This window comes from Onychomys torridus, unplaced genomic scaffold (genome assembly GCF_903995425.1).
Source record: "Onychomys torridus unplaced genomic scaffold, mOncTor1.1, whole genome shotgun sequence".
NCBI lineage: Eukaryota > Metazoa > Chordata > Mammalia > Rodentia > Cricetidae > Onychomys > Onychomys torridus.
The window spans coordinates 1,197,126-1,341,304 of NW_023413825.1; the positions used below are offsets into that span (position 1 = coordinate 1,197,126).

The window sequence follows — 144,179 nt, forward strand, 5'->3', positions numbered from 1 at the left end:
GGCAACTCTTACTAAGGAAAACATTTAATCAGGACTGGCTTACAATTTCAGAGGTTTAGTAAGTTTTTCATGGCAAAAAGCATGGTGCTATACAGGCAAGAACTGGAGCTGAGTTCCACATCTTGATCCTCATGCAGCAGAAGGGGACTCTACACAATGGGAATGACTTGACAATGTGAAACTTCAAAACCTGCCTCCACAATGACAAACTTCCTCCAATAAATCCACAAATACCCAAACAAGGCCACACCTCCTAGAAATGAAACTCTCTAAGGGACAAGCATCCAATGCATCCAATAATCCCAGAAAGTGATGGCTGGGCTGGGTGGAGAAAGGTTTATAAGGTGTGGGGAGACAGGAACTAAAGGCTTTTTGGCAGAAGTGTCCCTTTTAGCTAGAGGCTCTTTTGGCTGAAACCTTTTTGGCTGAGGAAACTCATTCGGCTAGAGGTCTATCAGCTGAGGCTCTTTCAGGTTGAGGAGTTGGTGAGGTAAGAGGTGATGGCTATGACTTGTTTGCTTCTTTGATCTCCAGGTAAATTTTATTAGGTTACACAATATATCACCACAGGTGGTATGTATAGGAATGTTCTCCATAGGCTTCCAGTACTGGGATTAAAGTGTGTGCTACCACTGCCTGGCATTTATGTTTTTCTCTGTTGTCAGCTTACATGGAATCTCCAAATACTATAAGGTCTAGTCCTCAGAGAGGAGGGTTCTGCATCAGATCCAGCTAGATTCTGCTATATTCATGGATCATTTCTTTATCCAGTCATCATCAGAGAGGCTTCCTTTGGCAGCAGATGGGAAGAGAACAGATGTAGACACCCACAATACATACCATGTGTGTAGGGTGAAAAGGTCAACCAAAAAACACACTCTGGCCCTGAAACCAGAGCTAAAAGGTTATAAAGGGCCAGTAAAAGAAAAAAAGGAGTCAAAAAATATACCCTAGCACTAACAAACTCAGTATGAAAACCAACCAATTCCGGAGCATAAAAACTACACACTCCCTGAGCACAAAAACCCAACCAATCTCTGAGTACAAATTACACTCAGTTTCTAAGGTTATCCAAGCTCAGGGATTCTAATCCAATCAACTTCCACCCTGAAAATCTTCACCCTGGATATATGCTGCCCCTAAAACTCTGTACTTGTTCAGAAGCTGCCTTTTTCCACCCCAGAAGAGGCAGCTACACTCCTGGATTCCTCCCTAGCAATATATCTCTTGAATGAAGTTAGGGTGAAAACCTTCTTTTATCTGAGTGGAGCCTGGCAGAGAAGTGAAAGCTTTAACCTGAGCAGGAGCGGAACTGCTACATTTCTGCAGGGAGGCTCCCTTAGCAAAGCAGAGCAAAACTGCAACATTCCTGCAGGGATACTGTACCCCCACTGGAACAGAGCTGCAGGTATTGCCTGGCTTCCTACCAGGATACCTTACCCTTCCAAACTATAAGTGTTACCTGGCTTCTTACAGCCAGTAGGCATTGCCGTTCAGAGCTGTAGGTATCACCTGGCTTCCAATGGCCAAGATACCTTTCCCTTCAGAGCTGTAACACTGACAGGTATGGCCTGGCTTCCAGCAGCCAGGATAACATTTCCTCCATACCTGGACAACTACAGGCATTGTCTGGCTTCCTACCAGAATATCTTACCCTTCCAAGCTGTAGGTATCACTTGGCTTCTAAAAGCCAGAAGAACTTTCCTTTAGAACTGTAGGTATCTCCTGGCTTCCAATGGCCAACATACATTCCCCTTCACAGCAGTAACACTTACAGGTATTACTTGGATTCAAGTGGCCATGATAATTTTCCCTTCAGATCTGTAACACCTACAAGTATTGCCTGGCTTCTAATGGCCAGGATACATTTCCATCCAGAGCTGTAACACTTTCAGTGTAGACAGTCAAAATGGATGTGTCCATCAAATCTATCTCCTAAGAGCTCCAGGAATCCTCAGAAGAGGAGGCACAAAGAGTGTAAGAGCCAGAGAGAAGGGGGGACACCATGAAAACAAGACCCTGCGAATCAACTAAGCAAGTCACATATGAACTCACAGTGTTCATATCAGCATGCACAGGGCTACATGAGTCAGCAGCAGGTCCTCTGCATGGATATTATAGCTATTACCTTAGTATTTTATGAGACTCTTATGTCTGCTCTTGGGACTCTTTGGCTCCTCTTGGGTTGCAGGGTCCAACAACAATGTTAGATTTTGTCTCATCTTAATAAATTTTTTTTCATGTTTTGTTGTTTTTCATGTTTTTATTTTCATGTTTTCTTGAGGTATATTCTTCTCTAAGAAGAGAAAGAAAAGTGGTGGAGCCTCCATAATAGGGGATATGGAGAGGAACTGGGATGTATTGAGAGAGTGGAAACTATAAACAGTATACATTGTGTGAGAAAAGAGTATATTTTCAATAAAAGGGAAAAAGTCATTCTTTTTTTATTATTAAGAAATTTCCTGTTCGTTTTACATACCAACCACAGGTACCCCTCTCCTCCCTCCTCCCACCCTTCCTCACCCCAATCACCCTTTATTTCTACCTTTTCCAAGGCAAGGACTCCCATGTGGAGTCAGTAGAGCCTGCTACATTCAGTTGAGGCAGTTCCAAGGCCCTCCCCTTGACCCAAGGCTGTGTAAGGTGTCCCACTATAGGCACTGGGCTCTTCATGAACAAACTAGGGTTGGGGAGACAATGGAGGGTAGGAAATGGGGCATGAGAACACATGGGAATGCAATGGTTGAGCTTGAATAGGGACAGAGTGGGAGAGCAAGGAAAGATGCCGTGATAGAGGGGATACATCAAGGAGACAGGGAGAAACGGGGTGCTAGAGAATTTCCCAGGAATCTACAAGCATGACCACACCTTAGACTACTAGCAATAGTGGAGAAGGTGCCTAAACTGACCTACTCTGGTTATCAAGATTGGTGAATACCCTACCTGTCATCACATAGCCTCCATCCAGTAACTGATGGAAGCAGATGCAGAGATCCACAGCCAAGCACCAGGCTGAGCTCTGGGAGTCCAGTTGAAGAGAGATAAGAGGGATTATATGAGCCAGTGGGGGTCAAGATCATGATGGAGAAATGTACAGAGACAACCAAACCAAATTAGTGGGAACTCATGAACTGTGGACCAATAGCTGTTGATCCTCCATGTGACTGGACTAGGCCCTCTACATAGGTGAGATAGTTGTTTAGCTTGACCTGCTTAAGGGGCCCCTGGCAGTAGGATTAGGATCTGTCCCTGCTGCATGAGTGGGCTTTTTGGAGCCCAGTGGCTATGGTGGGACACCTTACAAAAAGGTCATCCTTTAAAGTGATTAATGGCATTGACTACATTTTATTAGATTAACTTTGTTTTTAAAAGACTAACATTAACACTAGAAGTGAAATTTGAGACCTTGTTGTCCATTTTTTCAGATTACTAAACTTTCCATGACTATCCAACAGTGATGGGGGTAACTGTAGACTGACTTACATGAAACACAGATACCCAGAGATACAGCACCTACAGCAATAGAAGCATGAAGAGACACAAAACTGATTCCATTTCTAACTTGTGAGACTGAATCAATAAAGACGTTTGACAAATTTGAACAATTTTTAATGATGAAAATGACAAACTAGATGTAGAAGACAGGCTCAAAAAGTGGGGGCACATGTGAAAAATCACAGCCAACTCAGTACTCAGTGAGGACACTGACAGCTTTCCCTCAAAGAAGAGGATCAACACAAAAATGCTGTGGTGGCCACTTTTCTTCAGTATTCTCTTAAATGTCCTAGACAGAACAATTAGGCAACACAAATAAATAAAATGTGGCCAGTTAATTGGTGGTAAAATGGATCTTTAGATGATATGAACTTATTTTTGGAAAATCATAAAGATTCTACATATGTTTCTGGAACTGGTGAACAAACACACCCATCTGAGTTCTACTAATGTAAACTAATATTGCCACAAATAATCAGATGTCCTGTTTTGTCACATGCATAGAGAAGCTAAGTAACAAGGAAGACTCAAGTGGGACCCATGTATCTCCCCTGGGAAAAAGGAATAGAAAAGATTTTGTAGATGGACGAGGGGTGTGTGGGAATGAGAAGAGGAGGAAACAGTTGGGGGAAGGTGGGATAGAAGGAGAGAGGGCGTGCAGTAATGACTGGAATGGTGGGGCATTTGGGGAGCAATGTGGAAACCTACTACAGTGGAAAGTCCCTGGAACCTATAAGAGTGACCCTCATAAAGACTCCTGGCTGTGAGGGAAGGTAGCCTGAACCAGCCATCTTCTATAACCACAGAAGGCTTCCAGCAGTGGGACTGGGACACCAATCCAGGCAGAAAACATTTGATCTACAATCTGTCCTTCGTGAAATATGTACTGGTGTAATGGTGGAAAAGAACTTGTGGGATTGGCCAACCAATGACTGGCCCAAATTAAAGCCCATGCCATGAGAGGGAGACCAGGTCTGACTCTGCCTGGATGGCCAGGAACCTGAGGCTGGACAGTCCAAAAATTCAGAATAGAATCAAACGTGACTGGAAAAACATTTCAATGAAATGATCACTAATAATATTCTGTTATACTAGTAGATCAGTGTCCAGCCCAATAGTCATCAAAGAGGCACCATCAAGCAACTGATGGGAACAGATGCAGAGACACACAGCCAAACACTTGGATGCACCAGAGGAAACTTAGAGAATAGGGGGATGGTGGATTGTAGTGACCAGAGGGGACAAAGACACCATGAAAACATGAAAAACAGAGACAATTAAGCAGGGCTTAGAGAGGAGCAAAAGACTGAAGAGATAATCACAGACCCTGTGTGGGCTTTTTCTTGGGCCTCTGCCTGCATGTCATGGTAATATAGATGGCTGTAGTGGTAGTGGGTGACATCTCTGACACTTTTGCCTGCCATTTGGACCATTCTTTTCACAGCCCTGATATGAGGGATTGTGGCAAGTCTAATATAACTTATGTCATGTTCTACCGATATCCCTGGGAGGTCTGATCATTTTTTGAAGGGAAACAGAAAAGGAGTGGATCTGAGGTAGAGGGGAAGTGGGATTTAGGGAGGAATGGGGGAGGGTAAATTGTGGTCAGGATGTAATACATGAGAGGAGAATAAAAAAGGAAAGGAATACATACTGACAGGAAAACACTCATGTGCAAGGTCCCACTGCGAATGCCACTCTGGGGATGAAAACAGTACGATCTGCCCTTACGTGAAAGATTTTCCATCTGTGCATCAAACAAACTGTGGATCAAAGCTATTTAGATACCAGCTATGTCCACAGTGAAACATGGGCAAAACCTTCTCCTGTCACTCTTCTCCACTTCATATGGATGACTGGTATTCAGGCAGCATTGGGCCTAGGTGAATTAGTTAAACAGTGAATGTATTTGAGCATATGAGAGCATGTTTTTCTCAAAGCAAACAATGCACCATTTTCACAGCAGACTCAGAGCATCCAAAACTTTGAGTGATCCTGAAATTAGTTCTCAGGAATTCTGAGGGATCTCTATATAATTGAACCCAAACCTAAGACCTTTGAATTTTTGTTTTCTGTATTGATGTCTTTATTTCCCTTTTAAGACAACCTCACTTTAAATCTTAACCATCTTTGTATACAGGTGTATCCCAAGATTATAGGCAGGAGTGGCTGTACCTGAGTAGACACTGATCAGTTTCACCAGATAACTTTTCTCCATTACGTACCCCATTGATAAAGAAATTAGCCAACTCCACAGTTAGATGAGAAGAGGTCACTACTCATCATGGCCAGAAAACTGGGGGACTGGTCTTCGAGCCGAATCGGTTGGAAACCTCACACTTATACTCTCCAGCATTCTCTCTTTTGATGGAATCTATTCTGAGTCCACACTTTGTTGGGGACAGAGTCATACTCTCTGTGAGCTTCAAATTCTGCTTATTGAAGATCCAACGGATAGAGATATCAGTGTCAGGTGAAATGCAGGAGAAGGTCACAGATCTCTGCCCTGCAATTGTGGTGTCAGTGATTCGCACAAAGGGCTGTGTCACATACTCTGTGAAGAAAGAGAGGAGGGTACTAAATGACAGTAGTCCAGACAGCTCAACCAGGCTGACATTAGTTCATACTTTATAAACTTTCCAGGGGGAGAATTTGGAGCTGTGGCTATAGACACATCTTGTGTTTTGGATCTGCCACCCAGGGACTGTGTGACCCTGATTCAGGCACTGTTTCCTGTGTCTCAGGTTCCCTATAATGGGACACACAGTGCATGGTTATTGCTATGTACATTAGTTAAGCTTAGTTATGAGCAATGGTCTGACCTTGGCATGGGAAGCTGCTCATATCAGCAGCATCTGTTACTATTGACCTGCAGAAGAGAATTCCTTAGGATGGACCCCTGAGGAGAAGGCAGAATCTGGAGTATCTGCCTCCTCTGTTTCTTCCCTTAGTTCCTTAACCTTCCTGTAAAGTCTCAAGCCCATCAGAACAACAGGCTAATGGAGCAGTCACCTGTCCACTGAGCCTCAGGAGAAGGAGATGCACAGGTGACCTACCTAACTGCAGCTGTCATGGCAGTGCACAGCTGGTTCTACACGCTATGGGATAATTGGTCCCATGACTTAGACACTCAGTAAAGCCTTATTCCCTGTCAGCTCTCACAAGAAATATAAACAAACATGAAAAAAGCTCCCCGGTGCCACCTTGTGTCCAGCCAGGGGAAAGTTTTGTAGTCAGGGCTTCCTGGTTCTCACGGTGAGAATCCCTTTGGCTTCCTCAGCCAGGGACTGTCTGACTTCCACAGATTCTTTAGGGGTATGTGTGCTGGTGAGAGCTCCAAGTGTCTAGGCTGCAGCTGACATCCTAGGGCGGGTTGTACCCAGTACAGGTCCTCTGTTCTGCAGGTACTGACAGGTGAGGGCTTCTGATCTATTACACTTTGTCTGCCCCATGTGTGTCCTGTAGTAGTGGCCCAAACCCCAGTGAGACCACACAATGCAGTGGGGGAGAAAGCAGGCACAGGCCAATCTTGACAGTTTACCATTTGAAGCTGGATGAGCCACATCCAGCAGTTGGAGACCAAAGAGAGTCACTTACTCTTTACATGAAGTTCCACTTCTGCTCTTTCAATTTCAGAATCTTTTGTTGATAAGACTAGTATGTACTTTCCATTATCTTTCACAGTGACTCCCCGGAGCAGCAGGGATCCATTATTGTACAACATCCATCCTCTTTTTCTGTATGTAGGCCACCAAGAGATGGAATTCGTGTCTCTGTTGTATTGTACAATTCTAGGGTTCAGGCCAATATACCAGTAAAAGAATTCCACATCTTCTGGAAGATTATGAACTTGGAAAAGAATGCTCTCCCCTTCAGCAGGATACCGAGGCACTAGTTGGATCATGAGTGGGGAGGAAGTGAGAGGGTTACAGAACACAGAAAGGGAAGCTGGGAGGGAAAAGAGAAAAAAGCCATCACATGGGGATCATTGTGCTTGGTGAAAAGATAGTAACAACCACCCTGAGCATATGGATTTGTCACTCAGCCTAGAGTTGCAGCTCTCTCTCTCTCTCTCTCTCTCTCTCTCTCTCTCTCTCTCTCTCTCTCTCTGTGTGTGTGTGTGTGTGTGTGTCTGTGTTTATCCCACTTACTGAAGGAGAGAAACATGACCTCCTCCTTCCCAACAGTGCCTCTGAAAGTGTCATGTCCTCTACATGGAACTGTCCCCTTGGGTGTCTACATGGCTGCATCCTCACTGCCCTAGGTCAGACACTGCACACACTCATGCACACTGGGGTTTGAGATGATGCCTCCCCTGAACTCAACTGGCCTGGAACTCTCATGTTTTGGTTTATTCTTCAGTTTCTTTTGAGGCAATACTAAACTCCTGACACCACCTAATAGATGCATTTGCTGCTCTGTCAAGTAGCCCTTAGGTCTGGAGCAGTGTGAGGGCTGGGAGCAGTCTGATCTTCAAGGCAAGCTCAGGTCTTCAAAAGGCTTGGGTACTAGGCTGGCTGGTTTTATGACAACTTGACACAGGCTACAGTCATTTTGCAAAACAAGGCCTTAGTTGAAAATGCCACCAGATTGGCCCATGGGCAAAACTACAGTGCATATTTTTTAACTCAGGATTGATGCAAAAGAATCCAAACCAATGCAGGCAATTCAAGCCCTGGGCTAGGAGTCCTGGATGATATAAGAGAGCTGATTGAGCAAGTATAGAGAGCAAGAGAACAGGAAGGACACTTCAGTTGCCTCTGAACCAGTTCCTGGATATTATTTATGACACTCTCAGTTTGGAGCTAATAAATACCCCAGTTTGACATGGATGTCCTAAAACCGTTGTTCCTTACCAGCTTTGTAAGAGTAGAGCACTAGAAAAATGTTCCCATGGATCACTTTAGTTCAGCCTTAAAAGAATGATAGGATTCAGGGCTCCCTGGTCTAGAGCCCCAAGAGCCTGGGCTGACTCTGACATCTTAGGCTGAGTTACTTTCCATCAATGACTTCCTTGATGCAGGTGGAGTCAGAAGATGGAAACTGATCTACAGCCATTTGTATCTACCAGTGTGCTCTGTGCTAAGTGCTCAAACCTCCTCATGGGGACACAGTGCAGAGAGGAGGGAGACACAGGCTAAGCATGGCAATCCTATGTGTCTAAGGCCCACCCAGCACTGGAAAATCACAGAGAATCTCTTACCGTCCACCTGGACTTTCACACTTGGTTCTTCAGTTTCCAGATAGGTTCTAAGTAATTGTATAACATATGATTCCTCCTGAGTGACATCACGAAGCAGCAGGGTTCCATCACTGTACAATGTCTCTCTGCCACTGTATGCAGGACCCAGCTGAAATGATTTCTTGTCTATCATATATCGGCCAACCTCAACTCTCGTGTATGTATTCATCCATTTGTACCAGATAAAGCCTACCATATTCTCTGGTGGATTGCGAACAAGTAGAAAAACACTCCCCCCGTGAGGAACGCTGGGTGGTACAGACTCAACAGTGGGCCTGGAAGAGGTGGTAAGGCGTCCACAGGTCCAAAGGATGTCTAGAAGGGAAGAGGGAGATCCACCAAATTGAAACGTTTGTATTTGACTAAGATGAGGCCCCATGTCCTGAGCAGCTGTGTCCAGTGCCCATCCTAGGTGCGTGAGGGTCTCACTCATCGCATGACCCCCATGTTCAGTGTCCCCACACTTGTCATTTCCACTCTGTTGTGCTCTCCCCTCAGATGTCAACGTGGCCCTGTCTTACTGCCATCAGACCCCTGCTCACATTTACAGTGTCGGTGCTGGGGTGACGCCTGCCACACCTCTTCCCCTGCAGAACCCACATCTTCACTCTCTGACTTCATTGTCATTGTTGTTCTGTTCCTCTTGGGGGTCCAATCAACACCTGAATTCTCCTTCTAGCTTGTTTTTTTTCAAGTCCATGAAGACTGAGGCATCAAAAAGAAACTTTATTTGTCTTATTTTAAGAAAATACTGCATGGAAAACTTGTATAGCTTTGCAGAATGAATGAATTAATGAATGAATGAATGAATGAATGAATGATGTTCTAGAACCCTGTGTGCCAATAGATTTATTTAATAGTTCATAAGCTATGGGATACAGTATTGAATCAATCCATTTCCTTTTATTTTTTACACTAGTTCACATATTATATCTGCATGTGAATTTGTATCAGGACCAGTCTCAGTGTGGGTGGCTGGATGCAGGAAACAGTACTTGAGTGGAGGTTGGAGGATGACTTGGTTCATGGGCCTCAGCTTATCAGAAAAAGAAGCAAATGCCTATATCCACTGGCTCATGTCACTGGTCCACACCAGTTTGATTTCTTTATTTGTGACATCAAGCTGAGAATATTAGTCTTCAGAATATTGGGGCCATGCCTGTTAATTCTGTGTAAGAACAATGTCTCTCCCACCCTTGCCTTTTACTGTTCTCCCTTTCTGTTTAATGTTAATGTTGCTGAGCCTCTGGACTGCCCTGTCTTCTCCCCTACAAACACTGAAACTCTTCTCATGTCCTCATCCCTCTTAGGGGACTCCAGACCCTCTCCTCTCACACACAGTCAACTCTTGGTCCTCACCTGTGAACAGGAGCCCATGGAAGGAGATACATCCTTTGCAGAAGGAAACAGAGAGCGCTTCTATGGTGTCTGTAGCCTGATCTGTCTTCCTCCTGTGGCTCATCTGCCCCAGCACAGCTCCCAAGCTCTGCTGTCCTTCCCCTGTCTGAGCTGAGCCTCTTCCCAGGAAGGAGCACCTCCCAGGGTCCCAGGGGCTCTATAGAGGGCTGTGTTCCAAACACTGCTCTACCCCTCTCCACTCTCAGTACTGCCTGGTGTCCTCTCCCTTTCTCTCCTTAGTTTCTGTCCACTAGAACACACACTGAGAGGGAAGGGTAATGACCTTCCCTGTGACAAGAGAGAATGACAGCTGACCCTGGAGCTGCACCCTGCTGTGTCCTGACCTTGGTCTCTAGGCACCAAAAGGGAAATCTGCACACCTGTGTGACACAGAAACCCAGCTGGGCACCCAGTCTACCCTGTGTTCTCAATGCTCAGCAAAAATGGAGTTTGCTCTCAGCTGGAAACTGACAGGTATACCTATGAGGCCCCAAAGGGACCAGCTGAGCAATGTGTGAGGAAGAGAACGAATCTATTGTCAAAGGAGCCACCAGTCAAAGTTCTGACCCAGGTCAAAGGCCCAAGGTGTGTCAGGAATCTCACATCTTGGGTGTGTGGGAGGAGGCAATCTGATTCCTGGACAAAGGCTATGAGCTCCTTTATCCCAGGCAAGATTTCAAGACCATGCTCCCACTTCCTGTTTGCTCAGCTGAGAAATGGGTCTGCCCATGTTCATCATGATCTTTCTGAGATAACTTGGACCTCTGTTTAACTGATTCCCCTTGGATATTGTATATTTTCCAAAGGAAACACATAAAGGGGGAAATGGAACATGATCACATGGCAGTGTAGCAGGCACATTAAGAAGCCAGTAGGAGCCAGGCAGTGGTGGCCAATGCCTTTAACCCCAGCACTCAGGGAGGCAGAGCCAGGCGGATCTCTGTGAGTTCGAGGCCAGCCTGGGCTACCAAGTGAGTTTCAGGAAAGGCACAAAGCTACACAGAGAAACCCTGTCTCAAAAAACCAAAAAAAAAAAAAAAGCCAGTTGGTCTGAAAATGCTGTGTCCATATTTGTCAGGTCTGAAAAACAGGGATGGAACCAGGCTACTAGATAATGTCCTGATTCAGGCAAATTCTTTTCCACTATTTTATTGTGTGTCCTGATGCCACCCCTGATGATCACTAGAGCAACTGCCATTCATGTCTGGGGAGCTGTCAGATCAGCACAGCCTGTAACCATTTCCCTGCAGGAGAGAATTCCCTCAGGTGGAACCCAGAGGATACTTATCAGGAGGACCTGTGTCCTCTCTCCCTGTCCTTGGTTGCCCTGACCTTCCTTTGAAGTCTCATAAACTCATCAGAACATATAGGTAATGGCCTGGGCTCCTGTCTGGCTAAGCTCTCCCTGTTCAGTCTCTGGAGAAGATGTCCAGGGGACCTAGACTCACCCTATCTCTCATGACAGGGCACTGGCTGGTTCCAAAGGTGCAGGACTTAGACTACTAAAAAACATTGTTTCCTGCCATCAGGAGATAAAAATCCAACCTTTGTGAAATGTTTCTCAGAGCTACCTGGAGTTGAGCCTGGAACAGAGGTCTGGAATCAAGGCATCATTGTTCTCACATCTCTATGAAGACCTTAAATTTTCCTCTACCGGGCCCAATGTTGATTCCATCAGGGTCTTTCTCAAGGACACATTCCTATGAGAACCCCAAGACTCTAGACAGAGGCTGTTATCCTGGGCTGAGTGACCCACCGTCCATTAACCTGTCTATAAAGTGAAGTCAAATGAAGGACTATGATCTATTGCCATATTCTACACCATGTGTGTCCTGCACTGAATACTAAAAACCCAACATGGGGATGCAGTACACAGGGGATGAAGACACAGGACACTCTACTATATGTGTCCAATGGAATGAACCCCACCCAGAACCCAGAAATTACAAAGAATCACTTACTGTTCACAAAGAGGTATGTGGATATTTGTGACATGGTATCTGTGCGTCTATGAAAGGCTTGTAGAGAATAAATTCCTGTGTCCTTCTGGTTGATATTTTGGATCAGCAGGGATCCATTGCCATACACTGTCTCTCTACCACTGTAAAAACGCCCTGGCACACTTAAATTTTTGTTTGGTATATATACTATGATTGCATCATTCATGCTCATTGCTCCTTTGATCCAGGCGAAGGCTAGAAGATTCTTTGGCAGATTGTGAACAAGGAAAAGGATATTGTCTCCATTGGCCACATGAGGTGGGACAGATTCCATGGTAAAATGATCAGTGGTGGAAAGGTGCCAGCAGGTTAAAATGGAGGCTAGAAGGGAACAGAAAGAAAGCATCAATATTGAGCAGATGTAATCATCACTCTGCTTAGGTGTGTGGTTAGTGGTATGACCACACTTGGTAGACATGAGCAACATGACTTCCATTCCCTCAGAACCTCTGACTATGTTATTAATTCTCTTAGGAATCCTCTGCTCAGGTGTCTGCCTATATCTTCCTCACTGTTGTAAGGAGCAATGCCTCTCTGCACTCCTCCCTTGGAGAGTCCTCACTTTCTGTTGTTTTTCTCTCTTCCCTTTGTGATTCCAGTCAACCCATGACTTCATCTTACAGATAAATGGACAACAGGTCCACTAGAACAAGGACATTGTGAAGACAGGTATTAGTCCAGTTAAGGTCCTGGAAAAGATTCAGACACGAATAGATAAAGGAAGAGATGGAAAATAGGAAGGAAGGAAGGAAGGAAGGAAGGAAGGAAGGAAGGAAGGAAAAATGTCAGGGAGGGATCAAGGGAGGGAGGAAAGAAGGAAGGAAGGGAAAAGGAATGTATCCCCATGGATTATCTACATAGTTCCCAAGTTTGGAGTTAATGACAATAATTATATTAAACTGTGATTTAAGTTATCTTAGATTTACTCATGTATTGTATATGTATATTTCTTAAGGCAAGTGTCTTGATGTATATATGTGAAAGGTATACCACAAGTCTGTGCGGAGGAATATGTCTCAGTCAAGTGTGGGTGTATGTTGTATCACCTGTGTCTACTGAGGGGTCTCAGTTCGCTCATGTGCAGGTGTATGCCACAGCACCTAAGTGGAGGGCAGAGAAGAGCCTACAGGAGTCTGTTTTCTCCATCTACCCTGTGGGAACTAAGTATTAAATTCATGTTTTCATGTCTCCAAACACTGAGCCATTTCAAAGGCCCATTCCATTTTGATTTCTATTTGGAGTCACCCAGTCATGGTTTGGGACATCAATCTTCAGAACATTGCAGCCAACATACTGACTATGAACACAGAGTGTTTGAAGTTTTTCTCTTCCCCTCATCACCTCCTACTGCTGAGAATCTCGAGCTGCTGAGCCTCTATCCCTCACTGTACCATCTGCCCCATGAGTGCAAACAGAAACCTGAGTCTCCTCTCAGGCTCCTGTCCTCTTTAGGACACTCTAGCCTGCCTCCTGTTTCCTTTCCACCCACAAAGAAAGAGAGTGGGTACACTCACCTGTGAACAGTAGCCCTTGCCAGAGGGTGCAGCCCTTGCAGGGAATCACAGAGGACACCTCCATCTCTCTTCTCATTGTGCTGTCCTCCCTCCGAGGAGAAGAGATGTGGCTTTGGCAAGGCACTCAGGCTTTGCTATCCTTCTTTCTTCTGAGATGAGAGTCTCCTCTCAGGCTGGAGAACTTCCCAGAACCCAGTGGACTGTTGGTGGTGGGATCTGAGTCCAAGGCACTGCTCAATCTCTTCCACTCTCAGTACTGTCCCACATTCCCCTCAACTTCCCTTTATGTTTCTCGTCCAAGCAACACATTGAGCAACAGTGGTGATAAGCATCCCCATACCCTCAGAGAACAACGGCTCATCCCAGGGCTGACACCTGCTGTGTCTTGCCGTGGGTCTGTCAGCACCAGAGGGAGCCTCCATCCTACCTATGTGTCCTTGTGACACAGAGAACCAGCTGAACACACAGTCTGCCTTGCTCTCAGAAGATGGTATTTTTTTTAATCCCAGGAGGAAAGTGACAGAGATGTCTGTGAAGGCTGGAAAGGGACCAGCTGAATGATAACTGGGGGTGAAGATCAATCTTTTCTCATTAATGTCACCAGCCAAAGTTCTGAACTAGAAGCAGTCCAGGAGCACTTGTGTGAGGAGTATCATGTCCTCAGGGGAAAAGGTGACCAATTGTCCTCGAAAGGACTGAAGTCTCCATCTTATTATAAAGGGTATCAAAGCAACATTCCAGCATTATGTGTTGACTGAGCTGTGTCTTGGGTGAGTCCATGTCTTCCCTGATCTTCCTGGGTCACCTTGGACCTTTGCCTATGTGATTCCCTAGTGGTAATTCTGTCTTCCCCTATGAGTGATGCCAGGACATGGGGGGGATGTCCATGTTTTTCCATGCAGACAGGTGTTTTCAGAAAGAGCAAGCAGCCAGTAGGTCTGAGCAGAGGCTAGGGAGGGAGTTCTGGGTTAGTAGAGACAGGGATGAAAACAGCTCTGCTAGACAAGGTCATGCCTGGCTCAGGGAATTAATTTTCTTACAGTGAATGGTGTCCTGATATCACCCCTTGGAGAGTGCTAGGAGAACTGCAATCTCATGTCTAGGGCTACAACAGGGAGGGTCAGTAAGTCAACTGTGACCTGCCCTGATACCTTCAACACAGGTGGTGGGATTCAGGGTCTGGCATCCTGTTCACTGTGCTCTCCAGAATTACTAATACCAACTAGGGTAGGATAGGTCTAGGCGGGGTTCCTGGTTTGTCCTAGGAAGCCCAGGACTGAAGTTGGAAGGAATGTTATCCAGAGAATGAGCATCCTCGGGAGAAGTATTGTGGTCAGAAAATTTCAAAGTAAAATCCTTGGACATTTCTCTTCAGACTAAAAATAGAGGACACAGCCAGGCATGGTGGTCCATGTACATAATCATAGCTCTTGGGAGGTAGAGGCAGGCAGATCTCTATGAATTCAAAGCCAGTCTAGTCTACTAAGCAAGTTCCAGGACAAATAAAGTTTTTAGACAGAGAAAGTTAATCTTGAAAAAAAGGAAAGAATATTAATGTAGAGGCTGCACATGAATGTTCTGGTCCATCACTGGTGTATTTTACAGGTCTGCTCTTGAGTACAGGGAACATTGATTTAAATGGATGTATCATCTGCTCTTCCAGGTACACTTACCTATGTTTCTTTCTCTCACTTTGATTTTTTAAAAATGCACTGGGCAGCTTAGGGGAGAGTAAAGGGTTCATTTCCTTCTGGGGCTGTGCCATATTGTAGCACTGAAGGAAGTCAAGGGAAAAACATGCTACTCGCTGGCTCATTTGCTGGCTCACTCCATGACTCATGCTTAGCTTTCTTCTCATACAACCAAGGACCATCTGCTTAGAGATGGTGTTGCACCCAGTTGCATGGGCCCTCCTGCATTTCTAAGGCAGTCCCTTACAGACATGTCCACAGCCAGACCTGATAAAGACTCTGTTGAGACTTTTTTACCCTAGGTGATGTTGGACTGTGTCAAGGTGACAGTTAATACTATCTACGACACTGTTTCAAGCTGCTAAGTCCTCCTGCTCCACAGGGAGAATTCAAAGGAAGTCCCTCATTCTCCAAGGGAGTCTCCTTTTTTTTGCTGTGGTCATCACATGCCCTTGTGTCCACTGCCCCACACAGCTGGATCCTGAGAGCCAGGGCACAACTCAAGGACCTCTATCCTGGGTTTCACTTTTCCCACTTCTCAGGTCCTTAGCCCAAGGACATTGTAATGTCCACCACAGAAATTGTGAAGAAGTGAAACAGTATCATCAAAACATTAGTTTCATGCAGTCATTAGTTAGACACTCACACAATTTCTGTGATACCTTTACCACAGCACATCTTGTAGAAAGGACAAACTGTAGTTCAAAAGTTTTGTGGCTATGTTGATATCCCAACCCTTCCACTCTATATCCCCACTATTAGTAGCTTTAGCTAAGAATACCTTCCTAGATTCCTTGGAGTTTCAGTTACATTATATTTCTAGCTCCTCTCAGAGATGTCCCCAGATTTCAATTGTCTCTCCCAGTATTCACTCTCTCTCTCTCTCTCCATCATTCCCTCACAAGAGCCCTCCTGTTCCAATCTCCATACCCCCATCCAGATGCCAGCCCCCTTTCACCCATAATGTCTATATTATTTCCACTTCATAGGTGTGGCCTTGTTGGAGTAGGTATGGTCTTGTCTAAGAAAGTGTGTCACTGTGGAGAGGGGCTTTGAAGTCTCATATATGCTCAAGCAACACCCAGTGAGAAACACCATTTCCTGTTGCTTCTATAACAAAATATAAGGATTCTCAGCTCCTGCTCCAGCACCATAATGAAACCATGTTGCACCATGACGATAATGAACTAAACCTCTGAAAATGTAAGCCAACAAATAAAATGTTTTTCCTCTATAATAGTGGCCATGGTCAAAGTGTCTTTTCACAACAATAAAAACCTAGTTAAGACAGGTATGTCCCTTGTATCCCTGATCTCTTCGAGACTTTTATCATGAAGGAGTGTTGGATTTTATTTAAAAAAATTTTCAGTATCCAATAAAATGATTTTGTGTTTTTTCTTTCAGTGTGTATGTATAGTAGGTTTCATGGACAGATTTTTGCATGCTCAACCATCGTTGCATCTCTAGGATGAATTCCACTATATCATGTCCAATGATTATATATATATATATATATTGGTTTTTCGAGACAGGGTTTCTCTGTGTAGCTTTGCACCTTTCCTGGAACTGGAACTTGCTTTGTAGCCCAGGCTGGCCTCAAACTCACAGAGATCCACCTGGCTCTGCCTCCAGAGTGCTGGGATTTAAGGCATGCACCACTGCTGCCCGGCCTCAATGATATTATTAATGTGTTCTTGGATGTGGTTTGCATGTATTAGATTAAGTATTTTTGAATCTATGTTCATGAGGGAGATTAGTCTGTAATTCTTTTCACTTGTTGAGTGTTTGTGTGGTTTGGGTATCAGGGTGACTGTGGCCTCATAAAATGAATGTGGCAATGATCATTGTGTTTCTATTTTGTGGAATAATTTGAGGAACATTCATTTTAGTGCGTTGAAAGTCTGGTAGAATTCTGTGCTAAAACCAACTGGCTCTGTGCTTTTACTTCAGTTGGGAGAATTTTAATGAGTGTTTCCATTACTGGGGGATATAACTATATTTAAATTGTTTACTTGATCTTGATTTAACTTTGATAAGTACTATTTATATTGGAAAAAGTTGTCCATTTCTTCTATATTTTCCAATTTTGAAGTACAGGTTTTTGAAGTACAACCTAATGATTCTTTGTGTTTCCTCACTATCTGTTGTTATATCACCATTTTTATTTTGCTTATGCTAAATTGAATATTGTCTCCCTGCCTTTTAGTTACGACAGATAAGGGTTTGTGTAAGGTAAAAAAGCCAGCCAAAGAAACACACCTGACCCTGAAACCAGAGCCAAAGAAAAACACTCTGCCCTGACCAACAAAGCATGAAAATCAACCAATCCTTGAGCATGAAATCCAACCTTGTCTAAACTCAGGGACTGAAATCTGACCAATTCCCACTCTGAAAATTTTCACCCTGGAAAAACTAGGCCACTAAGAAATCCTATATATGCCCTGTACCTCTTTAGTTTAAGAGGTAGAGGCAGCCACCGGATTTCTTCCTCCAATAAATCTCTTGAAGAAGGCTTGAGTAAAGACCTTTTTTCACCCCAGTGGAGTGGGGCAGAGAAGTAACAACTTTCATTACAGCAAAACAGAGCTGTAATTGTTCTTGTCAGAGAGTAGCAAAACGGCTACATCTCTGTAAGGAAACTCTCTTAGCAGAGCAGAGAGGAGCTCAACTGATACATTCCTGCAGGGAAACCAACCTCCACTGGAACAGAGCTGTGGGTACTGCCTAGCATCCAATGGCTAAAATACCTTTCCCTCATTGAACCTTCCCAAAATTGACCACATACTTGATCACAAAATCAAGTCTCAACAGTTACAAGAAAATTAAAAAAAAAATTAAAAAAAAAACCTGGAACAGCTCTCTACTGGTATATAACACTTACAGTTTGTCTCTCTTGTTGATTTTCTCAAAGAACCAACACTTGGTTTTGTTGTTTCTTTGTATTGTTCTCATTGTTTCTATTTTATTGATTTCACCTTTCAGTTTGGATATATTTGCTTATTTTTGTTCTAGAGCTATGAGGTGTGCTGTTAAATTGCTAGTATGAGAGCTCTCTAATTTCTGTATGAAAATAGTTAATGCTATGAACTTTCCTCTTAGCACTGCTTTCAATGTGTGCCATGACTTTGGGTATGCTGTACATTGATTTTCACTAAATTCTAGGAAGTCTGACTTCTTTCTTCAATTCTTCCTTGACTCAGTGGTAAGTCAGTAGAGAGTATGCCATCCCCATGAGTATATAGGGTTTCTGTTGACATTAAAATCCAGATTTAACCTATGGCAATCTGAAAAGATATGTGAAGTTTTTTCAATTGTCTTGTATCTGTTGAAACTTGCTTTTGTGAGCAAGTATGTAGTCAGTTTTTGGAAGGGTAAATGATGTGCTCAAAAGAAGTTATATTCTTTTGTGACTGGCTGAATTGTTCTGTACATATTTTTGGTCCACTTAAATCATAACCTCTGTTAGTTACATTATTTCTCTGTTTAGTTTCTGGCTGGACAACCTGTCTATCAGTGAGAGTGGGGTACTCAAGTCTCACTCTATTAATGTATGTCTCCACCATGTAATTTCAGTTTAGTATTGTTTCTTTTACAAATGTGGATGCCTTGCATTTGGGGTATAGATGATCAGAATTGAAATGCCATCATGGTAGATATTTCCTTGAATGCTTGTTTGATTAATCTTGTTTGATTAATTTTGTTTTGAAGTCTGTTTTGTTAGATATTACTAAAGCTACACCAAAATTCTTCTTAGATAAATTTGATTAGAAATTTTTTTCCAACCATTTACTCTGAGACACTGTCTATCTTGGATGTTGAGGTGTGTTTCTTATATGCAGCAGAAGGATTCATCCTGTTTCTGCAACCATTTTGTTATCCTGTATCTTTTTATTGGCACTGAGTCCATTTATATTGGGAGATATTAATGACCAGTGATTGTGTTAATCCTGTTATTTTGTTGTAGATTGTGGTGCTGATTGTGTGTGTGTGTGTGTGTATGTGTGTGTGTGTGTGTGTGTGTGTGCATGTTTTTCTTCTTTGGCTTTTGCTGGTGTGAGATTATTTATTGCCTTACATTCTGTAGGGCTAGATTTGTGGATAGATATGGTTTAAACTTGACTTTGCCAAAAATTATCTTGTTTTTACCTTCTATGGGATTGAAAATCCTTGCTGAGTATAGTGGTCTGGATTGGCATCTGTGATCTATTAGAGCTGCAAGACTCAGTCCAGGCTCCTCTGGCTTTTAGTCTCCCACTGAGAATTGGGGTACAATTCTAATAGGTCTGCCTTTACTTTACTTGGTGTTTGTCCCTTGCTACTTTGAATATTCTTTCTTTGTTCTGTATGTGTAGTGGCTTGATTATTGTATGACATTTCAGTTCTGGTCCAACTTACTTGGTGTTCAGCAAGTTTCTTGAATCTTTATAGTCATGTCTGTTTTATGTTCAAAAAATTCCTTCTATGATTTTCTTGAATATATTTTCTGGGTTTTTGAGCTGGAATTCTTCTCCTTCTTCTATTCTTATTGTTCTTAGGATTTTGTCTTTTCATAGTGTCCCAGAGTTCCTGGATTATGTGTTAGTTTTTTAGAATCAACATTTTCTTTGACTGATGAATCTATGTCTTCTATCATATATTCAACACCTTATGGATTCCATCTCTTGTATTCCGTTGGTGATGGTTACATTTGTAGTTCCTGTTTGCTTGCTCAGATTTTCCATTTCCAGAATTCCCTCAGTTTTTGTTTCCTTTATTGCCTTTATTTCAATTTTCAGGTCGTAAATAATTTCCTTCACCTGATTAATTGTTGTTTCTTGGCTTTTTTGGCATGCATTAAAGAACTTATATATTTCCTACAACTATGATTACCTTTTCCTTGAATTATTTAAGGTTGTTTTTCATTTTTTCTTTAAGGACCTCTATTGTCTTCTTTAAAATATTATTAAGGTCATTTTCTTGTGCTTTGACTGTTTTGGAATATTCTGGTCTTGCTTTCATAGGATAGCTGGGCTCTGGTGGTGTCATATTGCCCTGGATGTTGTTGATTGTATCCATACACTGGTATTCCAGCATCTGATTTTGGGATGATTAGGTCTAGGACCTTATTTTTGAGTTTGTCTTTGTAGGGTTGGTATTTTGTTCTGTGGTTTCTGTTTCCTGCTTGACCTTCTATGTGGCCTGGATTTTTGGTGGCCAGCATGACCTCTGTTCTAGTAGGGAGGCTTTGTCCAAGTTGAGATATGGGCAATTAGCTTGGTATTTTGTGCAGCAGGGGTGTTTCTGTTCCTCTGACTGTTGTGGTCTGCATCTGTTTTTTAGACTGGTGTTTATGGTGTAAGAGTATCAGTAGTCAGCCAGGATTGAGGACAGGGCCAGACAGTGGGGTGAGTGATGAGCTTGGAAAGTTTGGGATATGGGATGGCTCATTGGGAACAGAATCTAGGGGATGGAGCAATTCATCAGCAGGGGCTCATTCACAAATTAAATGTTTTTCCTCTATAATAGTTGCCTTAATCATGGTGTCTCTTCATGTAGAAACCTAATTAACACAGGTATGTCCCTTGTATCCCTGATGTCTTCAAGACTTTTATCATGAAGTGGTGTTGGATTTTGTCAAAAACATTTTCAGCATCTAATAAAATGATCATGTGGTTTTGTTCTTTCAGTTTTTTATATAGATTACATTGACAGATTTTTGTATCCTCATCCATCCTCACATCTCTGGGATGAAGCCCACTAGATCATGCCCAATGACCTTTTTGATGTGCTCTTAGATATGATTTACAGGTATTTGATTAAGTATTTTTGAATCTATGTTCATGAGGGAGATCGGTCTGTAATTCTCTTTACTTATTGAATGTTTGTACAGTTTGGGTCTCAGGGTGACTGTGGCCTCATAAAATGAATGTGGTAATGTTTGTTCTGTTTCTATTTTGTAGAAAAATTTGAGAAGCATTCATCTTAACTCTTCTTTGAAAGTCTGGTAGAATTCTATGCTTAAAACCATCTGACTCTGGGCTTTTTTGTTTTGCTTGGGAGAATTTTATTGAGTACTTCCATTCCTTGGGTGTTATAGGTATATTTAAATTGTTTACTTGATCTTGATTTAACTCTGGTAAGTAGTATCTATTGATATACTAGTTATGCTTACATTAAATTGGCTAATGTCTCCCTGACTTTTTGTTAGTATGGATATGGGTTTGTGTAGAGTAAAGGAGCTATCAAAAAAACACACCCTGATCCTTAAACCAGGGTCAAAGAAACACACCCCAATCCTGAAACCAGAGCCAAAGAAATACACCCTAAGCCTGAAACCAGATCCAAGGAAACACACACTGACCCTGAAATTAGAGTCAAAGAACATACCTTGGACCTGAGACTAGAGCCAAAGAAAAACACCCTGCCCTTGACCAACTCAGCATAAAAACCAATCAATCTCTGAGCATAAAGTCCAGCCAATCTCTGAGCTCAGGGATTGAAATCTGACAAATTCTCACCCTGAAAATCTTCACCCTGAAAACACAGCACCACCAAGAAATCCTATATAAGCCTTAAACCTGTTCAATTTGAAGCTACCTCTTTCCACCCTAGCAGAGGCAGCCACCTTCCTGGATTCCTTCCTCCAAATAAATCTCTTGAGTGATGTTTGGGTAATAACCTTATTTCATCCAAGTGGAGTGGGACAGAAAAGTAACACCCTTCATTGGAGCAGAGCAGAGCTATAACAGTTCTTGCCAGAGAGCAGTGGAACTACTACATCTCAGTGGGGAAATCCCTTAGCAGAGCAGAAGAGATATCAGAGCTCTCACCTGAGAGGAGCAGAACTGACACATTTCTTTAGGAAAACCATACCCCACTCGAACAGAGCTGTGGGTACTGCCTGGCTTCAATGGCCAGGATACCTTTACCTCTAGAGCTATAACAAGCACTTTGTCTCTCTTGTTGATTTTCTCAAAGAACCAACTCTTGGTTTCACTGGTTCTTTATATTGTTTTCATTGTTTATATTTTATTGATTTAATCCCTCAGTGTGATTATTTCCTGTTGTCCTTTACTCCTCTTGTGTGTGTTTGCTTTTTTTTGTTCTAGACCAATCAGGTATACTATTAAGTTGCAAGTATGAGCTGTCTCTATTTTCTGTAGGAAGAAACTTAGTGCTATGAACTTTCCTGTTAGCACTGCTTTCATTGTGTCCTGTGACTTTGGGTATGTTATTCATTCATTTTCACAGAAATCTAGGAAGTATTTAATGTCCTTCATTATGTCTCCCTTGACTTCATGGTAAATCAGTAGAGAGTTGTTTCCATGAGTTTGTAGGGTTTCTATTGTCATTGGAATCCAGATTTAATTCATGGTATTCTGAAAAGATACATTTCATTTGTCTTGTATCTCTGAGACTTGCTTTTGTGACCAAGTATGTGGTCAATTTTGGGAAAATTTAATGAAGTGTTGAGAAGTTATACTCTTTTGTGTCTAGCTGAAATGTTCAGCACATATCTGTTAGGTCCATTTGAATCACAACATCTGGTAGTTACATTATTTGTCTGTTTAGTTTCTGATTGGAACAACTGTCCATTGGTTTGGTTGGGGTACTCAAGCCTCACGCTATTAATGTATGGTCTTCACTATGTGATTTGAGTTTAGTAATGTTTCTTTTACAAATGTGGGTGCCTTGCATTTGTGGTATAGATGGTCAGAATTGAGATGTTATCCTGGTAGATATTTCCTTGAATGCTTATGATATGTCCTTCTCTATCTGTAGCTGGAGATTTCTCCAGTCCTACCAAGGCCTGCAGCCACTCAGACACAAGCAAACACACAGAGATGTATATTACTTATAAACTGTATGGCCGAGGCAGGCTTCTTGATTTCTAGTTCTTATAACTTAAATTAACCCATTTCTATTAATCTAAAAGTTGCCATGTGGCTTGTGGTTTACTGGTACTTTACATCTTACTTCTTACAGTGGTAGCAGCTGGCAGCGTCTCCTAACTCAGCCTTCTATTTCCCAGAATTCTCCTCTCTTTTTATCCCACCTACAGTATACTTCCTGCCTGGGTACTGATCAATCCACATTTTATTTATCAGTCAATCAGAGCAACACATTCACAGCATACAGAAAGACATCCCCAACATCTATCGCATTAGATGAATTTTGTTTTGAAGTCTGTTTTGTCAGATATTATGATAGCTATGTCATCATGCTTCTTAGGTAAGTTTGACTGGAAATTTTTTCCCAACCGTCTATTCTGAGGTACTGTCTATCTTTGATGTTGAGGTGTGTTTCTTGTGTTCAATAGAAGAATTCATCCTGTTTTTGCAACTATTCTATCATCCTATATCTTTTTATTAGCAAATCGAGTATGTTGAGAGATATTAATGACCTGTGATGGTTAAATCCTGTTATTTTGTAGTCAAATTGTAGTGCCAAAATATGTATGTGTCTCTGTGTGTGCACATATGTATGCATGTGTTTGTGCTTATTTCCCTTCTTTGGGTTTTTCTGTTCCTTTTGTAGGGCTGAATTTGTAGGTATATGTAGTTTAAATTTGACTTTGTCAAAAATATTTTGTTCCCACCATCTACAGTGACTGAAAGTGTTGCTGGGTATAGTAGTCTGGATTGGCATCTGTGATCCCTTAGAGTGTGCAAGACAAATGTCCAGGCTCCTCTGGCTTTTAGAGTCTCCTCTTAAGAAGTGGGATGCAATTCTAATAGGTATGCCTTTATATGTTACCTGGTGCTATTCTCTCACAATTTTTAATATTCTTTCTTTTTTCTGTATGTTTAGAGTTTTGATTATTATACAACTTGTGTAATTTCTTTTCTAGTCCAACCTACTTGGTGTTTTCTAAGTTTCATGTACCTTTGTAGGCATATCTTTTTAAGTTAAGAAAATTTTCTTCTATTATTTTGCTAAATATGTTTTGGGGGTTTTTGAGCTGGGATTCTTCTACTTCTTTTATTCCTACTACTCTTAGGTTTGATCTTTTCATAGTGTCTCAGATTTCCTGGATTTTTGTATTACTTTTTTAGATTTAACATTTTCTTTAACTAATAAATTTAAGTCTTCTATCATACCTTCAATGCCTGAAATACTTTGCTTCATCTGTTGTATTCTGATGGTGATGTTTACATCTGTAGTTTCTGTTTGCTTACACAGATTTTCCATTCCCACAGTTCTCTTAGTTTCTGTTTCCTTTGTTGCTTCTATTTCTTGTTTCAGGTATTGAGTAATTTCCTTCATCAGATTGTTTGTTCTTTCTTGACTTTCTTGGCATTATTGCGGAATTTATATATTTCCTACAATTATGATTATCTTTTCCTCAAATTATTTAAGGGTATTTTCATTCTCTTTAAAGGACCTCTTTATCTTCTTAAAATTGTTTTTAAGATCATTTTCTTGTGTTTTGACAGCATTGGAATATTCTGGTCTTGCTATCATGGAATAGCTGAGTCTAGTGGTGTCATATATCCTGAGTGTTGTTCATTTTATCCCTGCACAAATGTTCAGGCATCTGGGTTTGGGATAATTAGGTGTAGGACTTTAATTCTGTTTGTTTTTCTATTTAAAAAGTTCATTTTTGTAGGCTGGGTTTTTGTTCCTTGGTTTATGTTTCCTCCTTGGTCTTCTGGTTTTTGTGGCCTGGATTTCTGGTGGCCAGCATGACCACTGATCTAGTAGGGAGCCTATGTCCAAGTTGAAAGATGAGTGATTATCTTGGTGTTCAGTGCGTCAGGGGTGTCTCTGTCCTTCTGACTGGTGTGACCTATTTATGTTGTTTAGACTGGTGTGGACTGTGCATGAATATTAGAATTCAGCAAGGATTGAGGACAGAGACAGAAAGCCAGGTAGGTGATGAGCTGGGAAAGATAGAGTTGTGGGATGGGACTTTGGGAACAGAAACTAGGGAGTTGGCCACTTCATTAGGCAGGTGGGTCACTCATTTATTCATCTAACTGGTGTAGCCTGTGCTTCAAGACTCTGTTCCCCAACCCAGATGACTTTGGGCTGAATCAAGGTGACATCAAATGCCAACTAGGATACTGTTTTAATCTGTTACATCCTCATTCTCTACAGAGAGAATCCATATGAAGTTCTCCATTCTCCAAGTGAGTCTCTGATTCTGTTTGTCATGGTCATCACAAGTGCTGCTGTCCACTCAGGGTACAGGTCATGAACATCTTCCCTGAGTGTCACTTTTCCCACTTCCCATATCCTGAGCTCAGGGATAGTGTGATGTCCACCACAGACATTGTGAAGAGTTAATGAATCAGCATCATCAAAACATAAGTTTGATCCTGACTCAGGAGAGACCTCCCAGGCATGTTCATCACCTGTCTCTTTGCCTCCATTGGAATCAGACCAAAAGCCAATTAATGGCTAGAAAGGACAGGAGCTGGGGACATTTGGAGTAAAGAAACATGAGCATGGTTCAAAGCTTTGGGTAATCCTTCTGGGTCATGGCAATCATGAAATCAAATGAAGGGGATAGAAAGATTTGAGTTGACTATAGGAAAATCTACTTGACCTTAATGTCAAGTATACTAAAGAGACCAATTGCTCACTGCCTGGAAACTTCCTTCCTCCTGAGGGAACCCCCAATTTCACATTCCAATACCACTCCAAGGTGAGCTAAGAGAAATCAGAGATGCAAGGAGAGGAGGAAGAATCATAGCTGGACTGTCATGAGAAAACTGGGATTTGTTCATGCCTATGGCACAGGCTGATAATTATTTTCTGTATCTATCCATAAAACCAAGGCCTGACCCCCAAAGCCTGATGTAATTTAAGGGATCCACTCCAAAGATCCATAATTCTCTTCATGTTAGTTCTACAGACACAAATGATCCAGTTCTACACAAGGGAGACATAGGATATGCAATTATTAATAGTGATGTTGGGGATAAAGTACTCTTGGCAGGATATCTGGGGTTTTCAATTTATAAGCCAGTAGTACAGTGCAGATGGGTGAAAGGAAACATTTGAGGAGAAGCTGAGGGTTGACTCTAGATGCAAATAAATATCTGAGAGGGATATGATCAGGTTGTCTGAACTATCAGAATCAAACAGAATAAAACCACATGTGAAGTCAGCAGAGGAAAAGGGAAATACTCTTCTGTAGAAGGCTCTAGAATCTGTACAATAACCTTAGTTGAGCACTGCTCAACCAGCACTGGTGCAGATGAGTAAACAAACACTGATGTAGCATGCACAAGACCTGATCTATCTCTAGCACAATACACAACACAGCCTTAGTAACTATAATGTGTCTACTGAGCCTGAGTCTGAGATGTCCATGTCTCCATCATCCTGAGCCCCTCTAGGCAGGATAAGTCCCTCAAGGCCCTGGCCAGTCCAGGTGTCTTTGTGGTGGACTTTTATCATTAACTCAAAAAGGATCAGGTATCCTGTCTCTAGCTATCTGCATTTAGGCAGTTGTAGCCATGGTGAAACAAATTAATCACAGGTAATATTCAGGCTGAATGTGTCTCTTTGGCACTCACTAAGTGGTGTGTTTCACACCTAGAAAGTCCTGCATTGGTCATGACATTCAGTAAAATAAGAGTCCAATTGCCCTCTGACAGTTCAGACTATCACCTTCTGAGAGTCTTTGACCATTTTTCTTCAACAGGTAGATTTTATTCTAACTCTCATGTTCATGCTATAAGGATGCCATTATTACCCTCCATGGGCCTAGAATTGTTTCTTGTGATGGTGAACTTGGGTAGCAGTACTGTGCAACAACAGAGAGAAGCTTGACCCCTGTGGGAACTCTGACCCTACCATAGGCCTCTTTCAACCAGTGTTGGTCATTCTAACATCAACTCTCAATCCATGTCTTTGGGAACTAGGAAGAAGATGACACACAGTCAGATGATGAAGGACGTAAATACTCAGAGGTGGTGGATCTCTTATGCTGTGTGGGAGAAACACTGTTTGCCATGTGTGAGCTGAGCAGCAGAGCTTAATGATACAAACCTAGGATCTGGAGTCAGATGCCCATTGTCTCTCCTAGTCCTCACTGAACCACTACTGTCTGCCACCTGAGAGTGCTGTGTCCCTCCTTCTGTTCTTATGTCCACTGCAGAACCTAGGGCAGTACACTCTGAGACACTGATGTTTAAGAAGCCTACAGGATAGAACCACATGTCCAGAGAGAGGAGAAGAAGACAAGAGATTCTGTAGAGGAGCAGAGGGTTGTGTCCTCGCCACGAGGCCATAGCAGGCAATAGTGTCTGGGAAGGTGTTCATTCAGTGAGACTAAAGCAGTGGCACACTCTTCCAGTTCCAGAACAAGTTCCCCACGGAACTGGAGAACACGATTGATAATTAGTAGTTTGAAGAAACAGTTTGAACTCCAAATAACTTTTACACAGAAGCAGAGAAACTTGGAGGCCAGCCATATCTTGAAGGCTGTTTGGCTTGTTTAACAGCATATACTGTCTTCTTACACATGGAAACTCATTATGAGAAGGTCCTGAAGAAAGTCTCCAAATACATTCAAGAACAGAATGAGAAGGTACATGCTCCACAAGGCCTCCTCCTAACAGACCCCATTGAGAAAGGACTCTGAGTTTTTAGATTGAAATCACCATCTATGAAGAAACAGGTATGAACAGTGCAAGATAAACCATAGAATTAAAGATCCCGTATCCATCTGGGACCTTCATCTATCCACTGGCTGAAAGCCCTACCTCCTCTCTAGAGCGTAATTCTTTTTTATCTGCTGCCAGAACCATGGTGCCTGGAGTGACGTCTCATCACTCAGCATCTACTTTGTGTCTCCCAGTTGTGTAGGACTCTGTAATCTTTTGATACATTTCCAAAAAAAAAAAAATACAAAGAAGCATTTCACTTTTTTAAATTTAAACAATAGGCAGTTGGTCAGTCTAAGACAAAGTCTTTTTCTTACCTGACACCAGTATCATTGGTTCAAGTCAGTTCCCTAGGTGGCTTTATAATTCAACAAGTCATGTCTTAGCACAGTTACTACTCCAGATTAGTGACAGGGTTTGAGGGTGTGTCACACCTGTGCTTTGGCTAATGCAACACCCAGATCTCCAAAAGCTGCCAGTCTTGATGTGATTCTGATCTTAAGATTGATTTCTGCTGTTTAATTTCAGAAACTGAAGCTCCCTGAGAAAAGAATATATGTTATTTATTTAGTATTGCAGTTATTATTGAGGAAGAATTTAATGCAATTCAGGTTATTTCTTTGAAAGCATTTATGTTAAAGTGCATTTCCTCAAAATGTTGGGAAGATGTTGTGTGTGTTGCTTGTTCGTTACAGAAATAAGTAAGCACAATAAGTAGATGTTCAGCCATCAGATATGCCTGTCCCTGCTCTGCCCCAAGTGTGTGATAAGCAAGTGTCCTAATAAACAAGTGACCTTTAACTCTAGTTTTGTTACAATATATCTTAGGAGAAGTTGATAGGAATTATACAGTATGTTGCTAATCTGTAACCTGCTCATGAACTCTGATTCATAGCCTCCTCACATACAATATTCAGGGCACAGAAATCTTTGGATTGACTCTGTAAGTTTCAGCTTCCACATTAAACTTGCAAGTTCAAGTCAATTATCCCAGCTCTTCTTTATCTCTATACCTGTAGTATTGGAATTCTTATGTCCTTTCTTTTAGGAGTTTGATATTACTGTATTTGGGAGAAAGTTAAGAAATCTAAAAAAATAAATAAATAAAGCAGTTAAAAGTTTAACTTTTTGGCCAGGCGGTGGTGGCACATGCCTTTAATGCCAGCACTCGGGAGGCAGAGGCAGGAGGATCTTTGTGAGTTCAAGGCCAGCCTGGTCTACAGAGTGAGATCCAGGAAAGGCACAAAGCTACACAGAGAAAGCCTGTCTTGAAAACAAACAAACAAACAAAAGTTTAACTTTTAGAGGTATTGTAGGTGCTAATTCTGGATTTAATCTTTCAGATTTAATTTGTTTTCTGGGCCTTGTAGTTATTCAGTAAACCCCATAGAGCTGTGTAATAATTTAGTTGTATAAACCTCATATATTACTTTAAAGCCTATACTGTCTGTCTGCCTTTTAAATTTGTTCCAATAACTTTGCTAAAATACTAACACTTAGTAAAACTTTCCTTAAATAAAAAAAAAAGAAGTCCTACAGATTGTACAAAATAAGACTTCTCACTGAGCTTTCCTGAGAATCACTCACAGGCTGCCTTCAGGACTTAATGTGTGCAGAGACATCTCACACGTGAGACCAGGAGTGGGCCTGTCATTGATCTAACTACCCAGGATGGACCATAGCATGGCCCAGTCTTCCCAGGTGTTTGATGATGACTGAGAAGAGACATGAGTCCCCAAAAGCTAAATGATGAGTCTCAGAAGGATCTAAGAGAGGGAAGAATATGGAGTATAGGTCAGTTTGAAACAAACCAATCTTGCCTCCAATGCTCTCTCTTACACAATTAAGAAAAATAGGGAGATATGAAATTAAGGTGGCTATTTTCTTCCTTCCTTTCATTTTTCCTTTATATCTTTCCTTCTTTCTCTCTTTCTTTCTTCCTTTACTTCTCTCTTTCTTTCCTAGCATGTTAATAGTCATTTTACTGCATGTATATCTGTGCAAGATAAGTATACCGTGGAACTGGCCAAAAAAGGGAACTGGATTCCCTGGAAATAGGATTACAGACTGGTTATGCACTGCCATGCCTGTGCTGGAAACAGAACATGTGTCCTCTACAAGAGCAATTACTCCTCTTAACCACTAAGCCATCTCTACAACACTACCAGGTAGTTTTCAAAAGCAGATCTTATTGGTAGAAGTTACAGAGCAAGAATTTGCTGGAACTCTGGCTGGAAGGGACAAGTGTGTTTGACAGATCTGGGTTAGGGATATGGGTGCTAACTATCTCCATATGAGACAATTGTTAACAAATACCCAGTATCTAAGGCCAATCCCCAAAGGGATTGCTTCTCTAAAGAACACAATGAAGTATGATAAGAGACAGATGGTAGAGTTGTTTGAATTCAGTGTCTTCTGAGCAGATAGAGCCCCGTGTAAGATGCAGGATCTTTTGCAAGGTACAAAGCAAAGCCCTTTTCTGGAGTAGTGATATCAGCATGACATAAGACACATGATTTCCTGTCCAGTAGGTGGGCTGTGGAGTCTTGAAATTTAGGAGAAATTCTCCAGAGTTGGGTAGTTCAGTTCTAGAGTCAAATCTAACTGTCCATTTGTTTCCACTTCATAGAACAGACATCTCCTCAAGCTGCCAGTGGCCAAGATTGACTTCTGTGAAAAACAGCTGTTCCTGCTTCACATATGCCTGAGAAGGCCTCCAGGGTGAAGACGCTGAATACGTGTTTGTACACAGACAGCTTGTCTGTCACCCATGACGCATGAGACAGATGTACAAATTTTTCTGTGTCTTTTTTTCCAGTGATAGCACACATTGCTAATGAATGTTGCCATGGTGATAAGGTAGCCTCAAATATGAACTAGGCTTGACACTGGGATAGGACAGCTGTCCAGATCAGCAACATCTGTTACTACTTGCCTGCAGGAGAGCATTTGCTAGTCTTAATAACTGAAAACTGGAATCATCAGAAGAACTCTGGCCACTTGTTCTTCCCCTTGGGGATCCTGGCTGTCCTGTGACACATCATAAGACCATCAGAACAATTACTTAACAGCCTGAAAACTGGTGCATCTGGGTTCCCCATGCTGCATCTAAGAAGGAGATGCCCAGGTGATTAGTGGATACCCAGGGACTGTGTGGAATCACCTGGAGCTGGAGTTAGGTGAGGTTCTGTAGCCTCTTCAATATGTGCTGGGAACCTGAATTCAGGTACTCTGGAAGATCAACATGTGCTTTTAAATATTTGGATTTCTCCTCAGCCCTCCTTTCTGCATTACTTCCTTGTTCCCTTTGTGCTTCTATTCAACAGCTGAATTCACCTTCTAGATACCTGTCTGCCTTCTGACCATTACAACCAGGCCTTTGGGAAAACAGAATTCTCCCCACTGTTTTGGATATTCTAATGCCTGGAAAAGGCTCAAACACCTGTGGATGAATGAATAAATGAATGAATGAATGATACAAAGGCACTGATTTGTAGGAATCTCGTGTTGGTAGATAAAAAAATAAGCTAATGCCTCAGTTTGACTTTTAATTTAACTTTAATTATGCATTTTATATATGTGGAATGTGGGAGAGAGAGGGGGAGAAGGAAAGAGAGGGGGAGAGGGACAGAGAGGGGGAGAGGGGGAGAGGGAGGGAGAGAGAGAGAATCCAAAACTTCTTTATGTTTTTCAAATGAAGAGGAACAAGATATTCATGTAATGAGTATGAGATACATTAACCTTAAGCAGACACCAGCCATAGTTGGAAATCACAATATGTGTGTTTGTGAGAGAGAGACAGAGAGACAGAGACAGACACAGAGACACAGAGAGAATATTGTGTGTTTACTCATGCATACATCAATGTATGGGTAAGAAAATGCTATTGTATGTGTATGGAGGTTAGAAGATGTGAGGGAATTCATTCTCTAATTCCATGAAGCTGAATCAGGGAATTGAGGTAAGCATGTCAGCTTTGGCAGTAAGTGCCTTTACCTAGTGGCCCACCCTGCTCTGATTTCCATTTAGAGGAGCACACTGTCATAGTTGGGAACATTCTCTTTCAGTAAATCATGGCCAATAGGAATAAACTTTGAACAGAAAACATTGTGGCTCCCCATTCCCTGACTGTTTCCAGTTCACCAAGGAACTGCTAAACTGCTGCTAAACCTCTGCCCCTCCCTGTCCTCTCCTTTGGAGCTGAGAACAAACCCCTAGTCCTCTCTCAAGTACCCATCTTAGAAGACTTCAGCAGTACTCTGAATTTCCCTCCTGCTATCTACTGTGAAGACATGGTCTCAGCAACTTTGGTAGGACACAGGCCTGAGACTTTAGGCCAGGTTCCCACAGCCTTAATCAGGCCACATCTCCTGCAGCTCACTCTAGGACAGAGTGTAGGGGTTCTCTGTGCTCTGACCTGACTACACACAGTTTGCCACAACTAGCTCCTGCATGCTCCTTGCCCTTACACTACACTGAACTAAACACATAGTGTGACACTTTCCTTGGCCCTATAAGATTATAGAAGATCAGACCTTTCCTTTGTGCTTGGGATTGGGACAAGGAAGACTGCTCAATGATGCTTCCCAGAACTGGAGGCTGTTCTCAGAAGAGGCTGCTAGGTCTCCATGCATGATCACTCCCATGGCGCGATTTCTTGTTCTCTCACTCCCCTGACTCTATTATTTTAACTCATTTCTAAAGCCTTTAAAGGTGTTTTTTGTTTTTACAATTTTCTATATTCTCATTGTATTTACACCATTTGCATTTGCATTCCTCAATTTTACCGTCTACTTCCTCTCATGCCTTCCACTTTCTCTCAAATTTAGGTCTCTTCTGCAAATTATCATCATCATCATCATCATCATCATCATCATTACTATTATGGATTTATTTTGGAAAAATAACTATATAAATACAATATACTGTGCCCATTTACTATTTTTCATTTGTATAAATTTATGACTGACTATTTGGGATTGGATATTTTATCAAGTGCTCATCCATTAAGAATACTGACTTTCCCTCAGCACTCATTATTTACTATAGCTCTTTAATAATAGGTGGAGCACTGAAAGATTTCCTCACCCATGCTTGCATGTATGATGGTGTTGTCATTGTTTAGGTCTAGTTCAGGTAACCATATAGTTGAGAATTCTTGGGTGCAGCTTCCTTGTTGTATATAGAACACACAATCTCATGGTAAACACCCACATCCTCTGATTCTTACAATCTTTACACCTCCACTTCTGAGATGTCCCATGACTCAAACAATGGCATTATAATATAGTTAAATAAAAAGGGGCTGGACACCCTGTGGTTTCTGTTGTTCTACATATTTGAACAATTTTGGATTTCTTTGCTGGTCTCCATGTATGCAAATAGAGGCTTTGTTGATGACTATGGGAGCTACACTTAGCAGTGACCATAAGAAAGTGTGTTTAAAATCTACCCAGAAATTATACTAGTTTAGAAAAGTAGCTATAGTATGTTTTCCTCTATGATCTGTGATGTTACTAGCTAATTGTAGTTGTCTAGAATTCCAACACCAGAAATGATTTCCCTCCTGTCAAGCAGGCCTTAAGTCTAATTAGACAGTTGTTGGTTATGTCCAAGACATAAGAGCCACTTTTGGACCTTAGGGATACATTGCCAAGTTGGTCATTTCTGTGGTTTTTAGACATCACAACTGAGTAGGACTACTAATTGTTTCCCTCAGTTGTTAGCTAGCAAAAACATCAGTGATACAAGGTCTAGTTCACAGCAAGAAGCTTCTGGGAGCAGATACTGTTACAATTCTTTAAAACCTTGTGTTCTGTAAGTTCAGGGTGTCTTCAATAATAAGGACCTATATTCAAATTTTAAGAAACAACCAATGGCAGCAGCAATAGCCTATACTGTTTGTGGAAACTTTTGGTCTACCAACAAGATGTAGGGAGTTTGCTCATCCCTCGAACTGGGTTTCTGTAACTCTACAGCTCTTAGTTGGGAGCATTCTCACAATTAGTGCGACTTCATTTAAATATATTTGACATTTATATATTTTTATATTATGTAATTTTAGGTAAACATAAGATGACATGAGTCCCTATGACTTTCAAACATTTATGTTATTTACTTCTCTCCTTTCTCCCTCTATATTGCCCTTATTCTCCTTCCCTAATTAAGACTGCACCATTCTCTATTTCCCCCTTCGTATCATCAGTACCTTGCTCCCCCTAGCCCCATAATATCTTTTAACTTTCCTAGTTCTCTGGCTATCCTGTTATGTCCACCCATTTGAAGATTCAGAGCTGGGAACTACAAATGTGAAAATACAGATGGGTGTATTGATTGGTCTCACTTGCCTCAGTCATATTTTTCTAGTTTCACTCATTTACCTGAAAATCTTATGCTTTCATTTTCTTATAGCTGAATAGATTCACTGGGTATATGGACCACATTTAAATGTAAACCACATAGTCATCCCAATAGATGTAGAGAAAGACTTTGACAAAACCTAACATGGCTTCATGGAAAAAGTCATGGTTAGAGTAGTCATGGGGGGGAGCATACATCAATATAGTTAGGGCTACATAAGACAAAGCCACACTCAATATCATTCCAAAAGGAAGAAACACTTGGCATAATACCCTTAGATCCAGGAATAGGACAGAGGTTTCTACTGTCTCCACTCCTTTTCAATATTGGTCTGGGAGCACAGGCTGGAAAAATAAGACAGACAGAAATTAAAGGCATACAAATAGGAAACAGAAGTTACTCTATTTGCAGATGATATTATGTTATACAGAATAGACCACAAAACTCCACTTGAAAATTTCTAGAAGCAATCAACAATTTCACCAACATTTCAGGATATAAAAACCAAATGATAAAAATGAGTGTTTTGCTAGATGCCTCTCAACCAAAGAATGGGAAAATAAAATGTGGTACATATACACAATGGAGTACTACTCAGCAGTGAAACACAATGACATCATTAATTTGCAGGCAAATGGATGAAACTAAAAAAATCATTCTGAGTGAGGTAATCCAGACTCAGAAAGACATATATGGTATGTACTCACTCATAAGTGGATATTAGATATAAGGCAAAGGATAACCAGACTATGACCCAAAGTTCCAGAGAAGCTAGCTAACAAGGAGGACCCTAAGAGGGTTGCATGGATTACCCTGGAAAGGGAAAATATATGAGATCTCCCGAGTAAACTGGGGACAAGAGAGTAAAATCAAGGGTAGGGGATAGGAGATGAGAACATAAGTGAACATAAAGGTTGAGCTGGATCATGGACTGAGTGGAAAGGCAATAAAAGAGATATCTTCACAGAGAGAGATATCATGGGGTAAGGGAAAAACTTGGTGCTAGGGAAGTTTCCAGAAATCCATAAGAATGACCTCAGTTCATACCACTAGCAACAGTGGAGAGGGTGCCTGACCTAGCCTATCCTAGGAATTAGAATAGTGAATACCCTTTCATCATAGAGCCTTTATCCAGTAATTGATGGAAACAGATGCAGAGACCCACATCCGAGCTCTATGCAGAGCTCCAGAAGTCCAGTTGAAGAGAGTAAAGAGTGATTATATGAGTAAGAGGGATCAAGATCATGATAGGGGACTCTACAGAGACAACCAAATCAACCTACTGGGAACTCACAAACTGTAGAATAATAGCTTGGTGCCTGTATGGGACTGTACTAGGCCCTCTGTATAAGCAAGACAGTTGTGTAGCTTCTCTTTAAGGGGCTGCTAGCAGTGGGACCAAGATCTAACCCTGGTGCTTGAGTTGGCCTTTTGGAAGCCATTACCTACAGTGGGACACCTTGCACAGCCTTGATGAGGGGAGGAGGAATTGGACCTGCCTCAACTGAATGAGTCAGGCTTTGCTGACTCCCCATGGGAAACCTTATCTTTTTGGAGGGGGTGAGGGATGAATTGGGTGGGAAAGCTCAGGAGGAGTGGGAGGAGGGATGAGAGGGGTATCTGTGGTTGGTATGTAAAATGAATTTTAAAAAATTTTTAATAAAATTAAATTGGTTTCTCTATCCACTGACCTCAAGCACACTAGGAAAATTATTGTGGCCAAACTCCCATCCACAGTGGCCTCAGAAATATAGGAATAAACATAACCATGGAGGTATAAGACCTCTACAATGAAAACTTTAAATCTATGAAGAAAAAGATTGAGGAAGACACAAAAACTGAAAAGACATCCCATGCTAATGGATTGGTATAATTAATACTGTGAAAATAAACATTTTCAGACTCAATGCAATCCAAATCAAAACCTCAATAACTATTTCACAAAAATAAAAAACAACCTAAAATCCGTGTGGAACAGCAAAAGACCCTCAGTAGCCATAGCTATCCTGAGCAAAAAGACCAATGCTGGAGGGATTGCAATTCCAAATTTCAAAATATTACAGAGCTATAGTAATAAGAACAGTGTGAAGTTGAGTATTGTTCTTTCCATGTCTGTGAAGAATTGTGTTGGGATTTTGATGGGGATTGCATTGAATCTGTAGATTGCTTTTGGTAAGATTGCCATTTTCACTATGTTAATCCTACCTATCCATGAGCATGGAGATCTTTCCATTTTCTGACATCTTCAATTTCTTTCTTCAGGGACTTAAAGTTCTTGTCATACAGGTCCTTCACATGTTTAGTTAGAGTTACCCCAAGGTATTTTTATATCATTTGTGGCTATTGTAAAGGGTGATGTATCAAGCTCCCTCAAGAACCAGCTATACCTCACTTGGGCATATACCCAAGAAATGCTCAATCATTCCACAAGGACACATGCACAACTATGTTCACAGTAGCATTATTTGAAATAGCCAGAACCTGGAAATGACCTAGATGCCCTTCAACTGAAGGATGGATAAATAAAATGTGATACATACACACAATGGAGTACTACTCAGCAGAGAAAAATAATGACATCATGAGGTTGGCAGGCAAATGGATGGAACTAGAAAGTATCATCCTGAATGAAGTAACCCAGACTGAGAAAGACAAACATGGTATGTACTCACTCATAAGTGGATACTAGATGTAAAGCAAAGGATAAACAGACTACAACTCACAACTTCAGGGAGGCTACATAGTAAAGAGGACCCTAAGAAAGATAATGACAGAGAAATAGATGAGATCTACATGAGCAAACTGAGGGTGAGTGTGGGGGGGTAATGGAGGGCAATGGTCAGGGGAAAGAGATCTTAGGGGAGCAGGATGTCCCAGCTGGATCAAGAACAGAGTGGGAGAACAAAGAAAGAGATACCATGATAAATGAAGACACCACGGGAGCAGGAAGAATCAGAGTGCTAGAGAGGTTCCCAGAAATCCACAAAGATAACTCCATTATAGACTACTGGCAATGGTCAAGAGGGTGCCTGAACTGACCTACTCTGGTGATCAGATGGCCAAACACTCTAACTATCATGATAGAACTCTCATCTAGTAACTGGAAGCAGATGCAGAGATCCATGGCCAAGCCTCAGGTGGAACACCAGGAGTCCAATCAGTGAGAGAGAGCAGCGATTATATGAACAAGAGATATTGAGACCATGATTGGAAAAAGCATAGGGACAAATAGCCAAGCTAGTGGAAACACATGAACTGTGAACCAATAGCTGAGGAGCCCCCATGGAACTGGACCAGGCCCTCTGGATAAGTGAGACAGTTGATTAGTTTGAACTGTTTAGGAGGCCCTTAGGCAGTGGAACTGGGACCTGTCTTTAGTGCATGAGCTGACTTTTTGGAACCTAGGGCTTTTACTGAGACACTTTGCTCAGCCTTGGTGAATGGAGGAGGGGACTGGACCTGCCCCAACTAAATCTACCAGGCTGGGCTGACTCCCCAAGGGAGACCTTGCCTTGGATGAGGTGGGAATGGGGGGTGGAATTAGGGTGAATCCTGGGGAGGTGGGAGGAGGGACGACAGGGGAAACCATGGCCAATATGTAAAATTAAATTAATTATAAAATAAAAATATTTTTTAAAAAAGAACAGTATGGTTCTGGTACAAAACAGACATGTAGACTAAGGGAACAAAATAAAAGATACCAAATATGAATAGACATAATTATATCCACCTGATATTTGACAAAGATGCCAAAAGCATGCACTAGCAAAGAGAATTCTTCCACAATTGCTTCTTGGAAAATGGAATGTCTACATGTACAAGAATGAAATTAGACCAATATCTATCACCCTGAATAAAAATTGACCACAAGTGGGTCATTATACTCAAATTTTCTTTGGAATTCCAGTTAACCATTACTGACACAGACTTCTTATTAATTATGAAACTTTGAAATTAGCTTAAGCCTGTTCCCAACTAGCTCTTAAAACTTAAATTAATCCATTTATATTTGTCTATGTTCTGCCATTTTCTTTTTTTTCAGTATTTTATTTTATTTTTTAAGAACACAAAACAAGGGTAACCTGAAAATCCAAGAAGGACTATTACAGCGAGCAAGGAAAGGGATGGGTGGAGAACAGAAGTGGGGAGTTTCAAGGGAGATGCTGCCATGCAGAGACCAGAGACACGGACTACGAGTAAAGTTGTGGAAGACAGAGGAACCCGGAAGTAGAGTTCATTAGCTACACTGTGGTACAAGAGGGCAAGAGAGCTGCTTTTGTTGGTCTGGGGAAGGAACTCTAAGCTGGCAGTCCGTGTTTCAGTGTCTCAGTGTGCTGGAATAGTTGCAGTTGGGATTTCCTGTGGCTAACAGTAGTCTGGACCCTAGGCAAGGGCAGTCTCAGAAATGCTCAGCAGGAGCACCCACTCGTGGTACACTGGCATCTGTATTTTGTAACTGGGATTTGTTAAGATTAACTCTTTTTTTTTATTCCCTGCCAGGTTCCACCCTCCTGAATGCTTAAGGAAGTTCCTTGACTGTGTATCCAGCAAATTGGGTGTTAACAGCTTAGATGCAAGATTGTAAAACATCCTAGAGAACTTGTGCCCTCGGGGTGGGGGTGGGGTTCGCCCATTGTGCTGTAAGCCTGTAGTTAAGACCTCCTTCCTCCCTCAATAAATGGCATTGGTGGGGAGAGTTAATCTTAATGTTCTGTCATTTTCAAGCATAACATTTCAGAGGTTTTCTCAGTCTGGACCTGGCTTTATGCATGCTGTGGCTCCAGGAAAATGTTGCACAGCCCTTCTGTGCATCTGCAGGCTACCTCTATGGCTTTGCTAAGCACATGATGCTGGTAGCTTGCTCTGTTCCACTTGAGTCCTTGAGAGCAGAGCCTGATGCATATGGACATCAGCAAAGAGACATGCCTATCTGCCCCACCTCTGGAAAGTTACTGAGCCCACTCTGAGTCTGTCAGAAAATCAGATCAGGGTGGGCCAATGGGTAAAGGCACTTGCTGTCAAAGCTGACATACTGACCTCAATTCCCAGATTCAACTTCATGGAATTAGAGAACAAATTCCTTCATAAATTCTAACCTCCATAGATGTACAGTAGCATTTTCTTACCCATACACTGATGTATGTGTGAGTAAAAACATACACATATTATTTTTTTGCTCTCTCTCTTTCTCTCTCTCTGTTCTTCTGCCTCTCCTCCTCCTCTTTCCAATATACAAAATGCATAATTAAATGTACATTTAAATCAAACTGAGGAATTAGCCTATTTTTTTTATCTACCAGCATGAGATTCCTTCAAATCAGTGCCCTTGTATCATCATTAATTCATTATCCATTCATCCACAGGAGTTTGAGCCTTTTCCAGGCACTGGAATGTTCCAAAACAGCAGGGACATTCTGTCTATACAAAGCCCTGGTTGAAATGGACTAGAAGGCAGACAGGCATCTAGAAGGTGAATTCAGCTCTTGTTTAGAACCACAAATAGAACATGGAAGAAAATAAGAAAGGAGTGCTGTGGAAGTGTCTCAATATTAAATAGCACATGCTGATCTTACAGAGTACATGAGTTCAGGTTCCCAGTACTTATGTGAAGAGGCTACAGAACTTCATATAACTCCAGATCCAGGTGATTCCATACACCGTGGGCATCCACTAATCACCTGGGCATCTCCTTCTTAGATGCAGCATGGGGAACCCAGATGCACCAGTTTTCAGGCTGTTAACTAACTGTTCTGATGGTCTTATGATGTGTCACAGGACAGCCAGAATCCCCAAGGGGAAGAACAAGTGGCCAGAGTTCCCTCTGATGACTCCAGTTTTCAGGTATTAGGACTAGCAAATGCTCTCCTGCAGGCAAGTAGTAACAGATGTTGCTGATCTGGACAGCTGTCCTATCTCGCTGTCAGGGCCTAGTTCATATTTGAGACTACCTTATCACCATAACAACATTCATTAGCAATGTGTGCTATCACTGGAAAAAAGACACACACACAAAAAATGTGCACATCTGTCTCACAGACCATGGATGAAGACAAGTTGTCTGTGTACAACTATGCATCCAATGTCTTCACCTTGGAGGCCTTCTCAGGTTTATGTGGAGCAGGAACAGCTGTTTTTCACAGATGTTAATCTTGGCCAGCAGCAGCTTAGGAGATGTCTGTTCTATGATGTGAAACAAATGGACAGTTAGCTTTGACTCTAGAACTGAACTACCCACCTCTGGAGAATTGCTCCTAAATTCCAGGACTCCACAGCCCACATATTGGACAGTAAATCATATGCTTTCTGGCATGCTGATATCACTACTCAGAAAGGCGAAGGAAAGATCTTGGCTTTGTACCTTGCAAAGCATTTGTACCTTGCATTTTACACAGGGCTGTCTCTGCTCAGGGAGTCAGTGAATTCAAACAATTGTAGCATCTGTCATGCTCCATTGCACTCTTTAGAGAAGCAATCCTTCTGGGGATTGGCCTTAGATCCTGGGTATTAGTAGCAATTATCTCATATGGAGACAGGTAGTGTTCCATGTCCCAATCCCCAATATCCCAAACACACTTGTCTTCTCCAGAAAGAATTCCAGCAAATTCTTGCTCACTACCTTCTTTCAGTCAGATCTGCTTCTGAAAACATCTACCTGGGTGTGTTGGAGGGATGGCTCAGTGGTTAAGAGGACTGCTTGTTCTTGTAGAGGACACATGTTCTGTTTCTAGCACAGGCATGGCAGCTCACAACCAGTCTGTAATCCTATTTCCAGGGGATCCAATTCTCCCTTTTGGCTTCTGTGGCTACCAGGCATACTTGTGTTTCACATATATACAGGCAGTAAAATAAGCATATGCATGCCAAGAAAGAAAGAAGTAAAGGAAGAATGAAAGAGAGAAAGGAAGAGAGAGAGAGAGAAAGAAAGAAAGAAAGAAAGAAAGAAAGAAAGAAAGAAAGAAAGAATGAAAGGAGAAAGAGAGAAGGAAAGGAAAAAAGAAAGAAAACAGTCACTTGATTTTCTTTTTTTAATTGAATTTAATTTTTTCATTTTACACACCAATTACAGTTCTCCCTCCCTCCTCTCCTCCCACTCCTCCCTATCTACCCACAATTCAACCCCCAGCCACTCCTCAGATAGGGTAAGGCCTCCCATGGGGAGCTGACAAAGTTTGGCATATCAAGTTGAAGCAGGACAATGCCCCCTCCCCCTTATCAAAGCTGAGCAAGGTATCCCTCCATAGAAAATGGGCTCCAAAAAGCCAGAACATGCATTAGGAATAATTTTTGGTCCCTGTTCCAGGAGCCCCACAAACTGACCTTGCCACACAAATACCACACACATTCAGAGGGCCTAGTTTGGTCTCATGTAGCTTGCCCTGAGCTCCCACTAATTCAGGTCAGCTCTCTCTGTGGGTTTCCCCATCATGGTCTTGACCCCTCCCCCTTGCTCATATAATCCCTCTTCACTATAGGTGCTCAGCCCAGTGCTTAGCTGTGGATTCCTGCATCTGCTTCCATCAGTTGGGGTGAAGGTTTTATGATAACAATGAGGGTAGTCATCAATCTGAGTACAGAGGTAAGCCTATTAAGGCACCCTCTCCACTAATGCTAGGAGTCTGAGTAGAGGTCATCCTTGTGGATTCCTGTGGATTTCCCTATCACCAGGGTTCTCCCTATCCCTATAATGGCTCCATCTGTCAAGATATCTTTCCTTGCTGTCCCACTTTGTCCCTCCTACAACTGAACCATCTTGTTCCCTCATGTTCACATTGCCCGATTTCCCCCTTCCCCTGCACTTCCAGTTTACCCAGGAGATCTTATCTATTTCCCCTTCCTAGGGCAATCTATGCATGTACCTCCTAGGGCCCTCCTTGTTACCTAGCTTCTCTAGTGTTGTGGATTGTAGCCTAATTATCCTTTGCTTTATGTGTAATATCCACTAATGAGTGAGTACATACCTTATTTATCTTTCTGAGTCTGGGTACATCACTTAGAAAGTTTTTTCTAGTTCCAATCATTTGTCTGCAAATTTCATGATGTCATTGTTTTTTATTGCTGAGTAGAACTCCATTCAGTAAATGTGCTGCATTTTCTTTATCAGTTCTTTGCTTGAATGGTGTTGGAGCCCATTTGGGCTTTACTCATCAGACCTGCATAAAGAGGATGATTGGACCATGGGACTGATTACAAGTGTGTGAGAGATGGTCTGCACTTGGCTGTGCTGGGGGATGGTCTTTTGCTCCACTCCTTGGCATTTCTTTAAATACCCTAGAGCAGAGATATTTAAGGCCCAATGGATTAGGATCCAGGCCCTCTTGAGGATATCTGGTATTTTCTATCTCTCTCCCCTCTATCCTTCTAACTAATATTTGCTGCTGCTCCTACTCAAGAGTACTCTGGAGAAATGTGGGGGTAAAGGATAGCCCCCCACATATGGTGACAATGAACAGGAACAAATACGAAAAGGAAGATAGATAGATAGATAGAGAGATGATAGATAGATAGATAGATAGATAGATAGATAGATAGAGTGTGTGTGTGTACTTGGTGAGAGTAAGAGTGAGGTCCTGCCAGCTACAGAAGAGGGATCAGTCCAGTTTTGTAGTAGAGTAAGTTAAATGTGGCAGGGTTTTATCCTTGAGAGAAAAAAGAAAACAGACTGGAAAGATGTCTGAGTATGAGACTGCAACCTAGAAACTTCTCTATCAAGATTTCTCTTTCTGTCTCTCTTTTAATTTCTATCTATGAAAAATAGGAAAGTAGGACATATATATATAAACACACACATATATATATATATGTATGTGTATATACATATATATGTATATATATGTATATATACAGTATAGAAAAACTTAGAAGAGTAAGGTAGAGTAAGAGTGAAGGAAAATAACATTAGAAAACAGAATATGTCAAGCTACAAAACAGAGAAACTAGGTCTTTAATTTTCTAGCTTTGGGGCTATGAACACAAACTGGGGTACAAAATCTATCCTCTTTGAGCTTAAGAAAAGGCTCTTCTTTTAGCTTATCAGGCAGAAAAACATTCCTATGGAAGCTTTCCACCTGCGAACAGCTAAAATGCTAAGTCCAAGCAGCAGAGGAAAGAGATCTCCCTTGCAGCAGATGTGGACAGATGAAACACAAATCCTTTTGTGTTTGTCAGCAGTGCCTGAGAAAATCTGTACAACACCTTACCCTCAAAATTACTTTCCTCCTTGCCATGAAGCCATAAAGTTTAGAGAACAGAAGTTCTGGGGAAACTTAGTAATCGTTCTCTCAAACTAAAAGCTTTCTAAAAAAACTTAATCTGGAGGAAGTGGGAATGGGGGGTAGAATTGGAGTGAAGGCTGGGGGGTGGGATGAGGGAGGACAGGAGAATCCATGGCTGATATGTAAAATTAAATTAAAATTATAAAATAAAATGAAATAACTTAATCTTTTCCTAAAATTCTAAAAAGCCTTTCAGAACTTTCTTTCCCAGTTTCACCTTGTGTAAGAACAAAACTAGATTCACCTGGAAGAATGCAAAAATTCACCTGTAGTTTTCTCTAAGAAAAAATAGAAAGACCTCTTGAACAGGAAAAAAAAAAAAAACCTCTCTGCTAAATTCTGTCTCTCAAAGCTAGAGAAAAACCGCAGCCAGAAGTTCCATATGGTTATAGCCTAACAAAAATAGTGCGAGGGTAGATTGAGAACACAGCTGGTGCGGTGAAATAAGGCCAAGCTGTGCCTGCAGCTGCAGTGGTAGCAGTGTCAGAAGCTCTGCATCTTTTTGGGAGGGGGGGTGGAGACAAGCAGGACTAGATAAAGGTCTATGAAGGAAAGTCTCTCTGAAGGAGCTGTAGGAAAGCGTTGCTTTACATGCTTTTGTTTCTTTTCACGGACTGGCTGGGGCAAATGAACAAGCGCCAAGGATATTTTGGCATCAGGAGTGCCAGCCTCATTGTGCGCTAACAGGGTAGGTGTGATTCTGATCCAGGGCCAGTATCAGACAAAAGGGAAACACTTAGCAATGCCAGCTCAGGGAGCACAGAAATCTTTTGATTCAAGAAATCTACCATAGTAAAGAAAAAGGCTCATTTCCTCTTGATTTTTTTTTTTTTTCAGTACAAAAGCAATCCCAGTAAAAGGGAGCCAGAAGTTAACTCCCAGACCCAAAAGGAACTATGGAAAATGAAGTCTGAAAGGTAGCTCATAACAGCAGGCTGATATAAGAGAAATGCATTCTGGGAAAGGTAGTTTTTCAGCTAAAGATGGTGATGCTGCCAAGAAAGACTATTTCTTCAACTTGAAATGAAGTTTTTCTTTTTCCCCAAGCATTGCTAGAAAGCTTAGATTTACTTCCCAAAGAGTTGAGAGCAAATGAACAGCTTGCCTCACGTGAGATAATTAAAACAAAAAAAAAGGAGCTTATGAGATTGAGTTGTATTTAAGATTTCAGAGAAACACTGACAGTATTAAGAGTCACTCACAGCAAACTTAAAATACAGCTTTTGAAAAAATTAACGGGGAAAATGGTCTGAGAGTTTGTTGAATGTCAGCTCCAATGAAAAACTGTAAGAAAATGGAGTTCAGAACTATGCCACTTTTGGCTCCTTTGAGAAAATGCCTTATATTGCCTAATAGGTGCCCAAGAATTTTAGCTAAGGGATTTACAGCAGTTCAATATGGCAATTTCACCCTCATCCTGAGGTAAAGCTTTTCCATAGACCAAACCAAACATTCTGTGGTAATAGAAATGCTTGTCTGAATTATGGCACAGGGAAGCTGTTATGAATTTGGGTAAAGGAACAATCCCTAGCTACGAAGCCATCTACCACAGGGTAATTGTCTACTGGTTTCAGAATGGCTGAGAGAGCCTGGCAGGAAAGATGATTGGAAAAAAATAACTTTACTCCAAGGATTACAGCCTTAACAATGACATTATATTGTACAGAGAGCTAGGTCACTTAGAAATACATTATGCCTCTTAGAAGGTTTTTCTTCTCAGTCTCTTTTTGGTTTTAAAATGAAGTCCAAAGAAATTACTCTCTGTCTTGTTGGAAGATAATGTAATATCTCTTACAGGTATTAAGTAGTCTTTTAGGTTAATCTGTTAAGTTACATATTTGCTAATGGTAGCCCTATAGTGAGTTTGCTTAATATAAGTTTGTAAACTAGATCTATAGAATTTCAACACATGTAGTAAAAAAGCTTGTAAGAAGTAAAGACATGTAGTAAATGGCCATGCTATTTGTAAATGTAAGTTTAAATAAGAAGTGTATAAGAATATATTTGCTCAGATAGTCCTATAAAGTCTCTCTAAATATAAGCTTGTAAGAAATAAAGTAAATCATAAAAATGTAAGTTTATATATTAGGATAAGATATTTGCTAAGGTAGTAAGAATATAAGCTTGTAAGAAGCTTTAGGCATAAAGAGGATTAAATAAGATTTAGGTATATAGTAGGCTTTATGTCTTAGGTACATGGTAAAAGTGTATATAGAGAGTATATGGTGAAGGAACCTGGAATGCAGAAAACAGCATGCATAGTAGACTTCAAACTTGGCAGTCTGAGTGGTTTCCAAAGCTCTAGAAGCTGCTAAGAATGGCAGATGCCAGAGCCAGCACAACAACCACAGTCAGGCATCCACAGCTGAGAGCCATGGAACACCAATACAGCAAAGAAAAACCTGAGCTAGCAACAAAAATGTTGCAGTTTATATTCAATAGCTAAAAGAAAGTCTCTTCTGAGAGGACTTTGCACCAACCAGCTCTTATGAAACTAATAGCATTTGTCCGGAAGGAGAAACTTCCATAAAATGCTACAATAACTAAAAATGTCTCTGGCCTGATAACAAAATTTGCAGAGATGCTTGTTTGAACTAAAATTGTTAAAGGCATAAAGGTTTTGGTGTAAAACATTTCCTTATATTTGGTAGTAGAAGTCTAGTACCAGAATTTATTTGAACTTTTTGAACTTAAAAAAAATGAAATAAAACTACAAAATGGTCAAAGTCTCTCAGAAGGTGATGTCAGAGGATAATTAGACATTCACTTTACTGAATGTCATGACTGATGCAGGATTCTCTACGTGTGAAATGTGCAACTTAGTGAATGCCAAAGGGACCCATCCAACCTGAACATCACCTGTGAGTAATTTGTCTCACCATGGTTACAACTGCCTAAATGCACATTTCCTGAGTTAATGACAGGAACCCACCACAAGGACATCTAAGCTGGCCATGGCCTAGAGACACTTATCCTGAGCCTAGAGAGGTTCAGAGTGATGGACACTAGGGACATCTCAGACTGAGGCTCAGTGCACATGTGGGAGTATACTGGCACTGTTTTTGTGTTGTGAGAGATATAATAGGGATTGTGTTTGCTGTATAAATACTTATTTACTAATCTGCACCACAGTTCTGGTTGGGTACTGCTAAACTAAGGTTATTGCACAGATATTATAGCCTTCTGCAGAGGAAAATTTCCCTTCTCTCTGCTGACTTCACATGTGGCTTTATTCTGTTTATTCCAGATAGTTCAGATGACTTGATCATATCCCTCTCAGATATTCTTTTGCATCCAGAGTCAACCCTCAACCTCTCCTGTAGTGTTGCTTCTCACCCACCAGCACTGTACTCCTGGCTTATCAATGGAAAGCCCTAAATACCTTCACAAGAGCACTTTATCACCAACGTCAGTATTAATAATTGTAGATCCTATGTTCTCTTTTCCAGAATTTTGCACTGGTGTCCATAGGACCAAAGTGAAAAAAAATTACAGGTCTTGGGACATAAATACCTACAACGACAGCATCGAGCATTGAGGTAAAGCATTGTTTTTATTGATAGGTACAGAAATTAATTCCCAGCATGTGTCATGGGCATGAACATATCCCAATCCTTTTATAAGATTCCAGTTAATATTCTTTCTCCTTTCCTTGTATCTCTGTTTTCTCTTTTATCACCTTGGACTGGTATTGAAATGTGAAGTGGGGGGTTCACCCCAGGATAGAGGAACTTTGCAGACAGGGTAACATTGGTCTCTTTAGCATATTTGATCTTATAGACAAGTAGATTTTCCAATAGTCAACTCAAATCTTCATGTCCCCTCCATTTGCTTTCATGATTGCCATGACCGACCCTGAAGAATTGCCGAAGCTTTGAAACATGCTCATGTTTCTTTACTTCAAATGCTCCCAGGCCCTGTCTTGTCTAGCCATTAATTGGCTGGTCTGATTCCAATGAAGTCAAATGTAGCATGTGATAACCATTCTTGAGAGGCCTGTAATGAATCAGGATGAAACATGTTTTGATGATGCTGTTTCATTAACTCTGGACATGTCTGTGGTGGACATCACAGTATTCCTGGGCTCAGTACCAGGTTAGTGGGAAAAGTGACACTCAGGGAAGATGTTCTTGATCTGTTCCCTGAGTGGACAGCAGCACTTGTGATGACCACAACAAACAGAGACAAAAGTTCATTTGGAGTTTGGAGAACTTCCTATGGATTCTCCCTGTAGAGAATGAGGATATAACAGATTTAAAATGTGTCCTAGTTAGCTTAGCTGTCAGTTTGATTCATCCCAAAGTCACCTGGTTGGAGGAATAGAGTCTTGAAGCTCAGGCCGCACCAGCCAGATGAATAAACGAGTGACTCACGTGCCTGCCTGATGGGAACTACCCCAATCCCTAGATTTTGTTCCCAAAGTCCCATCCCACAGCCCAGTCTTTTCCAGCTTATCACCCACTCTGCTGTCTGGTCCTGTTCACATTCCTAACTGAATTCTGATATTCATGCATAGTATACACAAGTCCAAATAACTGATAAATACCACATCAGTCAGAGGAACATAGATGTCCCTGCTACACCAAACAACAAGATAATCACCCATCTCCTGACTTGGACAGAGGCTCCATACTAGATCAGAAGTCATTCTTGCTACCGGGAATCCAGGCCACAAAGACAAAAAGACAAAGGAGGACACATAAACTAAGGAACAAACTACCAATCCTACAAAGATGAACTCAAAAATAAAGTCCTAGACCTAGTCATTCTAAACCTTAATGCCTGAATATCAGTGTAGGGATCCAGTTAACAACAGTCAGGGCACCATGACACCAACAGAGCCCAGCTATTCTATAATAGCAAGACCAGAATATTGCAATTCTGTCAAATCACAAGAAAATGACCTTAAATACAACTTTAAGAAGATGATAGAGGTCCTTAAAGAGGAAAAGAAAAATACCCTTAAATAAAGCAAGGAAAAGGTAAACATAATTGTAGAAAATATATAAATAAAATATATAAATTTCTTAATGAATTTCAAGAAACAAACAGTTGAATAATATTATTAAAGACCTGAAAATTGAAATAGAACAATAAAGGAAACAAAACCTGATGAAATTCTGGAAATAGAAAATCTGGATAAATGATCAGAATACAAGAGAATTTCAGGCATTGAAGATATGCTAGAAGAAATAAACTCATCAAAGAAAATGTTAAATCTAAAAAAGTAACACAAATATTCAGGAAACCTAGGACACTATGAAAAGGCCAAACCTAGAAATAATAATTAATAATAATAATAATAATAATAATAATAATAATAATAATAAAAGGAGAAGAATACCAGATCTAAGACCCAGGGAGATGACTGTATTTTAGATCAAATATACTTAGATCACTAATCCATGCCTTCCTCTCCCCATCATTTGTTTTCATGTTCTCCATGACCCAGAAGGAACACCCAGAGATCTGAACCTTGCTCATGTTTCTTTATGCCATATGCTCCTAGATCTTGTCTGCTCTCAGCTGGTGATTGGTTTCTACTCTGATTTCAATGGAGTTAGAAAAGGTGCAGGTGATGAATGTATGTGGGAGGCCAGACTTGATTAGGGATGAATCTAAAGTTTTGATAATGTTGTTTCACTTACTCTTCACAGTGCCTGTGGCGGACAACAGTGTCCCTGGACTCAGGATCTGGGAAGTGGGAAAAGTGAAACCCAGTTTAGATGTCCTTGAGCTGTGTCCTAGCTCTGAGGGTCTGGATGTGAGGGACAGATCACTGGACATTAGCACATATGATGACCACAACAAACAAAGATGGACACTCCCTTGGGGAATGGGAAACTTCCTGTGAAATATCCCCATGGAAGAGAAATAACTGAAGTTTTGAAACATTGTCCTAGTTAGCACTAATTGTCACCTTGACACAGTCCAAAGTCACCTGGGTTGGGAAAAGAGTCTCAACAGAGTAACTGTCTTTATCAGGTTGGCCTGTGAACAGTTCTTTTTCAAGAATACACAGGTCACCTCTACACCAACACTGAGGATATAAAACTCCTCACACAATGGCTCTTGGGCCACTCTCCTCTGTCAGGAAATGCCTGGTGACATTAGCGATAAAGGATTGCTCTTCAACCCTAGTCATCTCTCAGCTGGTCCCTTTGTAGTCCTCAGAGACTGCCCCTTTCCTTCCAGGAGTAAATCCCACCTTCCCTGAGCACTAAGGACTCAGCTGGGTCTCTGTGTTACAAAGACACATAGGCAGGATGGAGGCTCCTTCTTGCATGCTGACAGACATAAGGCCAGGACAGAGCAGGTGTCAGGCCTGAGATGAGTGATTGTTCTCTGAGGGCATGGGGATACTTATCAGCCTTGTTGCTCAATGTGTTGCTTGGAGGTGAAACATAAAGTGAGAAAAGTAGAGAGGGATGTGGGGCAGCACTGAGAGTGGAAGGGATGGAGCAGTGCCTTGGATGCAGACCCAACAATCAACAGCCCATTGGATTCTGGGAAGTGCTCCAGCCTGGGAGAGTGCTCATCTCAGGAGGAGGAAGGACAGCAGAGCCTGGTGTTCATGTAGTAAGTGAAGCTCTTCTCCTAATAGGGAAGACAGAACAGTGAGAAGAGAGATGGAGGAGTCTTCTATGATTTCCTGCAAGGGCTGCACCCCCTGGCAGTGGCTACTGTTCACAGGTGAGGGTACCCACTCTCTGACTGTGGAGGTGGATGGGAACTCAGAGGCAAGCTGGAGTCTCCTAAAGGGGACAGGATCTTGAGAGAAGATTTGGGGTTTCTGTTTGCAGTCATGGGGCAGAAGGTACAGTGAGGGACAGAGGCTCAGTATCTTGAAGCTCTCAGCAGAAGGAGGTGATAAGGGGAAGAGAAAAGCCCCAACCACTCCCTATTCAAAGTGAGTCACATTGGCAGCCATGATCTGAAGCCTGATGTCCCCAGTCATGGAAGCATGACTCCAAATCTCAACAGGGGTGGGCCAGGGAGATGGTTCAGTGTGCAGAGAGAGTCCAGTTCTCAGCTCTCACAGTGGAGATGGAGAGAAGAGACTCCTGCAGGCTCTTCTCTGCCCTCAACACAGGTACTGTGGCATGGAGCTACCCATATGCACACTGAGACATGTGCCTTCAGAAATATACACTTATAGTATATAAGTCAATGTAAGAAAGTTTAAATCACTCTTGAGTATAATTATTTTCCTTAGCTAAAAAATGGGAATTTTGTAGATAAATCCATGGACACACCTTTCCTAACTTACTTACCTACTTACTCACTTCTTTAGCTCCCTTCTTCCTTCTTTCCTCCTCCTTTTCCTTCCTTCCTTCTTTTCTTTTCTCACCAATCTCAACACAGTGTTTCTCTATATTCCCAACTGTCCTAGAACTCACCGTGTAGATGAGGCTGGCCTCATGCTCAGAGAGTTGACTTCTTTTGCCTCCAAAATGCTATGATTCAAGGCATGCATCACCACCTCCCAATTTATTCCATTTTTTCCTTTCCTCGTTGATGTATGAGACTTTTTTAGGAATTCAGTCTTCCTGAAAGGTCACATTAGTCCCAGCCCTTACCCAGCACTGGTTTTATCAGAATAGAAATCAGTGCATCCAGAAATTGATACCAGGAGTTAACTGATAGCACAAAGAGAACAGAGAAAAAAGTCAGAACATGAGGACCCTCTAGAGGAGGCAGTGAGAGTGACTTCCTCATACCAAATACTCTTTATGTGAGGAGAAATAATGGGGATATTGAGGAGGTAGCCAGGTAGAGAAGTGAGAAGATTACTCTGTAAAAAGGAAAGGACACAGTCAGAGGCTCTGAGGAAAAGGAGATCATGTTGCTCATCTCCATCAAGGAAAGTGGGCACACCACCAGCCAGATGCCTAAACTGAATTATGATCACACCTGCTCAGTATTGATGCATTTTGTCCCTTTCTTTCTAGCCTCCCTTTTAACCTGTTGGTACCGGACCACCACTGCCCAAGTCACCACTGAATCAGTGCCTCCCCATGTAGTTGAAGGAGAAAGCAACCTTTTCCTTGTCCACAATCTGCCAGAGAAACTTTTAGCCATATCCTGGTTTAAAGAAGGAGCAAATACGGACCATAGAATTGTGACCTACACACTGAAATACAATATATCTGTGCCAGGGGAAGCACACAGTGGTAGAGAGACAGTGTATCCAAATGGATCCCTGTGGACTCAGAATGTCACCTGTAACGACACAGGATTCTATATCCTACGAACCATAAGTAGACAAGTACAAACTGTATCAAGAACATACATACACCTTCATGTGTACAGTAAGTAAGCCTTTGTGAATTCTCCATGCTGGGTGGGGTTCAATCTACTGGACACACACAGAAGTGTCAGGCCTGGCATATGCAAACCTCCTCTCTGCACTGTCTCCATGTTGGGGTTTGAGAATTTAATGCAAGACACATTAGATTGTGTGTAATAATAGATCAGAACACTTGCACACAGGACAGACTGAGTGCCCAGCTGCGTTTCTCTGTTGTGCATGGAGTGCAGAGACTCCCTCTTTCATGTGGACAGACCAAGGCTGTTCTCTCTGGGCACAAGAATGCTCGTCAGCCCTTCTGATCACTGTGTGGTCTGGAGGACTGAGACATAAAGGGAGAAGTGGAGAGGGACATGGGACAGCACTGACAGTAAGGGGACAGAGCAGGGTTTTGAACAGAGAACCCCATAGCCCATGGAACTCTGGGAGATGCTCCATCCTGTGAGAAGGCTCAGTTCACATGAGGGAAGGGTAGCAGAGCCTGGGAGCAGATGTGCCATAGAATGAGGATGTATCAGGCCACAGAGATGCATCCTTGTTTCCCTCTGAGGTTTTCTCGGCACCATTAAAAAACATAAGATGAATCCAGGTTCTCACTATTCCCTAGTCCTAGTGGCCTGGAAGTAGAGAAAGCTAGAAGGTGAAATTAGGCATTGACTGGACCCACAAAAGGAAAGAACATAAACAACAGAAAGTCAGAGGATTAGATGTCAAGGTCTGTAGAGAAGAGGTCAGGGTGTCTTGATCTCCACACCAATCTATACTGATGTGAGCAGTGGTTTGAGGCTTTAAGCTGGGGTCATGTTGACACCCAAGCAGAGAGCTCCATACAGAGGAAATGATATGTGCAGGGACACTGAAGACATGGAAGTCAGTAAATGACAGGAAGTCACCCACCCACACACCCAAGCTAAGCTATGGACACACCTGCTCAGGACACAGGGCCTCATCTTAGCCAAATACAAAGATCCAACTATTGATCAATCTCTATCTTCCCTTCCAGCCTCTCTTTTGAACTGTGGGCGCCATCCCACCTCTGCCCAGCCCACTATTGAATCAGTGCCATCCAGTGTTGGAGTAGGGGCAAGTGTTCTTCTTGTGGTTCACAATCTCCAGGAGAATCTTCAAGCCCTTTTCTGGTATAAAGGAATTAATGTGTTCAAGAACCATGAGGTTGGCCGACACATAATAGCAAAAAATTCAAGTGTGCCAGGCCCTGCACACCGTGATGGAGAGACAGTGTACAGCAATGGATCCTTGGTTCTCCACAATGTCACCTGGAAGGATGCTGGATTCTATACCCTATTAACTCTGACCACAGATCTGACAGCTGAAATAGCTCATGTGCAACTCCACTTGGACAGTAAGTGATTCTCAAAATCATTCAGTCCTGGGTTGTGTATGGACTCACAGGACTCTCTTTCTTGGCCTGTGCATACATCTACTCTGAACTGTGTCCCCATTTTGGGGTTTTAGCACTTAGTGCAGGACACACATACCATAGACAAGTGGCCATAGATTAGATTCTCACCTTGTCTCCATCCTCAGAAAGGTGAGTGTGTGTGATGGGAGAGGGTAAGTCCATGCAAGAAGCATTAGACACAGTCTTATCTTTTGGGGTTCTCACAATGAACATGGTTCAGAGAGACCATGCTGGCATCAGGCAGATCCTCACAGAGAGGTGAGCACCAGGAAGTCCTTGTTCCAGACTTATGTCTGAATATTGACTACAGGTGACCCTGGGGTGTCTTTCTTCCTTATGTACCATGTTTCAACTCTTACTTCCTTATGGAGCTGACAGATAATAATGGTTTTTGGCCATCCATCTCATAGCATTTGAAACCAAGTAGTGCACTGTCATGAGAGCAACATTCAAGGTGTGTTGCCTGGTTACCTTCTTCTGAGACTCAGCATGGAGAAGAGAGCTGGACATGTGCCCAGGCCAGCAGTCAACTGTCCTCATGGGCTTATAAGACTCACAGCAATGTCAGGGTCCCCAAAGTGAAGAAGAGAGGACACAGATCCACCTGGAAAGTCCTTGTCCTCTAGGGTTCAATCCAGGGAATTCCTTCAGGCAACCAAATAGTAACAGGTTTTGCTGGTCTTGACAGTTCCCAGACATGAGCTCCAGTCATCCTATCAATCTCCAGGGGATGATATTAGCTCACAGTCAAACTCTAAGATGCTGGAGAAGATGAAAGAAACTTAAGTGATTTCCATTTCTGTCACTACAGACCTAAGGTCCCTCCCACAAGGCCATTCTGACCTATGGTGCTTTCTCTGTCTGAGAACAGTACTATGCTAGGGGATCATGTTCAGCCTCATTCCTTCTAGCATCTTCCATAGGGAAAGAGAGGGTGACCACAGGGGAATTACCAAGCAAAGGATAAAGACTTCCCTAAATTGTCAAGGTGGACATGGGTAGACCTGAACTATACCTCAGCCAACAATACAGGTTGGAATTCATGATTCCCTTTGAAACTCTCCAAAGCAGGATGAGTCCACACCTCTCCAAGACTTAGGCGACCTTCTCCACACACAGGAAATAGATTTCCTGATACAGCTCTTCCTGAATGAGACCCCAAATGCGGACACTAGTAATAAACAATGAGTGTTCTTCTTGCATCACTCAGTTGGTCCCTTTCAGGACCTCACAGACATCCATCACCTTCTGGCTGAGAGCAAACTCCACCTTCCAGAGCATTAAGGACATGAGGACAACTGGGTGGACAGAGGAGTTTCTGTGTCACAAAGAATGCATAGGAAGGACAGAGTTCCCCTCTTTGGTGCTACAGAGCCAGGGCCAGGACGCAGCTGAGGTCAGCCCTGGGGTGAGCTATTACACTTTGGAGCATAGGGATGATGATTATCGGCCTGTTGCTCACATCTGTGGTCTGGAGGACTGAAACACAAAGAAAAAGACTGGGGAAGAGAATCACCAAGCAATTCCAAGGGGAGGAGACAGCAGTGCTTTGGACAAGTGCCCACCCACAGCCCAGGTGACTCTGAGAGGGGCTTCTGTCTTGTAGCAGGCTCAGCTCTAGAAAGGCAGGACAGCAGAGGTGACTCCTGGACAGTAGAGCTGACTCTGGGACAGTGCAGTTGACTCTGAGAAGGAGAAGTAAGTGGAGTGTGGTGGCAGTGTTGGATCCTGTGGAGACCTACCTGTTCCAAGGGTCACAATCTTGGCCTTGTCCAAGGGGCACTATGGAGAAGGGCTAGTTTCATAAGTAAAGAGAGAATTCCCTGATGATGTGTGGGAACAGAGAGCTCAGGTCCTGGCTGCAGTCTCCAAGGAGGACAAGAGTCTGAAGGAGAATCAAGGTGTCTTCTTTTCTTCTTTAGTGAGGATGACACAGAGATGCACAGAGGTTCAACAGCAGGAAGTTCTCTGTGAACAGGAAATGGTAAGGGGTAGGGATGTAGGCCACATTGTTTTCTGTTCAGTGGTAATCAAGTTGGGTACTTTATTCTGAAGACTGATGTTCCCACTATGACAGGGCGACACAGAAAAGAATCTGTCCTGGGTGGATCAGTGAGGTGTTTCAAGGAGTGAAGACAAATTCTACCAAGCCCAATGACCGGCATTTAATCCTCATCCCCCATGTGTTTGAGGCACACTCCTCAAAGCTGTCCCTATCCCCACATATAAGTACTGTGGCATGCACCCGGCCATATAAACAGCTATGGAGGAATGCACATGTGATCATACCTACATGCCTTCACACACACACACACACACACACACACACACACACACACACACAGAGAGAGAGAGAGAGAGAGAGAGAGAGAGAGAGAGAGAGAGAGAGAGAGAGAGAGGCATAGGATCACACACACTTGAAATGGAAATAGATGTAAAAAAAAAAAAAAGAATCAAACTGGTGTATCCATTGGCCACAAAGTTGAGAGGTTCATAAATAAAAAACCTAGAAATGCTGGTTTCTAGGGGCATTAGTTGATCATTTCATATTCATTCATTCATTCATTCATTCATTCACCAAAAGGTTAAGAATCTTTTCTAGGTAGCATGCCTTCCAAAAAATGAGATTAGTCTTGATTTTCACAAAACCCTATTTCAAATTGACTTGAAGTCAGGTGTTGAGTGGAACCACAAAAGGAAAGAAGATAAACAACAGAAATCCAGGGGTGTCAGTTGTCAAGGTCTATAGGGAAGCAAGCCAAGATGTCATCCCCCCAACAGCAATCTACAGTGAATGTCATCAGGGGTCTGAAGGCAGAGATTCAGGGCCCTGTTGACAACAGAGCAGATAGTGCCATACAGAGAAAATGTCATGTGCAGGGACATTGAATACGTAGTGGTCATGTGCTGACCTTCACCCAGTAGGATGAGGAGACACTCACACACCTAGGCTGAATAATGGACACATTTCTCAGGACACAGGGCCAAAACATAGGCAAATACAAAAATTCTACTACTAATGCATCTTTCTTCTCTTCTAGCCTTGCATTGTGGATACCATCCCACCTCTGCCAAGCTCACTGTTGAATCAGTTCCACCTAACATTGCTGAAGGTGGAAGTGTTCTTCTAGTGGCTCACAATCTCGCAGAGAACCTTCGATCCTTTTACTGGTACAAAGGAGTTATTGTGTCCAAGAAATATGAGGTTGCCAGACATACAATAGCCACAAATTCAAGTGTGCTGGGTCCTGCATACAGTGGCAGAGAGACAGTGTACAGCAATGGATCCCTGCTGCTCCATAGTGTCACCTGGAAAAATGCTGGATGGTACACTCTACAGACTCTGACCACAGATATGGAACCTGAAATAGCGCATATTCAACTTCAGTTGGAGAGTAAGTGATTCTCTGTGAAAATTCAGGCTCTTGTGTGGTTTAGACACACAGAACTGTTTTTTCTGGCCTGTGCATAATGACTCCATGTTGTTGTTTGAGCACTTAGTGGGAGGACACACGTGATGGAGACAAATGTTAACAGATCATACTCCAACATCTGTCTCCCCCCTGAAGAAATTCAATGGTACAAAAGTAACTCAGCCAAAGATGTCAGAATATGTTCAGTCTGATGGGGATCTCAATGCAAATTTCAGGAGATGGTTAAGGAAACCATGGCATCTTAACAAAGAGTTGAGCACCAAGAAGTTCTGGCCACAATCTTCTGTCCTAGGCTAAACTACTATTGATATTAGGGCATGTTTTGCAAGGGTTAGACTGTTAATGCCTCCCAGAGTTAATGGGATCAAGGGTTTTTGGCTGTTCATGTCAAACTGGGATATTTATTTTCTCCAAACATGAATTTCATAAATAAAATCTATGACTGGTTGCAGAGACCATAGAGGAGTGATGCCTATTAGTTTGTTCTTGATTCCTTACTCATCCAGGTATCTTATAGCACCCTGGAACCCTTAGTATAGGAGTCAAACTGCTTTCCATGGGCTGGACCCTCCCACATTCATCACCAATACAAACATTGTACTCTAGACTTGCCCACAGCCCCATATGGTGGTGGCATTTTCAATTGAGCCCCCTCATTCAAATCAACTGTAGCTTGTGTGAATTTTACATAAATACAGCCATCCTAGTATCTAACACCTAAGCCATCAAGAATATCAGACTTCTCCTGGCCATCATACAGTCCTAGAATTGTGGGCTTCAGGGCAGAGCAGCAAGGACATCTATAAGGTGAAGTCAAGGGTTGACTGGAGCCACAAAGAAAACAGAAAAAAGCCAAGAATGAATATTTGGGGCCTGTGGGGGAAAAGTTCAGAGGAGACATAATCTCAACCTCAGTGTGTTAGGGTGTGCACAGTAGGGAGGGCAGTGAGGGGGAGCCATGTAGATACCCCAGAAGGGAGTTCCATTTAGAGGAAATGACATATTTCAGGCACTGAGGGATAAAGGGTCATGTTGTTCACATCTACCAGGTGGGTGAGAAGTACTCATACATGCATCTTCAGGGTGAATGATAAATCCACCTGCTTAGGATAATAGATGTCATCTTTCCACCAAACACAATGATCTTCTGTGTTTCAGCCTCCCTTTCTACTTGCTGCAACCCTCCCACTTCTGCCCCACTCACCATAGAACCAGTGCCACGGAATGCTGATAAAGGGAAAAGCGCTCTTCTCCTTGTTCACAATCTGCCAGAAGATCTGCGAACCTTTTCCTGGTACAAATCAATGTATAGCACCCACATTTTTCAAATTGCACAATACAGCAGAGTAATGAATTCTACCACCCAGGGACCTGCCCACAGCAGAAGAACAACAGTGTACACCAATGGATCTCTGCTCCTCCAGGATGTAACAGAGAAAGATGCAGGATTCTACACACTACAAACTTCAAACAGAGTTTTCCAAACTGATCAAACACATGTGGAGCTCCATGTCAACTGTAAGTGATTCTCCATGACCTCCAGCTGCTGGGTGTGGCTTTTCCTTCTTCATACACTGGACTGTTAGGACTGAGCTGTGCCTGGTTTCTCCCCCACTGCACTGTGTCACCGCACTGGGGTTTAGGGCCTTACTGCAGGACACACATAGGTTAGAAAATCTTGTATCAGAAGACCTCACCTGTCTTTAACTGCAGAGTGGAATACCTGTGCTGGGTAAACTCAGCCCCAGAATGTCAGCCTCAGTGCAGACCCTTGGAGCTCATACCATGCACATGATTCCTGAACAATTCTGTGAGGGTCAGACAGGCCCTAGTTGAAGAAGCCATGGGATCCTCACGCAGAGCTCTGGGAAGCCCTAGCTGCAAATATCTGTCCTTGCATAGACTCCAGATGACATTTGGGAGCCTTCTGTCACTTATTGGACTTATATTCCCTTTAGAGTTGTCAGGGAACAGGGCTTTATGGGGATGTGGAACTAGCTAGTGCACTGTTATGGGAGCTATGGTTAGGCTAGGTCCCCTGGATTATCTTCACCAGAGACCACATGTGGAGAGTATAGCTGGTCAGGTGCCCAGACCATTGACTAACTGTCCTGATAAAATCATGAGACCTCACAGGAAGATCAGGGTCCCCAAGGGGAGGGAAAAAAGGACACAAGTCTTCCTTGGATGTGATTGTTCACTGGGGTTTAATTCTGGAATTCTCTCCTTCAGGCAAGTAGTAAAAGAGTTGATGTGGATGTCTCCATGCCATTAGGTGCAATTCTTCTAGTTATCACTAGGTGGCTATAAAAGGACACATAACCAACAACCTGAAAATATATTCAGGAGCCATGAGCTTTAACTCTAGCATAGCTTCCATCTATGTCCCTTACATGTAATGGGTAGCTGTTTGAGCCTTGGCCTCAAAGCACTGCCCCTAGTGTGGTAACAAGTAACTGCCACACCTGCCTATGACTTGCCCCTGCCATGTGGCTGAAACAGGTTGCTTTAAGACCCAAAATATGTAGGTGCTTGCCCCTCTTAGCTACCTTTTGGTCTTGGATGTTGGTGCAGACCAGGGCAGAGGTCTCTAGAGAGCATCACTGGACCGAGCCTCAATCCCTATTTCCTCTATTGTGAGTTTCCTGTATCGTGAGTTAACACCCCCCCAAAAAATTCCTATAATCATTAAGAAATTCCCATGGATTGTTAGCAATGTAAGGACAGATACTCCCACCCACATCAGCTGAGCGATGGACCTAAGCCACTCAGTACACCAAAGATAAAGTTCTCTATATTGATGAATTTGTCTCTTTTTTCTTCTATCTTCCCTTGTAGCCTGCAGGTCCTTTCCAATCAAGCTCACTATTGAGTCAATGCCACACAATGTTGTTGAAGGGGAAAATGCTCTCCTACTTGTTCATAATATCCCAGAGGACCTTCGATCCTTTGTCTGGTACAAAGGGATACCAATTGTCAACAAACATATAATTGCCCAGAATGTAATAACCAGTAATAAGAGTATGCTGGGGCCTGCACACAGTGGTAGAGAGACTGTGTACCCCAATGGATCTCTACTGTTCCAATATGCTGCCCAGGAGGACGCTGGATTCTACACCCTACGAACCTTAAATGCACACCTTGAAACTCAAGAAGCACATGTGTACCTCCACATATACAGTAAGTGATTCTTTGGGGGTCTATGAGTTCTGGTGGGGTTGATTTCCTTTTACACATGCAGGACTGTCCATGTGGACTGACTGTCTCCACTCTACCATGTGTCTCCACATTGGGGTTTGAGTACTTAGTACAGGACACACATCAGGTAGACATATAGAAAAGTTGACCAGAATCCCTCACCTGTCTAGAGCTTCAGAAAAGGATGTGTGCTGGGTATCTGAGCCCAAGGATGTCAGTCAGCCTCAGAATATTGGGGCTCTCACCAAGATCGTGGCCTTGAGCAAGACCCCTTCGGAGTCAAGCCTGGCCTATCTTGTTGAACTATGGTTTCATCTTGGTGAAGTGAGCATCAGGAAGTCCTGGCTTCAGACCTCTGTTTCAGACTCAACCCCAGGTGACCATGGAAAGCCCTTCTCCAGGGCTTGAGTTTGACTCTCTGTTAGAGATGACAGGGAACAAAGTGTTACTGACTGTCTAAGACCCATGGAGTGTGGAACCAGCTGTGCAGTGCCCTGAAGCTACAGTTAGGTAGGTCACCTGTCAACTCCTACTTCGTAGACTGGTGCCAGGACATGTCAACTCTTCTGATGATGGGCTTAACAGACTTCACAGGAAGGTCATGGTCCCCAAGGGAAGGCACAGAGGAGATATTTCTCTAGGCATCTTTTTGTCCTTAGGGGTCCAGGCTAGGGAATTCTCTGCTGCAGATGAACAGTAACAGATGCTGCTGACTAGAGCAGCTCCCCATTCCAGTGTCACGTCATTGCTCATAACTAAGCTTAACTTAGGGACAAGACAATGATGATGCACTGTGTGTACTAGTGAAGGGAAACAGAGACTCAATAAATCCAGAGGCTGAATCAGGGTCACATAAGCCATGAGTGGCAGATCCAAACTACAAGAAGACTGTCTGTGTCATAAGCCCCAATGTCTCCACCCTAGAGGCTTTATTAAGTGTCTGTTGACTGCAGAGGAGCTTGTTGAGATCTCTGAAGGGCTACTGTCATTTCCCCTCCTCTTTTGCTTCACAGAGCCTGTGACACAGCCCTTTATCCGAGTCACCAGCACCAATGTTACAGTACAGAGCTCTGTGGTCCTAGCCTGCATTTCAACTGACACTGGGATCTCCACCCAGTGGATCTTCAATAACCAGAGTCTGCAGCTCACAGAGAAGATGACCTTGTCACTGAAAAAATGCCGACTCAGCATAGATCCTGTGAGGCTGGAGGATGCTGGAGAGTATAAGTGTGAGGTCTCCAACCCAGTCAGTTCAATGACCAGTCTCCCTGTCAGGCTTGCTGTAATGAATGAGTGACCTCTCTCCTCTTACATTATAGCAGAGTCGGGGCATTTCTTTATCAATGGGGAACAGCAACAAGAAAATTTTTGTGGTAAAAATGATCAATTATTACTCAGGTACAGCCAGGTTGGTGGCTCATGACTGTAATACTGGCATAAACATGTGTTCAGGATATAAAGAGAGACTTGGTTTCCAAAAGGAAAAAGAAGACATCAATATAGTAAACAGAATTGCAAAGGAGATAAAAGCTTAGGTTTTGCATTAAATATATAGACAACTCTTAGAATCCATGGAAATTAATTTCATAAGCCCACAAACTTCTGGATGTTCCAAGTCCCCTGTTAACATGCTGCAGTGTTTGCATGGAGATAAATGCATCTTCTCTTATACCCAAATACATTCCATGTAGCCAGGGCTACACAGAGAAATCCTGTCTTGAAAAAATCCATTGATTTTGTAAACTGTTATTATTCGTTTGTATCATTATTCAAACCAACAGAAAGTCAAGTAGAGACCATGGAGGAATGATGCTTTTCTGCAAACTTTTCATGAGATGACTAGCTACCTTCTCCTAGGACAACCTGCCTAGGACTGGTGATATCCACAGTGTGCTGAGTGCTCACACATCAATTGATAACAAGTCCCCATATGTACCCACAGGACAAGATGAGGAAGGCAATTACTTGAGGTTCCTCAGGTGCTAACCAGCACAAATGTTGAACACACTAGGTCCATCAATCCAGTTTCAGCAAGTTATTGCTCCAGTGTTGAATATGTCACATGTCACATAGTCACTATCCATCTGAACCTCACAAAAGCTCTCTACATGGTCCACATATATGAGAGAAGGGACATTAACACACATGGAAAAAGGTAGTTCTGCCTGCTCTAATCTATCACATTCCTAGATCATTCCTAGATTCATGCTTCATTCTTACATAACCAGTGGCTTATGTCAGTCATCATGAACCACCAGAGCTGAATGTTGGACCACTGAGCTGAAAGCAGACCTGCTTCTGGTCGCCTGATTGAGGTTTCCATTCACATATTAAGTCCTGGATGACAGTTTGTGTGGATACCCAGTGAAGCCACATCAGAACACTAATCATCACCTCTCTGTAGGACAGTCTTGGACAGCCAAGGTTTGGAGGGCACTGGCTCATACTGAGCTGTGGTATTCAATGCATCTTGATGGGACACAGCACTTTGGGCTCCATGATCCTCCTAGGGATGTCTATCATCAAGCTCTACAGCTCAGCTCTCATGTAACAGGTTTGTTTCTCTCTCATAACAAGGAGGCCCCACTATCTTTGAGCACTCAGATTACCATGCCTCTCCTGTGATTTACCTTCTCACTTACTTCATACTCTGGTTGGCAGGGATATACCAACACTAGTTGAATGAGACCCTTCCAAGTGTCAGAGTTCCCACACAGGGCAATCTCCTCTCTGTTGTCTGCACTGCACTGTTATAGATAACCACAAGAACAACTTCAACTCAGTGGAGGATGAAGACTTGGCAGCATAGACATGTGAACCTGTGGTGGATAAGTGTTCAGAACTTTTTATGGTATCAAGTGTCTTTCCTCCCTTCTTCCTCTTCAGACCCCAGTCTTCACATTCTGAGTTCTTTCATCTCCTCCTTCTCTGAATGCAGTCAACCCCTGACTTCACTTAGAGATTGGCTTCCTGGTCCATCTTCCAGTTCAATGGAGATGAAGTCATGTTAGGAAAAACTGTTTTGATCTATCTGAAAGGTCCAAGGCCTGGACAGGCTCAGATACATGTGGGTAGATGGAAGAATGAATGTCCATGGATTTGATCAACAGGGCTTTCAACTTTCCTAGCATCATTAGGACTGACTCAGTATGCTATGAGTATATAACTTGAGACCCAATAAGTGCACATAATGTGCCCCAGTCAACATAAATGTTACCTGTAAGTTACTTTTATTAATCCATGGCTACAACTGTGTGATTATACAAGGTCAGAAACAGACTCCTCAGTTCCTTTCAGTTTCATGAGATGAAACCACCTCTACCAACACCTAGGTTGGCCATGTCATCCTGTGCTTGCTCATGCAGATCAATCCAGGTCCATGCAGGAGCCCAGTATGACATAGGGGGACTTCTTATTTCTGACAAATCTCAGAGTTACCACCTATGATGGAGAAATGTGACATCTCAGACACAGGATCACTTAAAACATGTGATTGTAGTTGGACATATTTCGTATGTATGATGCAGTGGTGTTGGAATCCTGGCTGTTGTGGTTAGCATAGGAGCACTCAAATACTTCAGGACACTCCTAGTCTCAATGTGGTGATAATTTTGGAGGTGGGAATGGCTTTCAGAGCTGCTGTGGCCTTCTAAAGTCAAGAACTCCCATTTCTCACTGTTGACTCCACATTTAGATTTGTTCTGTTTACTCCATTAATGTTCCCACCTCCTAAAATATTTATTCAGGCATATATTATTTTTATTTCTGTTCCTTGATAAAATACCATGTCCAAGTCAGTGTGTAAAAAAAAATTAGTAGGGTTTATGGCCCATCATGTCAGGGATGCACTTCAGCAAGCTGAAGGCATTGTGGTTGGAGCAAGAAGCTGAGAACTCACCTCTTGAACTGTTAGCACAAATCAGAGAGATTAAATATTGCAGACCATGAGAAACCAGCTCCCATGATCAGTTCAAGGTAATAAAAGGAATGCCTTAGAGTATCAAGGGATAGGAAACTTTTTATCTGAGGATATTTAGGAATAAGTTTTAATCTATCTATGACTGGTGTAATAAGGAAACACACATGATTTTGGATGTTAACTTTCTCTTTTACTGCATCTTAAAAACGGTCTCTGACTCTTTGTGTCTCTATATAGCTACATGTCTCCACATAGATGCATACAGCTACATATCTCTACATACATACATCTTTTCACATGGCTGCACATCTTTCTTTTACAATATTCACCCACTCTTTACTCAGTCACTCACTCCTTCACCATCTCACTCCCTCACACTTCACTCATTCTTCTTCTTCATCTCTCACTCAATACACACACACACACACACACACACACACACACACACACACACACACACACACACACACTTCATTCACATTCTGTAGCAGTTCTCACGTAGCTCTATACAGCGGTCTCTCTCCACACCACTACTCCTGCTCCCTTACAGCCAAAACTCTGGATAATTATTTTTCATTTTCAGAGCCCTACTCATTCTCACAGCACAAGGTAAGTCACGTAGTTTCCCTCAGGCTAGTAATGTCATGTTGACCCTATGCACGTAGCTCTGAATTGGTGAGTGATCCTAGACAGTAAACAATTAGCTGAACCTTGAGCAGTCAGTACACATGCAGAAAAAGAGCTTCTGAATGGAGCTACATCAATGTAAATAGCCTGGCCTTGATTCAGCAGTAAACAACACCTGGGAATTAATCTTTGTGTATTTTCTGCAGGGGCAGACTACTCTGTATTGAATTTGTTCTAAGGTCTTTGCAAAATGTGTAAAAGGCTGTCTTTGAGACTGAGAATACTGTTATTTTCCTATGTCAGTAAAGAAGACTATTCTGATATTATTTCTACACATCAGAATTATACAGCTTACACAGAAGTCACAACCTGACCATCCACAACCATAAGTATGCCCGAAGATATAAAACACACTATCAAAGGGCTATGGATAGCACCTCACTGCTGTTCTTTTTGGGGGGTATCATGATGGCACATGAGAAAGTTACAAACAGAAAATAACTAGTTTCCACACCTTGTGACCTCCTGGCTTTGCCAGGTAATCTCCCTATTAGGGAGTTATTTGTCTGGTGTGACAACTTGTGAAACACTAGTTGTCACCTGCTGTATACTCCAATGACCATCAGCAATTATCCCTTTTTCACTTTGAAAAATTTAAAAATTACTCATGACATTTTAGTGTCAATGTTTGAAAAGTGATCATCTTCTGGCAGGGGTCATGGCTCCTAAACTTCTCCAAACAGTGCCACCAACCAGAAGCCAAATGTTTATGTGCCTGTGATGATGGTGGACATCTGTCTCCACTACAAGTGACAAACATCAGCCATTTTCTGTACAGTGTCTGTTTGATCTGCCCCAAATTTTGCCTTATTAATGGAGAATCCCAGCCATAATCCCCAAAAGTCCTTATCCCCAATATCACTTCTATTAATCAGACCCAATAGCTTTGCCACTGATCTCAGTAAGACAATAGGCATGAAAATCACAGTCCTTTCTAATTGGAACCCTGAACTGTCAACAGCAAAGCTTTGATGTGTAATGTTTTGGTTTTCAAAAAAATATAGAAGTTATTTCCTAGCCTGTGTTCCTGGTACCAGCACATCCTAATCTTCCCAACAGAATTGGTTGGATACCTGTTCACCCTTAATGCAGTGGGGAGGGGCTTGCTCTTGCCTCAACTGAATGTTTCAGGCTTTGCTGACTCCCCATGGGAGGCCTTACCCTTTTGGAGGAGGGGAATGGGATGGTTTGGGGGCAGGCTGTGGAAGTGGTAGGAGGGATGAGAGGGGAATCTGTGGTTGGGATATAAAAAGAATAAAAAATTTTTTTAAAAAAGAAAATCACAGTCCTTTTCATTGGAACCCTGAACTGTCAGCACCAAGCTTTGATGTGAACTTGTTTTGTTTTTCAAAGATACAGAAGTTTGTTCCTAGCCTGTGTCCCTGGGTACCAGAAAATTTTAATCTTTGCTTATCTTAATATTAATTCCTGACTTGAATTTCACCCTGAGTCACTACCCTGGTTGCTTCCCTGTTTGCTTCTGTCAAAATATGGATGGATCCTGGAACTTGGGTACACTGTTTCCCAGCCCTGGGAAGTCTCACATAGTAGGAAGGACTTTCTAGAGGGTGAAATGTCTTTAAGGGCAAATTGATTTCTTTTTATAACAAACTCATGACTTCCTGTTCCCTTCATTAACTTCTACAACAGCCCCTATAAAGAGGGAACACCAGGATTCGGAAAATGTTCACACTCTTCTTTTCCCACGAAAAGAAACAACTCCTCACAGAAGATGACCCAGAAGATGACCGACAGCTCAGAGTTTTGCTCCCAGCTCTGTCCCTGCCTCACAAGGGGACTAGTTCTACTCGGGGGGGGGGGGGGGGGGTGAAGATTATCTGTGGTAGGTCTGTTATGAGTCAGGGTAAGATGCATCCCCAATGATTTGTTGATGCTATGTAATGATTCTTCTATGTGAAATTATGTCACTGATGGACATTTGAGGGTTCCTGTGTTCAGGAGAAGAGAAATGGGGAAGTGACCATTAGAGTAGAATGCCTCTCAGCTGAGTCCCAGCTCTGAAAGTCCAGTTGTACAAGGCTATGGTCATGAGCATATGTGATGGTCACAGACAGGGAATTTCCGGTCCTAGTTAGCAGTAAGTGTCAAACAGTCACAGCATAAAATGACCATTGTGGGGACCACGTCTCAATTGAGCCATTGTCCTATTCAGATTATCTGCAGACTTGTCTGTGAGGGATTGTCTTGATTGTCCTGATGTGTGTAAGTGGTGCATGGTTATGGTGGGCAATGTCATGGTTATGCAGGTGGTCCTAGGTTGTTTAAGTAAGCTACCTAAGCTTGAGCCAGAAAGAAATGGAGACAAATAGAGAGACAGAAAAAGACAATGAGAGACAGAGACAGAGATACAGAAACTAAGAGGCTGCAAACAACTTTCCTCCTTTGTTCCTGCCTTCAGATTCCTGCTTGAATTTGTATTTTGACCTCACTCAGTGATGGATTTGAAGTCAACATGTCAGGCAAATAAATCCTTTGCTCCCTAAGTTGCTGATTTCAGAGTGTTTACACAAGTGCTGAAGCACAACTAAAACGCAGAGTCTTTAGTTGAGAGCACAATACACACATTTTGATCATAAATATTATTCTCCTTACTCACATACAAAGCCATTAGCAAGTTTTAGCCAAACAGATTAGACCAAGAGACATACCAGTCAAGTGCAGGTGCAACCCCTGTTCTGTCTGACACACTCTGCTTTGGATCCAAGACAAAATGACAGGCCTTTCCTCTGATATTGTGGGGCCATTCAGCTTCTCCTGAGCCTGCCCATCTTCTAGATGCATAATATTTCTATCTCTGGATTAAGATTTACCAGGAAATATCACAAACTCTCTCTAGATCTACTCCATACTTCCTAGAGTCACAGTGAGCCCTGCAATACGTTTGTGCCCAAGTGTCTAGCCACTTTACAGCACTTGAGCCTGGTGGCTATTATTCTTGTAGGCACAGACACAGATGTTGGTCTCCAAGTGTTCTCTAGAAGGTGACATAATGACACAGAATCAACACAGAAAATCTTTCCATTGTGTGTATATATCACATTTTTGTTACCCATTCATCAGTTGAAGACTGGACTCCTGGAGCTCCGCCTGGTGCTTGGCTGTGGATCTCTGCATCTGCTTACATCATTTACTGGATTAAGGCTCTATGGTGACAGTGGGTGTTCATCAATCTAATTACTAGGGTAGGCTAGGTCAGGCACCCTCTCCTCTATTGCTAGAAGTGTAAACTGGGGTCATTCTTGTGGATTTCTGGGAACTTCCCTAGCACCAGGTTTCTCCCTAACCCCATGATGTCTCCCTCTATCAAGATGTCTCTTTCATTTCCATCCTCTGTCTCTGGTCCAGCTCAACCTTCCTGTTCTCATTCCCCATCCCCTACACTCTATCCCCCTCCTTTGTCCCCAGTTTAATCAAGAGATCTCATCTATTTCCCCTTCCCAGGGTGATCCATGTGACCTTCTTGGGCTCCTCCTTGTTAGCCAGCTTCTCTGGAGCTGTGGATAATAGTCTGGTTATCCTTTGCTTTACATCTAGTATCTACTTATAAGAGGGTACCTACCATTTATGTCTTTCTGAGTCTGGATTACCTCACTCAGGATGATTTTTTTTTAGTTCCATCCATTTGTCTGCAAATTGATGATGTCATTGTTTTTCACTGCTGAGTAGTACTCCATTGTGTACATGTACCACATTTTCTTTTTCCATTCTTTGGTTGAGAGGCATCTAGGAAAACACTCATTTTTCTCAATTTGTTCTGTATCCTGATATGTTGGTAAAATTGTTGATTGCTTAGAGAAGTTTTCAAATGGAATTTTGTGGTTTATTCTGTGTAACGTAATATTATCTGCAAATAGAGTAACTTCTTTTTCACTATTTATATACCTTTAATTTCTGCCTCTTATCTTATTTTTCCAGCTCCCAGACCAATATTGAAAAGGAGTGGAGACAGTAGAAACCTCTGTCCTATTCCTGGATCTAAGGGTATTATGCCAAGTGTTTCTTTTGGAATGATATTGAGTGTGGCTTTGTCTTATGTAGCCCTAACTATATTGATGTATGCTCCCCTCCATGATTACTCTAACCATGACTTTTTCCATGAAGCCATGTTAGATTTTGTCAAAGTCTTTCTCTACATCTATTGGGATGACTATGTGGTTTACATTTAAATGTGGTCCATATACCCAGTGAATCTATTCAGCTGTAAAAAAAAAAATGAAAGAATAAAATTTGCAAGTAAATGAGTGAAACTAGAAAAATATGACTGAGGCAAGTGAGAACGATCAATACACCCATCTGTATTTTCACATTTGTAGTTCCCAGCTCTGAATCTTCAAATGGGTGGACATAACAGGATAGCCAGAGAACTAGAAAAGTTAAAAGATATAATGAGGCTAGGGGGAGCAGGTTACTGATGCTATGAAGATGAAATAGACAATGGTGCAATCTTAATTGGGGAAGGAGAATAAGAACAATCTAGAGGGAAAAAGGAAAGAGTTAAATAACATGAGGATGTTTAAAATTCATAGAGACTCATATCATTTTATGTTTACCTAAAATTACCTCATATAAACATATATAAATATAATATATATTTAAATAAAGTTGTACTACTTGGGTAGAGGATGCTCCCAACCAAGAACCATAAAGTTACAGAAACCCAGTCCAAGGGATGAGAAACTGCCCTACAAATTGTTGGTAGACCAATAGATTCCACAAACAACATATGCTATTGCTGTTGTCCTTGGTTATTTCCTAGAATTTGAATATAGGTCCTACTGTGGAAGATACCCTGAACTTACAGAACAGAAGTCTTTGAGGAGTATAGCTGGATCTGACACCAGAAGCTCCTTGCTGTGAACTAGACTTTGTAGCACTTGATGTTTATGCAAGCTAACAACTGAGGAAAAAATTAGTAGTCCTACTCAGTTGTGATGTCTAAAACCCACAGAAATGGCCATCATTTGAGCTGATGGAACATTTCAGAAAAGGAGGTAGAAGGATTGTAAGAATCAGAGGATTTGGATGTTTGCTGTGAGATTGTGTGTTCAATATATGACAAGGAAGCTGCACCCAAGTATTCTCAAGTATATGGCTGCCTGAACAAGACCTAAACAATGATAACACCATCATACATGCCAGCATGGATGAGGAAATCTCCAAGAGCTCCACCTGTAATTAAAAAGCTATATACAGACACTGTGAGCAACAATTAATAAATGGGACCTTCTGAAACTGAGAAGCTTTTGTAGGGCAAAGGATATGGTCAATAAGACAAAATAACAGCCTACAGAATGGGAAAAGATCTTCACCAATCTCACATCTGACAGAGGACTGATCTCCAAAATATACAAAGAATTCAAAAAACTAGACATCAAAATACCGAACAATCCAATTAAAAAATGGGCTACAGAGCTAAACAGAGAATTCATAAGAATCTCAAATTGCTGGAAGACATGTAAGGAATTGCTCAACATCTTTAGTCATCAGGAAAATGCAAATTAAAATTACTCAGATACTATCTTACAACTGTCAGAATGGCTATGATCAAAAACACTGAAGACAGCTTATGTTGGAGAGGATGTGGAGAAAGGGGAACACTTCTTCACTGGTGGTGGAAATGCAAACTTGTACAGCCACTTTGGAAATCAGTATGGTGGTTTCTCAGAAAATTGGCAATCAATCTACCTCAAGACCTAGCTATTCCACTCTTGGACATATACCCAAGGAATGCTTAATCTTACCACAAGGATACAGGCTTAATTATGTTCATAGCCAGAACCTGGAAACAACTCCTCAACTGAAGAATGGATAAAGAAAATGTGGCACATATACACAATGGAGTACTATGCAGCAGTAAAAAAAAATGATATCATGAAATTTGCAGGCAAATGGATGGAACTAGAAAATATCATTCTGAGTGAGGTAACTAAGACTCAGAAGGAAAAACATAATATGTACTAACTCATAAGTGAATACTAGATGTAAAGCAAAGGATAACCAGATTACAACCTAAAGCTTCAGAGATGCTAGCTAACAAGGAGAACCCTAAGAGGGACACAGAAATAGCCCAGAGAGGAAAAGTAGATGAGATCTACATGAGCAAACTGGGAGGGGATCAATGGAGGGCAAAGAATGAGGGATGGGAGCACAAGGAACTGGGAGGTTTGAGCTAGAACAGGGACAGAGTGAGAAAGCAAGGGAAGAGATAATATGATAAATGAAGACATCATGGAAATAGGAAGACACAGGGTGCTAGAGATGTTTGCAGAAATCCACAAGATGACCCCACCTTAGACTACTAGCAATAGTCAAGAGGGTGTCTGAATTGGTCTACTCTGGTAACCAGATTAGTGAATACCCTAACTGTCATCATAGAGCCTTCATCCAGTTACTGATGGAAGCAGACACAAAGATCCATGGCCAGACACCAGGCTGAGCTCCAGGAGTCCAATCTATGAGAGAGAGGAGGGATTCTGTAAGCAAGGGACTAGGAGATCATAATGGGAAAATGTATAGAAACGACCAGCCACACTAGTGGAAACTGATTAAATGTAAATCAATAGCTGTAGAGTCCCCATGGGACTGAACTAGGACCTTTGGATATGCAAGACAGATATTTAGCTTGAGCTGATTTGGGGGCTCCAAGGCAGGGGTATTCGGATCTGTTCCTGTGGCATGAGCAGGCTTTTTGGAGCCCAATGCCTAAGATATGACACCTTGCTCAGCCTTGGTGCAGGAGGGAGGGACTTGGACCTGCTGAATGTACCAGGCTCTACTGAATCCCCATGGGAGATCTTGACTTGGAGGAGGTGGGGGCAGGGGTAGGGAGAAGGCTAGGGCATGGGAAAAGGGAGAAGGGAGTATCTGTGCTTGGTATGTAAAATGAATAGAAAATTTCTTAATAATAAAAAAGAAAAAAAGAGCTATAGTAATTAATGAGTGCTGAGGGAAAGTCAGTATTCTTAATGGATGAGCACTTGATAAATTATTCCAATAGTCAGTCATAAATATAAACATATAACAATACTAAATGGGCCTACCACATTTATTATTTATATATATTATATAATATAATATATTATTTATATAGCTATTAATTTTACAAAAATGTAATAATTATAATAATAATGTTAATATTAATATTTGTAGAAAAGACCTGAATTTGAGAGAAAGTGGAAGGAATGAGAGGTGGTAGAGGGTGAAACTAAGGAATGCAAATGGTATAAATTGAGTGAGCATGTAGAAAATTCTAAAAAAAAAAAACACCTTTAAGGGCTTTAGAAATGAGTTAAAATAATAGAGTCAGGAGAGAACAAGAAATCGCTCCCATGGGAGTGATCATGAATGGAGACCTAGGAGCCGCTTCTGAGAACAGCCTCCAGTTCTGGGAAGCATCACTGAGCAGTCTTCCTTGTCCCAATCCCAAGCACAAAGGAAAGGTCTGATCTTCTATAATCTTATAGGGCCAAGGAAAGTGTCACACTATGTGTTTAGTTCAGTGTAGTGTAAAGGGCAAGGAGCATGCAGGAGCTAGTTGTGGCAAACTGAGTGTAGTCAGGTCAGAGCACAGAGAACCCCTACACTCTGTCCTAGAGTGAGCTGCAGGAGATGTGGCCTGATTAAGGCTGTGGGAACCTGGCCTAAAGTCTCAGGCCTGTGTCCTACCAAAGTTGCTGAGACCATGTCTTCACAGTAGATAGCAGGAGGGAAATTCAGAGTACTGCTGAAGTCTTCTAAGATGGGTACTTGAGAGAGGACTAGGGGTTTGTTCTCAGCTCCAAAGGAGAGGACAGGGAGGGGCAGAGGTTTAGCAGCAGTTTAGCAGTTCCTTGGTGAACTGGAAACAGTCAGGGGATGGGGAGCCACAATGTTTTCTGTTCAAAGTTTATTCCTATTGGCCATGATTTACTGAAAGAGAATGTTCCCAACTATGACAGTGTGCCCCTCTAAATGGAAATCAGAGCAGGGTGGGCCACTAGGTAAAGGCACTTACTGCCAAAGCTGACATGCTGACCTCAATTCCTAGATTCAACTTCATGGAATTAGAGAACGAATTCCCTCACATCTTCTAACCTCCATACACATACAATAGCATTTTCTTACCCATACACCGATATATGCATGAGTAAGCACACACATATTCCCTCTCCCTCTCTCTCTCTCTCTCTCTCTCTCTCTCTCTCTCTCTCTCTCTCTTTCTCCACACAAACACACACACACACATTGTGATTTCCAACTATGGCTGGTGTCTGCTTAAGGTTAATGTATCTCATACTCATTACATGAATGTCTTGCTCCTCTTCATTGTAAGGACATAAAGAAGTTTTAGATTCTCTCTCTCTCTCTCTCTCTCTCTCTCTCTCTCTCTCTCTCTCTCCCTCTTTCCACATACATAAAATGCATAACTAAATGTAATTTAAAAGTCAAACTGAAGCATTAGCCTATTTTGTTATCTACCAACATGAGTTTCCTTCAGATCAGTGCCCTTGTATCACCATCCATTCATTCATTCATTCGTCCACATGTATTTGAGCCTTTTCCAGGCCCTGGAACATTCAAAAATAGCTGGGGTATTCCGTCTTCCCAAAGCCCTGGTTGCAATGGACCAGAAGACAGACCAGCATCTAGAAGGTGAATTCAGCTGTTGAAGCGAACCACAAAGGGAACAGGGAAGAAAATGAGAAAGAAAGGCTGTGGAGATACTCCAAATTTAATAGCACATGCTGATCTTCCAGAGTACATGAATTCAGTTCCCTGCACCTATGTGAAGAGGCTTCAGAATGTCACCTAACTCCAGCTTCAGGTGGTTCTACAAACCCTAGGCATCCACTAATCACCTGGGCATCTCCTTCTGAGACAGCATGGTGAACCCAGCTGCACCAGTTCTCAGTAGGTAACTAACTTCTGATGGTCTTCTGATGTGTCATAGGACAGCCAGGATCCCCAAGGGGAGGGAAAAGAGACCATAGATCCTCCTGATGACTCCATGTCCTCAGGGATTAAAACTAGAAAATTGTCTCCTGTAGGCAAATAGTAACAGATGACGCTCTGGACAGCTGTCCTGTCCCAGTATCAGGACCTTGTTCATGTTTGAGGTTACCTTATCACCATAGCAACATTCATTAGCAATGTGTTTTATCACTGGAAAAAAGACACAGAAAAAATGTGTACATCTGTCTCATGTGTCATGGGTGACAGACAAGCTGTCTGTGTACCAACACGTATTCAGCGTCTTCACCCTGGAGGCCTTCTCAGGCATATGTGGAGCAGGAACAGTCAATCTTGGCCATTGGCAGCTTAGGAGTAGTCTGTTCTATGAAGTGAAAACAAATGGACAGTTAGATTTGACTCTAGAACTGAACTACCCAACTCTGGAGAATTTCTCCTAAATTCCAGAATTCCACAACCCACCTACTGGACAGGAAATCATGTATTTTATGTCATGCTGATATCACTACTCCAGAAAGGCAAAGGAAAGGGCTTTGCTTTGTACCTTGCAAAAGATCCTGCATCTTACACGGGGCTCTCTGCTCAGGGAGCCAGTGATTTCAAACAGCTCTAGCATTGTCTCTCCTCATACCTCATTGTGCTCTTAGAGAAACAATCCTTTTGGGGATTGGCCTTAGATCCTGGGTATTAGTAACAATTGTCTCATATGGAGATAGTTAGCATCCATATCCCTAACCCATATCTGCCAAATACACTTATTCCTTCCAGCCAGAGTTTCAGCAAGTTCTTGCTCACTACCTTCTACCAGTCAGATCTGCTACTGAAAATATCCACCTGGGAGTGTTGAAGATATGGCTCAGTGGTTAAGAGGACTGCTTGCTTTTGTAGAGGACACATGTTAGCTCATAACCAGTCTGTAATTCCATTTCCAGGGGATCCAATACCACCATTTGGCTTCTGTGAGTACTAGTCATACTTATGTTGCATAGATATTCATGCAGTAAAAAAAATAACCATATGCATGCCAAGAAAGAAAGAAAGGAAGGAAGGAAGAAAGAAAAGAAGGAAGGAAGGAAGGAAGAAAGAAAGAAAGAAAGAAAGAAAGGAAAGAAGGAAGGAAGAAAGAAAGAAAGAAAGAAAGAAAGGAAAGAAGGAAGAAAGAAGGAAAGAAGGAAGGAAGGAAGGGAGAGAGAGAGAGAGAGAGAGAGAGAGAGAGAGAGAGAGAGAGAGAGAGAGAGAGAGACTAGCTTCTCTAGTGTTGTGGATTGTAGCCTAATTATCCTTTGCTTTACATCTAATATCCACTTATGAGTGAATACATACCATGTTTGTCTTTCTGAGTCTTGGTTACCTCACTTAGAATGATTTTTTTCTAGTTCCATACATTTGCCTGCAAGTCTCATGATGTCATTGTTTTGTACTTCTGAGTGATATTCCATTTAGTAAATGTGCCACAATTTTTTTTTTACCAGTTCTACAGTTGAGGGGCATCTAGGTTGTTTCGAGGTTCTGGTTATTATGAATGATGCTGCTATGAACATAGTTGAGCAAGGATCTTTGTGGTGTTATTGAGCATCATTTAGGTATATGCCCAAGAGTGATGTTGTTGGATCTTGAGGTAGATTAATTCCCGATTTTCTGAAAAACCACCATACTCATTTCCAAAGTGACTGTACAAGTTTGCACTCACACCAACAGTGGGGGAATGTTTCCTTTACTCCACATCGTCTCCAACATAAGCTGTCTTCAGTGTTTTTGACCATACCCATTCTGACAGGTGTAAGGTGGTATCTCAGAGTTGTTTTGATTTGCATTTCCCTGATGGCTAAGGATGTTGAGAAATTTCTTAAATGTCTTTCAACCATGTGAGATTCTTCTGTTGAGAAGTCTCTGTTTTAGATCTGGACCCATTTTTATTTGATTATTTGGTATTTTGGTGTCTAGATTCACTAGTTCTTTATATATTTTGGAGATCAGCCCTCTATCAGATGTGTTTTTGGTGAAGATCTTTTTTCATTCTGTAGGCTGCTGTTTTGTCTTATTTTCAGTTTCATGGGGACCCATTTATTAATTGTTGCTCTCAGTGTCTGTCTTACTAGTGTTTCATTTAGACAGTAGTCTCCTGTGTCAATGTGTTCTAGGCTACTGCCTAATTTCTTTTCTGTCAGGTTCAGTGTAACTGGGTTTATGTGGAGGTCTTTGATCCAATTTCTTTCTACAAAGACTTAAAGTTCTTGCCATATTGATCTTTTTCTTGCTTAGTTCTAGTTACCCCAAGATATTTTATGTTGTTTATTGCTATTGTAAAGGGTGATATTTCTCTGATTTCTTTCTCAGCCCATTAATCATTTGTATATAAAAGGGCTATTGATTTTGTTCAGTTAATCATCTTTCTTGCCACCTTACTGAAGGTGTTTATCGGCTGTAGGAGTTTCCTTGTCAAATTTTTGGAATCACTTGTGTATACTACCATATCATCTGCAAATATCAAAAGTTTGACTTCTTACTTTTCAAATTGTATCCCCCTTGATATCTTTTGCTTGTCTTATTGCTCTAGCTAGAACTTCGAGTACTATATTGAATAGATATGGAGAGAACGGACAGCCTTGTCTTGTTCTTGATTTTAGTGGAATTAATTGAGTTTCTCTCCGTTTAGTTTGATGTTGGCTATTGGCTCGCTGTAAATTGCCTTTATTATGTTTAGGTGTGTTCCTTGTATCCCTGATCTCTCCAACACCATTATCATGAAGGAGTGTTGAATTTTGTTGTAGGCTTTTTCAGCATCTAATGATATGATTATGTGGGGTTTTTTGCCAGTGGGTTTATATGGTGGATTACATTGACAGATTTTCATATGTTCAACCATCCCTGTGTCTCTGAGATGAAACCTACTTGATCATGGTGGATAATTTTTTGATGTGTTCTTGGAGTTGGTTTGGTGGTATTTTATGCTATATTTTTGCATCAGTGTTCATGAGAGAGCTTGGTCTCTAATTCTCTTTCTCTGTTGCATCTTTTTATGGTTTGGCTATCAGGGTAACTGTAGCCTCATAAAAAGAGTTTGACAATGGTCCTTCTGTTACTATTTTTTAGAACAATATGAGCAGTACTGCTATTAGCTCTTCTTTGAAATTCTGGTAGAATTCTGTCCTGAAACCATTTGGTCCTGGGCACTTTTTGGTTGGGAGGATTTTAATGACTGCTTCTATTTCCTTGGTGGTTATAGGTCTTTTTAAGTTGTTTATCTGTTCTTGATTTAATTTTGGTATGTGGTACCTATCAAAAAAAATTGACTATTTCTTTTACGTCTTCCAATTTTGTGGAGTACAGGTTTTTGAAGTATGATCTAACCAATCTCTGGAGTTCCTCAGTGTCTGTTGTTATGTCCCCCTTTTCTTTCCTGATTTTGTTAATTTGGATATTCTTTCTGTATCTTCTGGTTAGTTTGGATAAGGGTTTGTCTCTCTTGTTGATTTTCTGGAAAAATCAGCTCTTTGTTTCATTGATTCTTTGTTTATAATTTATTAATTCTGCCCTCAGTTTGATTATTTCCTGTCATGTACATCTCCTGGCTGAGTTTGTTTCTTTTTGTTCTAGAGCTTTCAGGTGTGCTGTTAAGTCCCTAGTGTAAGAATCCTCCAAATTCTTTTTTTTTTCTTTTGGTTTTTCGAGACAGGGTTTCTCTGTGTAGCTTTGCACCTTTCCTGGAACTCACTTGGTAGCCCAGGCTGGCCTTGAACTCACGGAAATCCGCCTGCCTCTCAAGTGCTGGGATTAAAGGCATGGGCCACCAACAGTCAGCCTCCATATTCTTTATGTAGGCACTTACTGCTATAAACTTTCCTCTTAGCACTGCTTTCATAGTGTCCCACATGTTTGGGTATGTTGTGCCTTCATTTTCATTCAATTCAAGGAAGTCTTTATTTTTTATTTCTTCTTTAATTCATTGGTGATTCAGTTGAGCATTATTCAGTTTCCATGAGATAGTAGGCTTTCTGTAATTTGTGTTATTGTAGTCTAACTTTAAGCCATGGTGATCCTATGAGATACAGGGTTTTATTCCAATTTTTTGTATCTACTGAGATTCGCTTTGTGACCAAGTATTAGGTCAGTTTTAGAGATGGTTCCATGAGGTTCTGAGAAGAAGGAATATTCTGTTGTGTTTGGGTGAAATGTTCTATAAATGTCTGTTAAGTCCATTGGAGTTACAACATCTGTTAGTTCTCTTACTTTGCTGTTAAATTTCTGTCTGACCGACTTGTCCTTTGGTGAAACTGGGGTGTTGAAGTCTTCCACTATTAGTGTGTGGGGTTTGGTGTGTTATTTAAGCTCTAGTAATGTTTCTTTTACAAAATCACATGCCTTCTATTTGTTGAGAATTGAGGCTTCATCTTGATGGATTTTTTCCTGTGATGAATATGAAATGTCCTTCTCCATCTCTTTTAATTACTTTTAGTTTGAAGTCTATTTTGTTAGATATTAGGATAGCTATGCTTGCTTGTTTATTTGGTCCTTTTGATTGGTAAATCTTTTCCAACACTTTGCTCTGAGGTAATGTCTTTCTTTGAAGTTGAGGTGTGTGTGTTCTGTGAAGCAAGATGGATTCTGTTTTTGTACCCATTCTGTTAACCTGTGTCTTTTTATAGGTGAATTAAGTCCATTAATATTAAACAATTAACTATCAGTGTTTGTTAATTCCTGTTATTTTTTGTTTTGTTTTGTTGTTGTTGCTGTTAGTGTGTGTGTGTATTTCTTTTCTTTGAAATTTGCTAGTGTGAGACTATTACCTGAGTTTTTCTGGGTGTAGCTTTTTCCTTGGTTTCAAGTTTTCCTTATGGTGCTTTCTGTAGGGCTGGGTTTGTGGATAGGTACTGTTTAATTCTGGTTTTGTCATGGAATATCTTGTTTTCTCTGTCTATGGGGATTGAAATTTTTGCTGGGTTTAGTAGACTGGATTGGCTTCCATGGTTTCCTATTGTTTGCAAAGCATCTATCCAGAACCTTCTGGCTTTCATAGTATCCATTGAGAAGTTGGGTGTAATTCTGATTGATCTACCTTTTATGTTACTTGGTCTCTTCCCTTTGCAGCTCTTAATATTCTTTATTCTGTATCTTTGGTGGTTTTATTATTATGTGGCTAGGGACTTTTTTGGTCCAATCTATTTGATGTTTCATATGCTTCTTGTATCTTCATAGGCATGTCCTTTTTTAAGTTGGGAAAGTTTCTTCTATGATTTTGTTGATATATTTTCTGTGCCTTTGAGCTGGGATTGTTATTTTTTTATAACAAGGGATTCTTTGGAGTCACTCAAATATATGGACACATGAAAAAAATGGTCAAGAGCAATTTACAATATGTTTCTGTAAAATGATATATACCAATCCATAAACAAGCATTCAAATAAATTTTAGTTATCAAATATAAATTTTAACCTACCTGTAAATATTGACTTACTACACATCATACAAAGTAGGAAGATTTATAATGTATTTTCTTGGTATAATCTCCTAAGTGTCTAAAATCGAGCTGGGATTCTTCTCCTTCTTCTATCACTATTATCCTTAGGTTTGGTCCTTTCATGGTGTCCCATGATTTCCTGATATTTTGTGTCAAAAATTTGTTATATTTAACATTTTCTTTGACTGATGATTCCATTTCCTATAACATAACTTCCATGTCTGAAACTGAGATTCTGTCTTCCATCTCTTGCATTTTGTTGGTTATGCTTGCATTCCTGTTTGTTTACCCAGATTTCCATTTCCAGAAGTCCCTTGGTTTGTGTCTTCTTTATTGCCTCTATCTCAATTTTCCAGGCTTGAACTGTTTGGTTTTTTTCTTGGCTTTCTTTAGTGGGTTTATTGATTTCTTCCAATTTTTTCTTTGACCTTTCCTCCATTTCTTAAAGGGAATTTTTCATTTCCTCTTTAAGGGCCTCTATCATCTTCATAAAGTTATTTTTAAGGTCATTTTCTTGAGCTTCATTTGTGTTGGTGTGTTCTAATCTTGCTGTTGTAGAACCACTAGGTTTTGGAGGTGTCATATTACTCTTTATGTTGTTGAGTGTATTCTTACACTGCTGTGTATCCACTTAGGTTTGGGGTAATTACAGGCACAGGTGTTGATTCATCCTCCACATGGTGTAGGTGGCACCTGTGTCTCTGGGGTGGTTCTTTCTCCCATCAGTGCAGGATCAAACTGTGCCTCTAAGGGACCTCTGATGTGATGCTACTGGGTCTGGTGGTGCAGCAGCCTGACTGACCACAGGAATTGTGCCTGCTGACCAATTGATGGGACTCTTCCTCCAATTGCTGCAGGTAGAAGCTGTGTTTCTGGGTCCTGAGACCCTCTGAAGATCATGGGATGGTAATGGAGTGACCTCTTCCTCCCATCCACCTGATTTTTAAGAAATCTCTCTTTCTGGTCCTCAAGTATTCAAGAGAGGGATATTACAGGGAAAAGAACATAGTGCTGTTTCACACTGATTTATACCTCATATTCTTACCTATCCTGGACCATTCTGAGGCTCATGATATTTGCCTTTTGGGGACTTGTGTCTCATCTCAATCACATCAAACACCTGGAAAGACTGGCCCATGCTATGGTCCATCCTGGGTAGTTAGATCAATGACAGGCCCACTCCTGATCTCATGTGTGAGATGTCTCTGCACACATTAAATCCTGTGAGTGATTCTCAGGCAAGCTCAGTAAGAAGTCTTATTCTGTGCAATCTGTAGAACTTTTTGAACATTAGTGCCTCAGAGGATACTGCCCCAGGCTCTTCAGTAGACATCAGTACAGCAAGAGGGACAGAGCATTCTCAGGTGTCAGACAGGAGTGGATCAGTAAGGACCAGGAGACAATGGGCATCTGGATCCAGGTCTGTGTCATCAAGCTCTCAGCTCAGGACACACATGGAAGAGACTGTTTCTTCCACACAGCACAGGAGACCCACCACCTCTGAGTAGTCATTTTCTTCACCATGTTACTGTGAGTCATTGTCTGCCTGATTCCCAAAGACATGGATTGGGAGTTGAGTTTATAATGACCAACACTAGTTAAAAGAGGTCTTTGGTAGGGTCAGAGGTCCCACAGAAGGCCATATTCTCTCTGTTCTTTGCACAGTACTGCTGCCAAACTTTACCATCACAAGAAACAATTCTAACTTTATAAGGAGGGTAAAGATGGTAGCCTTAAAGCATGAACTTGAGAGTCAGAATACAATCTACCTGTTGAGAGAAAATTGTCAAAGACTCTCAGGTGATAGTCTGAACTGTCAGAAGGCAAATGAACTCTCACTTTACTGAATGTCATGACTGATGCCAAAGACACCCATTCAACCTGAACATTACCAGTGAGTAATTTGTTTCACCATGATTACAAGTGCCTAAATGCACATAGCTAGAACCAGGACACCTGGTCCCTCTTGATTCCATGACAGAGATCCACCACAAAGACACTCAGGCTGGCTAGGACCTTGAGGGACTTATTCTGACTAAAGATGCTCAGGGTGATGGAGAGAGGGGATGTCTCAGGCTCAGTGAATACATGTTTGGTATGTTGTGATAGAGATATATCAGGGCATGTTCATGCTATATGAGTATTTGTTTACTAATCTGCACCACAGCTCTGGTTGGACCCTGCTCAACTAAGGTTATTGAACAAATATTATAGCCTTCTACAGAGGAGGATTTCCCCTCCTCTCTGCTGACTTCACATGTGGCTTTATTCTGTTTGTTCCAGATAGTACCAACAACTTGATCATATTCCTCTCAGGTATTCATTTGTATCCAGAGTCAACTCTCAACCTCTCTTCAAATGTTGCTTCTCACCCACCTGCACTATACTTATTGTTTATCAATGGAAAGCACCAGACACCTAGACAAGAGCACTTTATCCCCAACACCACTTCTAATAATTGCAGATACTATGTTCCCTTTTCCAGAATTTAGGCACTATTGCCCATAGGACCAAAGTGAAAAAAAAATTACAGGTCTTGGGACATGAATACCTACAATGACAGCATTGAGCTTTGGGGTAAAGCCTTGTTTTTGTGGATAAACACAGAAAGTAATTCCAAGCCTGTGTCATGGGCTTGAAGAAATTCCAGTCCTCTTATGTGATTCTAGCTATGATTCTTTCTCCTCTCCTTGCATCTCTGCTTTCTCTTGGCTCACCTTGGATTGGTATTGAAATGTGAAGTAGGGGGTTCACCCAGGACAGAGGAACTTCACAGGCAGGGTACCATTGGTTTCTTTATCATACTTGATCTTACAGTCAAGTAGATTTTTCCTATTGTCAACTGAAATCTTCCTGTCCCCTCCATTTGCTTTCATAATTGCTATGACTCAGAAGGATTCTGCAAAGCTTTGAACCATGCTCATGTTCCTTTATTCCAAATTCTCCCAGATCCTAGCCTGTCTAGCCACTGACTGGTTGGTCTGAACTCAATGCAGGCAAAAGAGGCAGGTGATAAACATCCCTGGAAGCCTCTCATGAGACAGGATGAAACCTAGGTTTTGATGATGAGTTTCATAACTTTTGACAATGTCTGTGGTGGACATCACATTGTCCCTGAGCTCAGGGACACAGGGAGTGGGAAGAGTGACACTCAGGGAAGATGTTCTTGAGCTGTTCCCTGAGTAGAAAACAGCACTTGTGATGACCATGACAAACAGAGATAGAAGCTACCTTGGAGAATGGATAATGTCCTATGGATTCTACCCTGTGGAAGATGAGGATTTAAACAGATTTAAAGACTGTCATAGTTAGCATTAGCTGTCACCTTGACACTTCCCAAGTCACCTGGTTTCAGGAATAGAGTCTTGACACTCAGACCACACTAGTCAGATGAATAAATGTGTGACCCATCTGCCTGATGAACTGGCCCACTCTCTAGATTCTGTTCCCAGAGTCCCATCCCCCAACCTAATCTTTCCCAGTTCATCACCCACACTGCTGTCTCTTCCCGTCCACATTCCTAACTAAATTCTGATATTCATGCTCAGTGCACACATGTCTAAAGAACAGTTACAGACCACACCAGTCAGAGGAACAGAGATGCCCCTGCTGCACCAAACAATAAGCTAATCACCCATCTCCCAACTTGGACAGAGGTTCCATACTAGATTAGAAATCAGGCTGGCCACAAGAAATCCAGGCCACAAAGACTAGAAGACCAAGGAGGGAACAGAAACCAAGGGACAAACTTCCAGTTCTACAAAGACAAAATCAAAAATAAGGTCCCAGAAGCCTGAACATCAGTGTAGGGATGCAATTAACAACAGTCAGGGCAATATGACACCACCAGAGCCCAGCTATCCTATGATAGCAAGACCTGAATATTTCAACCCTGTCAAATCACAAGAAAATGACCTTAAATACAACTTTAAGAAGATGATAGAGGTCCTTAAAAAGGAAAAGGGAAACATCCTTAAACAATTTGAGGAAACAGTAACCATAATTGTAGGAAATACATAAATTCCTTAGTGAATGACAATAAAGCCCCCCCTCCCAAAAAAAATGACAAGCAACCAGGTGAAATTAATTATTGAAGACCTGAAAATTAAAATCAGAGCAATAAAGGAAACAAAAAAGTAAGGGAATTCTAGAAATGGAAAATCTGGGTAAGTGAACAGGAACGGCAGATGTAAACATCACCAACAGAGTACATGAGATGGAAGAAAGAATTTCAGGCATTGAAAATATGGTCAAAGACACAAAATCATCAGTCAAAGAAAATGTTAAATCTAACAATGTAACACAAAATATTCAGGAAATCTGGGACACTATGGAAAGGCTAAACCTAGGAATAATAATAATAGAAGAAGGAGAAGAACCCCAAATCTAAGCCTCAGGGAGAGGGACTGTACTTTAGGTCAAATATATTTAGATCACTAATTCATGCCTTCCTGTTCTCACCATTTGCTTTCATGTTCTCCATGACCCAGAAGGAACACCCAGAGCTTGGAAACATTTTCATGTTTCTTTATGCCATATGCTCCTAGAGTCTGTCTTGTCTAAGCTAGTGATTGACTTCTACTCTGATTTCAATGGAGCTAGAAGGGCAGGTGATGAATGTGTGTAGGAGCTCAGACTTGACTGGGGATGAAGCTAATGCTTTGATGATGTTGTTTCACTTACTCTTCACAGTGTCTGTGGTAGACATCACAGTGTCCCTGGGCTTAGGATCTGGAAGTGGGAAAAGGAAAATCCAGTTCAGATGTCCTTGAGCTGTGTCCTGGCTCTGAGGGTCCAGATGTGAAGAGCAGTGAATACTAGCACATGTGATGACCACAGCAAACAAAGAGGGACATTCATTGGAATGGGAAACTTCCCATGGAATATCCCTGTGGAAGAGGAGGACTTGGAAGTTTAAAACATTTTCCTAGTTAGCATTAACTGTCACCTTGACATAAGCCAAAGTCACCTGGGGAGGAAAGGGTCTCAACAGAGTAACTGCCTTTATCAGGTTGGGCTGTGGACAAATCTGTGAGGGACTGTCCTAGTTGATTCAACAGGCCCCATGTCACTGTGGGCAGCCTCATCCCTAGGCATATGGTCTTTTAGTTTTATAAGAAAGCTAATTAAGCATGAACCAAAGTAAGCACCAAGCAGCATGTTCTCTGGCTTGACTTCCTTCAGTGCTACACTCTGTCCCAAACCAGAAAGAAAATGGATTATTTACTTTCTCTTAAACTGTTGTTGCTTTATTCCAGCAAGAGAAAGAAAGAACAGGACATGGGGAAGAGCAGAAGACACATCCATTTGAATCAGTGTCCTTTGTACTAAAGAGCAGACCCTTCAGCACCTTGTGGGCAAAGAGAAGGAAGGATTTAGAAACCAATGATGGACCAGAAAGTGTGTGTGCAACCCTACATTGATGTCCTGTCCTTTGAGAGATATTCTAAGGACTTTCCTTTGAAAATTTCTAATGAAAATGCCTAACCTCTGGATGTAGACTATTTCAACTTTTGTCATGGCTTTCCCAGGGAAAACATGAAAACTTACTTAGACCCACTATTCAGCTGCTGGTAGCAAAAGGCCATGGGAGTATGCAGCAGGTGACAAGTAGTGTTCAGAAGGCCAACTTCTCAAAACCAAGGGTTCTGTTGGAGGAATCCATCATGCAAGGTGTTTTGGAATTATTTTCTTTTGAAGGAATTGGCCGTTTCTTGTTGTAAATTTCTTATACAAGGATAGCTAGGATCTTCCCATTTACTGTGCATCTTCATGTAATGTATATATGTAATCTCATGATTAAATCTCAATCTTATGGGCACATATATATGTGGGTGGTCAGGAAGATGAATTTTCATTTAGCTATATCATTTTGGTATATAGAAAATATACCAAGATATGCTTCATAGCCAGATCCATTGTCCCAGGAGACTGTAGACACTTAAATCCTGCTTTGTTCCTTTTGCTCTGATTAACACAGAAAATAATAATCTCTCCTCAGTCTAACACAAATTGTATACATTTAGCTCATTTTTACCTCAGAGCAATTTCAAACTAGAGTAAAGTTCTTTGTACATGGATTGTAATTTTAAAACTTTACAGTTATACACAAGGTCAGACTTTCAGGTGTCTATCAAGGTTACTAACACAAAGCACCCCAAGGAAAGCCTGCCAACTCTTTGCTTTCTAAGTCTGCTGATGAAAAGCTATGTCTCAGAGTTTGTTGCATTGGGCACTACACACCCTCCCTCTGGTCCTGGGACTGGAAACCTTGTGTTACTGTGGTAATGGCTCTGCTCCTTATCATCTATTCTAGGAATGTACTATGACCTTGATGGTTTTAAAACTTTTCTCAGGATTGCAAGGAGTCTCCTGTTAGAAATGTGAGAAGTCAGTCAAGAGAGAAGGATGAGATAGAGAACTAAGGTAGAACAAAGAGAAAACAGCAGAGAGATCAAAGGCAGAGAGAATTGACTCAGAAGAATGAAGTGAATGGACAGAAAGAGATCTGCATGCAAAGATTCATTTGATATCATTCAGATTAGATATCCATCTACTTGTAAGCATCTTCCCCAAGTCTCTGGGAGAACACCCCATGGAGTAGGTACCTGGGGGGGGCTACTGTTAACCCACCCTACAGTAGATGGAAAGATGAGTTCTGGAGAGCACAGAGAACAGGATGACAGGCCCTGCTTCACACTTGTGTTGAGGGAGTCAGGGAAGTTCACAGTTGACTTGTTGACATTGACTGCTATAGTCCTAGTCATGAGATTCCAGTTCTTCCAGTGGTCTCCAGTGGGAGGATGGCATCAGGACACAAACTCAGCAATCAGAAAATGGTTTCCCTGAGCCATGACCTTGTCTAGAAGACTTATTTCCATGGCTGTCCCTAGACCCTGCTCTGACCTACTGGCTGCTTCATGTGTCTGAGAACATCTTTATGCATGATGAACCTGAAAGCCCCCACCCTCATGGTATCTCTCATAGGGGAAAAAAGGATTACCCTGGGGATTCACCTAGGCAAAGGACAAAGGTGACCCAGAAAAATCAGGGAGGACATGGGCTCACCCAACACACAGCTCAGCCAACACATAATGCTAAAGGCTGCCTTGGAGCTCTCCATGAAAAGAGTGGTCCCACCTCCACCCCAACACGGAGGACATAAAACTCCTAACACAATGGCTCCTGGGTCAGGAAATTGACTGATGACATTAGTGATAAAGGATTGCTCTTCATCCCTAGTTATCACTCAGCTGGTCCCTTTGTAGTCCTCAGAGACTGCCCCCTTCCTTCCAGGAGTAAATCCCACCTTCCCAGAACACTGAGGATGCAGGGAAGACCAGATGTTCAGCTGTGTCTCTGTGTTACAAGGACACACAGGCAGGATGGAGTTTCCTCCTTGGGTGCTGATGGACCCAAGGCTAGGACAGAGCAGATGTCAGGCCTGAGATGAGTGATTGTTCTCTGAGGGCATGGAGATGCTTATCAGCCTTGTTGCTCAATGTGTTACTTAGAGGCTCAACATAAAAAAAAAAAAATAGAAAAGATGAGAGGAGTGTGGGACAGCCCTGGGAGTGGAAGGGACAGAGTAGTGCCTTGGCCACGGATCAAACGACTGACAGTCCACTGTGGTCTGTGAGATGCTCCAGCCTGGAAGAGTGCTCATCTCAGAAGGAGGAAGGACAGAAGAGCCTGGGAGCTGTGTAGTAGCTGAATCTCTTCGCCTAATACGGAGAACAGCACAGTGAGAAGAGAGATGATGGAGTCCTCAGTGATTCCCTGCAAGGGCTGTAACCCATGGCAGGGGCTACTGCTCACAGGTGAGTGTACCCACTCTCTGACTGTGGAGAGTGAACTAAAGAAGACAGGATCCTAAGAGAAGACTGGGGGTTTATGTTTGCAGTCATAGTGCAGAAGGTGCAGTGAGGGACAGAGGCTCAGAATCCTGAAGCTTTCGGAGGATGGGAGGTAATGAGGGGAAGAGAAAAGCCCCAAACACTCCTCATTCAAAGTGAGTCCACTGGTTGCCATGTTCTGAAGCTTGATGTCCCCAATCATGGTATGGTGATTCCAAATAGAGGAGGAGGTCAGAGTGGCTTCATCACACCAAATACTCTTTATGTGAGGAGAGATATGGGAATACTGATGTGGGCATCCAGGCAGAGAAGTGAGAAGATTATTCTTTGAAAAGGAAAAGACACAGTCAGAGGCTCTGAAAAATGGAGATCATGTTGCTCATCTCCATCAAGGAGGATGGGCACACCACTAGCCAGATGGCTAAGCTGAGTTATGATCACACCTGCTCAATATTGATGCTTTTTATCCCTTTCTAGCCTCCCTTTTAACCTGTTGGTACCGGACCACCACTGCCCAAGTCACCATTGAATCAGTGCCTCCCCATGTAGTCGAAGGAGAAAGCAACCTTTTCCTTGTCTACAATCTGCCAGAGAATCTTTTAACCATATCCTGGTTTAAAGAAGGAGCTAATATGGACCATAAAATTGCCATCTACTCACTGAAATATAATATAGCTGTGCCGGGGCCAGCACACAGTGGTAGAGAGACAGTGTACCCAAATGGATCCCTGTGGACTCAGAATGTCACCCATGATGACACGGGATTCTATATCCTACAAACCAGAAGTAGACAAGTAAAAATTGTATCAACAACATATATACACCTTCATGTGTACAGTAAGTAATTCTTTGTGAATTCTCCATGCTGGGTGGGGTTCAATCTACTGGACACACATGGAAGTGTCAGGCCTAGCACATGCATACCTCCTCTCTGCACTGTGTACTGATGTTGTGGCTTGAGAATTTAATGCAGGACACATTAAATTCTGTAGAATCACTGCAGTAAAATATAACCCTTGCACACGAGAGAACGTGTGGTGAGTAACTCAACCTAGTATATCATCCTTTATCTAGAATTTTGGGGTTCTCACCAGGAATGTGTCCATGATAAAGACTTTGAGGAAATCAACATTGTGCCTGATTGAGGAAAACACTGGATCCTTGGAGAGAGGTGAGCACCAGGATGCCCTGGCTCCATTCCTCTGTACCAGACTCAATTCCAGGAATTCATGAGAAGCATTTTTTCAAAGTTTGGATTTTAACTTCCTATGATCAGGAACAGTGCTTTCTACTATCTAAAGTCTTATGCCATGTGAAACCAGCCAGTGCACTGTCAGAGCCACGGTTAAGCTAGAACCCGTGGACATCTTCTCCGGAGACTCAAAAGGGGAGCATAGCTGGACAGGTGCCCAGGCCAATAACAGTCCTGATAGGTTTATAAGACTTCACAGGAAGGTCAGGGTCATGAAGGAGTGAGCCAGAGGACAAATGTCACCCTGACAAGTGCTTGTCCTCTGTGGTTCACCCAAGGGAATTCTTTCAAGGAATTCTTTCTTTTTGGTAAATGTCTTCAAGATCTTCTGATCTCAACAGCTCTCCAGATGTGAGCTGCAGTTCCCCCAGTGATCACCAGGGGGAGAATCTGGATATGCAATCAACACTCTGAAAGGTATTTTCCTAAAACGGAACTTACCTTGTATCCTGGCTCCCACCCCTCTCCTTACAGACTGGAGGTCAGTGACACAGACTTCGCAGACATACTCATTGCTTTCTGCATCCTCTGCAGTGCCAGGGGATCGTGTTGAGTGCCAGACCTTGTGTATTTCCTTCAAGAAAGATAGGCTAGCCAAGAGGAATCACCTAGACAGAGGTCCAAGGCATCTTAGAGGCCAGGGAGCACGTGGACTCAACACATAGCTCAGGAAACAGAAATGGGAGCATTATCATGAAGCCCTCTTTATAGGAACCAGGCCACCTCCTCACACATACATAGGATGTGAGGCTACTGACACATCTTCTCTTGGGCCTTTGTCCTGGGTCAGAACCCTGACTGATAACTGCAGTGAGAATGGATCTGTCCATGCTTCCTGCCTCACTCAGCTGGTCCCTTGAGGCCTCACAGACACCTCTGTCACCTTCCTGCTAAGAGGATATTCCTTCTTTTCAGAGAACCAAGCACACAGGGCAGGCTGGGTGCCCAGCTGGGTTTCTCTGTTGTATGTGGAGTGCAGAGGCTCCCTCTTTGGTGCTGACAGACCAGGGCCAGGACACAGCAGAGGGCATCCCTAGGGTGAGCTGCTGTTCTCTCCGGGCACAGGGATGCTCATCCGCCCTTCTGATCACTGTGTGGTCTGGAGGACTGAGACATAAGGGGAGAAGTGGAGAGGGATATGGGACAGCACTGACAGTAAGGGGACAGAGCAGGGTTTTGAACAGAGAACCCCACAGCCCATGGAACTCTGGGAGATGCTCCATCCTGGGAGAAGGCTCAGTTCACATGAGGGAAGGGTAGCAGAGCCTAGGAGCAGATGTGCCCTAGAATGAGGATGTGTCAGGCCACAGAGACTAGGGATGCACCTTTCTTTCCCTCTGCAAAGAGTCACGGACACTCAGGAGCTCCTGATCACAGGAGACCATGAGTTGACAGCATGTGAGAAGAGAGGACTGACCTACCATCTGGAGTCTCCTAAGGGAATAAGGACCTGAGGAGTCTCAATGTTTGTAGAGAAGAAGACACAGGGTAGGCCTGAGGCTCAGCAGCAGGTAACTTATTCTTATCCTTGGTGAATCTGAAAAAGTAAGGGGGTATGGGATTGTTCTTACCCAAGTTTAATCAGCATGAAGACAATAACTGAACACTGATGTCCTCACCTTGGCATCCTAATGAAGAATAATCAAGCTTATATGGATCAGAGACATAGCGCACTAGAGACAAGCTCTTACTTCAATGTCTGACATGCTGAGACTAAGGAACACAGTCCTCTGATGTTCACCTAGGTACTGTATCCTGCACTCACTCCCACATCCTGAGTCATGACCTTGAACACAAACTCACAGAAAAATACAAATGAGTATAAAAAAATCAAAGCAAATGGAAACATTCAACTCTGTATTTCCAAACCTATAAATTTCTTAAACATTCATGGGCATACACAGGATATCATTCATTCATTCATTCTCCACAGGTATATGAGCTTTTCTAGGCACCATTTCTTTAAAAAACATAGGTTGAATCCAGTTCTTACTATTTCCTAGTCCTAGTGGACTGGAAGTAGAGAAAGCTAGAAGGTGAAGTCCAGTGTTGACTGGAACCACACAAGGAAAGAACATAAACAACAGAAAGTCAGAGGATCAGATGTCTATGCATGTAGAGAAGAGGTCAGGGAGACATGATCACCACATCAATCTACACTGATGTGAGCAGTGGTTTTAGGCTTTAAGCTAGGGTCATATTAAAACCTGAGCAGAGAAGTCCGTACAGAGGAAATGGCATGTGCAGGGACACTGAAGACATGGAAGTCAGTAAATGACAGGAAGTCACCAACCCACACACCCAAGCTAAGCTATGGACACACCTGCTCAGGACACAGGGCCTCATCTTAGCCTAATACAAAGATCCAACTATTGATCAATCTCTATCTTCCCTTCCAGCCTCTCTTTTGAACTGTGGGCGCCATCCCACCTCTGCCCAGCCCACTATTGAATCAGTGCCATCTAGTGTTGGAGTAGGGGCAAGTGTTCTTCTTGTGGTTCACCATCTCCCGGAGAATCTTCAAGCCCTTTTCTGGTATAAAGGAATTAATGTGTTCAAGAACCATGAGGTTGGCCGACACATAATAGCCAAGAATTCAAGTGTGCCAGGCCCTGCACACAGTGGTCGAGAGACAGTGTACAGCAATGGATCCTTGGTTCTCCACAATGTCACCTGGAAGGATGCTGGATTCTACACCCTATTAACTCTGACCACAGATCTGATAGCTGAAATAGCTCATGTGCAACTCCACTTGGACAGTAAGTGATTCTCAAAATCATTCAGTCCTGGGTTGTGTATGGACTCACAGGACTTTCTTTCTTGGCCTGTGCATACATCCACTCTGAACTGTGTCCCCATTTTGGTGTTTAGCACTTAGTGCAGGACACACATACTATAGACAAATGGCCATAGATAAGACTCCTGCCCTGACTCCACCCTCAGAGGGGTGTGTGTGTGTGTGTGTGTGTGTGTGTGATGAGAAAGGGTCAGTCTGTGCAAGTAGCATTAGACGACTCAATCTTGTGTTTTGGGGTTATTAGCATGTACATGGTTCAGACAGACACTGTGTTGGCATTAGGCATATGTTGGCATTTTCACAGAGATGTAAGTACCAGGAAGCTCTTGTTCCAGATTTCTGTCTGAGGAGTGACTACAAGTGAACCTGGGAATTCTTACTTCTTCATGTACCATGTCTCAACTCTTACCTCTTTATGGAGCTGGCAGGTAATAATGGTTTTGGTCATCCATGTTCCATAGAATTTGAAACAAATCAGTGCATTGTCATGAGAGCAACATTCAAGGTAGGTCACCTAGTTACCTCCTTCTGAGACTCAGCATGGAGAGCAGAACTGGACAGTTACACAGGCCAGCAGTCAACTGTCCTCATGGGCTTATAAGACTCACAGGAATGTCAGGGTCCCCAAGGTGAAGAAGAGAGGACACAGATCCACCTGGAAAGTGCTTGTCCTCTGGGTTCTAGTGCAGGGAATTCCCTCATGCATCCAAATAGTAACAGGTTTTTGTTGGTCTTGACAGCTCCCAGACATGAGCTCCAGTCATACTATCAATCTCCATGAGTGATATTAGCTCACAGTCAAACTCTAAGATGCTGCTTTCCTGGAGAAGATGAAAGAAACTTGAATGATTTCCATTTCTGTCACTACAGACCTAAGGTCCCTCCCACAAGGCCATTCTGACCTATGGTGCTTTCTCTGTCTGAGAACAGTACTATGCTAGGGGATCATGTTCAGCCTCATTCCTTCTAGCATCTTCCTTAAGGAAAGAGAGGGTGACCACAGGGGAATTACCAAGCAAAGGATGGAGACATCCCTAAATTGTCAGGGTGGACATGGCAGACCTGAACTATACCTCAGCCAACAACAAAAGAAGGCTGGAATTCATGATTCCCTTTGACACCCTCCACAGCAGGGTGAGTCAACAGCTGTCCAAGACATAGGTGACCTTTTCCAAACACAAGACATGAATTTCCTAATAAAGCTGTTCCTGCATATCTGTCCTGGCTGAGACCCTGAAATGGTGACCCTAGTTGTAAGCGATGAGTGTCCTTCCCCTGACATCACTCAGGTGGTCCCTTTCCAGCCCTCACAGAAATCCATTGCCTTCTAGTTCAGAGCTAATTCAACCTTCCCAGAGCATTAAGTACATGAGGACAACTGGGTGGACAGAGGCATTTCTGTGTTGTAAAGAATGCATAGGGAAGACAAAGTCTCCCCCTCTTTAGTGCTACAGAGCCAAGGCCAGGACGCAGCAGAGGTCAGCCCTGGGGTGAGCTATTACACTTTGGAGCACAGGGATGATTACTGGCCTGTTGCTCACATCTGTGGTCTGGAGGACTGAAACATAAAGAAAGGGATTGGGGAAGAGAATCACCAAGCAATTCCAAGGGGATAAGACAGCACTGCTTCGGACAAGGGCCCATCAGTAGCCCAGGTGACTCTGGGAGGGGCTTCTGCCTTATAGCATGCTCAGCTCTAGGGAGGCAGGACAGCAGAGGTGACTCTTGGACAGCAGAGTTGACTTCAGGACAGCAGAGCTGACTCTGCGACAGTGCAGTTGACTCTGGAAAGGAGAAGTGACTCCAGGACAGTGTAGTGTGGTGGCAGTGCTGGATCCTTTGGAGACACCTCCTGTTCCAGGGATCAAGATCCCAACCTTGTTAAAGGGGCAGTATGAACAAGGGCTCATCTCCTAAATGAAGAGATAATTCCCTGATGGTGTGTGGAAGTGGGGTGATCAGGTCTTGGCTGGAGTTCCCAAGGAGGACAAGAGTCTGAAGGAGAATCAAGGTGTCTTCTTTCATGTTTAGTGAAGGTGACACATAAATGCACAGAGGTTCAGCAGCAGGAAGTTCTCAGTGAACAGGAAATGGTAAAGGGTAGGGATGAAAACCAGATTGTTCTCTGTTCAATGGTAATCACATTGGCTACTGTATTCTGAAGACTGATGTTCCCAACTATGACAGGGTGACACAGAAAAGAATGTGTCCTGGGTGGGTCAGTGAGGTGTTTTGGTGAATGAAGGAAAATTCTGCCAGGCCCAGTGACCAGAGTTTAATCCTCAGCTCCAATGTGGTAGATGGAAGAACCTTCTTATTCCTCAAAAAGTCCTCTTCCCCACATATAAATACTGTGGCATGCACCTGGCCATATACACATCTATGTAGGAATGCACATGTGTTCACACCTACATGCATTCATGCACACAGGCAGAGCATCACACACACACATGAAATGGAAGTAGATGTAAAAAAATTAATCAAACTGGAATATCCATTAGCCACAAAGCTAAGAGTTTCTTCCATTAAAAAACAAAAAAACAAAAACAAAAAACCCTGGACATGCTGGACATTGGAACATTGGTTGTTTATTCTCATGTTCATTCATTCATTCATTCATTCATTCATTTATTCATTCTCCCCAGGTGTCAGAATCTTTTCAAGGTAGCATGCCTTCCATAAAAAGAGATTAGTCCTGATCTTCAAAAGACCCTAATAAATGTACTTGAAGTCAGGTGTTGAGTGGAATCATAAGAGGAAACCACATAAACAACAGAAAGCCAGAGAGTCAGTCATCAAGGTCTATAGGTAAGCAAGCCAGGATGTCATCCCCTCAATAGCAATCTACAGTGAATGTCAGCAGGGGTCTGAGGACAGAGATTCAGGGCCCTGTTGACAACAGAGCAGATAGTGCCATACAGAGAAAATGACATGTGCAGGGACACTGAATGTGTAGAGGTCATGTGCTGACCTTCACCCAGTATGACAGGGAGACACTCACACACCTAGGCTGAGTAATGGACGCATTTTCTCAGGACACAGGGCTAAAACTCAGGCAAATACAAAAGTTCTACTATTAATGGATCTTTCTTTCCTTCTAGCCTCCCATTGTGGATACCATTCCACCTATGCCCGGCTCACTATTAAATCAATTCCACCTACCATTACTAAAGGTGGAAGTGTTCTTCTAGTGGTTCACCATCTCCCAGAGAATCTTCGAGGCATTTACTGGTACAAAGGAGATCGTGTGTCCCAGAGCCGTGAGGTTGCCAAATATATAATAGCCACAAATTCAAGTGTGCTGGGCCCAGCACACAGTGGCAGAGAGACAATGTACAGCAATGGATCCCTGCTGCTCCATAGTGCCACCTGGAGAGATGCCGGATGGTACACTCTCCTAACTCTAACCACAGACATGAGACCTGAAATAACGCATGTTCAACTCCAGTTGGACAGTAAGTGATTCTATGTGATTATTGAGTGTCCTGTGGGGTTTAGACACACAGCACAGTCTTTTCTTGCCTGTGTATAGTGTTCCTATGTTGGTGGTTGATCACTTAGTGGAGGACTCACATGATGGAGATAAATGTTGATAGATCATCTGACTCACCCCTATATCAAGAAAGACCTTGACACAAAGTAACGCAGTCAAAGATGCCAGAATACATTCAGTCTCATGGGGAATCTCAATACAAATTTCATGTTTAAAAAGACCCTGTAGGCATTAATCAGGGGATGGTTGAAGAAAACTTGGCATCTTAACAGAGAGGTGAGCACTAGGAAGCTCTGGACACACTCCTCTTCCCTAGGCTCAACTACTAGTGATCATAGCATTTGCCAGGGCTAGAATAATAATGCCTAGGAGAGCTAAATGGGAGTATGATTTTTTGGCTGCCCATGTCTAAATGGGATATTTATTTTTCCAAATATGAATTTCATAAATAAATATAGGACCTGTTGCAGAGACCATGGAGGAGCGATGTCTATTAGTTTGTTCTTGATTACTTTCTCAGCCGGGTCTCTTATAGCACCCTGGAACCCTGAGTTTAGGAGTCAAACTGCTTTCTATGGGCTGGAACCTCCCACATCTACCACCAGTATAAACACTGGACTCTAGACTTCCAACAGACCAATATGGTGGTGGCATTTTCAATTGAGTCCCCCTCATTCAAATCGACTGTAGCTTGTGTGAAGTTGACATAAAACCAGCCACCTTAGTAACTAAGTCTTTCCTAATACCTGAGCCGGCAATGATATCAGACTTCTCCTGGACCCCACCCAGTCCTAGACTTATGGGCTTCAGGGCAGCGCAGCAAGGACATCTAGAAGGTGAAGTCAGGGGTTGACTGAAGCCACAAAGGAAACTGAGAAAAAAAAAAACAAGAATGAAGATGTGGGGTCTGTGGAGGAAAAGGAGGTATAATCTCAACCTCAGTGTGCTAAGTGTGCACAGTGATTGACTGAGGGCAGTGAGGGGCAGCCCTGTAGACACCCCAGGAGGGAGTTCCTTGTAGAGAGGACATATTCCAGGGCACTGAGGAATTAGTGGTCATGTTGTTGACATCCATCAGGTGGGTTAGAAACACCCACACCTGCATCTTTAGGGTGAGTGTTGAATCTACCTGCTTAGGATGAACGTTGTCATCTTTCAACCAAGCACAATACCTTTGTGATAACTGTTTTTTCCATGTTTCAGCCTCCCTTTCTGCTTGCTGCAATGATGTCACTTCTGCCCAACTCACCATAGAACAGGTGCCACGGGATGCTGCTAAAGGGGAAAGTGTTCTCCTCCTTGTTCTTAATCTGCCAGAAGATCTTCAGACCTTTTCCTGGTACAAATCACTATATAGTTCCCACATTTTTCAAATTGCAGAATACAGCAGTGTCAAAAATTCTACCACCCAGGGGCCTGCCCACAGCAGTAGAACAATAGTGTACAGCAATGGATCCCTGCTCCTCCAGGATGTAACAGAGAAAGATGCAGGATTCTACACACTACAAACTTTAAACAGAGTTTTCAAAACTGAAAAAATACATGTGGAGCTCCATGTGAACCGTAAGTGATTCTCTATGGCCTCCAGCTGCTAGGTGTGCTTATCCTTCTTCATACACTGGACTGTTAGGACTGAGCTGCGCCTGGTTTCTCCCCCACTGCACTGTGTCACCACACTGGGGTTTAGGGCCTTACTGCAGGACACACATAGGTTAGAAAAACTTAAATGTATCAGAAGCCCTCACCTGTCTTTATCTGCAGAGTGGAATACCTGTGCTGGGTAAACTCAGCCCCAGTATTTCAGCTTCAGTGCAGATCCTTGGAGCTCACACCATGCAAATGATTCCTGAAAGGATCTGTGAGGGTCAAGCAGTCCCTGGTTGAAGAAGTCATGGGATCCTCACACAGGGCGCTGGGAAGCCCTGGCTGCAAATATCTGTCCTTGGATAGACTCCAGATGACATTTAGGAGCCTTCTGTCATTTATTGGATGTATCTTCCCTTTAGAGTTAGCAGAGAACAGGGATTTATGGGGATGTGAAACCAGCTAGTGTACTATTATGGGAGCTATGGTTAGGCTAGGATCCCTGGATTATCTTCACCAGAGACCACATGTGGAGAGTATAGCTGGTCAGTTGCCCAGACTATTAACTAACTGTCCTGATGAAATCATGAGACCTCACAGGAAGATCAGGGTCCCCAAGGGGAGAAAAAAAAGGACACAAGTCCTCCTTGCAAGTGATTGTCCTCTGGTGTCCAACCCTTGAATTCTCTCCAGCAGGCATATGGTAAGAGGTGCTTATCTGGACATCTGTGCATTTCCTCTAGCTATCACTAGGTGGCTATAGGACACAGAATCAACTTGTAGAAAAGTATATCCTGGAACCATAAGAGGAACTGTAGCCTAGATTCCATCTCCGTCCCTTACAGACCTGGAAGTCACTGACAACCTTCTTAGACCTGCTGGTTCCTTCCTGTGTTTCTAAGCATACTTCTGTGCCAGAGAATCCTGTGTTACCATCCCCCAACTACTGCCACATCCTTTGAGGACTACACCTAAACAGATGTCAGCTGCATGCAAGGAAGGACACAGAGAGACCCAAGGCATACCTCAGCCTTCGTAGAAAGATTAAGGGTCCCTATGAACTCGCCCTAGGATGATGGACCCACTGACCTCTCTGCAGAACTCAGGTCACCTCAAGCTTCATATCCTTATGATTCTCCCATTCGTCTTCATGACAATGTGACCTGACCATGGACTCGATTAAGAATGGTTCTGTACCTTGCCCAGCCATCAGTCAGATGGTTCCTTTCCAGTACTCATATACATCTCTGTCACCTTCCTGCAGGGAGTAAATCCCACCTTCTCAGAGCATTGAGAACACAGGGCAGACTAGGCACTCTGCTAGGACTCTGTGTCATCAAGGACAGGTTGGTAGAACACAGCAGAGGAGAGCCCTGTGTGAATTGTTGTTGCCCTAGGGCACAGAGATGATTGGCAACCTTGTTGCTCATTGCATGGTCTGGAGGACTGAAAAAACAAATGAAGAGAGAAGTTAACTGGGATACCTGACAGGACTAAGAGTTGAAGGGACAGAGCATGGCCTTGGACAACATCCAACCTGTCAGGAGGCTGAACTCAGAGGAAGGAAGGCTGTAGGGATTGGGAGAAGTGCTGTACCAAATGCTGTTCACAGAGGGAGGGCAGAGCAGTCTGTAGCCACCATGGAGGTTCACTGTGTGCTTCTCTGCAAAGGTTGCAGCCCCAGGGAGTGGCTCTTACTCACAGGTGAAGACAATACTTCCTGGTAGTGTGTGGGGAGGGAGTGCATAGACTAGGTGGAATATTTTAAGGTGGAAGGATAGGAAAGGCTCCATCAAGTTGCTCCCTGACTTCCCTCTTGGTGCTGTGAAAAGCATTCACCCATACACACAGGATGTTATCCACCTGCTCCTGCACAAACACTCACACTCATACACATGCAGAACCACACACTGACTCCCCACACATGCATAAGTTAATGTAACCTAGAGTTGTAAGTGGTGTTAGTAGCTCCACACATGAGAATTTCATAAATATCTGGACTTGCAAATCCATGAACATTCATTCATCCATCCACCCATGTTTTTTGAGCCTGTCCATGAATTGAGCCTTCCAAAAAGATCAAAGTAGTTTTTCAAACAAGGCTCCATCTCTAGTGAATTGACAAAGGACCAGGAAGCCCAGCTATAATTGAAGTCAGTGGTTGATGGCATCCAAAGAGGGAAGAGATCAAAGAGGGCAGAATGTGAAGACTGGGGTCTGTAGAGAAAAATGTGAAGGAAGGCACCTCTGAGTTTACAGACATGCCCACCCACTTCAGCCAAGTGATGGACCTAAACTTCACATTACACCAGAAACAAAGTTCTCAGTATTGATGAATTTGTCTCTCTTCTCTGTCCTCCCTTGTAGCTTGCAGGCTCCCTCCTGCTCAGCTCACTATTGAGTCAATGCCACGCAATGTTGTTGAAGGAGAAAATGCTCTCCTACTTGTTCATAATATTCCAAAGAATCTTCGATCCTTTGTCTGGTACAAAGGGATACCAATTGTCAACAGTCAAAAAATTGCACATACTATAATAACCAGTAATGAAAGTATGCTGGAGTCAGCACACAGTGGTAAAGAGACTGTGTACCCCAATGGATCTCTGCTGTTCCATCATGCTGCCCAGGAGGACACTGGATTCTATACCCTACGAACCTTAAATGCACAGTTTGAAACTCAAGAAGCACATGTGTACCTCCACATATACAGTAAGTGATTCTTTGGGGCCTCTGAGTTCTGGTGGGGTTGATTTCCTTTTACACATGCAGGACTGTCCATGTGGACTGACTGCCTCCTCTCTACATTGTGTCTCCACATTGGGGTTTGAGTACTTAGTACAGGACACACATCAGGTAGACATATAGAAAAGTTGACCAGAATCCCTCACCTCTTGACAACTACAGAGAAGGATATGTACTCAGTAACTGAGCCCAAGGATGTCAGTCATCCTCAGAATATTGGGGCTCTCACCAAGAAAATGGCCTTGAGCAAGACCCCTCGGGAGTCAAGCCTGGCCTATCTTGGTGATCCGGATGACCATGGAGAGCCCTTCTCCAGGGCTTGAGTTTGACTCTCTGTTAGAGATGACAGGGAACAAAGTGTTACTGACTATCTAAGACCCATAGAGTACAGGACCAGTTGTGAAGTTCTGTGACAGCTGCAGTTAGATAGGTCACCTGGGCATCTCCTACTCAGTAGACAGGTGCCAGGACATAAGCCAACTGATGATGGGCTTAACAGACTTCACAGGAAGGTCAGGGTCCCAAAGGGGAGGGACAGAGGAGGTATTTCAATAAGCAGCTCCTTTTCCTCAGGGGTCCAGTCTAGGAAATTCCCTGCTGCAGGCAAATAGTAACAGATGCTGCTGACTAGAGCAACTCCCCCATACCAATGTTATGCCATTGCTCATAACTAAGCTTACTCAGAGATAAGACAATAAACATGCACTGTGTGCACTGCTGAAGCAAAATAGACTCGGGAAATCCAGAGGCTGTATTAGGGTCACACAAGCCATGAGTGGTAGATCCAAACTACAAGAAGACTGTCTATTGTCATAGCCACAATGGTGACACCCTAGAGGCTTTATTAAGTGTCCACTGACTACAGAGGGGCTTGTTGAGATCTCTGAATGGCTATTGTTATTTCCCTTCTTTTTTTGCTTCACAGAGCCTGTGACACAGCCCTTTATTCGAGTCACCAGCACCAAAGTTACAGTGCAGAGCTCTGTTGTGTTCACCTGCCTCTCAGCTGACACTGGAATCTCCACCCAGTGGATCTTCAATAACCAGAATCTGCAGCTCACAGAGAGGATGACCTTGTCACTGAAAAAGTGCCGACTCAGCATAGATCCTGTGAGGCTGGAGGATGCTGGAGAGTATAAGTGTGAGGTCTCCAACCCAGTCAGTTCAATGACAAGTCTTCCAGTCAGGCTGGCTGTAATGAATGAGTGACCTCTCTCCTCTCACACTATAGCAAAGTAGGGGCATTTATTTATTAATGGGGTACTGTAGGGAGCCGCCATTCTAAGATGGTGCCAACTTCCTGACAGCTTTGCTGCAAACAACTCCATATTTGGCTGTGATTGCTGGGCTGTGCGCCTGGAGGCTTGTGCATGCGTGTATATGGTAATTTGGTCTTATGTCCTCAGCCTATCCCGTGGCTCCCCGTGCTTGCATTCTGGCGGGATCCAATCACAGACTGACCCGTTCGCTTGGTTTGCTATATAAGCAGCTGCCTTTTGGTTCTTGGGGCACCTCACCTCCTGTTCTCCCTCAACCAAGAGGCGCTCCAATAAAGTGTGATCTGAGAAGAATCCTCCAATGGTGGTCGTTCTTCCTTGCTGGTCGAGGAGCTTGCCGCAGGGTACAACAAGAATAGTTTTATTGTGAAAATGATCAGCTACCACTCAGGTACAGCCAGGTTGATGACTCATGACTGTAATCCTGGAATAAACATGTGTCTAAGGACAGGTCAGGTTATTAACAGATACTTGGTTTGCAAAATGTAAAAGAAGACATCAATATAGTAAACAGAATTGCAAAGGAGTTTAGAGCTTGGGTTTTGGATGAAATATATAGACAATTCTCAGAACCCATGGAAATTAATTTCATGAGGCCCCAAACTTCTGGATGCTCTGAGTCCCCTTTTAACCTGCTGCAGTGTTTGCATGAAGATAAATGTATCCTCTCCTGTATCCAAATACATTTCATGTAGAACTCATTTACACTATGCTGCCTAGACAACAGTCATTTATGTTAAGTGAGGGTGAGTGACAGTTTATTTTAGGTACACATGTGAAAAAACATGTCATTTCAAAGGCTGACCCGGACTGCTTCTAACTTGAGAGTGGCATTGACAGGGTGACATCACACAAGGTTCCTTTTCCTGGCAACGTTTTTGAGACATATATGGGATTTCCCATTTGGTCATTTTGAAGTGGGCATCTAAGTGGCATGAACACATCCATATTTTCATGTGACCATCACCATTGTCCATTCCCAAAGCCCTTGGTAATCCAGTCCCATCCTCTCCAGCCCTGTGCAACCACATTTATTTCTTTCTCTATGCCTGTGATGAAACAGTATATCCAATTATTTATGCTCAATATTAATTTACAGAAGTACAGCTAAGGTGTGTGTGTGTGCTCACCAGTTTCACAAATGTCTGTAGAATCTTAAGGATTTTCTACAGATTAGTTCAAGTCATCTACAAACATATATTATGGCTGATTGATTGGCCACATTCACTTCTTTGTCTTGTCTAAGTGTTCTGTTCTGAACATAAGATGTGGCCAAAGCAGCATCCTGGTATTGATCCAGGTCTTAGAGTCAAAGCTCAGTGTCCCCCTGAATACAGAATTGGCTGTGTGTTTTCATGTGTTCCCCTACTGCACTGGAAATGATTCTATTCCTAGGTTGCATGTTTTCATCCTTAACAACAGTTCACTTTAGCTGGGTGGTGGTGGCACTCACCTTTAATCCCAGCACTTGGGAAGCAGAAGTAGGCATATCATCTTGGTGAGTTTGAGGCCAGCTTGATCTACAAAGGGAGTGCCAGGACAGCCAAGGCTACACAGAAAAACCCTGTCTTGAAATACCAAATCAAACAAAAAGACTGTTCATTTTTGTGAAATGTCTTCAGTTTTGTGTTTCTTCATGCTTCTATCTCTGTAGGTTCTGGGCTTCTAGGAATGTGTCTCTTTCATCTGGGTCAGTAACAATTAGCAAATAACTATTGCATACTCATGGAATTCTTAGAATTGTGAAAATGGAATATAAGGTATCAAATTTCACTTCTAGTGTTAATAATGTTAAATTTCTGATTTTTTGAGACAGGGTTTCTCTGTGTAGCTTTGTGTCCTTCCTGGAACTCACTTTGTAGCCCAGGCTGGTCTCAAACTCACAGAGATCCTCCTGACTCTGCCTTGTAAGTGCTGGGATTAAAGGTGTGCACCACCACCACCTGGCAATTAAAAAAAAAAAGATTAATGTATGTCAAAACTGTTAATCAATTCAAAGAGCCAACTTTTGATGTATTGATTTTGGAAACTATTCTTATTTATTTGTATCATTTTTCAAGCCAAAGGAAGTCAAGTAGAGAGCATGAAACAATGATGTTTTCTGGAAAACTCTTCAGGATTTGCCTAGCTACCTTCTCCTTAGATAGCCTAGGAAAACATACTTAGGAATGGCAATATCTAAGGTGTGCTGAGTTCTCACATATCAATTTATAAAAAGTAAATAGTCTCCATACATCCCCACAGGCCAATCTGAGGGAGGCAATTACTTGAGGTTCCCCAGGTTTCTAGATCTTATAAGACACAACATAACCAGCACACATGCTGAACACACCAGGTCCATCAGTCCAGTTTCAGCAAGTTATGCTCCTATGTTGTATATGTCACATAGTCACTATCCATCTGAACCTTACAAGGGCTCTCTACAGGTCCACACATTCTCAAGAAGGGACATTATAGCCCATGGAAAAAACATAGTTTTGTTGAAAGCATGTTCTAATCCTTCACATTCCTAGCTCATTTCTAGATTCATGATTCATCCTTAGGGAACCAGAGGCTTATGTCAGTCATCATGAACTGCTTTGAGCAGAATGGCTCATGTTGTGGTCTACCTGGACCACTGATCTGAAAGCAGGCCTGCTGCTGGTCTCTTGGTTGAGATTTCTGTTCAAACATCAAGTACTGAGTATAGGTTGTTAGGATACCCAGTGAAGACACATGGGAAATCTAATCATCACCTATCTTTTTAGTACAGTCTTAGACAGCAAAGGTATGGAGGGCACTGGCCCATACTGAGCTGTGGTGTAAAGTGCATCTTGATGGGACACAGTAATCTGGGCTGCATGATCCTCCTAGGGATGTCTATCATCAACTTCTGTAGCTCCATGTAACAAGTCTGTTTTGCTCTCATAACAAGGAGGACCCACCATCTTGGAGCACTCAGATTACCATGCATCTCCTCTGATTTACCTTCTTACTTACTTCATACTCTGGTTGGCAGGGATAGGCCAACACTAGTTGAATGAGACCCTTGCAAGTGTCAGAGTTCCCACACAGGGCAATCTCCTCTCTGTTGTCTGCACTGTACTGTTATATATAACCACAAGTACAACTCCCACTCAGTGGTGGGTAAGGATTTAGTAGCATACACATGAACCTGAGTCTCAGGATATAAACTGCCCTGTGGTGGATAAGTATTTAGAACCTTTGAAGGATGTTAGGTTGATGCTGTTTGAGATTGACAGGGCTTTCAATTTTCCAGTGTCATTAAGACTGATTCAGTATGCTATGAGTGTGTAACCTAGGTAGGACCCAAGGAGTGCAACATAATGTGACCTAGTCTACATAAATGTTACCTGTGAGTAACTTCTGTGTATTTACACAGGGACAGAGACCGACTCCTCAGTTCCTTTCAGTTTCATGACATAAAACCACCTCTATCAACACCTAGGTTGGCCATGTCATCTTATGCTTGCTCATGTCTTGCAGGCCACAAGAATATATCATAGAGATTCAGATATGTATTAAAGCTGAACTTTGACCGGCCAAGGGTCTGTCAAAAGGCAAAGCCATTTATTATGAATATTTGGTGTTACCCAGCCCTTAATATTTTAGCTGTCCTTTGCAATGAAATCCTTGTGTGCCCAGACCAATTGGTAAACAGTTTAGCTCCCCAGACCTGCTGAACCTAAGTTACTAACTGCCCTGCTGAGTTTAGGAAACAAGCTAGCTGGAGATGCCTAGCTTTGTCTCCTGTGCTAATGAAGCTCAGACCATCCCCTGGCCTTGAGGAGGCCCAGTGATTTTCCAGAGCACTTTGAGAACAAAAGAGGTTTTTACATATCAAGGTGAGAGATAAAACAACATTCTTGAGGAGGCAGGAGAGGGGGAAGGCAGGTATTTTCTGTAGACAGAGAGAGAGAGAGAGCAGCATGGAGAAGAGAAAAGAGAATGCAAGAACTAGATGGATAAGAACTTGAGAGGAACAAATTGAGATGGGGAAGAACTAGATTGAAGAGCTAGAAGAGAATACTAGAAGAATGAGATGGACGATGAGCAAGAGCCAGATGGGGAAGTACTAGCTGGGTAAGAACCAGCTGAAAAAGACCTAGGTGAGGCAGAATTAAGATGAGAGAATTAAGGTAGAACTTAGAGGGAGCAATAGATAAGTATAGAGAGAAATCAGGCAAGAAAGGAGTTAAGCACAAGAACAGAACTGAAGCTGTGTATACAAAATGTTATGCCAGAGGAATTAAAGCAAGTAGACTATAGAGCTCTGTGTGCTGAGATTCTATTTCCTGAAAACAGTACTGGCTGTTTAGTAATTCTCTCTCCTGAGCTCCTGGTGATAGAAAATTACAACATGTCCACACCGTTGGGCTTGCCTGGCAGACTGCCTAATTATTTCTGGTTCAAAATATCCATTTCCAGGTCAGAACATCTCGCGTGGCTAGGACTCCATAGCTTTACATGGTTGCGTAAAGCCCATGTAATCTACGTGCATGTGTGGAGTAGCCACATGCGGTCCTGTACGCATGTGCAGCCCACTCTTTAAAAATCCGGTGCCACTTTGCACAGGTCTCTCTCTTCTTCTCTTCTCTCCTCTCCTCATTCACGTGTGTGCTTCACACAGGCCTGTCACGTCTCTTCCTATCCTATATTAATAAATAACTAACACCTGGGATATATAATATTAAGGCTGGTCCCTCATATTATACAAGACTCATGCACATCAATCCAAGTCCATGCAGGAGCCAAGTATGACATAGGGACACTTCTGTCTGGCAAAGTTCAGAGTTACCATATGTCATAGAGAAATGTGACATCTCAGATCACTTAACACATGTGTGTGTAGTTGGGGATTTTTATTATGTATGATCTGCTGGTGTTGGAATCCAAGCTGTAATTGTTGGTTAAGCAGTGGTGCTTGTAGCTGGTCACCGCCCGCAGTAGCCATGCCAACAGAGGACAGTGCTGGATGTATCAGTGACAGAAGAGTCATGAGCCATGGTTACTTTTGGTTCAGGAATTATGAGGAAATATCACAAACTCTCCCTAGATTCATTCCACATTGCCTGGAGTCACTGTGAGCATACTGACTAGCTCTCCAATGCATTTGTGCCCAAGTGTCTGGCCACTTCACAGCATTTGAGCCTGGTGGCCATTCCTCTGTAGCGACAGACACAAGCTGTAGGTCTCCTGCTGTTCTCGAGGGGGGGACACAATGACATGGAATCAACATTCAGAAAACTATCCCATTGTATATATATATATATATACCACATTTTTGTTACCCATTAATCAGTTGAAGACCACTAAGTTTTTACAATTTCTAGCTATTGTAAATACAGTAGAATTGAACATGGTTGAGCATGTATCTGTTGAGTAGAGTGTCAAGTCCTTTGATCAAAAGCCAGAGTGGTGCAGTTGGGTCCCATGGTAGATTGATTGATTGATTGGTTGGTTGGTTGATTGATTGATGGATGGATGATTGATTGATTGATTTTTGTGAGAGTTCTCCACACTGATTTGCAGAGTGTTTGTACCAGTTTGGAACACCACCACTCCTTTCTCCATAGCCTCATCAGCATTTGTTGTAGGCTGTTAGTCAATCTTGCTGATGTAATGTGAAATTTCAATGTTGTTTTAATTTATATTTCCCTAATCGTTAAGGATGATAAACACTTCAGGAAATAGTTCTTAGTCATTTTTATTGTTTATTTTTGAAATTCTCTGCACAGAAACATAGCCAGTTTTAAAACTCAATTGTTTCTTTTCTTGCCCCTCTGTCTGTCTCTGTCTCTCTTTTTTTTTTAGTTTTGGAGACAGGGTCTCTTTAATAGCCACCTAGGTCCTGGAACTCACTTGTAAACCAGATTGGCCTCAAACTCATAGAGATCTTCCTGTCTCTGCTTTTTGAGTACTAGGATTAAAGACAAATTCTAACATGCCAGGCTCTGTTTTCTTGTATCTTTTTTTGTTGTTGTTGTTGTTATTTAAAAATATTCTCAGGCTGGAGAGATGGCTCAGAGGTTGAGAGCGCTGGCTGCTCTTCAAGAGGTCCTGAGTTCAATTCCCAGCACTCACATGGTGGCTCACAACCATCTGCGATGAGATCTGGTGCACTCTTCTGGCCTGCAGCCATACATGCTGTATACATAATAAATAAATAAATCTTTTAAAAAAAGAATATAAAATGTGCCAGGTAGGGTGGCACACTCACTTAAAAAAAAAAAATTCTGTATTTGGTTCCCTGTCTGGCGTGTAGCTGGAAAAGATTTTATCCCACTCTATGGGCTCTCTTTTCACTTGCTTGCTTCTTTTCTTTTATGTATAGAAGCTTTTTATTTTTATGGTATCTCATTTCATTGTTTTCATAATTCCTAGCAAAGGGAGTCCTGTTCAGAAAGTTCTCTTTTACACTTATATCATGAGGGACACTATTTTTTCTTCTAGCATTTTCAACATTTCATATTTCACATTGAAGTACATGACCTGGTGCAGGATATTTGATCACTGTGAAGATGTCTGTGTTTTATCTTACCTAAGAGTCCTTCTAATTGGTTTAATAAAGAGCTGAATGGCCAATATCTAGGCAGAAGAGGATAGGTGTGACTTCCAGGGAGAAAGAGGAACTCGGGGGAAGACTCAGAGAGGCAAGGATTCACCAGTTAGATGAGAGGAAGTAGGACATACAGAATGGAAAACTGGTAATGAGTCATGTAGCACAACATAAATTAATATGAATGGGTTAATATAAGTTTTTAAGAACTTTTTTAAGAGCTCTGTTGGGTATTTGTCCTAAATGTTTTGAAAACAAAATAAGATTCCTCTGAGGAAAGTTACAGCCCACCAGAAAGTGCCAAATAAACATTTGCTAAAGAGTGATGGGCATTGATATAAGAAGAAAGAAGCAGAAACACTCCTTGAAATGCTACTGTAGCATTTAGCCATTCAGCTAAATATTTTTTAAGTAATCATTCTGAAGATAGCACATGCCTCTCCAACATGTTCTAACTTTTTAAATGTTGTAGAGACTTCTTTCTTGGAGTTATCTTCAGCAAATATTTGAAAGTTATAAAAATATTTAATGATTGACTTCTATTTTTTACAATATGTAGAAACAAGCTCATATTTTCTTAAATATGTCTTTGAGAGGCACATACTTCTGTGGTTAACTAAATTTCAGAAAATGTGTTAGATTCAAGTCTTAAGAAGCCTTATAATGTGTTTTCTTTTTTATTAAGAAAATTTTTTTTCATTCATTTTACACATCAAAGATCCTCCTCTTCTCTCCTCTCATCCCTCCCAGCCTCCCTCCAACCCATTCCCACTCCCCCCAAAAGAAGGCAAGGCCTCCCATGGGGAGGCACATCCAATAGAGGAAAGTCCAAGCCCTTCCCCCTGCCTCAAGGCTGCGTGAGGTATCCCATCATAGATAGATTCAAAATATAGTAGATTTAGGTCTTAAGCAGCCCTACAATATGTTTTCTTTGCAGACTAATGTTTCTACAGATTGCTTTATTTTATTGTACCAATTAAAATTTGCACCAATTTTTTATTTAAAAAATTATTAACCAACTTAGCTGAGACTTTATGTTTTCTTTGAAAGAAATCTTTCAAAATTGTTTAGGTGAGTATTGCATATTATCAATGAAACTCAACATATTTAAGGAATTGCTAAAACTTGATAATAAGGTCTCAGAGTCATCTACATTTGTCTGGGAGTGGTAAAAACTCATGCTCCATCACTATCCTTACCTGAACCATCAAGAGCATGAATAAGGGCCTACAGAGATGGCCAGAGTGCTCACTACACAATCATGACCAGTGTAGTTCTGATCCCAGCATCCAGATAACAAGCTGAGTATCCTGAACATGCCAGAACCCCAGTTCCAAGGTGGACAGAGTTAGGAAAATCACTGGGGTCTCCTGCCTTTATTCTAGTGGATAAAATGAAACCTCCAAGTTCAGGGAGAGACCCAGCCTCAAAGAAATAGATGGACAGTGATTGTTGGGGACACAAGATGCTCTCATCTGGCCTCTACACATGCACAGATATGCAAATCTGCACAAACATGAATATGTACATAGACTTACACTGATGCACAGAGGTATACTAAAATCACAGATAAGCAACTTTTTTAAATCAATGTTAATGATGTTATTGAGTTATTTCCTGGTACTCTCTCAATAACTTTCATCCAAATCACTAAAACTTATTCTACAGGTACAGATGTATTTGTGTCAGAAAAACAAGCAGATAAATATTGCTATTTTATCAATAGTAATTTAAATGTGTTTTTTTTTATTTTTAAGATGATAAATTTTTAAAGAAAATAAATGTATGTTATGAAATCAGTGTTAAGTATCACACTCCCATTGAATTCATGTTCATAAAGCCAGTATTTTGAAGGAAAGATTTCAGGAAAAATGGCATCCTATGCTTGACCAAAGTCAGACTTTATTTTGTGGTAGACAATCTTCTATAATGTAATTAAATAATCACTAGATATTATAGAAGCATTGAAAGCAAGGAATTCTGAGTGAAAGTTCTAGAAGACAATATACTAATGGTTTTACATAAGGAATGTAAGTGGCAAGTTGCAGCTTCATTTTTGTTTGGCTACTTGCTAGCTCTTGGCTCATGGTTTACTCATCCTTAAAAAGGAAATAATACAGATTAACAAGGACACTTATCACATAAAGTTATTCTGGAGTTCTTTCTGATAGACTAAAGACTGAAAACCCCTTAGTGGTGCCATGATCTTCATGTTTGAGTTATTGTTGCCTTCCTGAAGGATTACTAATAAGTGACCGTCTTTTTCAGTTTAGTTCTAGAAGAGTGTTGGAAGATTTTGACAATTAAAATGATATTTTTAAAGGAATTTTTTATTCATTTTATATAACAATCACATATCTCCCTCTCCTCCCTCCTTCTGTCCCTCCAGCCCCTCTCCAGCTACCCCCATTCCCTGCTTGATAAGATAAGGCCTCCCTTGGGGAGTCAGCAGTTCCAGGTACATTCAGTATAGGCAGGTCTGAGCCCCTCCCCCTGCATCAAGACTGTGCAAGGTGTCCCACAATAAGAAGTATACTCCAAAATGCCAGCTCATGCACTGGGGATGGATCCTGATCTTACTGCCAGGGAGCCTCTTAAACAGATCAAGCTGCACCACTGTCTTGCTTATGCAGAAGGCCTAGTCCAGTCCCATGGAGGCTCCACAGTTATTGCTCTAAAGTTTATAAGTTCCCACTAGTTTGGTTTGGTTGATTCTGTAGGTTTTCCCATCATGACCTTGATGCCCCTTGTTCATAGAATCCCTCTTCTCTCTCTTTGACTGGACTCACAGAGTTCTGCCTGGTATTTAACTGTGGATCTCTGCATCTGCTTCCATAAGCTACTGGATGAAGGCTCTATGATGACAGGGTATTCACCAACCGTATTACTGGGGTAGGCTAGCTCAGGCACCCTCTCCACTATTGCTAGTAGTCTAGGCTAGGGTCATCCTGGTAGATTCTGAGAACTTCCCTAGCAAAAAGTTTCTCCCTATCCCCATGATGGCTCCCTCTATCATGGTATCTCTTTCACTGTTCTCCCACTCTGTCCCTGTTTCAGCTTGACCATCCTGTTCCCTTATGTTTTCGTCCCCCATCACCCACCCTCCATTGCCACTCCTCATCCCCATGGAGACCTAATCTATTTCCTCCTCCCTGGGATGACCACTAAGGTGACTATACAGGTGTTGATGGCTCTTAGACATCCAACTCAAAAGGCTACTACAAGATCCTCCACACCTGAGGTGAGTACCCAGAAATGGATGCTCTTTGAGGGCTGCTAGTCAAAGATAGGTAAGAGCATGTTTAGCAAGCCAACCTAAGACAGGTACAATCTAGTGACTGAGCCCTTCTGAGGTGGGATCAACAAGGCCAGAGTAAAGAACTCCAACTCCCACTGAGTGCCCATGTAATAAAATAAAAGGGTGGACAGGCACATATGGTTAAGGAAATTGGCTCCTTAATAGACAACCTGGAGTCTGCCTCAGGACCTAGAAACAGTAGCTATCAGAGTTCCTTGTCACTGCCAGATGTCCTGGTCACTGTCAGAGTTCTTGACTGTGCAAAGTCTGCCTAACAACAGTTGCTATCAGAGTTCCTGATTGATGTCAGAGATCCTGATCATGCCCAGCCAATGAAAGATGACCACACAGATTGGGCATTGGGAGGAGGGTATATAAGGCCTTCCTTGTTATTGAATAAATGAGTTTTTTCCCTTCAATGGACTTTCCAGTGTCTATGTCATTGATGCTACGAGGTAGCCATTAGAATTCAAGCAACAAAGTGATATTGGGGATAAAGATTCTAGGGATTCTGGCTGACATTTTCCATTGAGGAAAGCAAGATTTCAAGCATATCAAATAGACACTACACAGAAAATGGCTGATGTTTGTCCCTTGTAGTGGTTTGAATAACAGATGTCCACCATCATTTCAGGAATATAAACTCTTGGTCCCTGGTTGGTGGCACTGTTTGGAGAGGTTTAGGAGCCATGACCTCTGCTGAAAGATCATCACTTGCCAAGTATTGATACTAAAAAGCCCTGAGTAATTTTTAAAATTTTCAAAACAAAAAAAGGGGTGTAACACGAATTGTTAGAAGATCTTATTAATAAAAACAAATTCAGACCTAGGCATTGGGGTGAATGCTGAAAGATCAAAGAAACAGAACCAACCACAGCTAACCTCACTTTGCCAATTTCGCAGCTGATCTTGTTTCCTCAAACAGGAAGCCTCTGTGTCCTCATTTGAATGGATCTCACCTGAACTGGTGCTCAAAGGCCTATAAGCTTAACCAGTTCCTAGTTCCTGGTCCTCACAACTTATATACCTTTATTCATCCTGCCATCACTTCCAGTAACTAAAGAAAGGCATGTGTCACCATGGCTGGCTGTTTCCAGTGTGGCTTTGAACTCACAGAGTTCTGAATGGATCTCTGCCTCCAGAATGGTAGGATTAAAGTCATGTGTGCCACCATTTTCTGGCCTCTATGTCTATCTAGTGGCTATTCTGTCCTCTGACCCCAGATAAGTTTATTAGAATGCATTTATTAGAATATATTGGGTGACACAGTATATCACCACATTTCCCCTTTTTTTGTATAAAATAATAAAGAGAAGTTGTGTGGTCATCTTTCATTGGCTGGGCGTGATCAGGATCTCTGACATCAATCAGGAACTCTGATAGCAACTGTTCCTCGGTCCTCAGGCAGCCTCTGCACAATCAAGAACTCTGACAATGTCCAGGACATCTGGCAGTGACCAGGAACTCTGATAGCTGCTGTTACTAGGCCCTCAGGAAGACTCCAGGTTGTCTCTTAAGGAGTATGTTATATGCAAGAATTCCATCAACAATGTCTAGTCCATTATCATTTGACAGATCCAGACAAAAAAAACCTCCATTATATAAACAATCCAGTCCATTAACATTTGAAAAATTCAGACAAAATTTTTCATTACTTATCCTATGTAAAACAAGCAGTTCCTTTTTAAAAGTAGATTCAATAATCTCCCTTTTATCTTATCATATCCATATTCTTTTGTTTGAGTAGATCCAAAAATCTACCTTTTATCTTATTATTTCTATATCTTTCCTTTTTTCAGAGTTGATTCAACGATCTACCCTTTTCTATATCCTCTTTTTTCTTTTTCTTTTTTTTTTAAACAAGAGCCCTGTATCTAATCTCCTTTGTTTAGCTTTTTTTTTTTTTTTTGGACCATTAACAATTAACAACTTGTAACCAACCATCATAAACAGTAACAATTATACATAAACCATTGAATGACCAAAAAATACCCACTCCACCTCTTGGGAATGTGGGCCTTGTTTTCTTAAAATTACTTCCTGCTTTCTGGGGGCAAAGACATCTTTAGGGAATCCTGAAAAGAAAATTTTGGGGTTAATTGTCAAGTCCTGAGAAAATTAGTTGTATCATTTGTCCAGTATCTGCATAATGGGAAAATGTAGGACTTGTCTCAAGACCTTGCTCGGGTTGTCTGTGAATCTGAATCATCTCAGCTAGTCATATCAAAATTGTCCTGAGTAGTTTGTAGTCCAAAGCAGATCTTTCTGTAGTGTTAATGAGCTTAATGGCTTTATCATAGTCCATATGGAATTGTCAGTTGTGGGATCCCATCATCCTTTTGTAGTTTTCAAAGTTGCTATTAGGCCTGGTCATGGTTCCCTACAGGGTTTTGTGTGTGTGTGTGTGTGTGTGTGTGTGTGTGTGTGTGTGTGTGTGTGTGTGTGTGCCTCTTCTGTGGTTTGGAGCAATCACAGTCTGATAAATGTCTGTTTCTCTGAACCATGAATGTTCTTCCCTAGAAGATAAAATCTTGACAGAAATTTATCCCCCACCATTTGTCTTGCCAAACTTTTCTCTGAACCATGAATGTTCTTCCCTAGAAGATAAAATCTTGACAGAAATTTATCCCCCACCATTTGTCTTGCCAAACTTTTCCAAACTGAACTTAGCCTATACTTTCTTGTAACATGATGGTCCTGGCAATTCTTCTCTGAACAAGCAGTAGTAAACCCATTGTCCCAGGTAACAGCATCACCACAGTCACCAACACAATCAGAAGAAGCCAGCAACTTGGAGCAGCAGCTGCTGCCTCACCACAAAGGAACAATTGCCAAGGGTCATGGGAGAATACAGCAGGTGGTAACTAGATTTTTACACATCAGACAAATAACTCCTAGATGCAGAGACCACCTGGCAAAGCCATGGGGTCACTAGCTGTGGAAACTGATGATTTTCTGTCTGTAACTTTCTCATGTGCCACCATTATACTTCCCTATAAGAACAGCTGTGAAGTACTTTCCGCAGCCCTTTCATAGTGTGTTTTACATCTTTGGGCATACTTATAGTTGTGGATGGTCAGGTTATGACTTCTGTTTAAGCTATATAATTCTGATATATAGAAATAATATCAGAATATTCTTCTTAACTGACATAGGAAAATAACAGTATTCTCAGTCTCAAAGACAGCCTTTTACACATTTTGCAAAGACCTTAGAACAAATTCAATACAGACTAGTCTGCCCCTGCAGAAAATACACAAAGATTAATTCCCAGGTGTTGTTTACTGCTGAGTCAAGGCCAGGCTATTTACATTGATATAGCTCCTTGAGAAGCTCTTTTTGTGCACGTATTCTGACTGCTCAAGGTTCAGCTAATTGTTTACTATCTAGGATCACTCACCAACTCAAAGGTACATGCATGGGGTCAACATGACATTACTAGCCTGAAGGAAACTACGTGACTTACCTTGTGCTGTGAGAATGAGTAGGGCTCTGAAAATGAAACATAATTATCCAGAGTTTTGGCTGTAAGGGAGCAGGAGTAGTGGTGTGGAGAGAGACAGCTGTGTAGAGCTACGTGAGAACTGCTACAGAATGTGAGTGAAGTGTGTGTGTGTGTGTGTGTGTGTGTGTGTGTGTGTGTGTGTTGAGATATGAAGAAGAAGCATGAGAGAAGTGTGAGGGAGTGAGATGGTGAAAGAGTGAATGAATAATGTAAAAGAAAGATGTGTGAATGAGTGTGAGAGAAAGTGGTATGAAGGAGCTGTTGCTACGTAGAGGAGCTATGTCTAAGAACTGTGTAAAGTTCTGTATAGTGAGGGAGCTATGTAAAGATGAAGCTGTAGAAAAGAGATATAGAAGAGAAATGTATGTAAAAGAAAGATGTGCAGCCATGTGAAAAGACGTATGTATGTAGAGATATGTAGCTGTATGCATAAATGTGGAGACATGTAGCTATATAGAGACACAAAGAGTCAGAGACCGTTTTTAAGATGAAGTAAAAGAGAAAGTTAACATCAGGATCATGTGTGTTTCCTTTTACACCAGTCATAGATAGATTAAAACTTATTCTTAAATACCCTCAGATAAAAAGGTTTCCTATCCCTTGCTAGTCTGAAGCAATCTTTTTATTACCCTTAACTGATCATGGGAGCCGATCTCTCATGGTCTGCAATATTTAATCTCTCTGATTTGTGCTAACAGTTCAAGAGGTGAGCTCTAAGCTTCTTGCTCCAACCACAATGCCTTCAGCTTGCTGAAGTGCATCCCTGACAGGATGGACCACAAACCCTAATAATTATTTTCTTCACACACTGACTTGGACATCCTGTTTTATCATAGGAACAGAAATAAAACTAATACATGCCTGAATAAATATTTTAGGTAGTGGGAACATTTATGGAGTAAATAGCACAAATCTAAATGTGGAGTCACCAGAGAGAAATAGTATTTTTTGCCTTTAGAAGGCCACAGAAGCTCTGAAAGCCATGCCCACCTTCAAAATTATCACCAAATTGAGACTAGGAGTTTTCTGAAGTAGTCAAGTGCTTCTATGCTAACCACAGCAGCCTAGATTCCAACACCAGTGTATCATACATACAGAATATGTCCAACTACAGTCACATGTGTTAAGTTATCCTGTGTCTGAGATGTCATATTTCTCCATCATAGGTGGTAACTCTGAGATTTGTCAGAAATAAGAAGTCCCCCTATGTCATACTTGGCCCCTGTGTGGATCTGGATTGATCTGCATGAGCAAGCACAGGATGACATGGCCAACCTTGGTGTTGGTAAAGGTGGTTTCATCTCATGAAACTGAAAGGAACTAAGGAGTCTGTCTCTGGCCCTGTGTAATTATACAATTGTAGCCATGAAGAAATAAAAATTACTCACAGGTCATATGAAGACCTGATTTTTGACAAAAAAGCAAGAACTGTACAATGGAAAAAAAGAAAGCATCTTCAACAAAGGGTGCTGTGATAACTAGATGTAAACATGTACAAGATTGCAAATAGATTTATATCTGTCACCATGCATAAAACTAAGGTTCAAGTGTATCAAAGACCTCAACATAAATCTAGTTACACTGTATTTGATAGAAGAGAAAATAGGAAGTAGTCTTGAATGTATTGGCACAGGAGACCACTTCCTAAATATAACACCAGTAGCACTGACACTTAGAGCAACAATTAATAAATGGGACCTCCTAAAATTGAAGCTTTTGTAGGGCAAACGACATGGTCAATAAGACAAAACGACAGCCTACAGAATGGGAAAAGATCTTCACCAACCCCACATCTGACAGAGGGCTGATCTCCAAAATATATAAAGAACTCAAGAAACTAGACATCAAACTACCTAACAGTCCAGTTAAAAAATGGGCTACAGTGCTAAACAGGGAGTTTTCAATGGAAGAATTTCAAATGGCTGAAAGACATTTAAGGAAGTGCTCAACATCCTTAGTCATCAGGGAAATACAAAACAAAAGGAATCTGAGATACCATCTCACACTTCTTAGAATGGCTAAGATCAAAAACACTGAAGATAGCTTATGTTGGAGAGGATGTGGAACAAGGAGAGCACTCCTCCATTGTTAGTGGTAGTGCAAACTTGTACAGCCACTTTGGAAAACAGTATGCCGGTTTCCCAGAAAATTGGGAATCAATCTTCTTGAAGACCCAGCTATACCCCTCTTGGACATATACCCAAGGAATGAATGCTCAAGTATACCAAAGGACACATGTTCAACTATGTTCATAGCAGAATTATTCATAATAGCTAGAACCTGGAAACAACTTAGATGCCCTTCAACTGAAGAATGGATTTTTTTAAGTGATACAGATACACAATGGAGTACTATGTAGCAGAGAAAAACAATGACATCATGAAAACTGCAGGCAAATGGATGGAATTAGAAAATATCATACTGAGAGAGGTAACCCGGACTCAGAAGGACAAACATGGTATGTACTCACTCATAAGTACATACTAGATGTAAAGTAATGGATAACCAGACTGCAACCCACAGCTTCAGAGAGCTTAGCTAGCAGGGAGGAACGTAAAAAAAGACACATGGATCACCCAATGAAGAAGAAATAGATGAGATCTACATGAGCCAATTGGGGGTAAGGGCAGGTAATGGAGGTCAAGAGATAGGGCATGCGAACATAGGAAAATGGGAGGTTTGAGATGGAACAGGGACAGAGTGGGAGAGCAAGGAAAGAGATACCATGATAGATGAAGACACCATGGGAATTTGGAGGAACTGAGTGCTAGGGATGTTTTCAGGAATCCACAAGGATAACCCCTCTGTAGACTACTAGCAATAGACAAGAGAGTGACTGAACTGGCCTACTCTGGTAATCAGATGGATGAATATTCGAATTGTCATCATAGAGCCTTCATCCAGTGACTGATGGAGGTGGATGCCAAGATCTATGGTGGAGCACCAGGAGTACAAATCAATGAGAGAGAGGAGGAATTCTATGGCAAGGGACATTGAGATCATGAAGTGAAAATGTACAGAGACAGCCAGCAAAACTAGTGGACCAATAGCTGAGGAGCACCCATTGTACTGGACTAGGATAGGCAAGACAGTTGTTTAGCTCAACTGTTTAGGGGATCTCCAGGCAGTGGGATCTGGACCCATCCCTGGTGCATGAGACAGCTTTGTGGAGCATAGTGCCTATGGTGGGACACTTTGCACAGACTTGGTGCAGGGAGGAGGGGCTTGGACCTGCCTAAACTGAATGTACCAGGTTCTGCTGACTCCCCATGGAAGATCTTGCCTTGGAGGAGGTGGGAATAGGGGGTGGGTCAGGTGGGGAAGGTTGGGAGACAGGAAGAGGGAGGACAGGTTTATCTAGGATTGGTATAGAAAATGGGTGGAAAATCTCTTAATAATTATAAAAAAGAAAAAATTACTCATAGGTAACATTTATGTTGACTGGGTCACATTTTGATGCACTCACTGTGTGCCAGGTTATACACTCATAGGATTCTGAGTCAGTTCTAAAGACACTAGGAAAAATGAAAGCCCTGTTGATCTCAGACAGCCTCAACCTAACAACTTTCAAAGGTTCTAAATACTTATCCACCACAGGGTAGTTTATATCCTCAGACTCAGGTACACAAGTTTATGCTACCAAGTCCTCACCTGTTCCTTGTGGTTGTATGTAACAGTGCAGTGCAGACAACAGAGAGGAGATTGCCCTGTGTAGGACCTCTGACACTTGCAAGGGTCTCACTCAACTAGTGTTGGCCTATCCCTACCAACCAGAGTATGAAGTAAGTGAGAAGGTAAATCACAGGAGGTGCAAGGAAATCTGAGTGCTCCAAGATAGAAGGCCCTCCTTTTCATGAGAGAGAAACGGACTAGTTACCTGGGATAAGAGCTTCAGAGCTTGGTGAAGGACAACTAAAGGGGGGTTGTATGCAGCCCAAATTGCTATGTCTCTCAAAATGCACTGAACACCCCTGCACTATGATCCAGTGCCCTCAAAACCTTTGCTGTCTAAGACTGTACTAGAGATAGGTGATGATTAGATTTCCCATGTGGCTTCACTGGGTATCCTAACAACATATACTTGATGTTTGAACAGAAATCTCAACCAAGAGACCAGCAGCAGGCCTGTTTTCAGATCAGTGGTCCAGGTGGACCACAACATGAGTCATTCTGCTCAGGTGGTTCATGATGACTGACGTAAGCCACTGATTCCCTAAGGATGAAGCATGAATCTAAGAATCATCAAAGAACACAAAGATTAGAACAGTCTTTTAACAGAACCACCTTTTCCCGTAGGCTTTAATGTTTCTTCTCTAATATGTGTGGACCATGTAGAGAGCTTTTCAAATGGATAGTGACTATATGACATATAGAAATTAGGAGCAATAATTTGCTGAAACTGGACTGATGGACCTGGTGTGTTCAGCATGTGTGCTTGTTTTGTTGTAGCTCATAACATAAGATCTAGACACCTGAGGAACCTCAAGTAATTGCCTCCTTAAGTTTGGCCTGTGGGGATATATGGAGACTATTTACTTATTATAGATTGATGTTTGAGAACCCAGCACACCTTGGATATTGCCATTCCTAGGCAGGTTGTTGTAGGCTATACAGGGAGAAGGTAACTAAGCAAATCATGGAGAATTTGCCAAGAAACATCATTCCTTCAAGGTCTCTACTTGACTTCCAATTGGTATGAATAATAATACAATTAAAATAATCTTTTACAAAATCAGTGGATCAAAAGTTGGTTCTTTGAAGTGATTAACACTTTTGACAAACTTTAATCTGATTTGCTTTATTTTTTAAAAGATTAACATTATTAATATTAGAAGTGAAATTTGACACTTTATATTCCATTTTCAGATTCTAAGAATTCCATGAGTATTCAGTAGTTACTTGCTAATTGTTAAATGACCCAGATGAAACAGACACATTCCAAGAAGCCCAGAACCTACAGAGATAGAAGCATGAAGAAACACAAAACTGATGCCATTTCACAAAAATGAACAGTCTTTTTGTTTGATTTGGTATTTCAAGACAGGGTTTCTCTGTCTAGCCCTGGCTGTCCTGGCACTCCCTTTGTAGACCAAGCTGGCCTCAAACTCACCAAGATGATATGCCTACTTCTGCCTCCCAAGTGCTGGGATTAAAGGTGAGTGCCACCACCACCCAGCTAAAGTGAACTGTTGTTAAGGATGAAAACATGCAACCTAGGAATAGAATCATTTCCAGTGCAGTAGGGGAACACATGAAAACACACAGCCAGTTCTGTATTCAAGGGGACACTGAGCTTTCCCTCTAAGACCCAGATCAACACCAGGATGCTGCTGTGGCCACATCTGTTCAGTATTCCCTGAGGAGTCCTAGACAGAACAATTAGACAAGACAAAGAAGTGAAAGGCGGCCAATCAGCCATAATAAATGTTTGTAGATGATTTGAACTTATCTGTAAAAAATCCTTAAGAGTCTACAGAAATTTGTGAAACTGGTGAGCATACACACCCACCTTAGTTGTACTTCTGTAAATTAATACTGACCACAAATAATTGGATATACTGTTTCATCATAGGCATAGAGAAAGAAATAGATGTGGTTGCACAGGGCTGGAGAAAATGGGACTGGATTAACATGGCTTTGGGAACGGACAATGGTGATGGTCACATGAAAATATGGATGTGTTCATGCCACTTAGATGCCTACTTCAAAATGGCCAAATGGGAAACCCCATACATGTCTCAAAAATGTTGACAGGAAAAGGAACCTTGTGTGATGTCACCCTGTCAATGCCACTCTCAAGTTAGAAGCAGTCCAGGTCAGCCTTTGAAATGTCATGCTTTTTCACATGTGCACCTAAAATAAACTGTGAATTAAAACTGTTTAGTAACAAGTTATGTCTGTGGGGAGAAAGGACAGTCCCTTCTCCTGTCACTCTTCCTCACCTCACCTAAATGACTGTTGTCTAGGCAGCATAGTGTGAATGAGTTCTACATGGAATGTATTTGGATACAGGAGAGGATACATTTATTTTCATGCAAACACTGCAGCATGTTAACAGGGGACTCAGAGCATCCAGAAGTTTGGGGCCCCATGAAATTAATTTCTATGGATTCTGAGAATTGTCTATATATTTAATCTTAAACCCAAGCTCTAAACTCCTTTGCAATTCTGTTTACTATATTGATGTCTTCTTTTCCCTTTTGCAAACCAAGTGTCTCTTTATATCCTGACCTGTGCTTAGACACATGTTTATGCCAGGATTACAGTCATGAGTCACCAACCTGGCTGTACCTGAGTGGTAACTGATCATTTTCACAATAAAACTATTCTCCTTGTTGTACCCCATTGATAAAGAAATGCCCCTACTCTGCTATATAGTGTGAGAAGAGAGAGGTCACTCATTCATCACATCCAGATGGACCGGGGGACTGGTCTTTGAACTGGCTGGGTTGGAGACCTCACACTTATACTCTCCAGCATCCTCCAGCCTCACAGGATCTATGCTGAGTCGGCACTTTTTCGGTGACAAGGTCATCCTCTCTGTGAGCTGCAGACTCTGGTTGTTGAAGATCCACTGGGTGGAGATTCCAGTGTCAGCTGAGAGGCAGGTGAACACAACAGAGCTCCGCACTGTAACATTGGTGCTGGTGACTCGAATAAAGGGCTGTGTCACAGGCTCTGTGAAGTAAAAAAGGAAGGGAAATAACAATAGCCCTTCAGAGATCTCAACAAGCCCCTCTGTAGTCAGTAGACACTTAATAAAGCCTCTAGGGTGGAAACATTGGGGCTATGACATTAGACAGTCTTTTTGTACTTTGGATCTGCCATCCATGGCCTGTGTGACCCTGATTCAGCCTCTGGATTTCCTGGGTCTCTGTTTCCCTTCAATAGTGCACACAGTTCATGGTCATTGTATTGTGTCTAGGTTAAGCTTAGTTATGAGCAATGGCATAACATTGGGATGGGGGAGCTGCTCTCTTCAGCTATTTACCAGCAGCAGGGAATTCCCTAGGCCGGACCCCTGAGGACAAGGAGCTGCTTAGAGAACTGTCTCCTCTGTCCCTCTCCTTGGAAACCCTAACATTCTTGTGAAGTATTATAGGCCATTGTCAGAGCTGACATGTCCAGGCACTTGTACACTGACTAGGAGATGCCCAGATGACTAACCTAACTGTAGCTTCATGGCACTGCACAGCTGATGCCACACATTGTGGGTCTTGGAAAGTCAGTAAAGCCTTATTACCTGTCATCTGTAACAGGAAGTCAAACTCTGGCTCTGGAGAAAAACTCTCCTTGGTCATCTGGAGTTGAGTCTGAAACAGAGGTCTGGGACCCAGGACTTTCCATTGCTCATCTCACTATGATGAAACCACAGCTCTCCAAGATAGGCCAGACCAGACTCCCAAGGAGTCTTGCTCAAGACTGAAATTCTTGGGCTCAGTTACCCAGCACACATCCTCCTATGAAGCTGTAGTCAAGTGAGGAATTCTGTCAAGGTTACTTTGTCTACCTGATGTGTGTCCTGCACTAAGTACTCAAACCCCAATGTGGAGACACAATGTAGAGAGGAGGCAGTCAGTCCACATGGACAGTCCTGCATGTGTAAAAGGAAATCAACCCCAACAGAACTCAGAGGCCCCAAAGAATCACTTACTGTATATGTGGAGGTACACATGTGCTTCTTGAGTTTCAACCTGTGCATTTAAGGTTCGTAGGGTGTAGAATCCAGTGTCCTCCTGGGCAGCATGATGGAACAGCAGAGATCCATTGGGGTACACAGTCTCTCTACCACTGTGTGCCAGCCCCAGCATACTTTTATTACTGCTTATTACATTCTGTGCAATTTTGTGTTCGTTGTCAATTGGTATCCCTTTGAACCAGACAAAAAATTGAAGGTCCTCTGGGATATTATGAACAAGTAGGAGAGCATTTTCCCCTTCAACAACATTGTGTGGCATTAACTCAATAGTGAGCTGGACGGGAGGGCGCATGCAGGCTACAAGGGAGAATAGAAGAGAAGAGAGACAAATTCATCAATACTGAGAACTTGGTCTTTGGTGTACTGAGGAGCTTAGGTCTATCACTCAGCTGAGGTGGGTGGAAGTGTCTGACAATCCCAGAGCTGCCTTCCCTTACTTATTCCTCTACAGACCCCAGTCTTCACATTCTGAACTCTTTGATCACTTCCATCTCTGGCTGCCATCAACCCTTGACTTCATTTGAGATGGGCTCCCTGGTCCGTCTTCCAGTTCACTCGAGATGGAACCGTGTTTGGAAAAATTAGTTTGATATTTGTGGCAGACCCAAGACCTGGAAAGGCTCAGAAAAATGTGGGTGGATAGAAGAATGAATGTCCATGAATCTGCAAGTCCAGGTATTGATGAAATTCTCATGTGTGGAGCTACTGACACCACTTACAACTCCAGCTTACATTAACTTATGCATGTGTGGGGAGTCAGTGTGTGGGTCTAGGTGGGTGTGAGTGTGAGTGGTTGTGCAGGAGCAGGTGGATGACATCCTGTGTGTATGGGTGACTGCAGGTCACAGCACCTAGATGAAAGTCAGCTTACTACTTGAGGGAGACTTTCTCAACTTTCCACCTTAAAATATTCCACTTAGTCTGTGCACTCCCTCCCTACACAGCATGAGGCAATGTTCTCTTCACCTATGAGCAGAAGCCACTACCTGGGGCTGCAACCTTTGCAGAGAAGCACACAGTGAACCTCCATGGTGGCTACAGCCTGCTCTGCCCTCCTTCTGTGGTGAACAGTTTTGGTCCAGCACTTCCCCTAATCCCTACAGACTTCCTTCCTCTGAGTTCAGCCTCCTGACAGGCTGGATGTTGTCCAAGGCCATGCTCTGTCCGTTCAACTCTTAGTCCTGTCTGGTATCACAGTTAACTTCTCTCTCTATTTTTTTCAGTCTTCCAGATCATGCAATGAACAACAAGGTTGCCAATCATCTCTGTGCCCTAGGGCAACAACAATTCACACCAGGGCTCTCCTCTGCTGTGTTCTACCAACCTGTCCTTGATGACACAGAGTCCTAGCAGAGTGCCTAGTCTGCCCTGTGTTCTCAATGCTCTGAGAAGGTGGGATTTACTCCCCGCAGGAAGGTGACAGAGATATACGTGAGTACTCGAAAGGAACCATCTGAGTGATGCCTGGGAAAGGGTATAGACTCATTCTCAATGGAGTTCCAATCAGGGCGTATGGTCATGAACCCTAGTAGGAGACTAATGAAGATGTGGAGCAGGAGGTGATGTGAATTCTGCAGAGAGGGCAGTGGCTCCACCATCCTAGGGAGAATTCATAGGAACCTCCATCTTTCTGTGATGGCTGAGCAATTCCTTGGATTTCTCTGTGTCCTTCCTGGGATGCTGCTGACCTCTGACTATATGAAGTCCTCCAGGATGTGCCAGGAGGTGGTGAGGAGTGGTAACACAGGATCCTCTCCCAGGAATTATACTTAGAAACACCTGAAGGAACTAGTAGGTCTGGAAGACTGGCAGTGACCTCCAGGTCTGTAAGGGACATGGATGGAAGCTAGACAATAATTAAGCTCATGGTTCCAGAATACTTTTCTACATGTTGATTCTGTATCCTTCTATAGCCACCTAAGTGATAACTAGAGGAACTGCACAGATGTCCAGATCAGCACCTCTTACTATTTGCCTGCAGGAGAGAATTCCAGAGTTGGACCCCAGTGGACAACCATTTACAAGGAGGATTTGTGTCTTTTATTCCTCCCCTTGGGGACCTTGACTTTCCTGTGAGGTCTCATGATTTCATCAGGGCAGTTAGTTAATGGTCTGGCCACCTGACCAGGTATACTCTTCACATGTGGTCTCTGGTGAAGATAATCCAGGAGACCTAGCCTAGCCATAGCTCCCATAATAGTGTGCTAGCTGGTTCCACATCCCCATAAAGCCCTGTTCCCTGTCAACTCTAAAGGGAAGATAAGTTCAATAAGTGACAGAAGGCTTCCAAATGTCATCTGGAGTTTATCCAGGGACAGAGATTTGCAGCCAGGGCTTCCCAGAGCTCTGTGTGAGGATCCCATGGCTTCTTCAACTAGGGCCTGTCTGACCCTCACAGAATCGTTCAGGAATCATGTGCGTGGTGTGCGTTCCAAGAGTCTGCACTGAGGCTGACAACCTAGGGCTGAGTTTACCAAGCACAGGTATTCTACCCTGCAGGTAAAAACAGGTGAGGGCTTCTGATACATTTAAGTTTTTCTAACCTATGTGTGTCCTGCAGTAAGGATTCAAACCCCAGTGGGAGAACACAGTGCAGTGGGGTAGAAAGCAGGCACGTACAGCTCAGTCCTGACAGTCCAGTGTATGAAGTAGGATAAGCTATACCCAGCAGCTGGAGGCCATAGAGAATCACTTACGGTTCACATGGAGTTCCACATGTGTTTTTTCAGTTTTGAAATCTCTGTTTACAGTCTGTAGTGTGTAGAATCCTGCATCTTTCTCAGTGACATCCTGGAGGAGCAAGGATCCATTGGTATACACCATTGTTCTTCTACTGTGGGCAGGTCCCTGGGTGATGTAATTCATGGCTCTGCTGTATGCTGCAATTTTAAAATTCCGGATGCTATACTTTGATTTGTACCAGGAAAATGTATGCAGATCTTCTGGCAGATTATGAACAAGGAAGAGAACACTTTCACCTTTAGCAGCAACCCGTGGCACCTGTTCTATGGTGAGTTGGGGCGAAGTAACATCATTGCAGCAAGCAGAAAGGGAGGCTGAAACACAGGAAAAAAAAACAGTTATCACAAAGATCATTGTATTTGGTGGAAAGATGGCAACCATCATCCTAAGCAGGTGGATTCATCATTCACCCTAAAGATACAGGTGTGTGTGTTTCTAACCCACCTGGTGGATGTTATCAACGTGACTACTACTCCCTCAGTGGCCCAGAATATGTCATCTCCTCTACATGGAACTTTCTCCTTGGGTGTCTCCATGGCTGCCCCACACTGCCCTCAGTCAAGCACTGTGGACACTCTAGCACACTGAGGCTGAGATTATGCCTCCTCTGAACTTTTTCTCCACAGACCCCACATCTTCATTCTTGGCTTTTTTTTCAGAATTTCCTGTGTGGTTCAATCAATCCCTGACTTCATCTTCTAGATACCCTTGCTGCTCTGTCCTGAAGCCCACAAGTCTAGGAATGGGTTAGGGCCAAAAGTCTGATATTCTTGATGGCTCAAGTATTAGCAAAGACTTAGTTACTAAGATGGCTGGATTTATGTCAACTTCACACAAGCTATAGTTGATTTGAATTAGGGGGCTCAATTGAAAATGCTACCACCATATCAGTCTGGGGGCAAGCCTAGAATGCAATGTTTGTTTAGATGGTTGATGAGAGAGGGTCTAGCCCATGGTAAGCAGTTCTACTCCTATACTAAGGGTTCCAGGGTGCTATAAGAGACTTGGCTGAGCAAACAATCCAGAAAAATCTAATAGGCATGGCTCTTCCATGGTCTCTGCAAACAGTCATACATTTTATTTATGAAATTCATGTTTGGAGAAAATAAATATCCCAGTTTGACACATACAGCCAAGAAGCATTGATCTCATCTAGCTTTCCAAGGCATTAATAGTCTAGCTCTAGCAAAATGCACTCTATGATCACTAGTAGTTGAGCCTAGCACAGAGGAGTGTGGCCAGGTCTCCTGGTGCTCACTTCTCTGTTAACATACTATGGTTTCCTCAATGATCCCCTTACTGATGCCTACAGAGTCTTTCTAACTGAAATTTGCATTGAGATCCCCATGAGACTGAACATATTCTGATATCTTCGGCTAAGTTACATTTGTGCCAAGGACTTTCTTGATACAGGGGTGAGTCAGATGATGGAGTATGATCTACCAACATTTGTGCCATTGTGTGTTTCTACTAAGTGTTTAAACACCAACATGGAGATACTATGTAAAGGCCATAAAAGACTGTGCTGTGTGTCTAAACCCCACAGGACACTCAATAATCACAGAGAATCACTTACTGTCCAACTGGAGTTGAATATGCGCTGTTTCAGGTTCTACATCTGTGGTCAGAGTCTGTAGGGTGTACCATCCGGCATTTTTCCAGGTGGCACTATGGAGCAGCAGGGATCCATTGCTGTACACTATCTCTCTGCCACTGTGTGCAGGACCCAGCACACTTGAATTTGTGACTATTATATATCTGGCAACCTCATATTTCTTGGACACAATAACTCCTTTGTACCAGTAAAAAGATCGAAGATTCTCTGGGAGATTGTGAGCCACTAGAAGAACACTTCCACCTTCAGCAATGTTAGGTGGAACTGATTCAATAGTGAGTTTGGCAGAGGTGGGATGGTATCCACAATGCAAGGCTAGAAGAGAAGTAAGATGCATTAGTAGTAGAACGTTTGTATTTGCCTGAGTTTTGGCCCTGTGTCCTGAGAAAATGCATCCATTACTCAGCCTAGGTGTGTGAGTGTCTCCCTGGCCTACTGGGTGAAGGTCAGCACATGACCTCTATGCATTCAGTGTCCCTGCACATGTCATTTTCTCTGTATGGCACTATCTGCTCTGTTGTCAACAGGGCCCTGAATCTCTGCCCTCAGACCCCTGCTGAAATTCACTGTAGATTGCTGTTGGGGCGATGATGTGCTGGCTTGCTTCCCTATAGACCTTGATGACTGACTCTCTGGCTTTCTGTTGTTTATGTGCTTTTCTCTTACGTGACACCTGTGGAGAATGAATGAATGAATGAATGAATGAATGAATTAACATTAGAATGAACAACCAATATTCCAAGGTCCAGCATGTATTGGGTTTTATTTATGAAACCTCAGCTTTGTAGCCAAATGATATCCCAGTTTTATTTAATTTTCTACATCTATTTCCATTTCATGTGTGTGTGATGCCCTGCCTGTGTGTGTGAATGCACGTAGGTGTAAGTACAGGTGCATTCCTACATATATGTCTATATGGCTGGGTGCATGCCACAGTACTTATATGTGGGGCAGAGAATAGGTTTGAGGAGTAAGACCATACTCTCCTTCCACCACATGGGGACTGAGGATTAAAGGCAGGTCATTGGGCCTGGTACAGTTTGGCTTCACTCACTGAAATACCTCACTGACCCACCCAGGTCAGATTCTTTTCTGTGTCACCCTGTCATAGTTGGGAACATCAGTCTTCAGAATACAGTAGCCAATGAGATTATCATTGAACAGAGAACAATCTGGCTTTCATCCCTACACCTTACCATTTCCTGTTCACTGAGAACTTCCTGCTGCTGAACCTCTGTGCATCTCAGTGTCACCTTCACTAAGCAGGAAAGAAGACACCTTGATTCTCCTTCAGATTCTTGTCCTCCTTGCAGACTCCAGGCAGGATCTGAGCTCCCCACTCCCACACACTGTCAGAGAATTCTCTCTTCACTTATGAGATGAGCCCTTGTCCTTACTGCCCCTTTAACAAGGTAGGTATTTTGATCCCTTGGAACAAGGGTGTCTCCAAGGGATCCAGAACTGCTACTACACTCCACTGTCCTAGGGTCACTTCTCAAGAATCAACTCCACTGTCCCAGAGTCACATATGCTGTCCTGGAGACAGCACCACTGTCCTGCCTCGCCCTGAGCTCAGAATCCCCTCCCAGAGTCACCTGGGATGTAGGTGGGTCTTTGTACAAGGTACTGCTGTCTCCTCATGACCTTGGCATTGCTTGGTGATTCTATTCCCTAATCTCTTTATGTTTCAGTCCTCAGACAACACAGTGAGCAACAGGCCAATAATTATCCCTGTACCCCAAGATCTAATAGCTCGCCCCAGGGCTGACCTCTTTTGTGTCCTGGCCTTGGCTCTATTGTAACAAAGAGGGTAACTCTGTCCTTCCTATGCATTTTTTGTGACACAGAAACTCCTCTGTCAGTCCACTTTTCCTCATGTCTTCAATGCTCTGGGGAGGTGGAATTAGCACTCAGCCAGAAGGTTATGGATGTCTGTGAGGACTGGAAAGGGACCATCTGAGTGATGCCATGGGAGGGAACTCATCACTTTCACTAGTGTCATCCTTTGGTCCTCTCATCCGGAACAGATATCCAGGAAGAATTATACCAGGAAATCCATGTCCTGTGTGTGGATAAGGTCACCTATGTCTTGGACAGCTGTTGACTCACCCTGCTGTGGAGGGTGTCAAAAAGAAACATGAATCCCAGCCTTCTTTTGTTGGCTGAGATATAGCTCAGGTCTGCCCATATCCACTCAGAAAATTTAGGGAAGTCTCTATCCTTTGCTTGATAGTTCCCTTGTGGTTAGCCTCTGTTTCCCTAAGGAAGATGCTAGAAGGAATGAGGCTGAACATGATCCCCTATCATAGTACTGTTCTCAGACAGAGAAAGCACCATAGGTCAGAATGGCCTTGTGGGAGGGACCTTAGGTCTGTAGTGACAGAAATGGAAATCACTCAAGTTTCTTTCATCTTCTCCAGGAAAGCAGCATCTTAGAGTTTGACTGTGAGCTAATATCACTTGTGGAGATTGATAGGATGACTGGAGCTCATGTCTGGGAACTGTCAAGACCAGCAAAACCTGTTACTATTTGGTTGCCTGAGGGAATTACCTGGATTGAACCCCAGAGGACAAGCACTTGCCAGGTGGATCTGTGTCCTCTCTTCTTCACCTTGGGGACCCTGACCTTCCTGTGAAATCTCATGAGTCAATGAGGACAGTTGACCACTGGCCTGGGCACATGTCCTGCTCTGCTCTCCATACTGAGTCTCAGAAGGAGGTATCCAGGTGACCTATCTTGAATGTGGCTCTCATGACAATGAACTGATTGTTTTCAAATGTTATAAGATGTGGATATCCAAAAAATAATATTACCTGTCAGCTTCATAAGGAAGTAAGTGTCCAAACCTGGTACATGAGGAAGTAAATGTCCCCAGGATCACTTGTAGTCAATCCTCAGATAGAAGCCTGGAACATGGGCTTCCTGGTGCTCATCTCTCTAAGAGAATGGCAAGATCTGCCTGATGCCAACATGGTCTTCTTCTAAATCATGTTCATGGTGAGAACCACAAAAGACAAGACTGAGTCTAATGTTCCTTGTACAGACTTACCATTTCCCATCACACACACACACACACACACACACACACACACACACACACACACACACACCTTTCTGAGGATGGAGTCAAGGTGAGAATCTGATCTATGGCCATTTGTCTCTAGTATGTGTGTCCTGCACTAAGTGCTAAACACCAAAATGGAGACACAGTTCAGAGTGGATGTATGCACAGGCCAAGAAAGAGAGTCCTGTAAGTCCATACACAACCCAGTACTGAATGATCGTAAGAATCACTTACTGTCCAAGTGGAGTTGCACATGAGCTATTTCAGCTGTCAGATCTGTGGTCAGAGTTAATAGGGTGTAGAATCCAGCATCCTTCCAGGTGACATTGTGGAGAACCAAGGATCCATTGCTGTACACTGTCTCTCGACCACTGTGTGCAGGGCCTGGCACACTTGAATTCTTGGCTATTATGTGTTGGCCAACCTCATGGTTCTTGAACACAATAATTCCTTTATACCAGAAAAGGGCTTGAAGATTCTCTGGGAGATTGTGAACCACAAGGAGAACACTTGCCCCTACTCCAACACTGGGTGGCACTGATTCAATAGTGGGCTGGGCAGAGGTGAGAGGGTGCCCACAGTTTAAAAGAGAGGCTGGAAGGGAAGATAGATATTGATCAATAGTTGGATCTTTGTATTTGGCTTAGATGAGGCCCTGTGTCCTGAGCAGGTGTGTCCATAGCTTAGCTTGGGTGTGTGGGTGGGTGACTTCTTGTCATTTATTGACTTCCTTGTCTTCAGTGTTCCTGCACATATCATTTCCTCTGAATGGTGCTCTCTGCTTAAGCGTCAACACAGCACCAGCTTAAAACCTCAAACCACTGCTCACCTACAGTGTAGATTGGTGCTGGGAATATGTCTCCCTGACCTCTTCTCTACACGCATAGACACCTGACTCTCTGACTTTCTGTTGTTTATGTTCTTTCCTCTTATAGTTCCAGTCAACACTGGACTTCACCTTCTAGCTTTCTCTACTTCCAGTCCACTAGGACTAGTGAATATTGAGAACCTGGATTCATCTTACGTTTTTGAAAGAAATGGTGTCTAGTAAAACTCGGGTACTTGTGGAGAATGAATGAATGAATGAATGAATGAATGAATGAATGAATGGTATCCTAGTACCCTGTATGCCCAAGGATATCTAAGAAATTCATAGATTTGGGAATACAGAGTGGAATGTTTCCATTTGCTTTGATTTTTTACACTCATTTGTATTTGTCTGTGAATTTGTGTTCAAGGTCATGACTCAGGATGTGGGAGTGAGTGCAGGATACAGTACCTAGGTGAACACCAGAGGACTGTGTTCATTAGTCTCAGCATGTCAGACATTGAGGCAACTGCTTGTATATACTGAGTCATGTCACTCATCAATACAAGCTTGGTTACCTTACTTTAGGATGCCAAGGTGAGGATATCAGTCTTCACAATACTGTGGTCATGCTGACTAAGTTTCAGTAAGAACCATTCCACACTTTCTTACTTTTTCAGATTCACCAAAAATAATAAGTTTCCTGCTGCTGAGCCTCCACCTAACCTCTGTCTTCTCCCTTAAAACACTGAGACTCCTTTCAGGTCCTTGTCCCCTTAGGAGACTCCAGAGAGTAGGTAAGACCTCTTTTCTCACAGGCTGTCAACTCATGGTCTCCTGTGATAAGGAGCTCCTGAGAGTCCGTGACTCTTTGCAGAGGGAAAGAAAGGTGCGTCCCGAGGCTCTATGGCCTGATAGATCCGTGTTCTGTGGCACATCTGCTCCCAGGCTCTGCTACCCTTCCCTCATGTGAACTGAGCCTTCTCCCAGGATGGAGCATCTCACAGAGTTCCATGGGCTGTGGGGTTCTCTGTTCAAAATCCTGCTCTGTCCCCTTACTGTCAGTGCTGTCCCATGTCCCTCTCCACTTCTCTCTCTATGTCTCAGTCCTCCAGACCACACAGTGATCAGAAGGGCAGATGAGCATCTCTGTGCCCGGAGAGAACAGCAGCTCACCCTGGGGCTGCCCTCTGATGTGTCCTGGCCTTGGACTGTCAGCACCAAAGAGGGAGCCTCTGCACTCCACATACAACAGAGAAACCCAGCTGGGCACCCAGCCTGCCCTGTGTGCTTGGTTCTCTGAAAAGAAGGAATATCCTCTTAGCAGGAAGGTGACAGAGGTTTCTGTGAGGCCTCAAGGGACCAGCTGAGTGAGGCAGGAAGCATGGACAGATCCATTCTCACTGCAGTTATCAGTCAGTGTTCTGACCCAGTACAAAGGCCCAAGAGAAGATGTGTCAGTAGCCTCACATCCTATGTATGTGTGAGGAGGTGGCCTGGGTCCTATAAAGAAGGCTCTATACTCCATCATCCCATGCAGGGTTTCCTGATGATGCTCCCATTTCTGTTTCCTGAGCTATATGTTGAGCCCACATGCTCCCTGGCCTCTAAGATGCCTTGGACCTCTGTCTAGGTGATTCTCCTTGGCTAGCCTATCTTTCTTGAAGGAAATACATAAGGTATGGTACTCAACATGATCCCCTGGCACTGCAGAGGATGCAGAAAGCAATGAGTATGTCTGCGAAGTCTGTGGCACTGACCTTCGGTCTGTAGGGAGAGGGGTGGGAGCCAGGATACAAAGTAAGTTCCATTTTAGGAAAATACCTTTCAGAGTGTTGATTGTGTCTCCTGATTCTCCCCCTGGTGATCATCAGCTCACATTTGGGGAGCTGTCCAGATCAGAAGAGCCTGAAGACATTTGCCTAAAGGAAAGAATTCCCTGAGCTGAACCACAGAAGATAAGCACTTCTCAGGGTGACATTTGTCCTCTGTCCCACTCCTTCATGACCCTGACCTTCTTGTGAAGTCTTATAAACCTATCAGGACAGTTAATGGCCTGACAGCTGTCCAGCTATGCTCTCCTTTTGAGTCTCCGGAGATGTCCACGGGTTCTATCCTAACCATCGCTCTCATGACAGTGCACTGGCTGGTTTCACATGGCACAAGACTTTGATCATGGGAAGTCAAAATCCAAACTTTGAAAAATGCTTCTCATGGACACCTGGAGCTGAGTCAGAAGTCTGGAGCCAGGGCATCCTGGAGCTCACCTCTCCCTGAGGATCCAATATTTTCCTCAAATCAGGCGCAATGTTGATTGCTGAATGGTCTGTCTCATGGACACATTCCTGGTAAGAATACCAAGAGTCTGGACAGAGGATGATATCCTAGGCTGACTTACCCACCATGTATCCACCTATGTGCAAGGAATCTGATCTATTGCAGTTGTTCTACACCATGTGCTTCCTGCACTAAATGCTCAAACCCCAATATGGGAACACAGCACAGAGAGGAGATATGCACATGCCAGGCCTGACACTTCCATGTGTGTCCAGTATTATGAACCCCACCCAGCATGGAGAATTCATAAAGAACTACTTACTGTACACGTGAAGGTATATGTATGTTGTTGATAACATTCTTGCTTTATTATTGTTTCGAAGAATATAGACTCCTGAGTCACTCTGGGTGACATTTTGAATCAACAGGGATCCGTTGGGGTATACTATCTCTCTACCACTGTGTGCATTCCCCAGAAACTCCTTACTGTAGATAGTATCATAGCTTGCAATTGTATACTTCATATTTGTCTCATCTTTAAACCAGGATAAGCCAAACCACTTCTCTGGCAGATTACGGACGAGGAAAATGACGTTTTCTCCTTCAACCACTTGAGGAGGCACTAACTCAATCGTGACTTGGGCAGTGGTGGTCAGGTACCAAGAGGTTAAAAAGGAGGCTAAAAGAGAAAAAGCATTGAGCAGGTGTGATCATGACTCAGCTTAGGCATCTGGCTGGTTGTGTGCCCACCCTCCTTGCTGGAGATGAACTATATGACCTCCATTTCCTCAGAGCCTCTGACTGTGTCCTTTCCTCTTTGAGGAATAACCTTCTCACTTCTTTGCCTGGCTCCTTGCCTCAGTATCAACATATCTCTCCTCACATAAAGAGTATTTGGTCTGTCCTCCTCCTCTAGGGGGTCCTCATGTTCTGACTTTTTCCTCTGTTTTCTTTGTGTTGTCAGTCAACTCCTGATATCTGCCTCTGGATACACTGACTTCGAGTCTGATAGATCCAGGGCTTTGTAAGGACAAGGATTGGTGTGACCTTTTGGGAAGATTCAGTTCCTAAAAAAGTCTCAAACATCAATGAAGAAAGGAAAAAGATGAAAGAAGCTGGGAGGTGGTGATGCAGGCAGTTCTCTGAGAATGAGGCCAGCCTTGTCAACACAGTGAGTTCTAGGACAGTCAGGAATATACAGAGAAACCCTGTGTTGGGGTGGGTGGGTAAGAAAAGAAAAAAAAGGAAGGAAGGAAAAGCAGAAGGAGAGAAGAAGGAAGGAGGAAGAAAGAGAAGGAAGAAAGGAAGGAGGAGCAAAGGAGGAAAGGATAGAAGGAGAGGAAGAAAAGGAAGGAAGGAAGGAAAGGTGTGTCCATGGGTTTGTTTACATAGTTCCCATTTGTAGCTAAGAACAATAATTATACTAAAGAATGATTTAAATTTTTCCCCATTTCCATTGGGGTACACTGTCTCTCTACCACTGTGTGCATCTCCCAGAAACTCCTTAATGTAGATTGTATCATAGCTTGCAATTGTATACTTCATATTCTAAAGCCACATGTCTCAGTGTGCATATGAGCAGGTCCGTGCCACAGCAGCTGAGTGGAGGGCAGAAAAGAGGCTGCAGGAGCCTGTTCTCTCCATCTACCCTGTGAGAGCTGAGTTGTGAATACAGGTTGTCAAGTCTCCACACACTGAACCATCTCCCTGGCCCACCCCTGTTGATTTATATTTGGAGTGACCCTGCCATGACTGGGCACATCAGCCTTCAGAACATGGCTGCCAATGGGACTCTCTTTGAATGAGGGAGTGGTTGGGGCTTTTATCTTGCCCTCATCATTTCCTGTCCACTGAGAGCTTCAGGCTGCTGAGCCTCTGTCCCTCATTATATCTTCTGCCCTGTGACTGCAAACAGAAACCTCGAGTCTTCTCTGAGGAACCTGTCCCTTTAGGAGACTCCAGCCTTTCTCTGAATTCCCCACCAAGCCCACAGTCAGAGAGGGGGTACCCTTACCTATGAACAGTAGCTCCTGCCAGGGGGTGCAGCCCCTGCAGGGAATCATAGAGCACTTCGCCATCTCTTTTCTCGCTGTGCTGTCCTCCCTCTGAGGAGAAGAGCTTCAGCTACTACACAAGCCCTAGACTCTGCTGTACTTCCTCCTCCTGAGATGAGCACTCTCCCAGGCTGGAGCACTTCCCAGAATCCAATGGGCTGTTGATTGTTGGGTCTGCATCCAAGGCACTGCTCCATCCCTTTCCACTCTCAGTGCTGCCCCCATCCTTCTCAACTTCTCTCTCTTTATGTTTCACCTCCAAGCAACACATTGAGCAACAAGGCTGATAAGTATCCCCATGCCCTCAGAGAACAATCACTCATCTCAGGCCTGACACCTGCTCTGTCCTGGCCTTGATGTCTGTCAGCATGCAAGAAGGAGCCTCCATCCTGCCTATGTGTCTTTGTAACACAGAGACCCAGCTGAGCATCCAGTCTGCCCTGTGTCCTCAGTTCTCTGAGAAGGTTAGATTTACTCCCCGATGGAAGAGGACAGTCTCTGAGGACTGCAAAGGGACAAGCTGAGTGGTGACAAGGGATGAAAATCAATCCTGTATCACTAATGTCAGCAGTCAATTTCCTGATCCAGGAGAGTGGGCCAGGAACTATTGTGTGAGGAGTTTCATGTCCTCAGTGTTGGGGTAGAGGTGTCCTATGTGTTCTTGAAAAGACTGGGCTTAATTTTTTTATGAAGGGCTTCAATGTAACCTTCAGCATTATGTGTTGGATGAGTTGTGTATTAGGTAAGCCCATGTCCTACCTGATCTTCCTGGGTCACCTTTGATCTTAGCTTAGGTGAATCCCTGGTGGAAATCCAGTTTTCTTCTATGAGACATGCCATGATGGAGGGGACTTTCAGGTTCATCATGCATAAAGATGTTCTCAGACACATGAAGCAGCCAATAGGTCAGAGCAAGATCTAGGAACAGGCATGAGAATGACTTTTCTAGGCAAGGTCATGGCTCAGGGAAACAATTTTGATTGTTGAATGTGTATCCTGATATATCGCCTCCTGGAGATCACTGTGAGAACTGCAATCTCATGTGTAGGTCTACACCAGGCCGGGTCAACAAGTCAACTGTGACCTGCTCTGGTACCCTGGGAAAAGGTGGGATGTGGGACCTATCATCCTGTTTACTGTGCTCTCCAAAACTCCTTATCCCATTTAGTGTAGAGTGGGTCTAAGCAAGGTTTCATATTTTTCCTGGGAAAGCCACGACAAAAGTTGAAATAGTGCACATCCAGAAGTTAGGCATCCTTATCAGAAAATTTCAGAGGAAAGTCCTAGAAAATTTCTCTCAAAGGACAGGACACCAATGTAGGGTTGCACACACACTTTCTGGTCCATCACTGGTGTCTAAATCAAGCTCTTTGCCCACAAGGAGTTGAAGGGTCTGTTCTTTAGTACAAAGAACACTGATTCAAATTGACATGTCATCTGCTCTTCCCCATGTCCTGTTCTATTTCATTCTCTTGCTGGAATAAAGCAATAACAGTTTAAGAGAAAGTAAATAATCCATTTTCTTTCTGGTTTGGGACAGAGTGTAGCACTGAAGGAAGTCAAGCCAGAGAACATGCTGCTTGATGCTCACTATCTGGTCCATGCTTAATTAGCTTTCTTATAAAACTAAAAGGCCATATGCCTAGGGATGAGGCTGCCAACAGTGGCATGGGACCTCCTGAATCAACTAGGACAATCCCTCACAAATGTGTCTACAGCCCAACCTGATAAAGACACTCAGCTGAGAGTCTTCGCCCCCCCCCCCAGGTGACTTTGGCCTGTGTCATGGTGATAGTGCTAACTAGGAAAATGTTTCAAACTTCTAAGTCCTCCTCTTACACAGAGATATTCCACAGGAAGTTTTTCATTCTCCAAGGGGGTGTCTCTCCTTGTTTGCTATGGTCATCACATGTGCTGGTTTCACTGCCCTTCACATTTGGACCCGCAGAGCCAGGACACAGCTCAAAGACATTCGAACTGAATTTCACTTTTGCCACTTCTCAGATCCTGAGCCTAGGGATGCTATTATGTCCACCACAGTCATTGTGAAGAGTTAATGAATCAGCATCATCAAAACATAAGTTTCACCCTGACTTAGGACAGGCCTCCTAGGCACATTCATCACCTGCTTCTTCTGAATCTATTGGAATCAGAGTAGAAGCCACTCACCAGCTGAGACAAGACAGGGTTTAGAAGCATATAACATAAAGAAACATGAGCTTGGTTCAAAGCTCTGGGTGTTCCTTCTGGGCCATGGAGATCATGAAAACAAATGATGGAGACAGGAAGGCATGGATTAGTGATCTAAATATACTTGACCCTTTCTATAGGATCAAGACCCCCTCATATTCCAGACCAATCCTGGGTCACTTGGGAAAAAAAATCAGAGATATAAGGAGAGGAGGAAGAGATGGAGCTGGAATATCATGATATGAAAGAATTGCAATTTGTTTGTACTCATAGACACAGACTTGGAATTGACCTCTGTATCTATCCATAAAATTAAGACTTCACCCAACAGATCCTTGATGACATTTCATGGATCTGTTGACCAAGACCTGTACTTTTCTTCACTGTGGCCCTATTAAGGCCAATGGCAGAGATCTTGACATGGAACATATAGAATCCATTAGTATGGATAGTGATGTTGGGGATAAAAAGCTCTAGAGATGACTATGGCTTCCCAATGATGGGTCAACAGTACTGCTCAGGTGGGTGAGAGAATGAATGGCAGGAGATACTGAGATTTGACCTTAGATGGAAATTAATACCTGAGAGGAATGTGATTGGAACATCCAGATCAGCAGGAGCAAGTACTATAAAACCACAGATGATGTTAGAAGAAAGAAAGGCAATCCTGATCTGTAGAAAGCAATAGTATCTCTTTGAGTTGTGATATAGCCTCAGTTGTGGAGGTCCTACCCAGGCCTGGGGTGCAGATTAGCAGAAGAGGACTCGTGTAGAATGTGCAAACCCTGATCCATCTCTAGCACAACACAGAAACATCCACACTGTACACTCATGTGTGTGGTGGTATTGTGTTCCCGACAATATCGTGCACCCTAATACATTTATCTGGGGTCAGAGAACAGACAGCCACTAGAACAGAGCCAGAAATGGTGGCTAGAAAATGGGTCAGAGCAAGCCATAGCAGAAGTTGAAGTTTTGCACTCAGTGGTTCCTGTGTTAGTTGTAACACTGAGTGAGAATCCTTTTGCCCCTTCAGAGATTCAGCCTGTCACCTTCTGAGAGGTTTTGATCATTTCTGTTCCACAGGTAGGTTGTATTCTGACTCTCAGTTTCATGCTTTAAGGCTACCATCCTCACCCTCCAAGGGGTTAAAATTGTTAACTGTGATGTTAGCCTTGGGTAGCAGTGCTGTGCAGACAACAGGGAGGTGATGCCCCCTGTGGGACCTCTGATCCTTGAAAAGGCCCCTTCAAACTGTTGGTCTCTCTAAACCTCACCCCAAATCCATTCCCATCCAGACAATGACTCCCAGGCAGAAAGGGGAGGACCTGAGTGCTCAGAGATTGTGGGCCTCCTGTACTTGGGGGAAAAACAGTCTGCCATGTGTGAGCTGAGCTGCAGATCTTGATGGTACAAACCTAGGACCTGGAATTGGACACCCAATTTCTTTCCTGGTCTTCACTGACCCATTGCCTTCAGGAACCACAGAGTGTTTTGTCCTTCCCTTGCACTAATCTCTGCTGCTCAGCCTGGGCCAGTGCCTTCAAAGGCTTTGCTGTTAAATGCTGTTCTAAAGATAGGACATAATAACATTCCCATTGAGCTTCCATGAGAAGCACCCACAGCCTGTCCTCAGGACTAGATGTGTGTACAGAAACCTCACACATGAGAACAGGAGCAAGCCTGATATTCAGCTAACTACACATCCTGGACCATAACATGTTTGATCATTACTGACATGAGGTACAGGGCCCACAAAGGCAAAGGATGAGTCTCAGAATGATCTAGAAGTATGACAAGTATGGAGTCAGGGAAGCTTCAAAAAAACCATTTGTCTTGGCTTATAATGCCCTGTCTCCCACAGGAGAGTACCATGCAGATATATTTCCTTATACAAAGGTTGTAGTTGGAGAGCCCCCGTGGTCCCATAACCCATGTATAAAATAATCATATGGACAATTATATTATTTAAACTGCTTGGCCATTAGCTCAGGCCTACGATTGTCTAGCTCTTACTCTTATATTTATCCCATTTCTATTAATCTATACTTTGCCACATGGCTCGTGGCTTACCAGTACCTTACATCTTGTCATGGCCGTGGCTGGCAGTCTATCTCCTCAGCCTTCCTGTTCCCAGCCTTCTCCTCTTCCTTGTCCTGCCTACCTTATCCTTCCTGCCTGGCTACTGGCCAAACAGTACTGTATTTATTTTAACCAATCAGAGCAACACATTTGACATACAGAACATCCCACAGCACTTCCCCTTTTCTTTTTTTAAAAAAGCAAGGTTTTAACTTTTATATAGTAAAATTTCAGAAAATAAAACAATTATCAAGCAAGAATTACAGTTACAATATTAAAGTAGATATTCTATCTTATATTTGTGAGTCTATAGTTTTATATCTAACTTATCTTTTATCATAACTGAGGAAATTATAACTATCTAGTCTTCAACCACATCAACGACCTCAGAAGGATATAATATTACCTGAGAACCAGGAGAAGGATGCAAGCAACTTTGGGGAGTCTTTCAGGGTAGACAGAGACAGCTGGCAACCTGGACAGTCACCTAATGTTCCTTTGTAAAGTTGGGGCATTTGTCTTTAGCCCACAGGGCTAGAGTCTCTCAGTCATTTCTCTCAGTGTCCTGTAGAATGTCTGGCAGTTTCTTCTGTGAAGCAGGAACCTGAAGGACCATTTTGTCAAGCAAAGTTTAGTGGTCACCTTTCTATGGGTCCTGCATGTCCAGTCGATCAAGCAGTCCAGGCAAGGACAGTTTCTTGCCCAATGGCTATTTTTGCCAAGGTGAAGATAAGATCTGAATTGTCTTTAATGCCCATCCTCCTCTCTGAAGTAAATCAGTGTTGCCAGGAGCAGACATGCCTCATGTTCAGAAAGTCTAAATTTTAAAAATATTTTAAATGCCATATTCTGTAGGTCTTTGAAGTATTTGAAGATTACCTATCTATCTGAAATATCTCTGTGTATATCTAGAAGACTTAACTAACATGGCTACGAGTATGATTATCATAGATGACTAATTATTAATCTATTTTTAATTATCCATTACCATTTTAACTGAGCTATACAAACATAATACCTTAAACAAGAGTAGAAATATACACAGTATAACAAAATTAACTTTAAGTTTGTATCAATAGACTAAAATCTATACCGATGTAAAACATTTTAAATAAGTTGTTGTTCTTTAGAAGTAAGTTCCTTAATCTACCCTTTCATATTATTGTATCTATATCATATCCCCTTTTCTTCTTTAGAAAGAGATCACATTTATAATCAACCTGATTTAAATAAAAATATTGGTTTTTCTCTGTCCCACACCAGAGGGCTCTTCTGATTTAGGACACAAGAATCTCTTAGCCTTTTATTTTAACAATATGCCTGGGTTTAGAGAAGGAGTGAGCCAATTCCATCTCCAAAGCCAGCTGGGAATTTGGGCGTAGTTTCTCTTACTACTTCCTGCTGGAGGGGGCGCTGTATCTTATGGGGACACAGAAAATTTTAGGATTATGGAGTAGTCTGTGAGGGTAAACCTCTGAGCCAGTTGCCTTGAAACCATTCTGGACGTTGGATCATCTGGGCCATGGTGTCATCAGAGACCTTTCAGGTGGTCTTGGCTGATCAAACCTGATGTATCTTAATCTGGAACAAATCTGTAGCCTCTGGCTTTCTGTGGAAACAAAAGCAGAAACTCTTTTCCAAAGCAACTTATCCTTATATCCAAATTTTGAAGTCAAGGTACCTTTAAAATTTACATATTTGTTTAACTCAACAGCTTTTATGATCAAATCTTTTTCTGTAGTTAAAAATCCCAAAGACAACACAAAACAGATTCTCTGTGTAATACCCATCTTTGTAAGACTGAAACTCCACTGTGGCTGCTGGCTCTGCCCACCTCAGCTTCCCAAAGCGGCAGTGGTACAGTTTACCTCCAGCTCTGGGTCTGGAGCCATGTGTACCATCAACTATCAGAAGTAGTTCTATCAAAGTAGTACATAGCCCAGAAACCTTTTTTTTTTTTTTTAAGCAGCAAAGGCTAAATCCACCATGCAGCAAAGTGCCACTTGTAGATTCCTCATTCCCACCACACCGCAGGTCAGACGCACATGCCAGGAACCTTCCATAGTAGCTCAAACCAGCAGGCTGCCTCTAACTTGAGAGAGACAGCTAGGAAGCTGTTTTTAGCTCTTTTTTAGAATCTTTTTTGTAAGGTTTTAGGTGAAAACTCTTGCCAACACATTGGGTGCCATTTGTAGTTGGAGAGCTTCTCTCCAGGTGCCACCAAGCCCCCACGGTCCCATAACCCATGTATAAAATAATCATACGGACACTTATATTATTTCAACTGCTTGCACTATACATTCCTACCTCTGTTAAAGATATTTTGTGTATTGCCATGATTTAAAGTCATTGTCCTTTTATTGTACATTTGCTTACTGACTGTTTGCCTTATTTATATGAAGCCTTAGTCCTTAGGTTGTTTAGGTAGATAAGACATAGATTTATTGTCACCTATGCTTGTCATCTCTATAATTATGTTAGTTAGGTTATCCAGATTTATAAATACATAGGTCAGATGGACAGTTAATCTTCAAACACTTTATGAACCTAGAGAATATGGCATTTAAATAATTTAGAATTCTGTTGACGTGAGACACAATTGCTCCTGGCAGCACCAATTTGATCCCAAGAGAATGTCGGGATTCTAAGACATTTTCATTTGGAAGTTTGTCTTCTTGGCATGAAATGGCCTACTGGGCAAAGAACTGCCCTTACCTCAACTGCTGACAGTACAAACGCTGTCCTTTCTGGACAAGTGGGACACAAGGAAAGCGACCACTATACTTTGCCAAGACAGGGTAAAATGGTCTTTCAGAATTCCTGCTTCTGAAAATGGTCTGTCAGATACTCTAGGCCTGTAGCCAATTTGAATGTACCAACGATGCTGAGGAGCATTAGGTGACTGTCCAGGCTACCAGCTGTTTCTGTCTACTCTTGCAAGACTCCCGAAAGTTGCTTGCATCTTTCTCCCATTTCTCAGGTATTATTATATTCCTTCTCAGGTCTTTGATGAGGTTGAAGACTAGAAGTTATAGTTACAACTTAGTATTTATACATATATAATATCTTAGATAGAATATATTAAGTATTAGACTCAGGTTCTTTAGGATAGGACACCTTTTGGAATGATCTTTGTAACATGCCACCTACCCATGCTCTAGACTTCCCTGGATTTTAGTATTTTTTTGCTTGATATTGTTTACATTGATTGTAGTTCCATCTTATCAAGGTCATTATCCCTCATTACTCCTGGACAATATTTGATAACCATTTCTTTGTATATAGTCTTGTATTGGGTTAGAACCTTCTTATTTAGACAAAAGGGGGAGATGTAGTGGGTAGCCATCCCAGCCTTGGCCTGGAAGTTCCAACCCCCATTGAGGCTTTGCTAATGGCCACGCCCACAAGGTGGGGTTGAGGGAGGAAGCTGAAGATCCAGAATTGAGAGGAGAGGTGTCGCTTGCTTCTGGAACCCTGGATGCTGGAGGTAGACTGAGCAGAGTTCTCCAGAGAACACTGCCAGACTGCGCCATACCTTTGCCAGACCCTACAACCTATCCCTTCATTTGTAAGTTACCCCACAAAATAAACCTCCCTTTTAATTATGTGGAGTGACCTAAATAATTTCACCAACAAAAGGTAGCTGTTTTATTTCTCTAAATTTCTTATGAGTATGTTATTTTGGTTTTGTGTATAGCTGTACACCATGAGTATGCCTGGGGCCCACATAAGCCAGAACAGAGCATTGGATTCCCATGGAACTGGAATTACAGATGGTTATGAATTACTGTGTGTGTGATAGGAACTAAACTTGGGTCCTCTACAAAAGCATCCATGCTGTAAACCACTGAGCCATCTCAGGTGGAAGTTCTTAGAGGAAGATCTGACTGGTAGAAGGTAGAGAGCAAGAACTTGCTGGTACCTGGCTGGAGGGGACAAATATGTTTGGCAGATCTGGGTTTGGGATTGGGATGATATTTGTCTCCATATGAGACAATTGTTGCCAATATCCAGGATCTAAGGCCAATCCCCAAAAGGATCGCTTCTCTAAAGAGCACAATGAGGTATGAGGAGAGACAGATGCTAGAGCTGTTTGAAATCACTGGCTCCCTGAGCAGAGAGAGCCCTGAGTTAGATGCAGGATCTTTTTCAAGGTACAAAGCAAAGCTCTGTCCATTGCCTTTCTGTAGTAATGACAGCGGCATGCCAGAAAACAGATGATTTCCTGTCTAGAACATGGTCTGTGGAGTCCTGGAATTCTACAGAAATTCTCCAGATGCAGGTGGCTTAGTTCGAGACTGTCCATTGTTTTCACATCCTGGACAATATGTCCCCTTGAGCTGCTGATGGCCAAGATTAATATCTCTGAAAAACAGCTCCTCCCCAATCCACAGATAGCTAAGAAAGCCTCCAGGGTGGAAACACTGGACACCTGGCTGCAGGCAGATAGCTTGTACTTCATGTCTGACAAACATGGACACTGTAAGCCTCACATGGCCACTGGGTTCCCTGTGCCTCATTTTCTCAGTGATACCACACATCAAAAATGAATGTTGCTATATCTATAATGTAGCCTGCAATATGAGCAAGGCCCTGACACTGGGACAGGACAGCTGTCCAGATCAGCAGCTTCTGTTACTATTGCCTGCAGGAGAGAACCCAATACTGCCACAGTCCATGGCTTAATACAGCAGATGGCAATTGATAATTCGGATATCAATGCACCAGATGAGTAATTATCTGATGGAAGAAACTTATTTCAAGAAAGGCTTACGAGGCCACAGACTCTGAGTATTGTTCATATCTGTCTGTAATTCCACAACTGCAAAAACAGCTAGGGAATCTCCCCTACTCTCTGTGCTGCAGTGTGTCTCTATATCATGATTACATCTCAATCCTATGGGCATTTATTCTGTGTACTGTCTAAAAGATGACCCCTCATTAAACTGTATTGTCCTTTTGATATCTATAATGTTAGCTTACATGGAGTATGATGAACAAATATGAATGCAAAGAAATACTGCACAAATCAGGGATTGTAGTCCCTGAGAAGTGTTTAAATTAAGAGCTCAGGCTGACCTTAAAATTAGGCATCTCCCCAGTCTAAGACAGCTGATTTAATGCTTCAAAATAACTTTATATTAAAACCAAGTGGCTTGCTAATGGGTTTTTAGGTAAATATCCCCTATCTTGGTTCACAAGGACATACTGAGATACTTGGCTAGACTGTAAATACAAACACAGACCAATTATTATTAGCTGGCAAATGATTTAGTCCTTGCACCTGTTCCTGAATGCAACTTGTGAAAATATATTCAGACTATTCAAGGCTACAGAAAATAACTTGACTCTAGCCCCTAATGAGGGCTACAGATGTTCTAGGTAATCAGAAGTTATATGCAGGATAGGAAAATATATTTCAAGATTTAAAAATGATTGGATTGTCACTGTGCTATCGTAAAATGCCCTAGTGAGCTCATATTGGGAAAATTAAGGCAAACCTGAGTTCCTACAAAAGCGTTGCAACACACAGCTCTCTTCCTGTAAACACTTGTAGAAAGCCCAGCATTTCTGCTCATCACAAAATGTTAGACAATGCAATGACTGATTCTTTAATTGCAGCTGCAGCTGCATTTTACAGCCATTTAGGAAGCTGAGATGTATTACTTGTATGTATCGGGATGACTCTGTTTCTTATCATTTGCTGAAATGTGACCTTAAAATGTAGCTCTATATTCAGCATGAAAGAGGCAATTGAATATATAGAGCTATAAGAATAAAGAAAAGCTGGAGCAAATAGGAGAAAATATACAGGGAAGCCAACATGAGAAATGAGAGCAACATGAGAGAATAAAGATAATCACCATCAGAGCATGTGTTCTTTTCCTAATGCTCAAATAAAAAAAGTTTAGTTTCAGGATTCTAGGCATTCTCTTTGAGTCCTGGTGCAGCATGGGGCAGGTTCCTCAGACTGCAATACACTACACTTAATTCCTGAGGACATGGAGTCCTTGGGAGCACCTGTGTTCTCCATTCCTCCCATTGGGCACCCTGACCTTCCTGAGAAGTATTTTAAGACCATCAGAATACTTGGCTAAGGGCTTGGGCACCTGTGCAGCTGTGATCTCCATGCTGGGACTCGGAAGTACATGCCCAGGTGACCTCGCCTCACTGTGGCTCTGATGGCAATGCACTGGCTGCTTCCATGAGCTAGCAGATTCGGACAGCTGATAATTCATTCTTCTCTGTTAGCTGTAATAGGACAGAGTCCAAGCCTCCTCACACTCCCCAGCTCACCTGGAGTCAGGATTCA

The 144,179-nt window shown here is 42.5% G+C and overlaps 4 protein-coding genes and 1 pseudogene across 5 annotated transcripts; 3 read left to right on the forward strand and 2 right to left on the reverse strand.

Moving 5' to 3' along the window:
* Positions 1 to 5,777: 5,777 nt before the first annotated feature.
* Positions 5,778 to 9,170, reverse strand: LOC118576503 (pregnancy-specific glycoprotein 22-like). The gene is made up of 3 exons (XM_036176752.1): positions 8,699 to 9,170; positions 7,093 to 7,443; positions 5,778 to 6,049 (listed from the first exon to the last, which is right to left on the reverse strand). The coding sequence occupies exons 1-3, from the start codon at positions 9,168 to 9,170 to the stop codon at positions 5,778 to 5,780; spliced, it is 1,095 nt and encodes a 364-aa protein (XP_036032645.1).
* Positions 9,171 to 21,083: 11,913 nt separating this feature from the next.
* On the forward strand, positions 21,084 to 30,664 carry LOC118576504 (annotated as a pseudogene).
* Positions 30,665 to 50,200: 19,536 nt separating this feature from the next.
* Positions 50,201 to 61,234, forward strand: LOC118576507 (carcinoembryonic antigen-related cell adhesion molecule 3-like). The gene is made up of 7 exons (XM_036176755.1): positions 50,201 to 50,264; positions 51,524 to 51,883; positions 52,886 to 53,245; positions 56,347 to 56,700; positions 57,898 to 58,257; positions 59,578 to 59,919; positions 60,951 to 61,234. The coding sequence occupies exons 1-7, from the start codon at positions 50,201 to 50,203 to the stop codon at positions 61,232 to 61,234; spliced, it is 2,124 nt and encodes a 707-aa protein (XP_036032648.1).
* Positions 61,235 to 86,718: 25,484 nt separating this feature from the next.
* On the forward strand, positions 86,719 to 99,904 carry LOC118576518 (carcinoembryonic antigen-related cell adhesion molecule 3-like). Of its 2 annotated transcripts, XM_036176764.1 has the most exons (7): positions 86,719 to 86,791; positions 87,305 to 87,664; positions 90,479 to 90,838; positions 93,978 to 94,331; positions 95,573 to 95,932; positions 98,321 to 98,662; positions 99,621 to 99,904. In XM_036176764.1, the coding sequence occupies exons 1-7, from the start codon at positions 86,728 to 86,730 to the stop codon at positions 99,902 to 99,904; spliced, it is 2,124 nt and encodes a 707-aa protein (XP_036032657.1). In that variant the 5' UTR covers positions 86,719 to 86,727. The 2 variants fall into 2 exon arrangements, with proteins under 2 accessions (XP_036032657.1, XP_036032658.1); XM_036176765.1 differs by lacking the exons at positions 93,978 to 94,331; positions 98,321 to 98,662 and having other exon boundaries at positions 86,728 to 86,791.
* Positions 99,905 to 119,728: 19,824 nt separating this feature from the next.
* On the reverse strand, positions 119,729 to 133,618 carry LOC118576519 (carcinoembryonic antigen-related cell adhesion molecule 3-like). The gene is made up of 7 exons (XM_036176767.1): positions 133,555 to 133,618; positions 131,863 to 132,219; positions 128,690 to 129,049; positions 125,352 to 125,705; positions 123,730 to 124,089; positions 120,989 to 121,330; positions 119,729 to 120,012 (listed from the first exon to the last, which is right to left on the reverse strand). Exons 1-7 carry the CDS (start codon positions 133,616 to 133,618, stop codon positions 119,729 to 119,731), a joined length of 2,121 nt encoding a protein of 706 aa, XP_036032660.1.
* Between the last annotated feature and the right edge of the window lie 10,561 nt (positions 133,619 to 144,179).

Bases quoted from the DNA above. Each gene is read 5' to 3' on its own strand.
- LOC118576503 (XM_036176752.1), bottom strand. From the start codon at position 9,170: ATGAGTGAGACCCTCACGCACCTAGGATGGGCACTGGACACAGCTGCT. The intron at 7,444-8,698 runs GTAAGAGATTCT...TTTCCCTCCCAG, and splicing joins TGTGAAAGTCCAGGTGGACG to CTTCCCTTTCTGTGTTCTGT. The intron at 6,050-7,092 runs GTAAGTGACTCT...CTTTCTTCACAG, and splicing joins AGTGGAACTTCATGTAAAGA to AGTATGTGACACAGCCCTTT.
- LOC118576507 (XM_036176755.1), top strand. From the start codon at position 50,201: ATGGAGGAGTCTTCTATGATTTCCTGCAAGGGCTGCACCCCCTGGCAG. The intron at 51,884-52,885 runs GTAAGTAAGCCT...CTTCCCTTCCAG, and splicing joins CATACACCTTCATGTGTACA to CCTCTCTTTTGAACTGTGGG. The intron at 56,701-57,897 runs GTAAGTGATTCT...TCTGTGTTTCAG, and splicing joins TATTCAACTTCAGTTGGAGA to CCTCCCTTTCTACTTGCTGC.
- LOC118576518 (XM_036176764.1), top strand. From the start codon at position 86,728: ATGATGGAGTCCTCAGTGATTCCCTGCAAGGGCTGTAACCCATGGCAG. The intron at 86,792-87,304 runs GTGAGTGTACCC...ATCCCTTTCTAG, and splicing joins GCAGGGGCTACTGCTCACAG to CCTCCCTTTTAACCTGTTGG. The intron at 98,663-99,620 runs GTAAGTGATTCT...TTTGCTTCACAG, and splicing joins TGTGTACCTCCACATATACA to AGCCTGTGACACAGCCCTTT.
- LOC118576519 (XM_036176767.1), bottom strand. From the start codon at position 133,618: ATGGCGAAGTGCTCTATGATTCCCTGCAGGGGCTGCACCCCCTGGCAG. The intron at 125,706-128,689 runs GTAAGTGATTCT...CTTCTCTTCTAG, and splicing joins TGTGCAACTCCACTTGGACA to CCTTGCATTGTGGATACCAT. The intron at 121,331-123,729 runs GTAAGTGATTCT...TCTCCCTTGTAG, and splicing joins TGTGGAACTCCATGTGAACC to CCTGCATGCGCCCTCCCGTC.